The sequence below is a fragment of the Ranitomeya variabilis genome, chromosome 6, assembly GCF_051348905.1.
Source record: "Ranitomeya variabilis isolate aRanVar5 chromosome 6, aRanVar5.hap1, whole genome shotgun sequence".
Classification (NCBI taxonomy): Eukaryota; Metazoa; Chordata; class Amphibia; order Anura; family Dendrobatidae; genus Ranitomeya; species Ranitomeya variabilis.
In genome coordinates this window covers 407,189,974-407,330,148 of record NC_135237.1, presented here as the reverse complement: position 1 = coordinate 407,330,148, position 140,175 = coordinate 407,189,974, and the positions used below count along the sequence as shown (strand labels likewise).

At 44.6% G+C, this 140,175-nt stretch overlaps 1 protein-coding gene and 1 long non-coding RNA gene across 2 annotated transcripts; one reads left to right on the top strand and one right to left on the bottom strand.

Annotated features, from left to right (window-relative positions):
* Positions 1–19,511: 19,511 nt before the first annotated feature.
* TWSG1 (twisted gastrulation BMP signaling modulator 1) lies at positions 19,512–76,980 on the top strand. The gene is made up of 5 exons (XM_077270208.1): positions 19,512–19,652; positions 25,636–25,795; positions 41,231–41,330; positions 51,717–51,989; positions 76,254–76,980. The coding sequence occupies exons 2-5, from the start codon at positions 25,670–25,672 to the stop codon at positions 76,433–76,435; spliced, it is 681 nt and encodes a 226-aa protein (XP_077126323.1). The 5' UTR covers positions 19,512–19,652; positions 25,636–25,669; the 3' UTR covers positions 76,436–76,980.
* Positions 76,981–102,265: 25,285 nt separating this feature from the next.
* Positions 102,266–102,982, bottom strand: LOC143781201 (uncharacterized). Its single transcript, XR_013216614.1, has 3 exons — positions 102,757–102,982; positions 102,521–102,671; positions 102,266–102,426 (listed from the first exon to the last, which is right to left on the bottom strand). It is a non-coding gene; the product is annotated as an uncharacterized LOC143781201 (long non-coding RNA).
* Positions 102,983–140,175: the final 37,193 nt, after the last annotated feature.

Genomic DNA, 140,175 nt, shown 5'->3' with positions numbered 1-140,175 from the left:
ATTCCACTGTGCGGGCTGTGCTCTATATACCACTGTGCGGGCTGTGCTGTATATACCCCTGTGCGGGCTGTGCTGTATATACCCCTGTGCGGGCTGTGCTCTACATACCACTGTGTTGGCTGTGCTCTATATACCACTGTGAGGGCTGTGCTGTATATACCACTGTGCGGGCTGTGCTCTATATACCACTGTGCGGGCTGTGCTGTATATACCCCTGTGCGGGCTGTGCTGTATATACCCCTGTGCGGGCTGTGCTCTACATACCACTGTGTTGGCTGTGCTCTATATACCACTGTGCGGGCTGTGCTGTATATACCACTGTGCGGGCTGTGCTCTATATACCACTGTGCGGGCTGTGCTGTATATACCACTGTGCGGGCTGTGCTGTATATACCACTGTGCGGGCTGTGCTCTATATACCACTGTGCGGGCTCTGCTCTATATACCACTGTGCGGGCTCTGCTGTATATACCACTGTGCGGGCTGTGCTGTATATACCACTGTGCGGGCTGTGCTCTATATACCACTGTGCGGGCTGTGCTCTATATACCACTGTGAGGGCTGTGCTCTATATACCACTGTGTGGGCTGTGCTCTATATACCACTGTGTGGGCTGTGCTCTATATACCACTGTGCGGGCTGTGCTGTATATACCACTGTGCAGGCTGTGCTGTATATACCACTGTGCGGGCTGTGCTCTACATACCACTGTGTTGGCTGTGCTCTATATACCACTGTGAGGGCTGTGCTCTATATACCACTGTGCGGGCCGTGCTGTATATACCACTGTGCGGGCTGTGCTCTATATACCACTGTGCGGGCTGTGCTGTATATACCACTGTGCGGGCTGTGCTGTATATACCACTGTGCGGGCTGTGCTCTATATACCACTGTGCGGGCTCTGCTCTATATACCACTGTGTGGGCTCTGCTGTATATACCACTGTGCGGGCTGTGCTGTATATACCACTGTGCGGGCTGTGCTCTATATACCACTGTGCGGGCTGTGCTCTATATACCACTGTGAGGGCTGTGCTCTATATACCACTGTGTGGGCTGTGCTCTATATACCACTGTGTGGGCTGTGCTCTATATACCACTGTGCGGGCTGTGCTGTATATACCACTGTGCAGGCTGTGCTGTATATACCACTGTGCGGGCTGTGCTGTATATACCACTGTGCGGGCTGTGCTGTATATACCACTGTGCGGGCTGTGCTGTATATTCCACTGTGCGGGCTGTGCTGTATATTCCACTGTGCGTGCTGTGCTGTATATTCCACTGTGCGGGCTGTGCTGTATATTCCACTGTGCGGGCTGTGCTCTATATACCACTGTGCGGGCTGTGCTCTATTTACCACTGTGAGGGCTGTGCTCTATATACCACTGTGTGGGCTGTGCTCTATATACCACTGTGCGGGCTGTGCTGTATATACCACTGTGCGGGCTGTGCTGTATATACCACTGTGCGGGCTGTGCTGGATATACCACTGTGCGGGCTGTGCTGGATATACCACTGTGCGGGCTGTGCTGGATATACCACTGTGAGGGCTGTGCTCTATATACCACTGTGCGGGCTGTGCTGGATATACCACTGTTTTGGCTGTGCTCTATATACCACTGTGTTGGCTGTGCTCTATATACCACTGTGTTGGCTGTGCTGGATATACCACTGTGCGGGCTGTGCTGTATATACCACTGTGTGGGCTGTGCTCTATATACCACTGTGTTGGCTGTGCTCTATATACCACTGTGCGGGCTGTGCTGTATATACCACTGTGTGGGCTGTGCTCTATATACCACTGTGTTGGCTGTGCTCTATATACCACTGTGCGGGCTGTGCTGTATATACCACTGTGTTGGCTGTGCTCTATATACCACTGTGTTGGCTGTGCTCTATATACCACTGTGTGGGCTGTGCTCTATATACCACTGTGCGGGCTGTGCTGTATATACCACTGTGCGGGCTGTGCTGGATATACCACTGTGCGGGCTGTGCTGGATATACCACTGTGCGGGCTGTGCTGTATATACCACTGTGTGGGCTGTGCTCTATATACCACTGTGCAGGCTGTGCTGTATATACCACTGTGTGGGCTGTGCTGGATATACCACTGTACGGGCTGTGCTCTATATACCACTGTGAGGGCTGTGCTGTATATACCACTGTGTGGGCTGTGCTGTATATACCACTGTGGGGGCTGTGCTGTATATACTACTGTGTGGGCTGTGCTCTATATACCACTGTGCGGGCTGTGCTGTATATACCACTGTGTGGGCTGTGCTGGATATACCACTGTGCGGGCTGTGCTGGATATACCACTGTGCGGGCTGTGCTCTATATACCACTGTGAGGGCTGTGCTGTATACACCACTGTGTGGGCTGTGCTGTATATACCACTGTGGGGGCTGTGCTGTGTATACTACTGTGTGGGCCATGCTGTATACTACTACGCGGGCTGTGCTATATTATGCAGGCTGTGCTATATACTATGCAAGTTGTGCTATATACTATGCGGGCTTTGATATATACTATGGGGGGTATATTATATTCTATGGGGGAGGCCGTGTTATATACTATGTGGCTGTGTTATATACTATTGCGGGGGTATATTCTATTCTATGGGGGAGGTTGTGTTATATACTATGGGGGGTATATTATATTCTATGGGGGAGGCTGTCTTATATACTATGGGGGGCTGTATTATACTCTATGGGGGGCTACATTATATATTATGGAGAGGTGGGTTGTATTATATTCTAGGGGGGGGCTGTATTAGATTTTATGAGGGATGATTGCATCATACTCTTTGATGGGGCTGCATTATATTCTATGTGGAGGTGGGCTGTATTCTATTTGGGGCTACATTATATTCTATGGGGGGCAGTATTATATTTATATTCTATGAGGGGTGATTGCATCATACTCTATGGGGGGGCTGCATTATATTCTATGGGGTGGCTGCATTATACTCTGGGTTGGCTGCATTATATTCTGTAGGGTGGTGGCTGCATTATACTATACACTCACCGGCCACTTTATTAGGTACACCTGTCCAACTTCTTGTTAACACTTAATTTCTAATCAGCCAATCACATGGCGGCAACTCAGTGCATTTAGGCATGTAGACATGGTCAAGACAATCTCCTGCAGTTCAAACCGAGCATCAGTATGGGGAAGAAAGGTGATTTGAGTGCCTTTGAACGTGGCATGGTTGTTGGTGCCAGAAGGGCTGGTCTGAGTATTTCAGAAACTGCTGATCTACTGAGATTTTCACGCACAACCATCTCTAGGGTTTACAGAGAATGGTCCGAAAAAGAAAAAAAATCCAGTGAGCGACAGTTCTGTGGGCGGAAATGCCTTGTTGATGCCAGAGGTCAGAGGAGAATGGGCAGACTGGTTCGAGCTGATAGAAAGGCAACAGTGACTCAAATCGCCACCTGTTACAACCAAGGTAGGCCTAAGAGCATCTCTGAACGCACAGTGCGTCGAACTTTGAGGCAGATGGGCTACAGCAGCAGAAGACCACACCGGGTACCACTCCTTTCAGCTAAGAACAGGAAACTGAGGCTACAATTTGTACAAGCTCATCCAAATTGGACAGTAGAAGATTGGAAAAACGTTGCTTGGTCTGATGAGTCTCGATTTCTGCTGCGACATTCGGATGGTAGGGTCAGAATTTGTCGTAAACAACATGAAAGCATGGATCCATCCTGCCTTGTATGGAGCATCTTTGGGATGTGCAGCCGACAAATCTGCGGCAACTGTGTGATGCCATCATGTCAATATGGACCAAAATCTCTGAGGAATGCTTCCAGCACCTTGTTGAATCTATGTCACGAAGAATTGAGGCAGTTCTGAAGGCAAAAGGGGGTCCAACCCGTTACTAGCATGGTATACCTAATAAAGTGGCCGGTGAGTGTATGTGGGCTGCATTATACTGTATTGAGGACTATAGGGAATACGTTATACTATATGAAGAACTATGGGTGCATTATACTATGGGAAGTGAATTGTACTACATGGATGACTATGGCGGTGCATTATACTATATGGAGCACTATGAGGAGTGTACTATGCTATATGGAGGACTATGAGGAGTGTTTTATACTATATGGAGGTCTGAGCAGTGTATTTTAATATATGGAGTACTATAAGGGGTGTATTATACTATATGGAGGACTGTGGTGCACATTATAATATATGGAGGACTATGGGGTGTATTTTACTAAACAAGTAAAATGCTGCATATTCAGATTGTTTTTGCTGGAACAAAAATCCTTGTTCTCAGCAGCACATCGACGGTGTAGACTGTAGATGTGCTGCTGATAACATGATCCTCATCATTATTCCTCAGCTGGTGGAAAGAGGCCGGGAGACAAGCGTTGAACAACTTCAGTATTGTTGATCAAACTCATTTAGCGGCCTGAACTCAGCTCTTGTAAACCGAAATGCTTCTGTGTGATGTGCAATATGTTAGCATTTGGGGTCACATTTTAATCTTTGCCTAGAGCCCCACTTTGCCTAAAACCGGCCCTGCCTACAAGTCTACAAAGATATTATACAGTCACCATGTGACAAGTGGGCCTGTGTAACTTCAAGTGCCAGGGCTGAATTTTAGTCCCAGTCCGGCCCTGACCGTGGTCATTCTAGAGGGTTTACTCCCTCTAATTTTTTTTTTTTTCTTTCTCTCTTTTATGTAAGATTTATGCAAGGTTTGTGAACGAGTGTTTTTTGTGTTACTCTTCTCGAATTGTATATTATAAGGAAAAGTACTTTGATCATTGTCGTAGTTTTCAACTACTGTTTTTCTTGTAAAATTCTCTTCTCTTTAATAAAAATTATATTTACCCACATACATTGGCCTCCAGATCCTCAGCCCTGTCTAACGCAGCCCGTAGAGCATTGTGGATAAAATGTTGGCCAGGAGATTTGCAGGCCAGATCAAAACTGTGTAGCATTCCCTGTGAGGGAGCTCATTTGTTTGGAACAGTTTTGGATGAACTGTTGGAAAAGGCGGGTGACAGTAAGAAGCGATTTCCTTTCTTAAGAAGACCCTTTTATAGACGGGATTACAACAGAGGTTGGTTCAATCGCAGAAGAACATACAGAGATTCAAACAGAGATTCAACCAGATATGATGGCAACAGAAGAAGAGGTAGAGGATTTATGTTTAATCCCTCTCGGGACTTTAAGAAGCCACAATGACTGGCGGACCAGGTGGGGGGTAGGCTTTTAGCCTTCTACCCGGCCTGGATACAGATCACCAATAGCCCATGGATTCTCAACATTATTGAAAAGGGTCTGATGTTCGAGTTCTATCGAGTTCCTCAGGACAAATTTAAACTGACGCCTATCCGTTCTTCACCTGTAGAGCAATTGGCACTGGAGTCGGAAGTTCAAGAACTCCAGCAAAAAAAGAGTTCTGATTAAAGTGCCCACAGAAGAAAGAGGTAAGGGGTTCTATTCCCCTTTATTCCTGATCAAAAAACCTGATGGATCATTTTGTACCATCATCAACTTAAAAGACCTGAATAAATTTTTGCTGGTTCCGTCCTTCAAAATGGAGTCTGTAAAGTCGGCAATAAAGCTTCTCTTTAACAATTGCTTCATGGTTGTCTTAGATTTAAAAGACGCCTATTATCATGTCCCAATCCATGTAGATCATCAACGTTTTCTAAGGGTGGCGGTTTCACTTGCGGGCACAGTAGAACACTTCCAATATCAGGCACTTCCCTTTGGTGTCGCAGTTGCACCCCGTGTTTTTACTAAAATCATGGTAGAGGTTATGGTGCACCTTCACGAACAGAACATCTTAATAATTCCCTACTTAGATGATTTATTGATTGTGGGACATTCAGAGTCACATTGCAAAGACCAATTAGAGAAGGTGATAGCGGCGTTGCACAAATTAGGATGGATCATTAATCTCAAAAAGTCTCGTTTACAGCCCGTAAAAACACAAGAATTTTTTGGTCTTATCATAGACTCTAGTCAGCAGGGATGTCACCTGCCAGATTCAAAGGTGGATAGTATTCAACGGCTGGCCGCTAGAATGATCAGCAATCCATTAGTCTCCGTAAGAGGTGCAATGTCTCTATTGGGTTCACTTACATCTTGTATTCCGGCAGTTCTCTGGGCTCAATATCACACCAGAACACTGCAGTGGGATGTCCTACATAATTCTCGTCGGCTAGGAGCTCATCTTGACAGCAAATGTTCACTGTCTATTGAAACTATTCGTTCATTAAATTGGTGGACACACATACCAAATCTACATAGAGGGGTTCCCTGGACAAATCATGTAACACGGATAATAACTACAGATGCTAGCCCCAAGGGATGGGGGGCACACTTGGAAAATAATTGGGTCCAGGGACTATGGTCGTCTGAACAAAATTCATCTTCCAATCTGAAAGAGTTGTTAGCAGTAGAGCGCGCTTTAAATAGTTTTCTTATACCCCTACAGGGTTGACACGTCAGGCTGTTCTCAGACAACCAGGTAACCGTAGCCTATATTAACCATCAAGGAGGTACGCAGTCCGGTTCATTAATGGAGGTCGCGGATCGTATTTTTCAGATGGCCGAGAATCACCTACTTTCTCTTACAGCTCTTCATATAAAGGGAAAACTCAATACCGTGGCCGACTATCTAAGCCGCAACAGACTCAGACAGGGGGACTGGTCACTAAAACCGACCATCTTCAATCAGATCGTGCAAATATGGGGATGTCCAGAAATAGATCTTTTTGCCGACCGAGGAAACAGAAAACTACACCAATTCTGTTCCTTAAATCCAAGGGACAACCCGTATGCAGTGGACGCTCTTCTAATCTCTTGGCACTTCAGTCTCGCTTATGCCTTTCTCCTGCTAAATCTAATTCCTATAGTTCTGAGGACAATATGGGAAGACAGGGCCCGAGTAATCCTAATAGCCCCGTTCTGGCCCAGGAGGCTGTGGTTTCCTTGGCTGAGGAAGATGTCTGTCACCCAACCATGGATTCTCCCAGAATTACCAGATCTCCTCTCCCAGGGCCCAATTTTCCATCCACCTAGCAGCGTGGAATTTGAGAGGTCATTACTAAAAGGGAAGGGGTTTTCTCGAGATCTTGTAAATACACTTCTAAAGAGCAGGAAAACCTCTATGACAAACATTTACGTCAGGGTTTGGAAGAAATTCCTTTCAAGTTCAGGAGCACAAATTGACCAGGAGCCTTGTATTAATCAAATTTTAGAATTCTTACAAAAGGGTCGAGAAATGGGTTTAGCCACAAGCACTCTCAGAGTTCAAGTGTCGGCTCTGGGGGCGCTATACAATTCTAATTTAGCCAACAATCATTGGATATCCAGGTTCTTTAAAGCAGTTACTAGATCCAGACCAATCATTAAACAAAAGATAATTCCGTGGGACTTAAATCTTGTACTCTCAGCTTTAACGCAAGCCCCATTCGAACCTATTGATACTGTTCCAATAAAAATCCTGTCGGTTAAAACAGCCCTTTTAGTTGCACTCACGTCCGTGAGAAGGGTTAGTGATCTTCAAGCATTATCTAGGCAACCTCCATACATGCAGTTTAGGGAAGATAGAGTTGTTATGAAACCTGATCCCCTTTATCTTCCAAAAGTGTCTTCAAAGTTTCATAGGTTACAAGAGGTGGTCCTTCCTTCGTTTTGTTCTAATCCCACTAATGATAAGGAACTTAGATTTCATTCTTTAGATGTAAGAAGATGTCTTCTTAAATATATTTCAGTTACAGATACCTGGAAAAAAGATAACTCCTTATTTATAGCCTACCAGGGAGTTAGAAAGGGTCTTAGAGTATCTAAAAACACACTAGCCAGATGGATCAGAGAGGCGATCTCTCTCGCTTATACAGCAGGTGGCATGGAGATCCCAGAAGGTATAAAAGCTCACTCCACTCGAGCCGTGGCAACATCCTGGGCAGAGAGATCAGAGGTGTTGATTGAAGACATTTGTAAGGCGGCCACATGGTCTTCTCTATCTACCTTTCTTAGACACTATAGGTTGGATCTGGGTGACTCCTCTGACCTCACGTTTGGGAGAAGGGTGCTTGAGGCAGTTATCCCTCCCTAAATCTTCCTTACTTCTCTGAAAGTCTCTCGCAGTGCTGTCATGGCGACTGAATAAATACGTAAGCTACTTACCGGTAGCAGTGTTTTTTTCAGGAGCCCATGACAGTGCAGCGCCCCAGAGTCCTGGTCGTTGCAGTACTGTGGCTCCGCCACTATGGGGAGCTATGGTGCGTCTGATGGCACTGAAGGAGTTCATCCGACCAGGTATCACAGACACCAATACATTTCACAGCTGGGCCTCCGGGGGGAGCTAAGGGTTCTATTCATTAGGCCACTCCCCACCATAGTGGGTAAACTGGGGGTCAGGCAGGAAGTTAGATCAGAAAGCTGACTGGGTTGGAACCAGGCAACACCTTGTGGCAGAGGGTGTTGTGGGGGGAAGATACAGTAGGGTCTCTGTCAGGGGTGGGATCCTGACAGAGGCTTGGCAACTTGAACGAACGTAACGGGACCGCGCCTGCTCCGGGTAGCGGCGGTGCCCAAGGAAGGACTAGAAGTGAGATAGATTGTGCTGAGTGAGAAACGAGATCAAGCAAAAGGAGAAATACCAGTAGGGGTCGTGCTGTAAGACCGGAGCAACACCCTACTGAGGCGCACTACCGGTGGCCGGAACGCCGAGGGAGTATCATAACATTCAGCTTCAAGCAATACTCTAAACAGCGGCAGGACAGTCAGTCTAAGGCGGGCTGTCTAACTTAAATCACCTATGCAGTCTTGGGGGGCAACCTGTGGAGAGGGGCGACTCTAGGGTCCCGGAAGAGCTCCGAGCCTACCCGTCATACGGGTGCCGTCCCAACCAGAACAACAGGGAGGGACGGAGGATTAGAAGAACATCATTTAATCGAGTTGTGAGGGAACTTAAGAAACAGACACAACGGTTGTGGGGACTTTCCGTAAGCACAGCAGGGAAGGACCACAACACATAGCGCTAGAAGGAAGGCACCGATTTCCACCTGTGAGGAGAACTCCGGAGGTGCCATTGGACCGGCCGGACTTGCGCAGCCTGGTGAACCGTATTCCGGACTGAGGACCCAGAGATCTTCAGTAAAGAGGTAAAGAGACTGCAACCTGGTGTCCTTGTTATTTACTGCACCGCACCACTACAGCCTCACCCCCATCTACATCATCCACTCCTAGTAATCCCCTGTGCGCCCCATGGCAGGGTCACGGACCGGGGCCTAGCCGCCGTGACAACCCCAGAGCAGAGACTCAGAGGCCCGGTACCGGGTACCCCTCGGCCCTGCGGCAGTGGGGGCGCTACAGCTTGGCGTCACGAACAGGATCTACTTAAGCCTGAAGAATCAGGTCATGTGTGCCTTGGAACTGTGACTTGACGTGCTTGGACTGTACTTTATTGAGAGACTGTGTGCTGTGCCATTTGCCGCCAAAATCCGCCGCCATTACAGCGCTGAGGAGAGCGCGGGAGGAAAAGAGGGGCGTGAAGTGGGCGTAGGCAAGCTGGAGAGCGCGAACAGCAATGGCCGCCCAGTCTAAATATTTCTGTGTCTTGAGGACGTGTCCGTCAACAGCTGAGGTCCGCCTCCTGATCCTGTTTGGAGGGTGGAGACCATGGAGACGGGGCCGCCCACGAAAGAGACCGCGGGAAGAAGACATTGGAGAGGAGATAAAGATGGCGACACCAGAAGCACCGCATGGGGATGGTCGAACTCAGAGAGAGGCTGGACAGCCCGGTGTGGCTCAGGATACGCCGCCACTGCGGGAGCTGACCCTTACGGAGCCAACGATGGGCCGACCCCCCCGGCCGCCGTCGGAAGAGTGTATGGCCGCAGCCGAGGCCCGGCGGATCGCTGCCCGCCTGGAGGCCGATGCCCGTGTGACTGCTCGGCTGGGCCAGCCCACGGAGGTCTGCTTGTCTCCAATGTCCCCTGATCCTCTCAACCCGGTCGCGGCTGGAAGTGCGCCGCCGACACCAGGCTTGAAGCTCATGCCTGAGGCCGAACACCTGCGGCGCATGATGGCTGCATGGCGAGCCTGACCACAACCGGTACCCCAGGTAGACTTACTCACTGTTGCGGAGCCCCCCTTGTCCCACTGGGGTGTAGTGGTCTCCTTCAACCCCCGATATGGACGCGGGGTTATCCAGGAGATCGGGGAGCCGCTACAAGTCCACGTGGACAGAGAGGAGGTGGAGCCTTGCAGTGGAAGGTTTGATCGTGACCTGGAGCCGGGTGATGCCGTCACTTACACCAGGTGGAGGAGAGCAACCGGCGAGGCGGGCTGGATGGCGCGGGGCGTCCAGCGGTGCGTCGCGCTTCAGGCCGCCGCTGCAACTCCCGAAGATAAACCTCCCGCCGATGGGATAACGGAGCCTGATCCTGGGGAGCAGCGAGGGACCCGGACCCACCGTGCACCGTGGGGGCGTGCCGGATCCTCGGTAAAAAGAACATCCCGGCGAGGGATCCTGTCGTTGTTGGGGCGGGACCCGATCCTTGAACCAGCAGGACGACCCGTTGGTCTGGTGAGGCCCGGGAGGAAACCACTTTCCTCCCCGAAAGACGAGTAAGCATAATTGCTTTATTAATATGTAAATAGTTATTGTTTCCTGATTTTTGCTGCTGAACCCGTCCAGGGTTAACTCTTAAGGGGATCCTTCTGTGGACCGGGGATCCCTATTGTTTTGCTTTTGTTTGATTTTTCTAAAGTTTTATTTGCACAAGTTTCTAGAACTGCTGAAATCATGAACAGTGCATGATCCGAACTTCTTGTACATAGTTTGCACCTTATTAAAGGCGCTCCCTTCTGGTTTTACTTAAAGAAGGACTCTTTGTGAAGATACCACACTGGAACCTTTGCTGAGTATGGACTGGTAGCTTGAGAAGGCATGCTACCTCACAGAGACTTGGTCCCCTCTTAAAGGGGATGTTCATTTGTTGCGCTTAAACCGTGATATTGCTTTAAGACCGGAAGCAATAATGTCTTGACCAAAGAACGTGATGATAATGTTTACATGAGAAAGTTATATGTATTTAATTAGTTAAATGTGAAGAAATACTGATGATGTGCTCTGAGAAGTAAAAGGTGAAAGATAGAAGAAGGATGCAGTGGACCCGTAGGGATAGACGTGGTGTCCAGCATGCATGAAAGGAAGAAAGATAATGAGAAGGCTTAATGTTCAATAGAAAATGTTTTTGATAATGCTGATAGATAGTTAGGATAGAAGGTAAACCCTGAGTCCTCATAGGAGTCATGTAGAGATGGCTCAGTGCTCTTAAACTGAAAGTAATGTTATGTTCTATACTGTGTATAGTAGTTGAAAAGGCAGTAGGCCCTGGCTGAACGGGGCGGTCCTGTAACTGAAAGGAGAGGCAGTAGGTCTGGTGCCGATAGGACAGGCGGTCCTGCAGATTTAAAGAAGGAGAATGAGAAAGTTAAATTACCTTATAATGTGATTATAGGAAGGTCTTTAGTGGATAAAGAGTGTATGTCCTTAAAGGCGATGTTAAATTATTGTCCAACAATTTTGCACTTAGTAGAATACCCGGTTGGGTAACAGGAGTTATTTATAGCCTGTAATTTATAATGTTAACCATGTTTGTAACATTCAAGTGTCCTTACCTCCCATAAAGGGAAGCCTGTTCAAGTATACTTATTGTTATTGCACTCAACAAAACTGTATGTCTTTTTGCTAACTTGTATTGTTGTTTTCTTCCCAGTCCCGGAGTACTGTGTTTAACCAGGGGGGAGTGCAGCGCCCCAGAGTCCTGGTCGTTGCAGTACTGTGGCTCCGCCACTATGGGGAGCTATGGTGCGTCTGATGGCACTGAAGGAGTTCATCCGACCAGGTATCACAGACACCAATACATTTCACAGCTGGGCCTCCGGGGGGAGCTAAGGGTTCTATTCATTAGGCCACTCCCCACCATAGTGGGTAAACTGGGGGTCAGGCAGGAAGTTAGATCAGAAAGCTGACTGGGTTGGAACCAGGCAACACCTTGTGGCAGAGGGTGTTGTGGGGGGGAAGATACAGTAGGGTCTCTGTCAGGGGTGGGATCCTGACAGAGGCTTGGCAACTTGAACGAACGTAACGGGACCGCGCCTGCTCCGGGTAGCGGCGGTGCCCAAGGAAGGACTAGAAGCGAGATAGATTGTGCTGAGTGAGAAACGAGATCAAGCAAAAGGAGAAATACCAGTAGGGGTCGTGCTGTAAGACCGGAGCAACACCCTACTGAGGCGCACTACCGGTGGCCGGAACGCCGAGGGAGTATCATAACATTCAGCTTCAAGCAATACTCTAAACAGCGGCAGGACAGTCAGTCTAAGGCGGGCTGTCTAACTTAAATCACCTATGCAGTCTTGGGGGGCAACCTGTGGAGAGGGGCGACTCTAGGGTCCCGGAAGAGCTCCGAGCCTACCCGTCATACGGGTGCCGTCCCAACCAGAACAACAGGGAGGGACGGAGGATTAGAAGAACATCATTTAATCGAGTTGTGAGGGAACTTAAGAAACAGACACAACGGTTGTGGGGACTTTCCGTAAGCACAGCAGGGAAGGACCACAACACATAGCACTAGAAGGAAGGCACCGATTTCCACCTGTGAGGAGAACTCCGGAGGTGCCATTGGACCGGCCGGACTTGCGCAGCCTGGTGAACCGTATTCCGGACTGAGGACCCAGAGATCTTCAGTAAAGAGGTAAAGAGACTGCAACCTGGTGTCCTCGTTATTTACTGCACCGCACCACTACAGCCTCACCCCCATCTACATCATCCACTCCTAGTAATCCCCTGTGCGCCCCACGGCAGGGTCACGGACCGGGGCCTAGCCGCCGTGACAACCCCAGAGCAGAGACTCAGAGGCCCGGTACCGGGTACCCCTCGGCCCTGCGGCAGTGGGGGCGCTACAACAGCACCCTTAATTCCCTACCCTATTCTTTCTCGGATGGCTCAACACCTTCGTTTTTTCTTTAAATCTTACTTTCACTCATAGGGTGAATTGTACCATAGTTTATGCGGTTTTCTTTGTTACTAACCAAGCGGGTCCTCTCATGCTCTGGAACCAACTGATGCAGGAGAGAGGTACCGCCCTTTTATGTCTGTAGGTTTCCTGTCCCTGAAGGGCGGATCCCCTCTCTCGTAGTGCTGTCATGCGCTCCTGAAAAAACACTGCTACCGGTAAGTAGCTTACGTATTTTCATGACTTGCACATATGTTTGGGGTTTTAGACTTTCTACACCTTGTCTGACATTATGTTGGGTTGTAATTTTGCTGAAAATAGGCATGGCGTAGCAGAAAAGGGGGTGACCTAATGAGCAAGACTGCATGCAAAAGAAAAATGTACCGAAATTTTGATGTTTCTTGTTGTTGCCAGAAATTCACATTTGTATTGCGCTTTTCTCACAACAGACTTAAAACACAGGCACAAAATATTCCCATTAATAGGTGGTGTAAACTTACACTGGACGATGTAACCATGCGCCAGCTTTATGAAATAGCATGACCCGCTATGATACATATACCTGGCACATTTGAAGACTGTTTAGTCTGAGTTGCATGAAGATATAATATATGGTAAATAAGCCTCAATATCTGGAAAAAATACTACCCCCAAAAAATGCTTCTAAAAAAATCATGTTATTTTCTTCAAGCCTAAGTGAAGACTACAAAAAAAGCAAAGCCTTAAGGTACCTTCACACTAAACGATATCGCTAGCGATCCGTGACGTTGCAGCGTCCTGGATAGCGGTATCGTTGTGTTTGACAGGCAGCAGCGATCAGGATCCTGCTGTGCCATCGTTGGTCGTTGCTGAAAGTCCAGAACTTTATTTCGGCGCTGGATCTCCCGCAGACATCGCTGAATCGGTGTGTGTGACACCGATTCAGCGATGTCTTCACTGGTAACCAGGGTAAACATCGGGTTACTAAGCGCAGGGCCGCGCTTAGTAACCCGATGTTTACCCTGGTTACCACCATAAATGTAAAAAAAAAAAAACAGTACATACTCACATTCCGGTGTCCGTCAGGTCCCTGGCCATCTGCTTCCCACACCGACTGTGAGCGCCGGCCGTAAAGTAAAAGCAGAGCACAGCGGTGACGTCACCGCTGTGCCCTGCTACTGCCGGCGCTCACACAGTGCAGGGAAGCGGACGCCGGGGGATGCGAATGTAAGTATGTACTGTTTGTTTTTTTACGTTTACGCTGGTAACCAGGGTAAACATTGGGTTACTAAGCGCGGCCCTGCGCTTAGCAACCCGATGTTTACCCTGGTTACCCAGGGACTTCGGCATCGTTGGTCGCTGGAGAGCTGTCTGTGTGACAGCTCTCCAGCGACCACACAGCGACGCTGCAGCGATCGGCATCGTTGTCGATATCGCTGCAGCTTCGCTTAGTGTGAAGGTACAGTACCTTTAGGGTATAGTCACAAATGGCAGATTTGATGATGAAATTTCTACCTGTTTATATATTAAGCTGAAATCAATCACGCAGCTTCATAAACCACAGCCTGTCATGTATCTACTCCTGTCTCATATCCACCGGATGGGTGATTCTATACTTAGTTTGGGTTTTGATGGGCGTTTCATGGTCTGCATACAGTCGGTGATGTTCAGACTGACCACTGGTCTCCCATCTTAAATAGGTTATTGTCACGATTCCAGCACTCACAGTGTCCTAAAGATGCTGTGAGTGACAGCTGAGCCGCCCTATATGATCAAGGGCATGCTGAGCTGTCAGTATTGTGTGTGACAGCCAAGTCGTCCAATTTGAGGCCTTGGTGTGCTGGGCTGTCAGTATTGTGAATGACGGGCTCAGCTATCCCATCTGACTGAACCTGTGGGATTTCCTCCAGAAGTCCCCCGTTCAGGGTGATTACCTGGCTATTTAGCTGGCTGGCAATGATGAGTACATTTTTGGTGTGTTTGCGCGAGCTCTGTTTCTGGTTTTTGTTGCCGGACCTTGGATTTGCCTTTTGACTACTCATTTGTATTACCCCTTTTAATGGTCCAGTTGTGAGTTTGAGTTGGGAGACCTGTGGTCAGTCTGTCTGGAAACCCCCTGAAAAAGCTCTCAGTAAACGTTGAAAAAAAAATAAAAAATAACATATTCCATAACAGTGTGAAAATGTCCCATCTTTTGTAACTTCTTTTAACCATTTCAGGCTTTAAAAGATGTGAAGCAGCTAAAAGAAGGGACTTGACTATTCTTCAGGGAGCATCCGTTTAAAAGTCATCACTATCTTATATCTATATACTTAAGAGGTATTGTGATTACTCGCTAATCCCGCCCCCTGCACAGTAGCTCCGCCCCCACCCCATTACCACACACAATCCCACCCCCCACCCCATTACCACACACAAATACTGCCCAACCACCACATTACCACACAATCCACACCACATCACCACACATAATCCCACCTGCCCACCACATCACCACACATAATCCCGCCCCCCCAACACATCACCACACATAATCCCACCCCCAACACATCACCACACAATCCCACCCCCCCACCCCATACCACACAGAATCCCGCCCCCCACCACATTACCACACATAATCCTGCCCCACCACATTACCACACATAATCCCGCCCCCCCACATTACCACACGAGGCTCCGTCTCCACACATTACCACACGAGGCTCCGCCCCCCCCACATTACCACACGAGGCTCTGTCCCCGCACATTACCACATGAGGCTCCATCCCCACACATTACCACACGAGGCTCCATCCCCACACATTGCCACACGAGGCTGCGTCCCCATACATTGCCACACGAGGCTCCGTCCAGACACATTACCACACGAGGCTCCGTTCCCCCACATTACCACACGAGGCTCCGCCCCCCACATTACCACATGAGGCTCTGTCCCCGCACATTACCACACGAGGCTCTGTCCCCGCACATTACCACACGAGGCTCTGTCCCCACACATTACCACACGAGGTTCCATTCCCACACATTACCACACGAGGCTCCGTTCCCCCACATTACCACACGAGGCTCCGCCCCCCCACATTACCACACGAGGCTCCGCCCCCCCACATTTCCACACGCAGCACTTCCTTTCTATGTAATTCAACCACTTCAGCCAAGATAAACGTACATTTAATTGCATCCACATTCTCCCAAACAAAATGAGCCAAGAAGAGTCGCCAGGTCCATCTCACAGGCCGCAGGAAAATCCGGACAACAATGCAGTAGCTGATCGACAACAACAATATCGACTAAATCGTAGGATTGGTTATCAACAACGAACACCTGAGCAGATTGATAAGGACAGAGAGAGATATCACAAGGTTTATATCAACCGAGTGACTGAAAGAAGGGAAGCTGATATATATAACCAGCGTCAACGAAGAAGGAATTTGACACCTTCGGAAGTTGAAAACAGCAATGCCCGTCCAAGTAAACTGCCACCACCTTCGAGGTATGCAGCAAGAAATCCAGAGAATATACCCAGTGAACACCACGTGGGAAAGCGAGACGTTACGTGTAGTGATTGCGGTGCATCTCACTTTTGGAAAGAAAAATTACACAATGCAAAGTTTGTGTCGTGCTGCGGAAGTGGTACTATACACTTACGTGAAGTAAATGAATATCCTCAGCAGTTTCAAGCATGGTTAACTGAAGATACGAACAAGGCAAACATTTTTATTTTAAGTTAATTTACCACCTGTGTAAGCGCTATTGAATGTTGTCATTATTTACTTTAGTTTAATCACCAGCAGCGTAAATTAGATAGCAATGAGCATGCCGAGCGTTAGCTGGCTGGAAACAGCTAGTATAGTATTATAAAAAAAAAAGTCAGTAGCCCAAACTGCCATTAAAAAAAACAACTAATTAGATGACACAGACGACGCTTCAGGCAAAACATAATAAAACCAGGAGGAAAAAGCGCAATAGGGTTTTATCCAAGGGAGATGTTGGTGTTTAAATAGGGTTAGGGTACCGTCACACAGTGCAATTTTGATCGCTACGACGGTACGATTCGTGACGTTCTAGCGATATCGTTACGATATCGCAGTGTCTGACACGCAGCAGCGATCAGGGATCCTGCTGAGAATCGTACGTCGTAGCAGATCGTTTGGAACTTTCTTTCGTCGCTTGATCACCCGCTGACATCGCTGGATCGTTGTGTGTGACAGCGATCCAGCGATGCGTTCGCTGGTAACCAGGGTAAACATCGGGTAACTAAGCGCAGGGCCGCGCTTAGTAACCCGATGTTTACCGTGGTTACCAGCGTAAAAGTTAAAAAAAAAAAACCGTACATGCTCACCATCTGATGTCCGTCCGGTCCCTTGCCGTCCGCTTCCCGCTCTGACTGTCTGCCGGCCGGAAAGTGAGAGCAGATCACAGCGGTGACGTCACCGCTGCACTCTGCTCTCACTGTACGGCCGGATCTGTCAGAGCAGGAAGCGGACGGCAAGGGACCGGACGGACATCAGATGGTGAGCATGTACGGTTTGTTTTTTTTTACTTTTACGCTGGTAACCACGGTAAACATCGGGTTACTAAGTGCGGCCCTGCGCTTAGTAACCCGATGTTTACCCTGGTTACCCGGGGACTTCGGCATCGCTCCAGCGCCGTGATTGCAACGTGTGACCGCAGTCTACGACGCTGGAGCGATAATGATACGATCGCTGCGACGTCACGGATCGTGCCGTCGTAGCGATCAAAATTGCACTGTGTGACGGTACCCTTATACTAACCTGATTTAGTTGTGTATACACAACATTTCAATCAATTATTCATCCATGTGTTGCAGGTCCAACTGGTCATCAGACCTGGAAAACACAGATAAGGAGGTTTTGTGGATAATCTGCGCTGCTGTATTGCATATAATAAATCCAAATCCAGACAGAAAGTACATGCGGATCTTCTTTATTTAGTCAACGCGTTTCAAAGTACTACAGATTTCTTCATCAGGACAAGAAAAGCATGCTTTTACATGTGGTGTGCACATACCCTTTGGCCAAGTTCAGTCAGCTGTTGTAAAGCTCAGTCCATTCACGTCCACAATTTGCATAAATGGTTCTGTGTGCCCACTTGTATAGTGGATGGGAGCAGAGCTGTCTGCTAATTACATGTATGAGTCTGGTCCATACATCAGACCAGATTACAGCTTGCTGCAATATTCCTGAGGACTGTGTAAAAAATATCCCATGTGCCCTGGCCCATAGACTAACGTTCGGTCCATTTTTACCACACGGACTGAAAATAAGTTTTCCTGAACATAACCTAGGGGTGAAAACAGATGAGCAGCTACAAAACCAAATTATAAAACCATTTACCAGCCCTGCCCTGGGGCTACATGCATAGGGTGCAAGAATTTATCAACCTCATTGTGCCAATTGGGGCTCACAATCTGACTTCCCTTTTAGTATGACTTTGGATTGTGAGGGAACTGGAGTAAAAGGAAGAAACTCACGTAAACACTGGGAAAACATACAAACTACTTGCAGATATTATTGGTGGGATTTAAACCCAGGACCTCAGCTTTGGAAGACAACAGTGCTAACTATTTTGAGCCAACATGCTGCCCCAAAATTGCAGATTTTCCACTCAGATTTCGTGATGAAAAACCTAAGACTATGTGGATCCGCAGCGGATTTAATGCTGCGGATCTGCAGCTGTTTTCCATGCGTTGTACAGTACCATGTAAAGGTATGGAAAACAAAATCCGCAGTGCACATGCTGCGGAAAAACCGCGCGGAAACGCAGCGGTATTTTTTCCGCAGCATGTCAATTCATTGTGCGGATTCCGCAGCGGTTTACACCTGCTCCTCAATAGGAATCCGCAGATGTAAAACCGCAGGTGAAATCCGCACAAAAACCGCACAGTGCGTTTTACCTGTAGATTTGGCAAAAACAGCGTGAAAAAATCCGCAACGTGTGCACATAGCCTAAAGTAACATCCAAGTAGGTGAGATTTTACCATTTAAATACTATATAGATTTTCCATACAGAAATTGACAAACATTATTCTGTAGGTTTGAAGAATGCATTTCACCCACTGCCATGTAAAGAGATAAAATCTGTAATGCAGATCTGCTTTAAAAAAAAAAAAAAGCATTTATCATGTAATACATGTGTATTTTGCTGCTGATTTCCCACAGATTTGCACCGAAATCTATCATGTTACCATGTTCATGTTACCTAAACATTTTCCCTTGATCACACAAAAAGATAAAGCATTGTCTATTCCTCCAGTGTGAATGGATCCGTTCTAGAAAAAAAAAAAAGCATTGTTAATAGAAAAAAAAAGCACACTAGACCATTGTAATCCAAGATAAAAAGCCGCTCTTTAGGTTCTCAGGGCTTTCTGTGTGCAGTGATGGTATCTAGCAGAAGAATACCAATCATTTGTCTATGGGGATGGAAAATAGGAGGGAGGTGCTCTGGAAACTCACTGCAACTTTTTTTTTGTGAGCATATTGGGGGCTGGGATATCCCTGCTCCTCCTTCTCCTTCTTTTCCACACGCCATCAGTCTAGTAGGAGGTTAGAGAAAGCTGGATAGTTTGATCCTTGTTGAAAGGAGAAGTATAGTGAGACAAACCCTAAGGTGAAGTTGGGATCCCATACCATCCAATTTACTGGTAAGAACCTGGGAGGAGGTGGGCTTGATTGTCAGGGAACATGAGAAATTGTCTTTTTTTCTCCTTGGGGTAAAATTCAAAACTGCAAAGAAACCAAGTGTTCAGTGCAATGACTAATTCTTCTTCACGTTTGTGTCATGCAGGGTTGGATTTTATAGGTAGAGGAGGCCGGAGAGAGATGTATGTAGGAACCACCTATGGCAAATGACTGCAAGGAATGTTATGCTGCAATTAGTTACTCTGGGCTGTGTTGCTGTTAACCCATGTCATTCCTCTTCATTGCATTAGTAGTTATTGGAATTCTGGACGGTTTGTGTTTCGATTACATCTGGATGGCTGCGTTCTAGATTATCACTACTATGCATTCACTTTTCCGCCAGAGTCGTTAAAGAATGGCCAGGAAGGCTTTGTTAATACTGATATATTATTTATCACCTTGCTTCACTAAATGCCTGCGTTCCCTTTCATAAAACGAATTTAATCAGAAATGTAACAGAATTTTATTAGATGTCTTAGCTAACTGATTGTAAGGGCAGATTGCATGATCTGACCTCTGTAACAAGTATATTTGGGCTTTCTATGGGTATGTTCACACAGGGTGTTTTTGCAACTTTTTTTATTTTTTTTTCTCACATGATAAATGCATGTGTTGGCAAGAAAGAAAGTGCAGACATTATGTGCGGGTTGTTTTTTTTATTAGGTATTTATTTGAATACCACTACCTTGCTGCACACCATTTATTTGAATAGGTGAAAAATACTGCAATAATTGACATCCTGCAGTTTCCCAAATATGCACGGAAAAAAAAAAACCAAAGCAGCGTTTGCACGAGATTTCAGAAATCTTCACTGACTTTGCTGATACTGTGAAATGCGACATAATGTACCCCAACTCCCTGAGAAAACAAGAAAATTAAGAAAAAAAGTTAATTATAAGCGATTTGATGTAATTCTTTTAATAAAAGATACAGGTGGTCAAAAGTGTAGAAATAAAGGATTAAGGATGCAGTTAGTTGAATTATACTCTTGTTATTATGGGCAGTGTTTGCCTGCGGTGCCAAGGGCCCTCCAATAGCACCGGCTCTGGGGTACCACTCTTCAACTATGTGCCAATATTACATTGCCCTCATTCACAAAGCCGTAAAATAATAAACTTGATAGCTTGTTAATGAATGATGAGATGTGGCCTTTGTCTGTACTGTACATTGTATATATAGTGCATTCTACTCCTCATGCACAGGGGCCCGCCGGGGGATTCACCTGTTCCCCTATGGGCCAGTCTGAGCCTGATAGGATCAGGATTGGCAGGTCCCAATTTACTGTCCTTTTCCATGTGCTCTTTTTCTGGACGCTAGTAATTGTAATCACCGAGTGTAACCCTATAATTAATAAGATTTGTTTGCTTTTTCCCATGTGTTTTAAAGCTACATGACCAGGACAAGTTCTCATAAAACCTGATATATTTACATATGGGTCTATAGTGCGAGGCATATTGTGTCCTGATGTGGGCAACAAACATTTTTATGAAGTGTCTATCACTAATTGAGAAGCGCTAGAGCCAATCTCCTAATACCTGAGGATCATAGTACACATGATGCCCAATACTTTTGTGAACTTCAAAGTATAGCAAAATAATCTAGGCATAAAAACTGAATAATTTACAGAATGGATTGAAAAGGCAATTATGACGTAACAATATTTAAAGGGCAGCTAAGGGTAAAATATATATTTATAGTGCGCATATGTACGGTATGTAAATGTTAACAAGGTTCTCCTGACTAGATATGTGAACTAAAAGGAGATCCCTAGGGGTAGATGTTTCTGGACTCCTTGTCTAGCATCCCGTTAAAAAACACGCATCTGAATGACTGCTAACAGGGAGTAATAGACGCATTTGCTTACATGACTATAGCTACCTTTACATGTATTTTTTACATATATCATGCAGGAAGCTATTTTGTAAAGCCAGTTTGACAGTTTAATTATGCTCTAAGTATAATGGTAATTAATGTATAATGATAAATAATACCATAATTGTGACATAGCAATAAATTGCATTGTGATGTATAAACAAACCTTTAAGCCACTTTCACTCTAGTGTTTTGTATTAACTGGGCGTCAGGCTATGTTCACACGCAGACTTTTTTGCGTTTTTTTTCATGCAAATAAGAAGCTGCATTTTACAGTATCAGCAAAAGCTATGAGATTTCATTTTTTTCTGCATTTTTGTAGTGTTTCTTTTGTCTCCCATAGTAGGCAATGTGAGAGTGGAAAAAGTTTGTGTTTTTGTTTTTAAATAAAGCTACATTCCCACAATGAGCTTTTGGTGAGTTTTTGATGATGCAGATTATCTGCACCTATTATGTACATTAGGTCACTTAAGGTACCTTTACACTAAACGACTTACCAACGATCACGACCAGCGATACGACCTGGCCGTGATCGTTGGTAAGTCGTTGTGTGGTCGCTGGGGAGCTGTCACACAGACAGCTCTCTCCAGCGACCAACGATCAGGGGAACGACTTCGGCATCGTTGAAACTGTCTTCAACGATGCCGAAGTCCCCCTGCAGCACCCGGGTAACCAGGGTAAACATCGGGTTACTAAGTGCAGGGCCGCGCTTAGTAACCTGATATTTACCCTGGCTACCATTGTAAAAGTAAAAAAAAAAACAGTACATACTCACATTCTGATGTCTGTCACGTCCCCCGGCGTCCACAGGGTTAAAACTGCTTTCGGCAAGAGCGCTGCTAATATGCACGCGCTGCTGCCGAGAGCTTCCCTGCACTGAATGTGTCAGCGCCGGCAGTAACAGCGGTGATGTCACATCTGTGCTCTGCTTTACGGCCGGCGCTGACATAGTCAGTGCAGGGAAGCTCTCAGCAGCAGCGCATGCATATTAGCAGCGCTCTTGCCGAAAGCAGTTTTAACCCTGTGGACGCCGGGGGACGTGACAGACATCAGAATGTGAGTATGTAGTGTTTTTTTTACTTTTACAATGGTAACCAGGGTAAATATCGGGTTACTAAGCGCAGCCCTGCTCTTAGTAACCCGATATTTACCCTGGTTACAAGTGAACACATCGCTGGATCGGCGTCACACACGCCGATCCAGCGATGACAGTGGGTGATCAGCGACCAAAAAAAGGTCCTGATCATTCCCATCGACCAACGATCTCCCAGCAGGGGCCTGATCGTTGGTCGCTGTCACACATAACGAGATCGTTAGCGGGATCGTTGCTACGTCACCAAAAGGGTGACGTTGCAACGATATCGTTAACGATATCGTTATGTGTGACTCAGCCTTTTGATTACCAGCTGTCCAGGCATGCTGGGAGTTATAGTTCTTCAACAGCTGAAGTACCACATGTTGCTTAAAGAAGTTGTCCACTACTATTACATTGATGGCCTATCCTTAGGATCGGTGATTTGATGTCTGATTGACTGGGATTTGACACCTAGCACCCCCACCTATCAGATGTTGGCGGCCTCTTGTTGGAGGTACTTGATAACATCTGATCGGTGGGGGTGCCAATCAGACATTGACGACCTATCCTAAGAATAGGCCATCAATGTAAAAGTAGTGGACAACCTCTTCAAGTCAGCAGTAGAGTTTTAGGCTTTAAATAGGAGGATACTTTCCTTTAAAAGAGAGGCCTAAAACTTCACAAGATAATTAGGTCTCCATCAGTCAGCAAGTGGAATGTTTTCTGGTTATCTTATCTTGGTATGGGGTAAACCCCTACTAATGAAAAGATTTAACATTCTTCTTGTGCCAACCCTGCAACCAACAGCGGGAACAGAATCTGATCTTATTATCCGATAATGAAACTTAAGTCAGAGATAACTTTGCTTGTTGTGCTGTGGCCCTCCAGCTCTGTGTTTAGCTCACTGGGCTGGAAACACTGGGATATTGCTCAACGGCACATCAGAAATGCAGCTGTTATGTCATTTTCTAAATGACCCCCAAGACACGATCCACTAAGTATAAAGTGTTCTGTAAAATGCACAAAATGTGAGGTCACATGCACTATACCAATTCTCCATGGAGTAGAATACTAGAGGTACATGTAGGAATGTTTCCATATAAACATGGAAAAAGGATGAATGAGCTTGCCATAATTCGGCAGTTAATCGCTGTGATATAAGAATATCATCAGCTGCGATGCCCATAAAGGTTATTTTTTACTCTCAGAGCATTTTAAAATGATTAATCCGCTTCACACTTGCATTTCACACCGTGCGCATTAATAACACTACACATGGATTTTTTCTTTGTGGCATTGAGGCTACCGTCACACTAGCAGTATTTGGTCAGTATTTTACCTCAGTATTTGTAAGCCAAAACCAGGAGTGGAACAATTAGAGGAAAAGTATAATAGAAACATATGCACCACTTCTGTATTTATCACCCACTCCTGGTTTTGGCTTACAAATACTGATGTAAAATACTGACCAAATACTGCTAGTGTGACGGCAGCCTTAGGCTGTGTTCAGATGGGCACATTTCATGGTACATATATTGGACTGCAATGCCCGGACTGTCTGCTGGTCTCCAATCCTGAACTTTCCGCCCTCAGGGACAAATGAGGCTGTGCGTTCAGGTCAGGAGACTTGCAGTCAGTCTGAGAATTGCTGTCTGTATATAGATTAAGAAATATGTCCGCCTGAATCCGGCCTCAAAAGTGTTATAATTTGTCTGCAGTTTTGACTTTATAAAACTGCTGATACTTTTGGGTAGGAGATATGCAACAGAGTTTAAAGGGGTTTTCACACAAACAAAAGTTAATTTTAATAAGTAAATGTTGGAATAATATTAATTTTTCATAATTGGATATGTTCCTGCTCTGAGATAATCTTATAAATATGCCCCTGCTGTGTACTGTGTAATGGCCGTGTCTGACCATGAAGGAACATGGTCTGATCATATCACAGCTCCTGGGCAGGGGAGGAAGCAAAAGAGTATACAGACAGTACAGCATGGGATCACAGCTGCTTCTTTTTGTGAGATAAAACCTTTCACAGCCTGTTTTTAATCTGTCTTACTTAAAATCATTTTCAATCCGATGCTATAATATCTGTGCACTTGTTTTTCACAACTGGCTGAAGATATGGTAGTAAGTTTTCTCAATGGGGGTAAGACATTCACTTTTCAGATCACCTCAGATGCAGTTTACATTCTGATCCAAGTTTCAGATTTTTCTCATGGAGGAGTACCTCTTCCTAGTGCTGCTGTCTTTACTTGGATGTATCAGCACAGCTCCAGAACTGCACTTATTTTCTCAGTATGTGCTTTATTCCTTGTCCATTTTGTTATCTCTGCTATCCATAAAACTTTAGATAGTTCCTTTTCCACTACAGATCTGTATACATATGCTGCTATCATCTTTTAGGTTGCAGTCAAATGGCCATATAAATTGGACCGAGATCTGAACATTGTGCATGGATTGGCTGGCGGCTCTCCCGTCCTTAGCGTGATGGCTTCATGTATTTCTGTGCAGCTGTCACACTCAGGTTGGGAGAGCCTATGCTCTGCGTTTTGATCTCAGACTGATTTATATGGCCATCTTCTATGGTAGAAAGTTACTATTTAGAACATTGCTGAACTTTCTATTTAGGAAGTACCGGTAAATGAACAATAAAAAAAAAAAAAAAAAATCTGTTTGAAGATATACATAGCTTTTAAAGTTTTATTAGTGCATAATTTTAATATAGGCATCATTGTAAAAGAAAAGTTTTAATATGGCATTCGCTGCTCCCCTAAGTCCTCTGAAGTTAGTCCCGAACACTAAAATGCTCTTTTGCCCTCTGCAGTAAAGACTCCACAACCCCTTGCCCATAAGTGATGAATGTAGCATCCAACTAGGGGCTGTTACTAGGGAATGGCTAGTTCCATGTTGATGTTTTTCTGTATTCCTAACAACACATTTTTGCCTATGGTATTCATAGAAAAGTTTATAACACCATCTTTTCTGTATATTTTCAGATTTCCGTGGTCATTTCCAGTGTGATCTAAAAGAATGAAGCAGCTGTCCGCCTTTCCCATTCCAGCGATAGCCGTCATTTTAGGCCTTATGTGGACTATGCCCATTCACTGCTGCAATAAAGCTCTGTGTGCTAGTGATGTCAGCAAATGCTTAATACAGGTACCTTCGATCTCTAGCCTTATGCTTGTCTTCTCTCAGTCCATCGGAGAAAGTGCTGTTGAGAGTTTTCCCTATATGTATGTAAACGTAAAGCAATGCATTATTTGTTGTTAACATGTCATAGCAAAGTGATGATATCAGTCAGTCAACTCGGGTTGTGTTCTGCTGGTCCCTTAGACCTTGGGCCCACTGGATCCTCTGGCGACCCTGGTAAATCAGTGCAATTATGATCATCTAACAACTCAACCAACCTGGTATTCTATAGATAAAATTCATATTTTTAATATAGATTCTTAAAGGGTTACTCCCATCTCAGCTGGATGGCAATGAGGGTAAAACCTAACAACCTCTTCACGTAATAATTGGGGCTGCCTTACCAAAAACCAAAACATCACAAAGTTATACCTTTGAATAAGTGATACTAGAAACCAAATTTGGGTTGACTGGGTTGGCTACAGCTTTTATTTAACAAAAAACACAATACATACACTACAAAAAACTCATTCACCATCCATGCCTATTTGTTTTTTTTTTTTAATGCTTATACTGTTTCTTTAGCCCAAACGCTAATTATGCAAATTGTCTCTTCAGAGAGGAAGAGAGCTAGAACTCTAGTGCCACCTATTGGAAGGTAGCAATCCTACTAGTCAATGTTGACCCTTTAACGAGCCTTGTCACATGACTTAGGATAATAGCCAAACCAGAATCTCAATGTGCAGACACTGTGTTTCGGGGTACTGCCCCTCATCAGTGCAAAGCGGAGATCTGGTTTGGCTGTATAAGAGGCGTCAGACCATTATCCAAGAAGTATCGTTTCTCCCTGCCCAAACGAAATTCCAAAGGCCCAGGGCCGTATTTAGAGTTTCTGCTGCCCTAGGCACTTTTCGTGCTGCCTCCCCCATTGGCGAGTATGACTAATGCAGACACTATCGGTGTCGGTACAGATGCGGAAAAACTGCAGTGTCTGCCGCGAACAGAGAAAATCGCTGATGTGAAAGTAGCCTTAGCAAACCTTTCCATTAGTTGTCATGTGAGAATCTGGTGGATCTCATACACAGTACATGGTCAGTTGATTCTGCCACAGTTGCACGGTTTGGCTGACAGATTTTTAAGGGCAACCTGTCAGTCGATTCATACTACCAAAACCACGGGCAGCATCAGTCAGACTGCAAACAGGGAAGTTTATCTCTGCAATGCTCTGACGTTTCAGAGAGAATAGTGTGAAGAGCTGGATGGGTAATTTAGTGCGAGGACGGACTAATCTGTTGCTATCGTCTGTGGGCTTCTCACTCCATGTCTCTAGATCAGGGGTGGGCAATTTATTTCCCCGAGGGGCCAGATGAAAGACCATGACTGTTGTGGAGGCCGAACCAATAGCATGAAAATAATTCTACTCAATATTAATTAATATTAATTGTACCACTTAATATTGAGCAAAATTAAGTATGCTGACACCCGCTATATATCTTTAAACCCCCCACAGCCCCTTATATACAGCATGAGCCCCACACAGCCTCCCCATATACAGCATGAGACCCACATAACCTCCCCATATACAGCATGAGACCAGCCTCTCATCTCCTCAGCAGCCTCCCCTCTCCATCCTCTCCTCAGCAGCCTCCCCTCTCCAGCCTCTCCTCACCAGCCTCTCATTTCCTCCCCTCAGCAGCCTCCCCTCACCAGCCTCTCATCTCCTCCCCTCACCAGCCTCTCGTCTCCTCTCCTCAGCAGCCTCTCGTCTCCTCTCCTCAGCAGCCTCTCGTCTCCTCTCCTCAGCAGCCTCTCGTCTCCTCTCCTCAGCAGCCTCTCGTCTCCTCTCCTCAGCAGCCTCTCGTCTCCTCTCCTCAGCAGCCTCTCGTCTCCTCTCCTCAGCAGCCTCTCGTCTCCTCTCCTCAGCAGCCTCTCGTCTCCTCTCCTCAGCAGCCTCTCGTCTCCTCTCCTCAGCAGCCTCTCGTCTCCTCTCCTCAGCAGCCTCTCGTCTCCTCTCCTCAGCAGCCTCTCGTCTCCTCTCCTCAGCAGCCTCTCGTCTCCTCTCCTCAGCAGCCTCTCGTCTCCTCTCCTCAGCAGCCTCTCGTCTCCTCTCCTCAGCAGCCTCTCGTCTCCTCTCCTCAGCAGCCTCTCGTCTCCTCTCCTCAGCAGCCTCTCGTCTCCTCTCCTCAGCAGCCTCTCGTCTCCTCTCCTCAGCAGCCTCTCGTCTCCTCTCCTCAGCAGCCTCTCCTCTCCTTACCGTCAAGCAAAAAAGGCAGCACACTGCAGCAGCACACTGCCAATTTTATGTGTACCTGGTAGCCACTTTACGGCATCTCTTATACCAGGTCCTACGCTTTCCTTCCTCGCTGAGAATAAACGTCTCCATGTGAATGGGCAGTGTGCTGCCTTTTTTGCTTGACTGTATAGGAGTTGGTAACTCTAAGGTTCAGCACCTGTTCACACTTGATCTATGTTCGGATGTGACGGTCAGTTTTTTTCAAATGTATTGTCTAGCCTTCTGACCGAGCACTCCGCCTCCTAGTCACAGGTGTCTTAATTGCAGCAGGTCCAGTACCCCTCCACAGAGAAAGAGAATGTTAGTCTCATGAGAGGTTTTCATAGGTACCCATTCACACGGAGACGTTTATTCTCAGCGAGGAAGGAAAGCGTAGGACCTGGTATAAGAGAGATGCCGTAAAGTGGCTACCAGGTACACATAAAATTGGCCTTTTTTATGCGCTAAACGCTCTAATTTTTCATATTTTTAGTGCAGTAATGCAGTTCAATTTCTGTGTTTCATGTTTGCATGTGTTAGCGCTGCAGTGTGCTGCCTTTTTTGCTTGACTATTATAGGAGTTGGTAACTCTAAGGTTCAGCACCTGTTCACACTTGATCTATGTTCGGATGTGACGGTCAGTTTTTTCAAATCTCCTCTCCTTACCAGCCTCTCCTCTCCTTTCCAGCCTCTCCTCTCCTTTCCAGCCTCTCCTCTCCTTTCCAGCCTCTCCTCTCCTTTCCAGCCTCTCCTCTCCTTTCCAGCCTCTCCTCTCCTCAGCAGCCTCCCCCACCAGCCTCTCATCTACTCCCCTTACCAGCCTCCCCTCACTCACATCAGCAGACTCCCGTCTCCTTTCTCACCTCACTCCTCTCTGCAGCTTCCTCTGAGTCCTCACACACTGCCCGCCTCCTCTCCCTGCTCACCGCCGACTTCAGTATCTTCTCCCACAAACATGTCCGTCCTGCTTCTCTACAAAAAAGCAAAATGTCTTCCAGCTTGAAACGTGTAAATCACCACAATCTGTGTCTCCCCTGTATGTGCATGCTGAGACAGGACGGAAGGGCTCTTACCTGTAGACAGCAGCCGTGGACCTTAGCAGGGTCCCCCCTCTGACAGGCAACATCTGAGGGGGCAGACAAGCACAGAGGTGAGACCCCCAATATCACCAGACCCCCCTGATGCTCCCTGTACAAACCCCCCAGTCACCTTCTCACCACATGGGGGACAGTACTGGCAGAGCACAAGAAGTGCAGCACTGAAACACTTCCCCCCGCAGATGACACAGAAAGGTTCCTTGTTACCGAGGAGACAGGAAATCCTCGGGCTGACAGCAGTTAACTCCTTACTGTCTGTGCCGTCACCTGCGGAGTATCCCTGAGGGCTCTCACACCTCCAGTCTGCTCCAGTGCTCCTACATAAGAGCGCGCAGCGTGTCACATGACCCGCGTCAGGACCGTGATACACTTGGGCCTGCTGCTTAAAGGTACAGCACCCATTTCTGCCCCATACAGTAGTCAGGGCTGTAATGCCCTGATGGCGGCCCTGCGCCCGAGACCCCCTCCCCCCGCAGCAGCCGGGACTGAGGTGGGTGGGTGGGGCGACCCCGAACTTTCAAAAAAAAAAAAAATTTCTTAAACTTGCTGAGGTGCCGCCCCCTGCATTGTCCCCGCCCTAGGCACGTGCCCTCGAGTGCCTAGTGGCAAATATGGCCCTGCAAAGGCCAGAAGCTGCTTTATTGCAGGCCTTGCAAATAAAACTTATCGGCCATGGACAAGAACCGCCGTGCTGTGACAACTAACAACCATACTGACAAAACAATCTTGCTATAACACTTTTTTTTTTTTTTTTAAGGGAGGGCAGGCGGGCTCTTCCTGAGGTAAAATCTGGCTGAATGGCCATTGGTACCCTTTTCCCACACACGTAATGGAAGCCCCCCCCCTACTTTACGTAGGGAATATAGGGGGGGTCACATGGCCACACAGCCTCTAAAGCTGATTGGCTAATTCAGGTTACTAGCCAGAATGGTAGTTTTTCTGTTATTTATATTAAGTATTTTATTGGTAAATCTGGCTCCAATCAGCCGTTTTGGCGGTCGTTTAGCGGCTGACAATTGGCTGTCAGTGCGTTGCCGTACGGTCGCCGGGATATTTATGGCCAGGTACTGGCAGGTTTCAGGCAGTGTGAGGTGACATTCAAGAAAAGAAGACCTCACGTCTATATGGATAACCTACTCCAACAGGTCCTTGCGAGGGCAGCTGAGGACGATGGTGTCGCATGGCTTATGTCCTGCCTCACTTCAAAGCCTGTTACTGCGGCTCCGGAGGTCGTACCTGAACAACCGGATCCCAGCTCCGCACCGCGACCCATACCTTTGCCTCAGTTGTCTCCGCCTAACCACCGCGGCAGCGCCAGGAAAAGGAAACCCAGAGCAGCTTATTCCCCATCACCGGCATCTCCCGCACCCAGGCATCCTCCGCTGGAGAGCAGCAGGAAGTCCCGCCTCCCTCCGTCAAGAAGATCCCGGAGTCCGTCGCGCGATGCCCGGCGACGTCGCGAGGAGACGCCGCCTTCGTCATCAGGCACCGCCAGCAAAGCCGGAAACAGTCGCGGCCGGAAGAGTCGGGCGGTGAGAGCGCCAATTTCAAATACCGGTTCCCCTCACTCGGCGGCTGCGGACTTCACCTTCCCAGCTGCTTCCAGGATTTTGTCAGCGCGTACCCAGGACCCAGAAGTCGTGCCTGCCTTATCCACGCAGATGCGCTCGCCTAACACGGAGGGCTTGAGCGCAGGCTGCTCAGCTGAGACACCATCCGATGACAGGAGCGCTGGAAGGGGTGAGATTATGGATCCTCATTTGTCTATACTTAATTGTGATATTAAGCGCATGGTTCAGAATGCCCTTTCTGAGGCCTTAGGCGGCTCTCTAATTTCTAGTCCCCACTCTACCCCTCCTATAGATTTGACTGCTTCTGTCCCTAAGAATATTTTTAAGGAAGCGTTAACATGTGATTTATCTCCGTTAGGATTTCACTTGAGCTCCTCCACCAAGGAACTTATTTGGAGCAACCATTATGTGGACCTATTTTCTTTACTTCCCCGTAGAGAGCAGCCGAGTAGGTTAGATAAGCAGGATGACAAGCCTGATTCAGAAGATGCTAAACGTGCTTTTAAGTCTTTCAACAATTGGCTGCAGGCTTTTGCTATTTACTCGGCTGTCCTTGGAGAGAAGTCACCTCACTTATGTAGTCAATTGTTCCAACATATAGATATTATTTTAGAAGCTTATCGCAATTTCGGCGGAGTTGCTTGGCTTCACTACGATGAGGCCTTCCGCCAAAAGCTGGCGGTTCACCCTGAGGTCCACTGGGGTAGTAAGGATGTGGGTTTATGGTTAAATTTGATGCTCCCCCAGAGACATTTTTCATCCAGATCCTCTTCTGCTCCTGTCTCTAGGAAGGGCTTCTGTTTTGCTTTCAATGAATCTAATTGTAAATGGAGCTCCAATTGTCGTTTTCGCCACGAGTGTTCCTTTTGTGGGAACACACACCCCGCTTTCAAATGCTTCAAAAAGCAGTCATCTACATCCGTGTGTAAGGAGTCTAATGGAAAGAGCACGGACGCCAGTGAAAGTGGAAAACATGGTTTCATGGCTAAGTCAATACCCAGACCGAGTGAGCAGTAACCTGCTTTTTAACGGTTTTTCTTTTGGTTTTTTTGTTCCCCCTTTCCAAGGGGCTGGTTGTCACATTGTTGAGAATTTACGTTCGGTGGATCTATATCCTGAGGTTGTAATAGAAAAAATCAAGAATGAGTTGGATCTCGGGAGGGTAGCAGGTCCTTTTTCCTCCCCACCATTTGTCAATTTTAGAATTTCTCCACTAGGTGTTGTACCGAAAAGAGATCCTGGTTCTTTTCGGCTTATTCACCATCTATCCTTTCCTGCGGGTTCCTCTTTAAATGACGAAGTTGACAGTTCAGCCTGTTCTGTGTCGTACTCTTCTTTTGACAAAGCAGTTGACATTTTACGTCACTTTGGTCAGGATGCATTATTGTCTAAAGCTGATATTAAATCTGCCTTCTGGCTTCTTCCTGTTCATCCTGACGGTTTTTCCTCCTTAGGCTTTCATTTCCAGGATTGTTTTTTCTTTGATAAATGTCTTCCGATGGGTTTTTCTTTGTCTTGTTTTTACTTTGAGAGTTTTTCTTCTTTTTTACATTGGGTGTTGGAAACAAATTCTCCTGGGGCCGGCATTTTACACTATTTGGACGACTTTCTTTTTGTTGGCCCCCCTTCTTCCCCCGACTGTCTCAGGACGTTGAATTCTTTTGTTGATCTATGTAGTCACTTTGGTGTGCCTCTTGCTCAGGAAAAAACTGTTTTGCCTTCTACAGCAATTGAATTTTTAGGTATAATTCTGGACTCTTCTACTATGGAATGTAGACTCCCTGTTGACAAAATCACCAAACTGCGTTCTGCTTTATTTAAATTTATTTCCAAACCAAAATCTACACTTAAGGAGTTACAATCTTTATTAGGCCTTTTAAATTTTGCCAGCAGAATCATTCCAATTGGTAGAGCATTTTCCCGCCGCCTTTATGACTCCACAAGCGGCGTTTCTGCTCCTAATTCCCATGTGAGAATTGTCTCCTCTTTAAAGGAAGACGCCAGGGTCTGGCTGTCTTTCCTTTCTGAGTATAACGGTATATCTTGCTGGCAGACGCCCTTCACTTCTGCAGATTCTTTGCCGTTTGTGTTTTCTGTTCATGCCTCTACGGGCTGTGGCATTTTATTTTCCTCGCATTGGTTAGCTCAGGATTGGCCCCTTGCGTGGGTCTCTTCTGGTGTTACCAATAACTTGATGGTCTTGGAACTCTTTTCCATTTTTTTAGGTATCTTTCTTTGGGGTCCTCTTTTCCAAAATTCCAGAATTGTCATTCTGTCTCTTGACCCTGGCGTGATTTTCTCTGTTAACACCTTGTCATCCAGAAACAAATGGGCAGCGAGCATCTTGAGACATCTGGTTCTGGCTTGCCTTAAGCAGAACATTTGGCTTAAGGCAAGCTCAGGCAGAAGTAGATTTCATACCGCAACTGATGCCCTATGTGCACGTCATTGGTCGACCTTTCGTTCACAGGTTCCAGAAGCGGATACGGAAGAAACCCCTTGTCCTCCTTTAATCTGGGATGTGATTTCGGTTTGATCCCGCACTATATTAAGGAATCTTTGTCTGTTAGATCATGGGCCAGCTACTCGGCCGCATGGCTCGCTTGGCTGAACTTTTGTAGTTTGCATTCTTTTAACCCTAGAGTGGCTAATGCCGTAACTGGTTTGAAATTTTCTGAGTCATTAGTTTTTCAAGGTCTATCCTATTCTGCAGTGTCTAAATATTTGGCGGGTGTGTCATTTTTTCTCAAGCTTTTTGGGGAATTACCATTAACCTCATTTTTTCCAGTTAAACAGTTCTTAAAAGGGCTTAGGAAATGCACTTTTCAACCTGATACCAGACGGCCTATTTCTTTGCCTCTACTTAAAGATTTATGTTCGGCTTTGAACCAGGTTTGTTTAAATTCTGAAGAAGCATTGTTGTTCCACACAGCCTTTTGTTTGGCATTTTTTGGGGCTCTTAGAATAGGCGAATTGGTTTCTGCCAATAAGTCTCGTCCGTCTGGTCTTAGGTTGTCCGATTTAAGGTTATTTGACGGTTTTTTTCACACTATTTATTGGGAGATCTAAGACTCATCAGCTAGCTAGAGGAACAACTATTAAAATTGTCTCTTTTCCTGATCCATTCATCTGCCCTGTCTTGCACATTGGGCTTTGGTTACGCGCCAGAGCAATTACGGAGGGACCGTTGTTTATCCATAAAGACGGTTCACCTGCTACAGTCTTTCAATTTAACTTTATTTTGAAAAAATGTCTAAAAGCCATTGGCAAAGGTCATCTCAGAATTTCCTCTCACTCGTTTCGGATTGGAGCTGCAACTGAAGCTTCTAGGGCTGGCCTCTGTGATTCTCAAATTAAACAAATTGGGAGATGGGAGTCAGGGAGGTTTAAGCTTTATGTACGTCACAACTTATATGATTACTAATTTTTGATTTATTTCAGGTCCGGTAATAGTTTGGATAATCGGTCATTCTTTTATTTTCTGGGCACTGAGACGAGCTTCCCAAAGGTGTTATACGGAGAATTTGTCCTTCGACCCGGCATTGGTCCAAATTTTTTGGCATGGTGTCCGTGGACTGAGTTGGTATAATTTAAATTTTGAATTTCAGCACTGTATTTCTTTCTTCCCTTTTCCCGATTTAGTAATCTTTCATATAGGTGGCAATGATCTTGGAAAATCCAGAACTCTGGATTTGCTCGCTAAAATGCGATCTGATATGGTTAAGCTTAAACAATCCTTTCCTCTTCCAGGCTTTGTATTTTCCGAGATCATACCTAGGTTGTTATGGCAATCTCCTGAATCCAGGTTTATGGATAAGATTCGTAAAAGGGTGAATAAAGGCATGGAAAGATTTTTTCCCTTAATTAATGGCTTTTCTTACAGGCACATTGATCTCGAGGGTTTTTTACCTGGACTTTTTAGGCAAGATTCAGTTCACTTATCTAACATTGGCTTTGATATTTTTAATGTTGATATGCAAAACATAGTGGAAAAATGGCTGTGCGGTGTGGGGGGGCCTCTCCTCTTTGAGTCAAGGCTCTTGGGAAAATCGCCCAGTTTCTGGGTGGATGGTTTGGTGGTTTATGGAATATTGGTCAATTACTGGATTATTTATTTGGGTTTGTTTGTTATGACATTTTATAGTTACCCAAAATAAACATCACGGCCTTATTTTTCCACTATGAAAACCTTGTCGTGTTTTTATTTATGTATGAATGAGGTTTGTGTTGCCATGGAAGCCCCCCCCCCTACTTTACGTAGGGAATATAGGGGGGGTCACATGGCCACACAGCCTCTAAAGCTGATTGGCTAATTCAGGTTACTAGCCAGAATGGTAGTTTTTCTGTTATTTATATTAAGTATTTTATTGGTAAATCCGCCTCCAATCAGCCGTTTTGGCGGTCGTTTAGCGGCTGACAATTGGCTGTCAGTGCGTTGCCGTACGGTCGCCGGGATATTTATGGCCAGGTACTGGCAGGTTTCAGGCAGTGTGAGGTGACATTCAAGAAAAGAAGACCCCACCCTCCCTCCCTTAAAGGGAACCTGTCACCACGTTTTTGGAAGATGGGATAAAAATAGCGTTAAATAGGGGCAGAGGTGGGCGTTACATTAGTGTGTGTGTTATGCGTTTATTACCCACCTAAGTTGCCGAAATAACTTTGCAAAGTCTCCGTTTTCGCCTGTCAATCAGGCTGGTCAGGTCACATGGGCGTGGTGTCTTCACCCAGATTTGGCGTAGTTTTCCGTTGGTGGCGTAGTGGTGTGCGCATGCCCAAAGTCCGGAATCCTCTTCCAGGGGATTTAAAATAGCGCGGTGTTCGTTATTGCATTGGTGATCGGTGGGCGCGGCCATCTTCCTTTGGCCGCGCGTGCGCAGAAGCGGCGCTCTGCTGGCCGCGGCTTCAGGAAAATGGCCGCGGGATGCCGCGCGTGCGCAGATGGATATCGCGGCGGCCATTTTCCTGAAGCCGCGGCCAGCAGAGCGCCGCTTCTGCGCACGCGCGGCCAAAGGAAGATGGCCGCGCCCACCGATCACCAATGCAATAACGAACACCGCGCTATTTTAAATCCCCTGGAAGAGGATTCCGGACTTTGGGCATGCGCACACCACTACGCCACCAACGGAAAACTACGCCAAATCTGGGGGAAGACAACGCCCATGCGACCTGACCAGCCTGATTGACAGGCGAAAACGGAGACTTTGCAAAGTTATTTCGGCAACTTAGGTGGGTAATAAACGCATAACACACACACTAATGTAACGCCCACCTCTGCCCCTATTTAACGCTATTTTTATCCCATCTTCCAAAAACGTGGTGACAGGTTCCCTTTAAAGATGTACTTTGTCGTGATGTTTATGTTGTGGGAAAATCGCCCAGTTTCTGGGTGGATGGTTTGGTGGTTTATGGAATATTGGTCAATTACTGGATTATTTATTTGGGTTTGTTTGTTATGACATTTTATAGTTACCCAAAATAAACATCACGGCCTTATTTTTCCACTATGAAAACCTTGTCGTGTTTTTATTTATGTATGAATGAGGCTTGTGTTGCCATGGCATTGGAAAGCCCCATTATTTTCCTACACTTTTGACTTAACTCCTAAAGACCCAACCAACTCCTTCACAGTCCTAGGTCCTTTTCTTATTCACTTTAGGGTCCTATATTCTTGGCTGACATGGTAGTAAGTGTCCAAGCGCCAGCCACAGTAGGTGATCTAAATGAAGAGCCTTAACTCCCATGAACTCCCATGGAAATGGTGTAGCTGGCCAGGCTGCTTCGTTTTCATAACTCTAATTTTTTTGGGTGTTATGGAAAGAGTGTAATACAGTCTTGCTCACAAGCTCATGGACCAGATTTTATCAATACCGCTACTAGCTAACAATTAAGTACCATTACAGAGTACTGGTCACTTTCTATTAATATGTAAATTGTTCTCCTAAATATGGTGTAACTTTTTTTTTTTTTTTCCTGACCTATCGATTGAGATATGGCCCCCTCTTCTGTCTGCAAATCTAGTCTTGTTAGCCAAGTAGGCAAGGTCCTAAACTCTGTGGGCGTCTAAACGAGGACCAAGCTCCCTTGGTAAACAAGATTAGACTTACTAATCGGGAAGAGAGAGCCACATATCAATGCTGGATAGAATGGAGAGGTGCAGATAATGAAGAAAGGAACGAAAAAATGAAATATGTAACACATTTATGGCAAGTGAAATATATCCCTTTTTTATGTTTTTAATTAAAAAAATAACCTTTTTGAGGAAAGTTGCAGTAGGAAGCACTGCTCATTGAGTTTTCCTAATGTGTTTTTTTTTAAACACACTTAACTTGAAGATAAAACAAAACATAGACAAGGTGCCTAATACTAGAAAAAAAAAACTATAAGGAAGGACAAGATTCATAGAACAAGTATATTTTTATTTAATTAGTACCTTATTCTAGAAAAAAACACACAAACGTGGCAGGATAATATTCATGTAAGGACGGAATGTACGACGTGCACATTAAACACTGACTAATGGTCATGGGTACGTTTTCCTGCTGCAGGGAAAGTGAGGAGCGTGCTGCCACCATTACAGCTGTCTGGACGACAGGTCTGAACAGACATACTGGTGCCTGCACGAGTCCTGGGAATGGAAAGACACCCAGTATTTAGCTCACTATGCCTTTAAGAGCAGACCCTGTTACCACATCTAAAAGTGAACTCTGCTGCATTGTAATTTCGCAGTTGAAGATAACATTTCTTCTCAGCTAGATTGTGAGCTGTTCTGACTTGTTGCATTTCACTCCTGCTTCGCAGATGGCTTGTTCTATTCTATGTCAGCCATTATTCCTCTTCTGCTTATCTTAGTAAGGTAACCCTAGCTCTAAATAGAAACTATCCTAGTAATGAGCATATTCCCCCAGATACACCTTCTCCAGCCCCCGATATTAGCTGGGAGACTGCTAAATAACCGCAGTTCACTTTTATCTTGGAATTCTCAGGCCATGTGCACACGCTGAGTATTTTGTGAGTATTTTACCTCAGTATTTGAAAGCCCAAACCAGGAGAAGAACAATCAAGAGCAAAGGTATAATAGAAACACGTCACCACTTCTGTATTTATCACCCACTCCTAGTTTTAGTTTATAAATACTGAGGTAAAAAACTCGCCAAATACTGAACCTGTTGTATCTGGATAAATGTATAACCAGTGGTTTGTTTGTTTTTTACCTCAGGGACTTCTATTGATCAAGGAGCATTAAGGACCCCAATCCTGCTTGTATTTATTATCTCCCATATTCAGTAATAGAATGTGGCTATAGTTAGATTTCTGCACTGCTGCCCCCTCTATTCTAAGGACTGGAATTAAGGGACCACCAGTAACTGCTGAAGAGACACGTGCCTCTTCATTTATAAAATAGTAGGGGTCTCAGTGGAAGCTTTCTCACCAATTAGAAAGTGATGGCGTATCTTAGTAACCTGCTGTTATTTCCTATGGTGGGAAAATCCTGTAATACCCTCCCTACTTAGTTGCATTTAATGCTTGTGGTAGATCACCCTACCTGTCATATAAGCAAAGGAAAGAACCGAATCCAACTACCATTTAAAAATCATCAGGCTTTATTCACACACGTGGGAACTAATGCAGTTGAAACACACTAGGAACAAAAATTCTGACTCCATTAAACCTCAATTCCATAATATATCCAAGAACCATTTTTTTTTTTTCCCCACATCGTTAGCACAGACGGTAATGGTGCTCAGCAGTACTCACAGATCGCGTCAAGTTTACTTCAACTTTCTGAATAGAAAGAGACGGGGTCCGATTCATGAAAGAATTTATCAGTTTTCAGGTGTAAAACACTGTGAAAAAATGGCAACATTTTTAACAATGATGAGTTGTGCAAAAGTTTAGCAACTTTTGCCGTTGTCATGCCAGATTTGGTAAGCTCTGTCAAAATGGATGGGGCTGGCAAGGGGACAAGGTGGAACTACTTCTACTCATCAAATTAATTAAAACTGACTGTGTTTCTTATGCCAGAAATACTACTCAAGTTCCTGACTGACTAGAATAGCATTTCTCGAGGCGCACACACCGTGAAGATGCGCTGAATTAATTAAGTGGTGTGCGCCCCTTAATAACTTTAGGCACATCGTGATCCAGCAAGTCTTTCATTAAGACTGGTGTACACAAAGTCAGTCTTAAGGTACCTTCACACTAAACGACGCTGCAGCGATATCGACAACGATGCCGATCGCTGCAGCGTCGCTGTGTGGTCGCTGGAGAGCTGTCATACAGACCGCTCTCCAGCGACCAACGATGCCGAGGTCCCCGGGTAACCAGGGTAAACATCGGGTTGCTAAGCGCAGGGCCGCGCTTAGTAACCCGATGTTTACCCTGGTTACCATCGTAAATGTAAAAAAAACTAACAGTACATACTCACATTCCGGTGTCCGTCAGGTCCCTCGCCGTCTGCTTCCTGCACTGACTGTGAGTGCCGGCCGTAAAGTAAAAGCAGAGCACAGCGGTGACGTCACCGCTGTGCCCTGCTTTCCGGCCGGCACTCACAGTCAGTGCGGGAAGCAGACGGCGAGGGACCTGACGGACACCGGAATGTGAGTATGTACTGTTAGTTTTTTTTACATTTACGATGGTAACCAGGGTAAACATCGGGTTACTAAGCGCGGCCCTGCGCTTAGTAACCCGATGTTTACCCTGGTTACAAGCGAACGCATCGCTGGATCGGTATCACACACACCGATCCAGCGATGACAGCGGGAGATCCAGCAACGAAAGAAAGTTCCAAACGATCTGCTACGACGTATGATTCTCAGCGGGGTCCCTGATCGCTGCTGCGTGTCAGACACAGCGATATCGTATGGATATCGCTGGAACGTCACGGATCGTACCGTCGAAGTGACCAAAGTGCCACTGTGAGACGGTACCCTTAATGATTCAACCTCATAGTTTGACACCTGTTTGTGGCTGGCTGGATTCCACCAGCCTCAGTTTCCCAACACTTCTCCCATGCTACAGGATCAAATCTCTGCTAGCCACATAAGAGCGCTCAGTTTTGACCAGTGGCATGGTCATTCCGCTGGTCTGAGCTGTCAGTCTTCAAGAGCGCACAGCTAAACATGAAGCCGAGAGGCAGAAGAGAACATTAGAACAACCCTTTGGTAAAATCAAAAACTGCATTTTGGGGGCCATAGGATCTGACCGTTTTCAGCAGAGTTGACAGTTATTTAGTGTCTTCAATTATTTTTATATTTATTCCCTCCATGTAATAATTCAAGAAATAGTTATGTGAATATAACTTGGATTCTTCAGAACTATACAGAGGGAGCAATAATCATTGTCATGGATGTCTTCATACTTTAGAAATAACTAACACTGTAAGGTTGGGTCGGTAAACTACCGCCGATCAGCTTCTTGTTTGCAGATCAGCGGTTGTTTACTAGCCTGTTTAGACAGGCAGACTGCATTAGTTATGCGCACAGAACAATCTGTAATATATTGATCTCTGCGTATAGACTTTAACTGTTCGGGGGGGCACGTGTCCAGCGTACGCAGCGTAATGTGCTGTCGAGAATCATGATTTTTACATTCGATTGAGTTAGATTTATAATGCACAACATTCGTTAAAGAGTATTCCTAAGAACTCTCATTTCCTGATAGTCTGAGTATTGGATGAAATGATTTTAAACTGACTAAAAATCGTCGTTCTTGGCAGCACATCGTCCTGTGTAAACAGAAACTGTGCTCCAGTGAACGATGGAGGTCTGTTACAGATTGTTCAGCGCATATACGAATGTGGTCTGCCTGTATAAACAGGCTATTAAACTACCGCCAATAAGCAAACAAATGTTTTATCTCCGGTTGTTTAACGCTGTAAGTCGGGTGGTGTAACCACACATTTAACAATAATTTCACCCAACAAACGTGTGTTTTGCTTATTCGTTGGGTGATTGGCAGCCTGTTTACACTGCCTGCTTATTGGCAATTGAGCTTTCTTGAGCACACTCATGATAATCGTGCAGAGTAAATTCAGCTTAAGTCCTAAAATTAAGAAATGTCAACTTTTATCTGTTCGTACCATGGTGCTCCATTCTTACATAGTAATTGCTCATCATATACCAGGTAAATCTGGGAACTTTACTGTGTCTTGGAATACAATTTAGAAGTTGCGGTGTAAACAGAAGCTTAATGACTTCCTTTTGTGTGACTCCCCCCTGCAGACCTTTGTTCTGCTCTAGACCAGAAGTATCCGCATTATAAATCCTGGTTGTTGCATTTCTCATGCTGGGAGCAATAATGAGCACTAGGACAATTTCACTGAGTTTTGTCTGTCTTGATTTTATCACACTTTACAAGCAGAGCTACTGACTTTCACATGCAAAAATACACTGGAAAGCCCAGTGTCAGAATTTCCAGATGTTAATGGTTTTAGTGTGGTGATCTTTTTTTTTTCTTTTTTTTTTCCTTTTTTGATGCTAATTTTTATTTATTTTTTTACTCTTTTTGTCCAATGCTTTACCAGGAGCTTTGCCAATGCCGGCCTACCGATGGAAACTGTTCATGTTGTAAAGAATGTATGCTGTGTTTAGGCACACTCTGGGACGAGTGCTGTGACTGTGTTGGTAAGTCTGTGCTGACATGTTATATCTTCTGTCTCACTATTTGGCCAGAAGTCTCTAATCATATACAGATTTTACGCAATTTCATGATTTGCATAATATTTTTTTTTTCCCTTTTAGGACAACAATTAGTTTGGGTCAGGGACGGACTGGGACTAAAATTCAGCTCTGTCATTTGAAAGCACAAAAGCCCTTGCTTTCCCTGCTTTCTTTGCCCAGATTGAGGTCTATATTACTCATACAACCCTGACTGCAAGAAATCGAGACTACTTCCTATATTTCCATTAATACCGCTATATAAGATTTAATAATATTGTGATATAACAGACAAATCTCAGCAGATTTACCGTGGTAATAATACTGCCATACTGATCATTAGCCAAAACCTCTGTACTATGACTTATATCACCACCATACAATGACTATATATTGGTAATATCAGTTCTACACCAGTGCTCTGCAGTCATATTTGTATGTACTGTGAAGGTTCTCACCAGTTACACTCTCATTGATTGTCATTCATTTTCCCTTTTATTTTTTTTTATTTGACTCTGACCACCAAAACCATCCATAACTCAGCTCTTCAAAATCTAACACAGAAACATCCTGGACTTACTGCTTTTCCAGCCCCCTTCTCACATCCCACCCCTCTACACAGAACATATAGTGGTATAATCGGTGCCCTAGAGAGTAGTAGTCTCTCCTCTGTGCCCTGTACGGTAATATTACCCTGTTTTTGTTCCCAACACAATAACCAGTGCCCTCTCTGTGTCCTTAATTAGTAATAATGTTCCCTCTGTACGTCCTCCTGGCATTAATGTCCCCCCCCCCCCCCCCGTGTCTCTTTACAGCATCCTATAGTAATAATTTCTCTGTCTGCCTCCTTATAGTGCGGTAATTGCCCCTAACCACTTATAATAATTACTCCAAACCTACTTAGAATACAAACACCCCTACGCATTCTTACAATAATAATGCCTCCTGTGCTATCCCTTTAATAATGATTCCCCATCCCCAATATGCTGCCCTACAGTAATGCACCCCCCCATTGTGCCTTCTTATAACAATGCCCCGAGCAAGGTCACACATAGAAATCACAGGACGTCTTTGATAAAAGAGGTTCGCGGCACATAGGTGTGGCCACAAGGGCAGACTTCCCACCTTTAAGACACGGAGAAGGAAATGTATTGCAGCACTACCAGTTATTTCTCCCATTCTGAAGCCCCTTAGTGTTCGTGCCAACTATGATACTCCTTCCATGGCTCCCATAGAGAACAATGCCCCAACACAGAATGATGTCCCCATTTCTCTACCTATACAGTATGGAGGCATAACAAACCTCACACAGGAAGATGGTCACCACAGGTCCCCACATAGTATGATGGTCATCCCAAACCACACACACACACACACACACACTCACAGTATAATGGTCACGCCAGTCCCCCACGCACACAGGGGAATGAATGTCACCGAAGCTTTCCCATACACAGTATAATGTCCACCACAGCCTTCCCACACATTATGGTGGCTACCACTGACTGCCATACAGTATGATGGTTCTTACACAGCATGATGATCTCCACAGCCCCCACACATTACAATGGTTAACAAATAGCATAATGGTCGCCACACACAATATGATTGTCATGTAATTTCCTGTAGCATTATGATTTAAAACACTCAATACTGGAATATCATATGCTATTATGACTAAGAACGCACAAGTTCGAAACATGTCAGTTTGTGCATATCCCAGGGAACTGCACTTTTTTTTTTTTAATCATGAACATTTTTTTATGATTTTCAATAAAATGTTGTTTTCATATTAACCCCTTCATGCCGCAGCCCTTTTTCATTTTTGCATTTGTTTTTTGCTCCCCTTCTTCCCAGAGCCATAACTTTTTTTTATTTTTCTGTCAATATAGCCATGTGTGGAGGTTGTTTTTTGGTTTTACCATATTTTACCATATTGTTTACTAGAAAATGGGAAAAAAATTCCAAGTGCGGTGAAATTGAGAAAAAGTGCAATCCCACAACTGTTTTTTCGATTTATTTATTTATTTTTTTACTTTTTTTTTACCATGTTCACCAAATTTCCAAAACTGACCTACCATTATGATTCTCCAGGTCATTACAAGTTTGTAGATACCAAACATGTATAGGTTCTTTTTTATTTAAGCGGTGAGAAAAAAAAAAATCCAAAGTTTGTTAAAAAAAAAAAAAAAATGCAAAAATTGTGTGATTTTCCGAGACCCGTAGTGTCTCCATTTTTCGTGATCTAGGGCCGGGTGAGGTTTTGGCTTTTTTTTTTTTTTTTTTTTGTGCGCCGAGCTGACGTTTTAAGTGAAACCATTTTGGTGTGGATACCATCTTTTTATCGCCCGTTATTGCATTTTAATGCAGTGCTACGGCAACCAAAAAAAGTAATTCTGGTGTTTTTTTTTTACTTTTTTTTTTGCTACGCCGTTTACCAATCAAATTAATTCTTTTTATATCTTGATAGATTGGGCGAACGCGGCGATGATTTATTTATTTTTTTTTCGAACAGCATCAGATACTACCTTGATTGTCGTGCAAAGCTTTCCCAGCCACTAATCAAATTGCTTTCAAAATAGAAGTAAAAAAGGAAAACAGCACAAAAAACTGAAAAAAAAATTGGACTTTCTAAAACTGACCTACCATTATGATTCTCCAGGTCATTACAAGTTTGTAGATACCAAACATGTATAGGTTCTTTTTTATTTAAGCGGTGAGAAAAAAAAATCCAAAGTTTGTTAAAAAAAATAAATACAAAAATTGTGTGATTTTCCAAGACCCAGCGTGGCAATGTTTCGGATGTAATATCACATCACATCACATCACATCACATTATTAAATATGCTCTGGCCACTGAAAAAAACAAACAAAAAACAATCAAACAATATTTTGATGCCAAGTATAAGACCACATTCCCTGTAATTTTATAAGGGGCTTGCAAAGGAGTCCCTTGTTGTTTTGTGCATATAGTATGCAAACCGGCATCTGATTTATCAATAAAATCCTATTGGCATTTCCGAAAAAAACGTCCGGCTGCCAAATATCAAAATGAACCAGCAAGGAAAAGATAAGTCCCTAAAGATAACAGACGGGGATATAGGCATTAGTTATACAACACTATTATAAGTCAAGGAATGAGCAAATATTATTTGCATATCAGGAAACATGTCCAGCTGCCATATATAAAAAAAGAACCAGCAAAGAAAAGACAAGTATCTAACGTTAGCAGAAGGAGTATAAGCATTAGCTATGCACTACTTATGTAAGTCAAGAAAGGAGTAAGGGATTGATGCAAGCCCAAGCAAAGAGTGGGAAGAATGAACTTGCCCGCTGCAGTGCGGTTACAGTCCACAGACATATACCTATAGAACAGGAACGGAGTAAGGTGCAAGTGTCAGAGGGACATGTGGAAGCCGCCCAATGCGTGTCATGTTTTATTACTTACATATGTTTTCCCTCTGGCAGGTGCATTCGTCTATCTTCAGCAACTCCATCCTGGTGGTCTTCAGTCCATCCATCAGCACTACTGGCCAGATCTCCAGCTGTCACCAGTCCTGTCTCCTGCCTCTTCACTACCTCTGATGGCTGCAGAGAATAGCGTCCGAGCAGTCAGTGAATCTGACACTCCTCCTTCCTTCTGTGTTCTGACAGGTGCCTGACCCATGTGAACATTGGCCATCACATCAACCTCCCCTCCCCTATAGAAACTTGCCACCCCCTGTAGTGAGGGGGGCTTTATTGGGGAATGACTGCACTGGCCCACTCAGGCAGCATTCACTCTGCAGCTACTGCTTCTGAATGGGCCAGTGTGGCGGTTTTGTAATAAAGCCCCCTCAATACAGGGGGTGGAGGTAGCTACAGGTGTGGGGGGATTTATGTGATGGCTCATGTGAACATTAGTCAGTCAGTTTTATTTCTCAAAACTGCTCAGGAGGAAGGCAAGTTGTTATCTGTACTGACTGCTCGGAGGCTGTTCCCAGCAGGAGGCAGGAAACTGGATTGGCTGAGATCAGCCATACTTACCAGGCTCCCATCCTGCCTGTGCCTGAATGCTGAGAAGCCAGGGGCGTGTCCTGGGATCCCGGGGGGCGTGTCCAGGGATACCAGGGGGCGTGTCCTGGGACCCCGGGGGGGGCGTGTCCTGGGATCCTGGGCTCCTGCATCGTAGAGCGAGTGGCAACATCAAGTAGGAGGAGAGGAAGGGCCCTTCTAACATATTCTGTAGAGTGCACGCCCCTCTCTGATGGCAAAAGACTAATTCTCCTCTATCGGAGAACAAGACATTTCAGCAGCTGATCGGGCCCCATCTCCTCCAGGTTCCCTGTGCAGCTGCACAGACAATATGTCCGCCCGTGAGTAAAAATAGTCACAAGATGGATTTCATCAACCAAGGTATCATTTTAATTACTGATGAGCGAATATACTCGGTACTCGAGATTTCCCGAGCACGCTCAGGTGACCTCCGGGTATTTTTTTTAGTGCTCGGAGATTGTGGGGTTTTTTTTTCGCCGCAGCTGGATGATTTACAGCTACTAGCCTGCTTGATTACATGTGGGGATTCCCTAGCAACCAGGCAACCCCCACATTTACTCAGCCTGGCTAACAGATGTAAATCATTCAGCTGAGACGATGAAAACTAAATCTCCGAGCACTAAAAAATACTCGGAGGTCACCTGAGCATGCTCAGGAAATCTCGAGTAACGGGTATATTCGCTCATCGCTAATTTTAATAATTGTAACAGCACCAACCTTACAGTGTCTGTAGTTTACTGAGCACCATCCTGTTGAGGTTCACTTTAAACACATAAGAGTAAATTCGACTATACATGCAGATTTCAGTGCGGCTGGCCAAGTATCTCATGTGTATGGTAGGCCCGAGTAAAACAAGTTAAGACTTGTTGAATTTTGACACTCAAACCTTTTGATCTCCCCATGATAAGCCAGCACTCTAGGAGTCTGCCTGGCAGTGACTTATTTCTCTTTCTTTGCATTTACAATAAATGCACGCTTAACCAAACTGAGCATGCATAGGTACATGAAAGTCAAGAGCAATAGCTGTCAGGCTAGAGAATGATTAAAGTTACATGGGCCTTCAATAATTCACTGTACAGATCCAACCTGACAAGTAGTAATAGAAAATGCAGGAAAGTGAAGGCATTCTGGACAATTAGGTATGTTTCTAACATATTGTTTTACAGAATAGCTGGAGGGCTCTGATGTGGGGCAGATCACACTTGGCATGACTTTACTGTCTTCAGGCTTAATTGAATGCAGGTGACTCTGTCGAGTGCCAGATTAGAACCCAGCCCTAAGGCCTGTTATACACACAGCATTTTTCTCCAGATGTGCAAAGTTATAAGCTGACATCACTGCTTACAATAATAACAACACAAGCTGGAGCTGCACTTTCATTACACCTCCTCTCCCCAACACTCTCAACTACTTGTTTGATTTATTTTCTTAAAACAATAAGAAACTGCTTCACATCTCCTTCTTTAAGAAGTAGATGCAGCAAAGATTATACGTTTTACAAATGTTTACTCTTCAATTTTGACCAAAAGTGATGTAGGTGTAGAAATAACCAGAAATTACTTGTGAAACATCAAAGTTTATTTTGCTCCCTCCATCTATGTGCTTACAGTTGTAATAAGTTTTCTCCATCTGACCAGAACAGAGAAAATGTTTATTTCCTTTGTGTGCATTGGAAAAACACACAAAAAAAACAATAAAAAGCAAATTGGACATAATGTCACACTAAATCCACAAAAATGGGCAGGGCAAAATTGTTGGCACCTTCCCAAAATTGTGAGCAAGCAACTTTGTTTCAAGCATGTGATGTTCCTTCAAACTCTCATTTGGCAAGTATCACTCCTGAAACCAGATAAATAGGGGAGAAGTTGACTCAATCTTTGCATTGTTTGTCTGTGTGTGCCGCACTAAGCATGGAGAACAGGAAGAAGAGAACTGTCTGAGGTCTTGAAAATCAAAATTGTTGATATTTTTCAACAATCTCAAGGTTACAAGTCAATTTCCAAGGATTTTGATGTTTCTTTTGTCCACGGTGCTCAACATAATCAAGAAGTTTACAACCCATGGCACGGTAGCTAATCTCCCTGGACGTGGATGGCAAATAAAAATTAATGAAAGATTGCAGCGTAGAATAGTCCAGGTGGTGGCTAAGCAATCCCAATCAAGTTTTAAAGAAATTCAAGCTATCCTGTAGCCTCAGGGTGCATCAGTGTCAGTGCAAACTAGGCACGGTCGACGTTAAGGGCAGGCAAACTAAGCATTTGCCCAGGGCAAGCAAGCAGTGGCATGCTGCTAATAGCGGCACACGATGCTGCTGCTATTGGACCCATAAGTCGGCGCCCGGTGCGAGCACCGAATCCACCTTACTTTGCATCGCACTTTCAACTGTATCAGCATTATAGATGCTGATACAGTTGAAATCAATGATGGAGGAGAGAGCGTCAGGTGATGCTCCCTTTCTCATCATTCCCCACCTGCTTCTGACGCAACTTCACTTTATCACGCGCCACGCTCTGCCGAGCAGTGGAGCTGCAGGCCCGGTAGCACTGGGGGAAACGGGGAGCGAGGAATATATATATTTTTTTTTAAATCGGTGAGTACATAGTGGCCATAATACTGGAGGACTATGGGGCTGCATTATACCATATAGAGGCTGCATTTATACTCTTTGTACTCTATGGGGGGCTTTGTTGTACTCCATCAAGGAGGGATCACCAGAATAAAGTATTCAAAAAGCTTCCCCTGAGAAGCCACATTTCGGTGGCGACACACGTTGGGCGTTGCACCCTGTGATTGTACCAGACCTTTTCTAACCCAGACCACCATGCTTGTTCTAGGATCCAATACCATTGGCATCTGTTTTTCTGCATGTAGGCATAAATGCCTCTTAATCCATTATAGGGGCTCTATCGCACTACTAGCACCTTGTTACATGTGCACTATGCACTTTATACTTATATTTTTCTCTTGAATTTGGGCAGCAAACTTTATTTTTTCTTGCTTTATTTACATCTTGTTGCCCCCATCCTCCCTACCCCCCTTTTTTGCTGTATGTGCTTTTATACTGATGAATTTTTTCAGAAGGCTGTTTGGTTATTAGCCATAGGACAGTGTTAAGTATTGAGACATATACCATGCCTTGCTTGGTTGTCTATCTGTTCATTTGTTCTGTTTATTATGCCAGAACTTGCTATTGATATAATGTTTTCTTGATTGTAAAACAATTTTGTTGAACATATTTTTAACCCCTTAATGACAGCCAATACATCTTTTTACTGACTTGCAATATAAGAGAATAGCCTCCCCATACAGGTGACAATCCAGCAGCTGTCAGCTGTACAATATGGCTGACAACTTGCTGCATCAGCCACGATCAGTGTTGGCACCGTCCATATCTGTTTAACCCCTTAGATGCTGCTGTCAATAGTGACTACATCATATAAATGGTTAACAGTGTGGGGAGTCCCTGTTTATCCCCATTGGCACCCTGAGATCATGATTGTGTGGTCCTGATGTTTGCCATGGCAATTCACGGCCAAATAGCGGCCTTAGAGTCTTCCGGCTACAGCGGCCTGTTCAGAAGTTAGCGACATTTTAGGTGGTAAAAATAAACTTTTTCATTCCTATCATGCCACTTTGTACTAATTCCTGAAAATCACCTGATGGGTTAATAAACTATCTGACAGCAGTCTTCAAAATGTCAGAGGGGGCTGTTATTATAATGGTATAACTTTTGGGGTTTTTCCAATGTATAGGACCCCTAAAGTCACTTCAAACCTGGATAGGTCTCTAAAAAAAAAAATACATTTTGTAAATTTCCATGAAAAATGACTGCTACATTTTTAAACCTCCTAAAATGCAGCAAAATAAATTTAATTTATTGCTGATTTAAAGCAGACATGAGGGAATTGTTATTTATTAATGTTTCTGTGTGGTATGACTACCTGGGTTAAAGAGATAATTATTCAAAGTTTAAAAATTGTTTGTTTGTTTTTTTTTACATTTTTGTCAAATTTCTGATATGTTGTGTTTATTTATAAAAAAAATATCAACCTAAATTTGCCGTTATCATAAAGTATAATATGCCATGAAAACAGTCTCAAAATCACTGGGATATGTTGAAGCGGTCCAGAGTTATTACTACATAGTGACCCTGGTCAGATTTTAAAAATTTGGTGGCCCCGTCACTAAGGGGTTAAAGGTCAATATACTATACATGTACTGTGTGACAGGGTCCATCACCCTCATTTGGTGGCTGTGTACAGTGACATGTGTGACTTTTAATTGTTGTTGGTAGCCTGCGCTAATAAAGCTTTTTGAATGTTTGTTTTATTCTGGTTATCCCTTGTATAGCGTGATCTTTTTTTTCCTGTTCTTTGTTTACTCTCATTGAATGCTATAGGTGATCCCGAATCTTTATACAGTGGTGCCCTCTATTTTCCTTTTTGTGCTCCATCAAGGACTAAGGAGAGTGCATTATACTATGTGTACTATATTGGGGCTGCTTTATACTGTATGGAGGACTATGGAGAATGCATTATACTATGTGGAGGACTATGGGGAGTGTATTATACTATATGAAGGACAATGTGGTATGCATTATACTATATGGAGAACTATGCTGTGCATTATATTATGGGGTGTGCATTATACTATACAGAGGACTATGGGGTGCATTATACTAAATTGGCAAAATGCTGCCTATTCATCGAGTGATTGGATTGTTTATGCTGAAATAGTAATCCTTGTTCTCAGCAGCACACCATCAGGTGAAAACTGCAGATATGCTGCTGATAACATGATACTGTATGGGGACAGATTGCTCTACTAATGATCATTCTGTGCCCATCATTCTTCCTCAGGTGGTGTAAAGAGGCCAGGAAGTAAGCATCAAATAAATAAAATATTGTGATCACACTCGTTTAACACCTGAACTCAGCACATGTAAATACAACCAAAATGTTTGTGTGATGGTGCAATAAATTAGCATTTGGGACCCCACTTTAAACTTTAACCCAGGACCCTACTTTGCCTAAAACCAGCCCTGGCTGCAGGAGATCCAGGAGGACCCCACTGTTGACAGAGACAAAAAGCTATACTGGAGTTGGCCAAAATGTACGCGAGTAAGCCAAAATCCTTCTGGGAAGCATCTTGTGGACAGATGAAACCAAGATAGAGATTTTTGGTAAAGCACATCATTCTACTGATTTACAAAAACTGACTGAGGCCTACAAAGTAAACCTGCAGTAAAATATGGTGGAGGTTCAAAGCTGTTTTGGGATTGTTTAGCTGCCTCTGGCACTGGGTACCTTGACTGTGTGCAAGGCGTCATGTAATCTGAAGATTGTCAAAATATTTTGGGTAACAATGTAGTGCCTAGTGTCAGAAAGCTGGGTTTACGTCCTAGGTCATGGGTCTTCCAGCAGGACAATGACAACATTCTTCTAGAAGTTCCCAAGAATGGATGGAAACAAAGCGCTGGAGTTCAGAAGTGGCCAGCAGTGACTCTGGGTCAAAATCCCACTGAACACCCATGGGGAGAACTTAAAATTGCTGTTGGGAGAAGGCACCCTTCAAATATGAGAGACCTGGAGTAGATTGCAAAATTCCAGTTGAGAAGTGTAAGAAGCTTGTTGATGGTTTATAGGAAGCAATTGATTACAGCTATTTATTCCAAATATTGTGCAACCAAATATTACATTGAGGGTGCCATTTATTTTGTTCGGACTATTTGGGGGGTTTGTGTGAAATTATATCCAATTAGCTTTTTTTACTGTGTTTTTTTTTTTTTGTGTGTGTGTTGTTCCAATATGCATAAAGGAAATAAACATGTGTATAACACACGTGTAATTGCAATAATTTTCTGGGAGAGATACTTCATTTTCCAGAACAATTTCAAGGGTGCCAATACTTTCGGCCACAACTGTATGTGTGTATATAATATAGTATGTATGTGTGATACATATTATAAATTTTGTATGTAAGGTAATGTGGAATTAATGATGTTAGAAGATGTGAGGAAGATAAATACATTAAAAATGAAAAATTAGACTCTGAATAAATGAGTACACACTCTTTGAAAGGTAAGATTTTATAAAACTTCAATACAAAAATATCCAGTTTTACTCAAATTAGTTGATGCAAAAATGAATACACCCCACATCAGAAACTACATCTAATATTTTGTATGACCTCCCATGAAAGTCTTCTAGGCATGGAATAAACACGTATATACAACTATATAATCTATATTAAGAGATGTATATGAGAAAGATCTCTCTAGATAGAACTCTGATAAAAGCAGCTTGTTTACATTTGTAGGAATGTGCAATCCGAGGAATTATAGTGACACTCCTCCGACTTCTAAGAGTACGGTTGAGGAACTTCATGAGCCTATTCCATCCCTTTTCCGAGCACTAACTGAAGGAGAGAGCCTGAATCAGCTCAATTGGAACATTGTGTCCTTCCCGGTGATAGAGGAACTCTCACATCATGAAAACCTTGTATCTTTCCTTGACTCGGTAAATCAGCAACAACACCAGAATGTGTCGGTTCCTCAAAATGGAGTACACGTGTCACACTCGGGTGATAAAGGTATGTGAGCAATGTTTTTTATTTTCAACATTGCTTTGTTTGCAATTTTCTGTCCTATATCCATGTTGATATTTTTAATACAGTTGCAGAGTCTCTTACTTCACCTTTTTAAATGGTCATCGGAAAGCTATGCCAAAAGTCACAATTCAGGTTCCCCACAAAACCAATATAGTGGTTGTGTTCAGAATTTGCCTGGACACATTTCTTCTGTGGATGTGGACCTGCATGAGGATTACCATACTGTCATTCAATGGAGCTAATCTGCAGCTTTCCATGCGGAATCTGAGATTAATGAGCTTGCTTATTCATCTGCCGGATAACTTTTTGTTTTTCTGACAAAAATTGGTGCAGCTTTTCAAAATGTTGTGGATTTGTTGAAAATTTAGGCCTTTTGTGTCCCTCCTCACTGCTGGCCATGTCCCCACTTGTCTCCTTGCGTCTTCTTCTGGCAGAGGGCATCAGGTGACCACCACAGCCAATCGGTAACCACTGATTTTCTACAACCATGAAATTCAGTCCAAGCAGGAGCAAAAAATAGTGGAGAACATGGTCAGTGGGGTGAAGAGGAACACAAGGGGGACCAGAAGATGAGTGTACACTTTGTTTTCTCTCCTTTAAAGCTCACAGGACTTTGTAAGATACAAGGATTGTCCACCACAATATTATAACAGTCCTCCATCTGCAGGGGAAAGTCTGGCAATATCCATACTAACTTGCTTTCACTCTATGCTGCCGTAGAAAAGTAGTGTTAACATTCAACACATTTATAATCTTTACAATCTGAGTCTCTTCAAATCTGCCAAAACTCTGATACACTGAACTCGTTACCTTCTGCAGAACTGTGAAGTTAACTTTCTTTTCAATATTATTATTTCATAGATCCTGGAAATAAATTCTCCTCCATTTAATATTTTATGGGTGTTTGCAGTTTCCCACCATTGCTTGTTTCCAGCAATGAGCAGATGCCAATTTTCACTCTTCCTGCAATAGCTTGATGCCAGTATAAACTCCAGTGTCCTTCCTGTTCTTCCACAGGATCATCCGGTTTTCCTTGGCGGTGTGAGGCATGCAGTAATAACTGCAGATGAATAGCCGTTGACTTTAGCTTAAACGCTTTATGCAAAAGAAATAGTGAGCAGTGTTATTTATTCTGGAAGAAATTTTACTTTTTTCTATCTCTAAATTTTAACATTTTGCGTCACATTTGTATTTTACATGATGGTTCACATGTCTCAAATTTGCCATGTAGGCCCTACCTAAACTTAAAAAAAAAAATGTGCTGCGCACCAGTTTACCTCCAGCAGAGGCAGTATACCTGACTGTGACTTCCCTTGTAGTAACAGAAGGCTCATTTTTACCTTCCTCTGCCAAGGACATATATCCTACGCCTTTGCAGAGTGACACTTCAGTAATTTGAGAGAGGTCCTGGCTACTAATGGCCATTTCTTAGCCTGGATTGCAGCTACAGAAATGACCCCGGGCTGGTTTTGAAAGTGAAATTTTCAACTTAAAAACTAGTCCAGAGTTCCTGCAGTTGCTATCTAGCCTAAGATATTTGGGGTTAAATTGGGAGCTGCAGATATCTGTAGCTTCCCCTCCCAACTCACTTTTTAAGGCCTCATACAGGAAAAAAATGGACATATCTCTGTGTTGCACAGGAACATGATCCGTAAAAAAAACATGGACATGTGACTACACGCTTAGGTTATGAGTATGTGTTCTATCCGTGAAGAAAACAAAACGGATGCAATATTGACGTGTGCATGAGGTCTGACTCGTGATATCTCGGATGACAGTGTCTATAGTGACGATTCTGTTCTCCTTTTGAGAATCTGTCTTAATATGTACCTTAGATCGCTTGTGTAGCTGCGATCCAGTCTGAGGTAGTCTTCTAACATACTAAAATGATGCCACTCTGCCCCCAATGCAGTAGGAGAGGGAGGCTGCAGCAGGTCAAGGAGCGTGATGATCTGTGATCCCTTCCTGTCCCTGGGTAATGCTAAATGTGTATCGCACTTGCAAAGTAAGTTGAAAAAAAAACAAACACTTCAGCAGGGTTATGGTTTGTTTTTTTTTACCAACAAGTCCTTTTATTGGGTTGTGGCAGAGGGACACCTACAGATATTGGACATCGCCATGTCTGTAACAACCCAATCTATAAATCTCACCTTGTCACTTAGCTCTCCCAGTGAACAACATTTTAAACAATAAATAAATACAGAATTGCAGTTTTATGAACCTTTTCATTTAAAAATAAATAGGTAAATTGAATGAAATTGAGTCTCATGAAAAATGTATGACTCAATACGGCAACACAGAAAAGCATTTTTTTTTTTTTTGCAACCGCTTCGAGACCGCCCACCATACATTTAGTCAGCGCTTGCTGGGCTTTGTGTAGTGCCGACGTTTATGAACGATCAGCGGTCTCACAGAGCTCAAGACCCCCAGGGTTCTGCAAGCGCTGCAATTCCTGTGCAGAGCGGTAGCTCTGACAGGTGACATCATCGGGACATGATTGGATCAGGTCCCAATGATGTTAAACCTTTGCTATCTTCTAGATGCCACGATCACGGCATTTGAAAGATAGCAGAGGGAGACGACTGCTATACTCGCCTCGCTTACGCCCCCTTGATAAGATTTGATCACATCACGGGGAATCCAGCATTGTCCCAGCAGCCACGTTATGACTTCCGTGTCTGCCAGCTACAGTGGCTTGTTAGATTCCATCAGCAGCTCAGTCTAAGGGTACCGTCTCACACTGGCACTTTGGTCGCTACGACGGTACGATCCGTGACGTTCCAGCGATATAGTTACGATCTCGCTGTGTCTGACACGCTACTGCGATCAGGGACCCCGCTGAGAATCGTACGTCGTAGCAGATCGTTTGAAACTTTATTTCGTCGCTGGATCACCCGCTGACATCGCTGCATCTGCGTGTGTGACGCCGATGCAGCGATGTCTTCACTGGTAACCAGGGTAAATATCGGGTTACTAAGCGCAGGGCCGCGATAAGTAACCCGATGTTTACCCTGGTTACCATTGTAAATGTAAAAAAAAAAAAACACTACATACACACATTCCGGTGCCTGTCACGTCCCCGGGCGTCCGCTTCCCTGCACTCCTCCTGCATCCTGTGTCAGCGCCGGCCGGCCGTACATCAGAGCACAGCAGTGACATCACCTCTCTGCTTTACGGCCGCGCTTACACAGGATGCAGGAGGAGTGCAGGGAAGCGGACGCCCGGGGACGTGACAGGCACCGGAATGTGAGTATGTGTTTTTTTTTTGTTTTTTTTTTACATTTGCAATGGTAACCAGGGTAAACGTCGGGTTACTAAGCGCGGCCCTGCGCTTAGTAACCCGATGTTTACCCTGGTTACCCGGGGACTTCGGCATCGTTGGTCGCTGGAGAGCTGTCTGTGTGACAGCTCTCCAGCGACCACACAAGGACTTTCCAACGATCAAGGCCAGGTCGTATCGCTGGTCGTGATCGTTGGAAAGTTGCTGAGTGTGACGGTACCCTTACAAGCAATCTCACAGTGTAAAACTGTCAGCTCTCATACAATGCAATGCATGTGTATTGCATTGCATGAGACCAGTGATCAGAGAAATAAAAAAATTCAAAATCTTCAGTGCACACCGTAAAAAAAAAACAACAAAAAAAACCTTTGCTTTTCATCATGCCACTGAACAAAAAGCAGAATAAAACGCAATCAAAAAGTCAAATCTAAATAAAAAATGTAGCAAGGAAAACATAATCTTGTCCCGCAAAAAACAAGTTGCCATACAGCTCCGACAGTGGAAAAATAAGTCATAGCTCTCAGAATAAAGCGATACAAAATCAATTATTTTTTTCTAATAATTTAGTTTTTATTGTGGAAAAGCAGCAAAACATAAAAAATATAAATGGGACTTGAAGAATAAAGCTGCCTTAGCAATTTTACCATACGCGGAACGGCATTAAAAAAAAAAACAAAAAAAAAAACCAATTCCTGTATTGCTGTTTTTTGTTCATTCTGGCTCCCAAAAATCTGAATAGAAAGCGATCAAGAATGTCATGTGCCCAAAAATGGTACTAATAAAAACTTCAACTCGTCCAGGCAAAAACAAGCCATCACATGACTGTCAGATGAAATATGGAAAAATTATAGCTCTCAAAATGCGGTGATGCAAAAACTAGTTTTCGCAATAAAAAGTCTTTGTGTGTGACAGCAGTGAGACATAAAAACCCGATATAAATCTGGTATCGCTGTAATTGCACAATAAAGAATAGAATAAAGTCGCCTAATCACTTATACCGAAAAGAACGGCATAAAAAAATAAATAAATAAAACTAATTCTTCACCTGCTGTTGACTTGTACATTTTGCCTCACAAAGATCGCAGTAAAGCTCGGCTCACGCTTATCCTGCACTGAGCGCTTACATCTGGGTTTCCTTGTTAATCTCTGAAATACGTGATTCAGATGGAACCCACGGCTGAAGACTCCCTATAATGAGGCAAATGGAGGCACTAAAGATGGTGTCTTACCTGTGATCTGGTGGTGTACAGTCTCTATTTAGTCATGCATAAAAGCGCGGTCCACCAGTTTTGTGCACCTCTGAAAAGGACACCGCTGAACAGAAGCCAGACGGACAGTGTAACGCTGCTGACTCATTATAGTGAATGGATCCCTTGGGGCTTTCATCTGAATCACGTCAGTCTGAGATTTAGATAGAAACCACAAAGTAAATGCTCAGCGTAGAGCGCCGGATAACTGTGATCCCAAACGTTATGTAAAATGTACCCAATAATAGCTTCAATTCAATCCACAAAAAGCAAGTCCCCACTCAGGTCTGTCATCTGAAATATAGGTCGCTTCCACGTTACTGGTAGTACACAGGCTCTGGAAAAGCGCTATGGCTCCTCACCCCCCCCCCCCCCCCTTAAAGAAATTCAGAAAATTCTGCGCTCCCAAATCCAAATGCCCCCCTCCCTCCTTCTGAGCCCCAGTGTGCTTAATCCACATTTAGTGTCCACATGTTTGGTATGTCTGTAGCGATGAGAGCCCGCCAAATTTAGCAGTGCGCGTCTCCAGAAGCATGTACTGTTCGTTCCCTCCTATTACCTCTTAGGCCGGCGTCACACTAGGCGTAAGACAATACGGTCCGTTTTTTACGGCCGTAATACGCAGAAATGTTCCCAAAATAGTGATCCGTATGCCATCCATAGGCAGGGTGTGGCAGCGTATTTTGCGCATGGCATCCTCCGTATGTAATCCATATGGCACCCGTACTGCAATATTTTCTCGCAGGCTTGCAAAACTGACATCTAATGGATTTATGGGCTCAAATGTTCGGTAAAACATATATACAGTGTGTGTGTGTGTGTGTGTGTGTGTGTGTGTGTGTATATATATATATATATATATATATATATATATATATATATATATATATATATATATATATATATATATATATATATATAATTTATTTTCACTTGCCGGCTTTTCATTTCTCCTTCACAAACCCGACAGGATATGAGACATGGTTTACATACAGTAAACCATCTCATATCCCTTTTTTTTTTTTTTATCGGTCGTCCATGACAGCACTACGGAGAGAGGGGATCCGCCCTTCAGGAACAGGAAACCTACAGATACATAAGGGCGGCACCTCTCCCACGCATCAGTTGGTTTCCTGTTCCTGGAGGACAGGATTCCCTGCAGATACGACTTCGTTTCTCCTATCAATACCCAGGCCGGCTGTCCGACCCAGGTAGCGAGGGGGTCTCCTACCTCGGGCAGTGCGGGTCCCTGGAAGCGCCACGGTGGGTCCGGGTAGGGCTCCACGACAGTGAGCGGTGCAGTGTGGAGCGACGTCCGGAGGAGGTCCATCCCCAGTGGTCAGCAGGTGAGTATGTCCCCCCCCGGGGTCCGCTCTCCCCCCTGGGCCTCGGTCTTCCCCACTCTGATCCCCGTCGGTGCGGTGCAGCGCGGCGTCCTGTGTGCTCCTTTTGATTCGGGACCGGAGCTGGGGGTCGGACGCCGGCCTCTGCCGCGGTCACCGCTGGGCTGCGGCCGTGGAAGCGGCGGTGGCGTAGCGGGGGGGCGGCTGGATGGTCCGGCGGCACCGTTCCCCAGCTTCCGGGCACGTTTCTGAGCGTTCTGCCCGAAACCGGAAGTGACGCGCAGGGGGCGGGGCCAAAACCGGAAGTCAAACGCCGGCCGGTTTTTTTCTAAAAACGCCGCTGTCCTGCATGCGGCGGGGGCGGGGGGGGGCGTTTGGGTGCAGGGGGGGGTGGAGCAGTCACCTGCAAGTCGGGGGGGTGGATTTGGCCACACACCTGCACTGATTCCGGATCCGGGGGAGGGCTATTTATAGCCAAACAGAATGCTGCAGCACTGCTTGTGAGCCCATCTGCAGCTATGGATGAGCCGGAAGCTGCCGTCGGTCTGCTGGAGCAGGAGCAGGATGGATCCTCGGAGAAGTCCCATGCGAACCCCCAGCTGAAGACCCGCGGACGCAGTAACCAGACCAGTCGCAGATCTAAGCAGAAGGATCTGGACCGACCCCCCAGTAATCCGGTACCTACCGCTACTGCCTGGGTAAGAGATCTTCGTGAATGTAGCCTGATGCAGTCTTTTCCTATGTTTATTTCCGTAGGGGAAAAAAAGCGCTGGTAAATCAAAAAACAAGGAGTGCGCGCTATGCGCTTGCCCTTTGCCAGACGCCTACCCTAAGAGACTTTGTCAGTCGTGTGTACGGCAGACGGTAGGAAATAAATTGATGGGAACACTGATAGCGGTAGCGCCAGATAAATTACATAGCCTTTTTCTCCGCTCCCATAGGTGGCGGAAGAGTCTCCTGATTTCACATCAAGCCTTAGGGAGATTATCAGGAAGGAGGTGAAAGATTCCCTGAAATCCCTGTCCCGGGGGGAGTCTTCAAAAAGAAGAAGGGAGCCTAGCGCCTCAGAGTCGGAGTTGTCCGCTGGCCCTAGTAGGGAGAATGAGTCAGACGCCTCTGTCTCCTCAGCGTCCTCTTCGGAAGAGGAGTCTAACCGGTTCTGTTTCCCATTGGACCAAATGGACAAACTTATTAAGTCAGTTAGATCCACCATGGGGGTGGCTGATGAAAGGCCAGAACTCTCTACACAGGACCTAATGTTTGGCGGTCTAGACCCTAAAAAACGTAGGTCTTTTCCGCTCAATGACAAGGTCCAGAACCTCATCAAAAGGGAATGGAAAAAACCGGAGAAGAAAGGCTCTTTTCCACCTGCCTTTAAACGCAGATATCCCTTTGAGGACCCCATGGTGAATACATGGGATAAGGCGCCGAAATTGGACGCAGCGGTGTCTAAGGCGTCTAAAAAATCATCTATCCCCCTTCGACGACATGGCTTCCCTAAAGGACCCTCTCGATAAGAAGGCTGACTCATTCCTTAAAGGGACATGGGAGATGTCGGCGGGTGCCCTGAGACCTGCTGTAGCGGCGACATGTGCAGCCAGATCGATGATGGTCTGGCTGGATCAGCTAGGGTCTAAGTTGGAAGGCGGTGTTTCCAGAGACTCTATGTTGAAATTCCTGCCAACAATTCAGAATGCCGCTGCCTTTCTCGCGGACGCATCTGCGGATTCGGCAAGAATGGCGGCTAGGGCGGCCGGACTATCAAACGCAGCACGCAGGGCCCTATGGCTGAAATGTTGGCCAGGTGACCTTCAATCCAGATCCCGTCTGTGCTCTATCCCATGCGAAGGGGAATACCTGTTTGGTCCAGTCCTAGACGAACTGCTGGAGAAAGCTGGAGACGAGAAGAAAAAGTTTCCCAATCTACCAGCTACCTCTTACAGGCGTCCCTTCACAGGGAAAAGATTCTTTCGGAGGAGACCAGCCAGAGACCAGAGCAGATGGGATGAGAAAAAGAAGAAAGGTACTGGATTTATGTTTGGAGGTGGAGGACGTCAGGAGCCATCCCGTGAGGTCAAAAAACCACCCCAATGACTAGTCGCCCCGGTGGGAGGTAGACTATCTGCCTTCTACCCGGCCTGGTCCAAAATCTCCAGTAGTGATTGGATTTTGGGGTTAATAGCTACGGGTCTGCGGCTAGAGTTCTCCTCCATCCCTCAGAACTTCTTCAGAGTTACCCCACTCAGGTCCTCTCCAGCAGAACAGGCGGCCCTGGAAGCAGAAGTTCACGACCTGCTCAGTAAGAATGTCCTGTCAGAGGTTCCGGAAGGAGAACAGGGTAGAGGATTCTACTCTCCTCTATTTCTAATAAGTAAACCTGATGGCTCCTTCAGAACAATTATTAACCTTAGGGCTCTTAATAATTTCCTGACCGTCCAATCATTTAAGATGGAAACTATTAACACCGCAATAAAGCTGCTGTTTAAAAACTGCTTTATGGTAGTATTGGATTTGAAGGACGCCTATTACCATATCCCCATTTATGCAGGTCACCAACGATACCTGAGGGTGGCGGTAAGGTTGGATGGGGTAATCAGACACTTCCAGTATAGGGCCCTCCCCTTTGGTATATCGGTCGCCCCTCGAGTGTTTACCAAAGTTATGGCGGAGGTTATGGCTCACTTGCATGAGTCCAACATTCTAATAATCCCCTACCTGGACGATCTCCTTATCGTAGGTAAAACGGCGGATCACTGTCTGGAACAGTTACATAAAGTGATGTCTGCTCTGGAGCGTCTGGGGTGGATGCTAAATGTCAAAAAATCACGCTTACAGCCCATGACGGTGCAGCGATTTTTAGGCCTGATCCTGGATTCCCAGGTTCAGGAATGCCGTTTGCCTCAAGAGAAAATTGATCGCCTGCACCTTCAGGTGCTGAATGCCTCTAAAAACCCCACCATGTCCCTTAGAAGAGCCATGTCTCTGTTGGGCTCTCTCTCGTCCTGTATTCCAGCGGTCCGATGGGCCCAGTATCATACGAGGATACTTCAGGGCGAGGTGCTGTTACAACAAAAAAGGTTGGGGGGATGTCTGGAGAGCCTGATGACCCTATCCCAAGACGCTATTATATCCCTCGGATGGTGGCTAGTCCAAGAGAACCTGTCCACAGGGGTCCCCTGGGAATATAATGTAACTCGTATAGTCACCTCGGACGCTAGCCCTTCTGGATGGGGGGCTCACATGGGGGATACATTGATCCAGGGGCTTTGGGATCGGGATCAGATAGAAATGTCTTCCAACCTAAAGGAGTTAACGGCTGTGGAACAGGCAGTTAAATCACTCCTTGTCTATCTACAGGGCCACCACGTGCGGGTATTCTCGGACAATCGGGTCGCCGTGGCATACATAAATCACCAAGGCGGGACTCGTTCCAAATCCCTAATGTGCGTAGCAGATCGTCTATTCCATCTAGCAGAGCAACATCTTCTCTCATTGACGGCTCTTCACATAAGAGGGGCAGAAAACACTACAGCGGATTTCTTAAGCCGCAACACATTGAGGGAGGGGGAGTGGTCCCTGAACGACTCCATCTTCAACCTCATCGTGGAAAGATGGGGTCAACCAGAAATAGACCTGTTTGCCACAAAAGAAAACAGGAAAGTGGCACAATTCTGCTCTCTCAACCCCAGAGAAAATCCTCTGTCAGTAGACGCCCTCCTCATAGACTGGAACTTCAGGCTAGCCTACGCCTTTCCTCCCCTGTCTCTACTTCCTCTGGTGGTGAGGAAAATCAGGAAGGACAAAGCCACAGTGATAATAATTGCCCCCTTCTGGCCCAGAAGGACGTGGTTTCCATGCCTGAGGGCTATGTCGATATCCGACCCATGGGTCTTGCCAGACATCCCGGATCTCCTGTCCCAGGGCCCAGTCTACCATCCTCGGGCGGTTGGCCTTCATCTGACGGCGTGGATTTTGAGCGGGCGCTGTTAAAGGATAGGGGGTTCTCTCCGGGCCTCATTAACACTCTACTGAAGAGCAGAAAAATAATCACCACAAAGATTTATGTTAGGATCTGGAAGAGGTTCCTTCAAAACTCGGGGGTAATAGCTGGTCAGTCAATACCAATAGACCAGATTTTAGAATTCTTACAGAAAGGGTTAGATATGGGGTTATCCCCAAATACACTTAAAGTGCAGGTATCAGCCTTAGGGGCCCTCTTTGGCTGCAACATTGCTGAGAATCACTGGGTCAGCAGATTCATCAGAGCGACAAAACGGTCCAGGCCAATGGTGAAGAATAGGGTCATGCCATGGGACCTGAACCTAGTCCTCTCAGCCATGACAGAGGCCCCATTTGAGCCAATTGCATCAGCCTCTATTAAAAATGTATCACTTAAAGTAGCCTTCCTGGTGGCCCTAACATCGGCGCGTAGGATAGGCGACATCCAAGCATTATCCAGGGTTCCCCCTTACATGCAGCTTAGGGATGATAGAGTGATACTATCCCCTGATCCAGCATATCTTCCTAAAGTAGTGTCCAGGTTCCACAGAACACAGGAAATAGTTCTTCCATCCTTCCTCCCCAATCCTACTAACGATAAGGAAAGGAAGCTACACACTTTAGATGTAAAAAGATGTATCCTGGAATATCTGGCAGTAACTGATCCCTGGAAGATAGATAACGCCCTATTCGTGTCCTATCAGGGTAGTAGGAAGGGTCACAGGGCATCAAAATCTACTTTAGCTAGATGGATCAGGGAGGCTATCTCGCTGGCATACATCTCAAAGGGCAAGCCGGCGCCTGAAGGTCTGAAAGCGCATTCCACTAGAGCTATGGCGGCTTCGTGGGCGGAAAGATTGGAGGTGTCGATCGACCAAATTTGTAAGGCTGCTACTTGGTCTTCTCCACACACATTCTATAACCATTATAGATTGAACTTGGGTGCCTCTTCTGACCTTTCGTTTGGTGTAAGGGTGCTGCAAGCTGTAGTCCCTCCCTAGTTAGTTACTCTCTGTAATTCTCTCCGTAGTGCTGTCATGGACGACCGATAAAGTCTTAGTTACTCACCGGTTAACGGTGTTTTTCGGAGTCCATGACAGCACCTGTACATACCCTCCCGTCTTCTTAAGTTCTGGGTGTACACCTCTTCCTTTATTTATATAATTCACGGGTAGTGAATAGTTAGTTATTTGTATCATTGTTTATTATGTATGCTATTAACCTTGGTGGTCCTCTTGTGCTCTGTAAACCAACTGATGCGTGGGAGAGGTGCCGCCCTTATGTATCTGTAGGTTTCCTGTTCCTGAAGGGCGGATCCCCTCTCTCCGTAGTGCTGTCATGGACTCCGAAAAACACCGTTAACCGGTGAGTAACTAAGACTTTTTGGCGTATTCCACACTATTTCGTACTATTGTATTAATAATGGATAGGTGTCAGAATTGACGCCTCTCCATTATTAATCTGGCTTAATGTCACCTTACAATAGCAAGGTGACATTAACCATTCATTACCCCATATCCCACCGCTACACGGGAGTGGGAAGAGAGTGGCCAAGTGCCAGAATAGGCGCATCTTACAGATGTGCCTTTTCTGGGGTGGCTGGGGGCAGATGTTTTTAGCCAGGGGGGGCCAATAACCATGGACCCTCTCTAGGCTATTAATATCTGCCCTCAGTCACTGGCTTTACCACTCTGGCGGAGAAAATTGCGCGGGAGCCCACACCAATTTTTTCCGCGATTTAACCCTTTATTTTACAAGCTACAGCGCCCAAATTTTGCACATACACACTACTAACATTAGTAGTGTGGAATATGCAAAAAAAAAAAGGGATATGAGATGGTTTACTGTATGTAAACCATGTCTCATATCCTGTCGGGTTTGTGAAGGAGAAAGAAAAAGCCGGCAATTGAATTACCGGCTTTTCTATAGAACACGCTGCGTATTTCTCTCAAGTCACACTGCTGCTCCGTGTGTAATCCGTATTTTTCTCGCCCCCTAGACTTTCATTGGCGTATTTTTTGCGCAATACGCTGACAAACTCAGCATGCTGCGATTTTCTACAGCCGTACAATACCGTATATTACGGATGCGTAATATACGGCTGATAGGAGCAGCCCCATAGAGATTCATTGGGCCGTGTGTAATGCGTATTTTACGGACGTATTTTCTGCGCTCATACGTCCGTAAAACTCGCTAGTGTGACGCCGGCCTTATAGTAATATTTAATTTACTCAGCCCAATTTTATACAAGTTTGTGAATCACCTGAGGGTTAAACATATTCACTACTCCACTAGATGAATTTCTTGAAAGGTATAGTTTACAAAATGGGATCACCTGTGGGAGTTTCTGCTGTTTTGGCATGACAGGGGCTCTTCAAATGTGACATGGTATCCGCAACCTATACCAGCCAAAATGGTGCTCATTCCCTTTTTCCAGCCCTACCATGCCCCCAAGCAGTCGTTTTTCAACAAATACGGGGTACCTGGTGTACGTTGGAGAAATTGCACAACAAATGTTGACATCCATTTTCTCTTGTTACACTTGTGAAAATAAAAATAAAAATAAAAATTGGGGCTGAAACAACATTTTTGTCAGGACAATGTTTTTTTTAATTTTCACCGCTCAACATTATATAATTCTGTGAAGCCCCTGAGGTTTCAAGGTGCTCACCACACACCTAGATAAAGTCCTTGAGGGGTCTAGTTTACAAAAAGGGTAATTTGTGGAGGGTTTCCACTGTTTAGGCACATCAGGGACTCTCCAAACGCAACATGGCATCAGCTGTTGATTCCAGCCAATTTTGCATTTCAAAATTCCAAAACTCTGCTCCTTCCCTTCGGAGCCCTACCATACACCCAAACAGTTGTTTTTCCACCACATATGGGGTATTGGCGTACTCAGGAGAAATTGCACAACAAATTTCAGTGTGCAATTTCTCCTGTTACTCTTTTGAAAATGAAAAATTTGGCACTAAAGTAAAATTTTTGTGGGAAAAAGTTAAATGTTCATTTTTTTTTCCCTTCCACATTGCATTAATTCCTGTAAAGCACCTGAAGGGTTAATAAACTTCTTGAATTTGGTTTTGAGCACCTTGACGGGTGTAGTTTTTAGAAGTGTCACTTTTGGGTATTTTCTGTTATATGGGCCCCTCAAAGTCACTTCAAATGTGAAAAAATGGTTTTATAAGATTTATGGAAAAATAAGAACCTGCTGATCAACTTTTAACCCTTCTAACTTCGTAACAGAAAAAACACGGTTTCAAAAATTGTGCTGATGTAAAGTGAACACGTGGGAAATGTTTATGAATTATTTTGTGTGACATAATTCTCTGGTTTAAGGGCATAAAGATTAAAAGTTAGAAAATTGTGACATTTTCAAAAGTTTTTTGCCAAATTTCTGATATTTTCAGAAATAAACGCAAGTTATATCTAACAAATTTTAACACTATCATGAAGTACAATATGTCAGGAAAAAACAATCTCAGAATCGCTGGAATACATTGAAGCGTTCCAGAGTTATAGCCACATAAAGTAACACTGGTCAGAATTGTAAAAATTGACCCGGTCATGAAGGCACAAAAGAGTTAATAGGGCTAATAGTACTGATTTCTTACTGAAGCGTAAGGGTACCGTTACACTAAACGACTTACCAACGATCACGACCAGCGATGCGATCGTTGGTAAGTCGTTGTGTGGTCGCTGGGTAGCTGTCACACAGACAGCTCTCTCCAGCGACCAACGATCAGGGGAACGACTTCGGCATCGTTGAAACTGTCTTCCCTGCAGCACCCGGGTAACCAAGGTAAACATCGGGTTACTAAGCGCAGGGCCGTGCTTAGTAACCCGATATTTACCCTGGTTACCATTGTAAAAGTAAAAAAAAAACACTACATACTCACCTTCTGATGTCTGTCACGTCCCCCGCCGGCGGCTTCCCCGCACTGAATGTGTCAGCGCCGGCCGGCCGTAAAGCAGAGCACAGCGGTGACGTCACCGCTGTGCTCTGCTTTACGGCCGGCCGGCGCTGACACATTCAGTGCACGGAAGCCGCCGGCGGGGGACGTGACAGACATCAGAAGGTGAGTATGTAGTCTTTTTTTTATTTTTTTTACTTTTACAATGGTAACCAGGGTAAATATCGGGTTACTAAGCGCGGCCCTGCGCTTAGTAACCCGATATTTACCCTGGTTACAAGTGAACACACACCGATCCAGCGATGACAGTGGGTGATCAGCGACGAAATAAAGTTCTGGACTTCTAGCTCCGACCAGCGATATCACAGCAGGATCCAGATCGCTGCTGCGTGTAAAACACAACGAGATCGCTATCCAGGACGCTGCAATGTCACGGATCGTCGTCAATCTCGCTGCAAAGTCGCTTAGTGTGAAGGTACCTTAAGGAAACGAAGAATGTAACATTTGCTTAAATTGAAGAAACCTTAAACTGAATGCTAGTAATGTTGGCTGGGCTTCCATGATCTGGAACTAGCAGTGCTTTGGATGTTCATGTTTGCAGCATCCAAAGCACTGCGGTCTGTTGAGCAAAGGTAAATATGCATGTACGGATTCACCGTGTCCAGTAGGTTCTAGTGCTGTAATTTCTGTTGTGGAGACCAGTGTCTCCGCAAGATAAATAGACCTGCTGTAGTCTGGAAAGATGCGCCACATGTCAGTCTCCGCAGGTGATTCGCAGGCGTCTCTGGATGCATAGTGGTGGACATGGGATTTCTAGAAATCCCATCCACTACAACTACGCAGCGTCAAACTCGCAGCAACTCCGGATTGTGGGTACACACCCCTGACACCTCAAGTCTAATATGTGAGGTTTCTGCGTTTGCTTTATATCTCCACCCCTGGCGCTATTGTCCGCTGCAGTGACTGATCATTGTGGCAGTTTCTGTCCTATTGCAGAGCGAGGTGCAGCTCTGGAGCACAACTGCTACTCTGGTAAGTTGAGTACTTTTACCTATTTATTGCATTCATGAATGTTTTCTGCAAAGATTACATGACTGCATTACTACCATATATTACAATATTCTTATTCTAATAAATGAGTTCTAAATCATTACGAGACATCTGCACTTGCAATTTAGATATTTTCTTTTACTTCTGTAATTACAAAAATGTATGTAATTACCAGTTTAATCAACAGGAGACAGGAGCAGTGAAAGACTGTCATCTTTATGGTTTGCGTACTTGGCCGATTTCTTCCCATAGCGAGAAACAATTGACTAAATATAAGTCCTGTTCACACACGCTGATACAAAGATTTTTATTGTATGTATCGCCATTTGTTATCTGAGATCTCTGATAACGAATAGCAAAAGCTACGATATAAATCTTTCTTCTTTGATAAAGTTCTTTTTGTTTGTGTGTGTTACAGTACACACAAACGCTACTTTTTTGGGTTTTTTTCTGCTGCTTTGCATCTGCATATTTTCTGCAGATGTCCGTACCATAATGTACAATAACAATATATGGACTGAATATTGCATTTTTGCTGCTGCTATTAATTTTTATTTTCTTTTAGTACAGAAAAGCTTTGATTCAGCACTTTTTTCTAAACAGATAAATATATATATAATAATAATTAATTATTCAGGCTCTAGCCGATAGAGAAAAAAAACAAAATGCACAGCTGTACTTTCGACACAGTGTGCTGCAGTTAGAATAAAATCATATCCACATCATTTGTACAATTTAAACACAAAAAACAAACAGAAAAAAAATGCAGTCTTTACACTACATGGGAATATGGCCAGAATGATTTTTGTTTTTATAAAACCACAGCATCACCCTCCGCCCTATAATTCCTGCAGATTTTTGAATGAAAGTTTATGAAAGTTATATTGTATGTTATTTTTTTGGCAGAGGATCCATTCCCTCGTGTAGAAATTCTTCCAGTATTACCATAATGAAATATTTACTTTGTCACCCTTTATAAAGCAACTGTGCACAATTTGCAGCACCTACCTCTGATCCATGTTTATCTGGTCACCCATTCTAATTTCTGTTTAAGCGTTTTGAATTTTTAGCTTTATGTGATTTATGTTATACCTTCTTAAATTCGCTTCCGCGTTTGTTTATATACTAACGTATGCAGGCGGCTGCCACTTCCCTAAAAGGTTTTTTTTCTCCTCTGGGAAACACAATGTTTTATGTCCTTATGTCCTCTTTCTACTGAGATTACACAATGGTATATGTTGTGTAAGCTTGGTAGTTTTATGAATTTCTTATTCACACATTGGATTTCTCACAATTTCAATCCGTTTTAGTTAAATAAAATAATAAAAATAAAACTTTTTTTTTTTTTTTGAGACCTTGAATGACATGATTGATTTTCATTCAATGGATTGGAAGATATTGTATAAAACAAAAAAATAAATCAGAAATTCCACAATAGATTTTAGTTTTGCTTTTACTGCATTCATTATGCAGTAAAAATGACCTGGCAGTATGATTTCGCAGGTCCGTATGATTAGAGTGTTCTCAAACTTGTAAGTTGATTTTTTTGTTGTTGTTTCTGTCTCACCATATTCTGAGTGCTGTCTGTTTGTTTGTTTTTTTGGTTTTTTTTGTTTTTTTTTGTGGGGGTGGGGGCTTTTTCTTCTATTGATGGATCTTTGACGACTTATTTTTTTTGCAAGGTGACCTGACATTTTTATTGATGCCATTTTGGGGTATATTTGATAACTAACTAGATTTTCTTTTCTTTTCTTGTATTTCGACGCAGGTGTGTTGATTGAAAATCTGCAATGATTTTTTTTTTCCTTTACATTTATTGTCCAGGCTAATGTCCTTGAATTTTCAGCAGCAAAAACACAGCAAATAATGATACCTGCGTTTTTGCTGCGTTTTTTTTCAACACCCATTCAAGTCAATGGGTGAAAAACGCTGAAAGTGACATGCCCTATGTCCAAAAAACGCAGCAAAGCACAAAATACTGATTACATAAAAAGCCAATGTGTGTGCATGAGATTTCTGAAATCTCATAGACTTTGCTGGTACTGTAAAAAGCAGCTGAAAATTGGCATAAAAAAGCAGAAAAAACGCCCTGTGTGAACTTACCCTTATTTCATTTTAAATGTGTAATCTGGAAAGGATGGGGGGTGATTCGGATGTTGTACTTCTATGAACATGGTGTCCTCCTATGAAGCTCAGTCATAGGCTGGGCTTCACCGATGGACTAAAATGGCAAATATGGGGGGTTTTCAGCAGATTCCTGGCTGCCATAACAGCCTATCGGTCCTCTGTGAATCATTTTATTGTAAATCCTGCTGTAAGTGATTGACAGCATAATTTAAATGGTTAAACAGCAGCAATGAAAGCCATCTCTACTCAATGTTATTACAGGTATACAGTGTCATACATGCGCCATACAGTGTCTGGGTGACACAGGCCCACCAGTAATATTGATTCTGGGAACCTAATCTTTAGATATATGTACATATTACCTGACCCTTTTTCGGAAATTCCTAGCGGGAGATAGAGGATACTATGTGGTCTCCTACAACTTTCTTGTCATCTCAGCATCTATAGCATATCACATAGTTTTCCTTTTTTAATAAATTTGCAAAAATTACTACATTTTCGTTTGTTTTTTTTTAAGTCAAGATGGGGTGCAGAGTGTACATTAATGTGAAAAAAAAATAATTTTTTTGAATTTACCAAATGGCTGCAATGAAACAGAGTGAAAAATTGAAAGGGGTCTGAATACTTTCCGTACCCACTGTAAGAATGAGAAATTCTCAGATCACAATGAGAGTCAATTGTGCACAGGGGAGAAACAATTCCCAGATCTAAATTGGACTCGGATATCATTATGAGGAATTTTCAGATCACACTTAGAGTCAAAGTAGCGCAAGGGAGAGATACACTTATGAGAAAGATTCTCAAATATTGATTAGACTCGAAAGCTGCTCAGGGAGAAAGTTAGAAATAGATTCAAATTAAATGACATCTTACCTTTCTCAAGCAGCACGGCCAACCTCCATAGCTGGGAAGAGGGAAAGGTTAGGGGTAGATGGTCTTTCCCTAATTTTACCTATTTATTAACCTACACATCATGGAGGTTGCCACTCTAAGGACCTGCACCACAGGTCCACACTCTTGGTTTTGCAGCAGAAAAATCTGCAGAAATGTAATGTGTGCCCTTACCTTTTGGTTGGCAAAAATACTTGTGTGGCGCCCTTGGGTCCTGGTCATCACAGTGACATTGCTTTCCTCACGGGGAGAGTGATGTTATGCTTGGAGGCAAGGAAGGATAACTTTGTGGTTTGGAGGGAAAGTGAGTCAGAGTGCCGGAGAGTAGACTGGAGCAGTCTGAGGCAGGAAGAACGTATGAGGAGCCGTGCAGCCACGAGAAAGTGCTGCAGCTCCTGGACAGAGATAATATCGAAAGCAGAACAGATTGCAGCGAGCGTGTAGGAGAGCGAAGCACAGGAGAGTGATATCAGGGGAGACCAGCTGCGAATGGGCTGCCTCCCTCTGAGGCTCAGATAACCGGTAGCCGGAACACTGAGGTTGTAAGGGACTCTTAAGACTTACAGCAAAGACCGGCAGGACAGCTGAACTGCAAGTTACCTGTCCGCCTCAATACCCAGGAGGCACAGTGACGCATAGAGCCCGGGTCATGATAGAGATCCTGTAAAAAGGCTCGAGTCATCTGTCATACAGGTTTGTGTCCTATCCTATATGGGGGACAGAGAAGAACTGTGAGGACCTTATCAGAAGCCATAGGCAGTAATGGACTACAACACCACTGCACTAGAGGAAGGCTTTTAACTCCACCTGGGTAAGGGGACTCCCAACTTGCCTCCAAGCCGGCCGGACTCTGCCTATCCTGTGATCTGGTACCCTGGACTGCAGTTGCCTGAGGCCTACAGTAAACCAGGTAAAGAGACTGCAAACCTGTGTCCGTGTTCTTTACTGCACCATTCATCATCTTCCATCTACACACCGGGAGCCCTGGGGATATACTTCACCTGTGGGACGTTATACCATCTAGCTGCCATAACATCACCCCAGAGGACCCCTTAAAGCAGCGTCGGTCCCCACTGACTGAATACCACAGGTGGCGTCACGAACATAAACTTAATTCAATTTCCCTTTTACATGGGTGTCGCCGCCACCGTGACATCCCCCTGTGAACACCGGACCCGGTACCGGGTACCCCACGGCCCTGGCGGGCGACTCATTTGTGCAGATGCCTTGGTAAATTTTGCTGATGTTTCCACCCTTAATAGTGACATTCTTAATTTCTGACTTCTTATTCTACAAGACCTATTAACCACAGATCTATTTGGCTTGGTAACTATCAAAATGATGCAAGTTTAGTCCTGCACTAATGGTTATATTTAATAATGTTAAAATAGGCACAAATTATGGAAACTCCATGAAGAGTTTTGCTCCTACGTGATTTTTTTTTTTAATTTAAAGTTTAATATAACTTCAATTAAGTCATTAGATCAAAGTCCCACTGTGTTTCGCTCCAGGATATTCCCCCTTTTTTTTTTTTTTTTTTTTTTTTAACTTCAGCCATGTTTCTGTGTTACATTACTTCACAGCAAGATGCACAGAGCCCAAGTTCTTATAATAAAGGAAGTGGAAAAGCAGATGTGTCATATTAAACTAATTTATTGGAAATGTTTGCCTTTTCATCCCTCTTAAATGAACAAATAAAATCCTGAGGACAGGAAGAACAGGAGTATGTGTTTACACTGTGCTCCTGTCCAATGTCAGCAAATCATATGTGCGATAAATGGCTGAATCGTCTCCAAAAGGTTGAAGCATAAACAAAATATGGTGGCTAAATACTAAGGTGGAGATTTAGTGTGCCAGACAATTTTAGTATCTTACTGAACGGTTTTGAAAAGTGTCTAAAGAAGGAGGTATAACTTGGTGGATTCTAAAACAACGAAAAGACAAAAACCGTAGAAATGACCAGATAAACCAATGACATGTAATACAGATGGAGAAAGGATACCAACCAATAAACTAGCTTTGGGGGAAGGATTGCATCTCTGGATACTTTTTTTTTTTTTTTTAATGTTTTTGCCTAAATCTTATTGATTTAATATTTGACTTGACATCTGGTTCCAGAATGTCATATGCATTGTACATCGTTTTTGACAAGATTTTATAAAGCTCGTTCTATTCAAACCCTAGCTGCAACAAAGATAGAAAAAAATGGTGCCTAGCCTTCCCCACAACATAACATGTTTTTCAAACAATCTTTATACTATCCATTTATTTTATAAAGAAATTTGATTGTCAATTTTATCCTGAATTGGAACCAAATTCTGCAAAGATGGATGCCGTGGATTGCAGGTGGTATTCTAATTGCCCATTTAAGTCACTAGTGGTCATGCCTTAAGAGTTATCCACTGTTGGATAACCTCATATTAAAGGGACTCTATCACCTGAATTTGGCGGGCCTGTTTATGGTCCGATGGGTGGTGTTTTCTGTTCTTTCATGCACCCCTTCCTTTCCCGCTGTCCGCAATATTGTCTTGAATTTGATTAGGTTTCCTCTGTAGTACACGCATGCGCAATGCAATCTTGCCTGCAGCAGTATGCTTTGCCCAACTGCGGGCAAAGCCGAAAAGCATTAGTGCGCATGTGCCGGCGCACTATGTCCCGGAACACAGCGAAATACTTCCGGGACATAGTGCGCCGCCGCATGCGCACTAATGCTTTTCGGTTTTGCCCGCAGTTGGACAAAGCATACTGCGCGTGCGCAAGGCAAGATTGCATTGCGCACGCGTGTACTACGGAGGAAACCTAATCAAATTCAAGACAATATTGCGGCCAGTGGGAAAGGAAGGGGTGCATGAAAGAACAGAAAGAACAGAAAACACCACCCATCGGTCCCTTTAATGAGCTCAGGGAAGTGACTTGTGCTGCTCCTCCATTCTCGGTGCTGCATTCCCGGCTGGGTTCAACATCCGGCAAAGGTATCATGTGGACTCTATGGCCAGTCAGCAGTTGCTTATCAGTGGAAGTGTTCACATTTTGTTTCTTCTGCTAGAGCAAAAGTTGAGTGTTGCAGACAATCAGCGGCTGATTGGCTTCAGGGATGGGTCTACATGATGTCCCTGTCAGATGTTGATCTCAGCAGACCTGCTGGAGACACTGCACTGATTTTAGAAAAGTGGTACTGGTCCAGAAGCATCAATTTTTTTTTTTTTATTGAATTTCCAGAACCTGCTGATGAGGGTTTTTCCAGTAGAGAACAACCCCTTTAAAGCTAAAGCAAGGAGTAGAGTTTAAGTGATTTACATGTTCCCTTAATCCCTACAAGGTAGCATCAAATTTATCGTGGGACTCCCTAGGTTTCTGCTTTTATGGAGTGTTTCCCATTAGCTCAGTGGTGCCAGAACATAAAACGGTTATTTTAGTCAGAAAAAGTTTAACTGGCAGGAATTAGGCTGAAGTCAGAGGCGGCAGCAGACAAATGAACAAAGTCTAAAAGACAAATTGAGTTCTATACATCGTAAGCATTAACAAACTTTAGCCGTCTAGGGACCAAATTGACGTAATTGCTCAATCCTAGATTACTGTGGGAAGGATCGTCATTATAGTTAAAGCACATGAGCATTAGTGGTAATCGGGACCACTGGCTCTAATAAAAAAAGATAAGGCGCAGACAGACGGCCGTATTTCTCGTGTGAGGATCGCATTGCAATCCTCGGACTGACCATCGGCTCTCCTGACCTGAGCATAACAGCTGCATAGAAATACATCATGCTGTCACGATCAGGTCAGGAAAAGTGTTGAGCCAGTCTGTGCACTGCGATGCAATCCTCGCATGAGCAATTCTGTCATCTATATGCGCCCTTATGGATAAAATTTAGTGCAGAATACCCAGCATTAATTGAGCCAGCAGAGTGCACCGTATTTATACTGCTAGTGGAGTGTGCATGGGTTTTCATCAATTGTTATAGCACAGTGCCTTAAATAGTACTGGAAAAGTTCCCACTTCAATCATTTCAGTGGCATGCACACTAATGAATTAATAATGCCAGATATTTGCCCCCATTAATAGTAAGATTCTCTTGAGGGTGCCATTCTAAATTTTCCCAATAAAAGTCCAGACTCCCACACTGACCCTCCTAAAATACTTTCTACAAACCAGTGTTATAGACCTGTAGGCACTTTGAGGCACCAGATAGTCTTAGCAATGCTTATGTTGGGATTTTTCCTCTTTTAGGCTACGTTCACATTAGCGGCGGGCGCCGCAGCGGCGCCGCATGCGTCATGCGCCCCTATATTTAACATGGGGGCGCATGGACATGCGTCACACTTGCGTTTTGCGCCGCATGCGTCGCTGCGGCGCCCGCGTCCGGGCGCAGAGGACGCAGCAAGTTGCATTTTTGCTGCGTCCAAAATCAATTAAAAAAAGGACGCATGCGGCGCAAAACGCAGCGTTGTGCATGCGTTTTGCTGCGTTTTTGTTTGCGTTGTGCGCTGCGGCGCCGACGCTGCGGCGCACAACGCAAATGTGAACGTAGCCTTACACAACATATATTGAGGTGAAAAATTTGTATTGCTTCATTAGGCATCTTGAAGTAGCCATATAATAGAATATGGTCCTTGGCCTGAAAAGCCAATGCATCTCTAATTTAATATGCATGGGTCTTTCCCCACTCTCCACCAACATATGATGTTAGGAAAAAGGATTGTCAATGTTGAAAGCAGCAGCTTACTTGCCTGTCCTCACTGCAAATGTATGTACACACGGCTTAACTGAGCATTCGTGTATATGAGATGGGGGTTGGGAGAGATGGATGCTGGGTTTTTTTTGTTTGTTTGTTTTGTTTTCTGATTATGATATAGTAGGATAATGCAGGTCCATTATGAGTTTAAGGTGAGCCATAAAGAAGAGCCAATAGTCTTCAACAACATCTCTGTTGTGCTGGAAGGATTATTAAGACTTTCCCAAGGATTATAAACTATAAAGCTGTGTTTTCTTTGAGAATCTGGTGTTTACTGTATGACTAATGGTCAGTATGTTCCATTTAATTTCTCCTTACCAAACCTGACCTCCTTGAGCTTGGCAGTACAGATGTGTGTTTTTAGGATGTCCTTGTATAACCCAAAGTCTAAATCGGATCTGTGACTCCAGAGGTGATGTAGTTAAAGGATAAACATCTTAAAAGTGTCAGAAGAGAACTTCCTAAAAAATGGTTGGCAAAAGTGGAAAGACAAACATGTCCTGGTTCTAGAAACGGTTATAATTTTATGTCTGTACATCCACTATTGGTTTCCTTATTGTCTAAATAAACTTGCACACGAGCCTAGAATGTTGGAAGTGTGTTAGCCACCCACAGTATTTAGGGGCTGCCAAGTGTCTCTCCTTGGAAATGGTCATATTTTCCAGCGGTAAAGTCACTATTATGTTTAATTACTGAGGATTTTTGGTTTCTTGTGTTTTGCTGCCAAGTTACCACACGCCCTATTTTTCATATGTATGCCGTTTGCGAAGACTACGCTGCTTTCATATGGGCAAAATTTTAAAGAAAAATCATTGGTAGTATCACATGTCTGTATAGTGTAAATGTGTGATGTTTAAATAATGGGAATGGCCACGAACAACATTTTCCCCAAAACAGTAGTAAGCCCCTAATCTATCCAACCTTCCAATAGATTTTCTCATATGGTTTTCATGGCTGTTGGCTCATTTTGAGTGATTATTCTATATGTTTAACACATTTTTTTGAAGAGTATTTTGAAATAGAACCTCTCTAAAATCCTACCTGAAAACTCCATCAATAACTAACCAAATTTGCTATTCTTACAAGATTTTTCATTTGGCTTTTTGAGAGGGTTTTAAAAATGCCTGGTAGAAATGAGAAAAACTTTGGAATTTGTTTGAAATGCAGGGGGGAAGAAAACACTCTTCCAAACTTCTTTAAAGAACATTAGAAAAATTTTCAGGAAAAGAAAAACTCTTCCAAAAATCCCGCTAACTTGACCACATCCCCTCCCACCCCCTCCCCCAGAAAAAAAAAAGAAAAGAAAAAAGAATGTTCCCTGAAACTAAACTTTTTTTTTTTTTTATGCCTGAAAAAAGCTCTACATAGCTTTAGTTTTGCATTAACTGTAGGGCTTCACGTTGGAAGACATTGGAATGGCTATTGAATCAGTCCTGTGTAGTACATCCATGGGTTTTAGAAATGGCAAATTTGAACATGGTTCCCGGAGCTTCACATTTGGCTAACATTCCATAGATGAGGGCTACAAAGCCAGAAATGGTGAATTCAAGATGACACACTTTTTTTATTTATTTTTTATTTTTATTTCATTCTGTGCTATTTACATTTTAATCAAAACTTTTCAGATTAATAACATATTGTATTTCTGTATTTATTTTGCAGAGCATATGTGCACAGTGGTGTACTTTGATGACTGCATGTCTATCCATCAGTGTAAAGTTTCCTGTGAGTCTATGGGCGCATCAAAGTACCGGTGGTTTCACAACGCATGTTGTGAGTGTGTTGGTCCAGAATGTATAGACTATGGCAGTAAGGCAGTGAAATGTATGAACTGTATGTTCTGAGCCATTATCCCCAGGCTCTTTTCTGCCCACTGTATAGAACTGCATTCCTGCCACTAAGCTGTTGTATAATCTCTGCTGAACTACAGCAGTACATGACACTGTCCATTTGGAGAAAATGGTAAAGAAGAAAATGTCGCATAGAAAGGAGCATTCAATTTTTGGTGACAAAATTTTTTGTTTTTATACTCTAGATTTTTGTAAATGTTTTAGATTGCTGTGTACCATTTCAGATTTGTATTTTTTATAAACCATGTAAAATTAAATTTTATTATATACGGTAATTTACCATATCTGTACCATTTATAATGTCTTTACATTTGGGAGAGCAAAGTTTCTGTAACAGAAAAAAGGTTTGCTGTGATATTATGACTTAAATGGCTGTTCCCTGAAATAGTTTAAAGGCAAACGCATTGTTTACTGAAAAAGTATATTATGTAACTTGTATAATTTTCTTGATGTTATTCCTCTAATTTTGGGATTTTTTTTTATAATTTGTCGCACTTTTGGTCAACACTTTGAAATGTTTCATAAATCAATTTTACTTACTTTTTTGCATCTTGTGTTTTGTTCCTTTTATAATTGTGTGAAAAGAGGTCTATTTTAGTAATTAGCTAGCTAGTGTACTACAAACACTGGAAATGCTAAGTATATAATTATAACAATTGTAGCAAAGCCAGGTAGTCTAGAGTTAAAACCTACCTCTACAGGTTCTGATTAGATCACCTGGCTGGCCCTGCATATACCTAGGCTAGCTGTTCTTCTTAATCAGTCAAGTCAGAGAAGCTGACCAGATTGGATGTGTCTTGGAGCTAGAGAGAGAGCTATCTCCGAGCTGCTACCGAGCAGGCGTGGGCAGCACCATCTTGGATGAGGAATTTTTTTCTTCTCCAGTAAGATGACGTTACTGGTGTATGCGCAGTCGCAGCTATTGGATCACCAAAGCAGACACCGATGGCAGCTACTGCGCAGGCCCGGCGGGTGCCATTTTCAAATTTATTTATTTATTTATTTTTTTTCCTCTAGCTGAATAACCTGAAAAAAAAGTAGTATTGGCACACAAAACGTGATTTTACCTGCAGAATAGGTTTTTTTTTTCCCTTCACTATGTACATATATTAATTAAGCAAACTAGAGGGCAGGTCAGTGAGGGAGTAGTGACCTATCAGCAGTCTGCATTATGATTATATAATCCGAGCACCTCATACACCAACCCTGCCTTAGGGCACGAGAATCTCATTAACCCAAAACTGAAAATAAAGATTAAAGAACCACCATAAGACGGATTTCATCAACTCTGGTATCATTTTAATCAGTATAACGGCGCCGACCTGACACTGTGTGTAGGTTACTGTGCACAATCCTGCTGACAGGTTCCCTTTAAGCAATTAGTTGATGTGCAGCAGCAAATACAGCAGCAGAAACAGTTACAACATCAGCAGGATGTTGGCAGCAGTTACAACAGAAGCAGCACATTGCTCTCTGGGCAGAAAGTGTCTGGATCAAGGAGATTTGCACCATGCGCCTGCCCAAGTAAAGGTATCCGTGTGATGCGAATGGTACGGAAGGCCTTACAGAAGATGACTCTAGAGCAGACCTGGGCAAACTGCAGCCTGCAGGCCACATCCGGTCCTCTGGCTTTTTCAGCCTGTCCCACAAACCGAGACAGCCAAAGGGCTGAAACTGTGGCCCCCTGGCTGTACCGTACCCTCCCCCATCTGCCGTCCATCCGTTGCTGTCGCCGCTATCTAAATCATCAGATATGTATACAGTGGCATGTGAAATTTTAAGCACCCCTGATCAAAATTACTGTTGTAAACCATTAAGCAAGTTGGAAGATGAAATGATCTCTAAAAGGACTAAAGTTAAAGATGACTCATTTATTTTAGGCAAAAAAAAAATTATATATTTTCATCTTAAAAATTTACAAAAAGAAAAATGGGCCGATTTGTAAAAGTTTGGGCACCGTGCACGGTTGGTACCTAGTAGGACATCAAATATCACGGCTTGTAAACACTTCTTGTAGTCAGCCAAGAGTCTTTCAGTTCTTGTTTAAGGGATTATCATCCATTCTTTCTTGGAAAATTCTTACAGTTCTGTGAGATTCCTTAGTCGCCTTGCATGTGCTGCTATTTTGAGGTCTAGCCACAGAATTTCAATGATGTACAACCAAGAAGAGGGGATCTACATCAGAATCCCACCCAGCAAAAACAGGCAATATTACTACAAAAATGTAAATTGTATATCCAATTAGGGGTGATAGAGAAACAAGAAATGCAAAGGGGTTAACTAGAAAAATAATAAATCTTATTAACCAGAAATTACAATAACCTGCAAAAAAGGGTAAAGTGTCATAGAGTAGGAAAAGTACAGCTAAACACAGACATGAGGAGAGGTGGAAAGCATCACCATATCAAGAGGAGACAAACAAATCCCTCATAGTATGTGCTCCTAAAAGGAATGTGCCGAATACCCCTACAGAGGCGTAATGAATGCTATATACTGACATAAGATGACTTATAAATAATATACAAAAATAGTGGTTCCACACTAACATATATTTTCTTAAATATAGCAACAGGAGGGAACCAGAGGGAGACCAATATGGTAGATCGCAGGTTATAAGTGGAAAATGCATTTAAACAGGTCCATAACCCGTGGACCCAGAAGTTGATGTAAACTACATAAGCCAGTCACCATAATAGGACAAACTAAACCCTATAGAGCAGGTCAGATGTATGGCAGAGATTTCCTTGAGACATGATGTCAAATAATGGAGGAGCACAAGAGGGATAGTGCAAAAGTCTCGACGTGTGTTTCACCTGTTAGACTTTGTCAGGAGGCGTGGTCTAAGATAAAAGGTGGGTGCTTTGTAAATGAAACAATCCAGACCCACAGCGAATTGGCGTGCAACCCATCATGTTGCTCTGTCCCACACATGTTGGGGGAGCGGGCGTGCATCATCGCCTCCATCACCATTACATGCCTGGCCTGCAACGCCACTGGGACCGAGCAGCGCTTGTGTGGGGCGCGTCTGCGCTAATCCAAAGATTGGGGCTCCCAGCAGTGTACAGATGGATACCCTGAATGGTAGGGCTTGCAGTGAATCAGACGGCGAGGAGGGAGGACAACACCCCCTGGTCACCAAAGTGACGTGGCAGAACTGCACCACCGATCAAGGTGGGGCCTCTGAGTACAAGCCCACAGGAATAAATAACAATGAGTCACAAAAACGTAAAGCCTCGTGGTGACGCGGATAGAGCCGCGCCACCCACAGCGTGGAGAGGAGAAGCCCATCAGTCACTATGGCGGGCTTGAAATCCTGGTCATAATGGTTACTGGCTATAATGAATCTACAGGGTGGGCCATTTATATGGATACACACAAAATGGGAATGGTTGGTGATATCAACTTCCTGTTTGTGGCACATTAGTATATGGGAGGGGGGAAACTTTTCAAGATTGGTGGTGACCATGGTGGCCATTTTGAAGTTGGCCATTTTGGATCCAACTTTATTTTTTCAATGGGAAGAGTGTCATGTGACACATCAAACTTATTGAGAATTTCACAAGAAAAACAATGGTCTGCTTGGTTTTAACGTAACTTTTATTCATTCATGAGTTATTTACAAGTTTATGACCACTTATAAAATGTCAAGAATGGGAGAAGAGGGTTGCATTGACAATCCAACACAATGGGCAGCACTTTAAACATCTTTTATAAGTTTCCCCCCTCCCATATACTAATGTGCCACAAACAGGAAGTGGATATCACCAACCATTCCCATTTTATTTAGGTGTATCCATATAAATGGCCCACCCTGTATATTCATTATAGCCAGTAACTATTATGACCAGGATGTAAGATGTATCACATACTGTAAATTACCTGCCTCAAGATGGAGCATATGAAATCACACCGCCATTGGCGGACAATCTCCCACTCACCACAGCAACGTGGCCATGAGACCCATCAGTCGAAGCAGGAGAAAGCAAATGGATCATGGCACAAAATGGTCAAAATAAGAGATGGCACAATATATAAGTGCCATAAAAGTCCATCCTTTCGAGTCATAAATATATATATTTATTATAAATACGGTATATCAATAGTATAAAGAGAAATTACTGATGATGGTGATAACAAAAAGGAGGACAAATATAATAATAATAATAATGGAAGTCTTTCTTCACAAGGTATAACTAATGCAGATCTGGAAGCTTGGGAATCATGTGGAGTATGATGAATAGACGCCGAATGGTACGGATTAGATAAATATAGAAAATTAAAAAGTAATAATGAAAGGACTAAAGTGTATATAATTTAAAAACACATTTCATGAATAATGATAAAAAAACACACATTGCCCTGCCCAAATAAAATTAAAAAAAAACAATCATTTAAAAAAAAAGGCCCATTTGTGTTAACGCATCCAACATGACCGTCCAACGTGTCTCTTCTGCAGCAGTTTGTTTAATATTACCACCCCATATGCCCATGTAAACATGGCAGATCCTGCACACTGAAAATCCCTTGGGATTACAGTTGTGGGTTTCAAAAAAATGTTTAGGTATAGTTTTTAATAGGTGAGGCAATCGACTGCATTTTTATGTCTCTAATGTGTTCTTGGACTTGTCTTTTAAATGGTCTGGTCGTCATGCCTATGCATATCCGACTGCAGGGGCAACTCGCATGATAAATCACCGCTTCTGTCTTGCAAGTGATGTGGTGGAGGATCTTAAAGATTTTGTCTTTTTTAGAGTTAGAAGATACATTTTCTTCAAAATATATGTACAAGCAGAACATCTGCCACAGGTGAAGCATCCCCAAGGGGAACCTTGACTCCCCAAAAGAAAGTTGCTCTTAAGGGAGACGTAGTTACTGTTAGATAGTATATCGCCAAGTGTACGTGATTTACGCCAAGTCACTAGGGGATGTTTTGTAAGTAGGTATTGCAGATCCCTATCAGTGAGAAGAACAGGCCAGTGTCTAGAAAAAATCTTTTTAATATGAATCCAATGTGCATTAAAGGTAGTGATAAACCTTGCTGTAGACTCTGATGCAGTCACCCTGGGTTTTTTCAAGCTCATTAAAAGAGTTTGCCTGTCTTTATTTTTGACTCGTATGAAGCCTTTTTTAGTGTCATGATTGTTATATTCCCTAAATTGAAATCTGCAGAATTAGAGTAAGTTCACACAGGACGTTTTTGCTGCGTATTTTTTTTCTGCAGCAAAACCTGATCATCTTGGCAGGAAAGAAGCTGCGTCAAAAACGCAGGTTTAGGTGCGTTTTTTGTTGCGTATTTGGTGCGGGTTTTTTTTCTTTGTCCAGGCTAATGTCCTTGGATTTTCAGCAGCAAAAACGCAGCAAATATTGATACCTGCGTTTTTGCTTCGTTTTTTTCAACACCCATTCAAGTCAATGGGTGAAAAAACGCAGCAAAAACCCTGAAAGAAGTGACATGCTCTATGTCAAAAAAACACAGCAAAGCACAAAATACTGATCAAGCAAAAAACCAATCTGTATGCATGAGATTTCTAAAATCTCATAGGCTTTGCCGGTACTGTAAAAAGCAGCTGAAAATTAGCATTAAAAAAAGCAGCAAAAACTTCCTGTGTGAACTTACCCTAAATCGATTACAAAAATTTTTATCGTCTGAACAGATCCAATAGGCCCTCAAGAATTGGCCAGTTGAAATAAAGTTCTTAAGTTTAAGCGGGTGAGATGATGCAAAATGTGCAAAAGCGCATTTGTGGCGTTTTTTTTCTGGAAAATATCCATACTAATAGTGCCGTCAGGTGATTTAGAAATAAGAAGGTCCAAAAAGTCAATTTGACTATATTTCCAAGTGAGCTTGATGTTCATATCGTTGATGTTGAGATGATTAAGAAATACAGTCAAGCTGTGACGTGGAGCACTGGCATGTATACAGTACCTCATCAATATACCTGGACCACGAGATTACAGTCATGACCAGGTGTGCCAAGGACATGCCCATTTCCCACAGCCCCAGGAAGTGGCCCCCATTGCCATCCCCAGGAGCTGTAGGAAAGGACGGTCCTTGAACACAAAGAAGTTATGGGTTAGTATGAATTGTAGCAATGGCAAAAATTCAACCAGCTCTGGTTCAAGATTGGTCATATTAAAAAATAATTTAGCTGGTTGGGTCCCGTTGTAATTATGTATCAATTTGTACAGGGACTCCACGTCACAGGTGACAAGACACATGTCGTTGTCAAGTGTTATGCCGTCGAGTCTTCTCAGAACATCAGTAGTGTCCTTCACAAATGAAGGAAGTGTTTGACGCATTTCTGCAGGTAAAAGTCAATACATTTGTAAGCCAGCTCACAAAGACTCCCCATGCCCGAAAATATAGGTCTGCCTGGTGAGCATAGGTTGTCCTTGTGAACCTTAGGCCAGTCTCACACGTCCAGATAATTCCGGTACCGGAGTTATCCGTGTCCGTGTGCTCACGTGGCACATCAGTGTGGCACACGAGCGGCAGCCGTGTGTGTCATGATTCCCAATGGCAGGGAATTTGTCAACATAACACGGGCAAAAACAGGACGAGCTCTAGGGTGATGGAACCTGAGCTGACCGCGATCCTGAACCTCAACACTCAACTAACAGTAGCCGGGGGACGTTCCTGGGGGGCCCCTAGACGTCTCGCGCCAGCCGGAGATCTAGCTTCCCCTATCAGAAGAATAACAGACCTCACTTGCCTCCAGAGAAATATTCCCACAGAGATAGCAGCCTCCCACATATAATGACGGTGAAATGAGAGGAAGGCACAAACGTAGTTATGAAAACAGATTCAGCAAAATGAGGCCCGCTTAAGCTAGATAGCAGAGGATACAAAAGGTGAACTGCGCGGTCAGCTGAAAAACCCTTCAAAATACCATCCTGAAATTACTTAAACTCATGTGCCAACTCATGGTACATGAGTGGTAATTTCAGCCCACCAGAGCAACCAGCAGCAGAGAATTACATATCTGCAAGCTGGACTAAAAAACATGAAAGCAATCATGAAACAGGGAAATACAGACTTAGCTTGTCTTGAAGGCCTGGGAGCAGGTAACAGAGACACACACTGATACATTGATAGCCGGCAAGGGAATGACAGGAAAGCCAGGTTAAATAGGAAACACCCAGCCACTGATGGACAGGTGGAAACCAGAGACCGCAACCCACCAAAGTCACCCAGTACCAGTTGTAACCACCAGAGGGAGCCCAAAAATAGAATCCACAACAGTACCCCCCCCCCTTGAGGAGGGGTCACCGAACCCTCACGAGAACCCCCAGGGCGATCAGGATGAGCTCTATGGAAGGCGCAGACCAAATCAGTCGCATGAACATCAGAGGCGACCACCCAGGAATTATCCTCCTGACCATAACCCTTCCACTTAACCAAATACTGGAGTTTACGTCTGGAAACACGAGAATCCAAGATCTTCTCAACAACATACTCCAATTCTCCCTCCACCAGCACCGGAGCAGGAGGCTCAACCGAAGGAACAACGGGCACCTCATACCTCCGCAATAACGACCGATGGAACACATTATGAATAGCAAACGATGCTGGGAGATCCAAACGAAAAGATACAGGGTTAAGAATCTCCAAGATCTTATAAGGACCGATGAACCGAGGCTTAAACTTGGGAGAAGAGACCTTCATAGGGACAAAACGAGAAGACAACCACACCAAGTCCCCAACACGAAGTCGGGGACCCACGCGGCGACGACGATTAGCAAACTGCTGAGCCTTCTCCTGAGACAACTTCAAATTGTCCACCACCTGATTCCAAATCTGATGTAGCCTATCCACCACCACGTCCACTCCAGGACAATCCGAAGGCTCCACCTGACCAGAGAAAAAACGAGGATGAAACCCCGAATTACAAAAGAAAGGAGAAACCAAAGTAGCAGAACTAGCCCGATTATTAAGGGCAAATTCGGCCAGTGGCAAAAAGGCAACCCAGTCATCTTGATCAGCAGAAACAAAACACCTTAAATAAGTTTCCAAGGTCTGATTAGTTCGCTCCGTCTGGCCATTCGTCTGAGGATGGAATGCAGACGAGAAAGACAAATTAATGCCCATCTTAGCACAAAACGTCCGCCAAAATCTAGACACAAACTGGGATCCCCTGTCCGAAACGATATTCTCCGGAATCCCATGCAAACGAACCACGTTCTGAAAAAACAAAGGGACCAACTCAGAGGAGGAAGGCAACTTAGGCAAGGGTACCAAATGAACCATCTTAGAAAAGCGGTCACACACAACCCAGATAACGGACATTTTCTGTGAGACAGGGAGATCTGAAATAAAATCCATGGAAATGTGCGTCCAAGGCCTCTTCGGAATAGGCAAGGATAACAACAACCCACTGGCCCGAGAACAGCAAGGCTTAGCCCGAGCACACACTTCACAAGACTGCACAAAGGTGCGCACATCCCTTGACAAGGAAGGCCACCAAAAAGACCTGGCCACCAAGTCTCTAGTACCAAATATTCCAGGATGACCAGCCAACACAGAAGAATGGACCTCGGAGATGACTCTACTGGTCCAATCATCCGGAACAAACAGTCTTTCTGGTGGACACCGATCAGGTTTATCCGCCTGAAACTCCTGCAATGCACGTCGCAAGTCTGGGGAGACGGCGGACAATATTACCCCATCCCTAAGGATGCCAGTAGGCCCAGAGTCTCCAGGAGAGTCAGGCACAAAACTCCTGGAAAGAGCATCTGCCTTCACATTCTTTGAACCTGGCAAGTATGAAACCACAAAATTGAAACGAGAAAAAAACAACTACCAACGAGCCTGTCTAGGATTCAAACGCCTGGCAGACTCAAGGTAAATCAGATTTTTGTGATCAGTCAAGACCACCACACGATGTCTAGCACCCTCAAGCCAATGACGCCACTCCTCAAATGCCCACTTCATGGCCAAAAGCTCCCGATTACCCACATCATAATTGCGCTCGGCGGGCGAGAATTTTCTAGAAAAGAACGCACATGGCTTCATCACCGAGCCATCGGAACTTCTCTGTGACAAAACCGCCCCCGCTCCAATCTCGGAAGCATCAACCTCAACCTGAAAAGGAAGTGAAACATCTGGTTGACATAACACAGGAGCAGAAGAAAACCGGCGCTTAAGTTCCTGAAAGGCCTCCACAGCCGCAGGAGACCAATTAGCAACATCAGCACCCTTTTTAGTCAAATCAGTCAAAGGTTTAACAACACTGGAAAAATTAGAAATGAACCGACGATAAAAATTAGCAAAACCCAAGAACTTCTGAAGACTCTTAACAGATGTAGGTTGTGTCCAGTCACAAATCGCCTGAACCTTGACGGGATCCATCTCAATAGTAGAAGGAGAAAAAATGTACCCCAAAAAAGAAATCTTCTGGACTCCGAAGAGACATTTTGAGCCCTTCACAAACAGAGAATTGGCCCGCAGAACTTGAAACACCTTCCTGACCTGTAGAACATGAGACTCCCAGTCATCAGAAAACACCAAAATATCATCCAAATACACAATCATAAACTTATCCAGATATTCACGGAAAATATTGTGCATAAAGGACTGAAAGACTGAAGGAGCATTAGAAAGTCCAAAAGGCATTACCAAATACTCAAAATGGCCCTCAGGCGTATTAAATGCGGTTTTCCACTCATCACCCTGCTTTATCCGCACAAGATTATACGCACCGCGAAGATCTATCTTAGTGAACCACCTAGCCCCCTTAATGCGAGCAAACAAATCAGTCAATAATGGCAATGGATACTGATATTTGACTGTAATCTTATTCAGAAGGCGATAATCTATACAAGGCCTCAGGGAACCATCTTTTTTAGCCACAAAAAAAAACCTGCTCCCAGAGGGGACGAAGATGGACGAATATGTCCCTTTTCCAAGGACTCCTTAATATAATTCCGCATAGCAGTATACTCTGGCACTGACAGATTAAATAAACGACCCTTAGGGAACTTACTGCCAGGAATTAATTCTATAGCACAGTCACAATCCCTGTGAGGAGGGAGCGAATTGAGCTTAGGCTCCTCAAAAACATCCCGATAGTCAGACAAAAACGCAGGGACCTCAGAAGGAGTAGATGAAGCAATTGAAATCAGAGGTGCATCATCATGAACCCCCTGACATCCCCAGCTTAACACAGACATTGTTTTCCAATCCAGGACTGGATTATGAGTTTGTAACCATGGCAGACCAAGCACTAGTACATCATGTAAATTATACAGTACAAGGAAGCGAATCACCTCCTGATGAACGGGAGTCATGCGCATGGTCACTTGTGTCCAGTACTGCGGTTTATTCATAGCCAATGGTGTAGAGTCAATTCCCTTCAAAGGAATAGGAACTTCCAGAGGCTCCAGACTAAAACCGCAGCGTTTGGCAAAAGACCAATCCATAAGACTCAGGGCAGCGCCCGAATCCACATAGGCATCGACGGAAATGGATGACAGTGAACAAATCAGAGTTACAGACAAAATGAACTTAGACTGCAGAGTACTAATGGCAAAAGATTTATCAACCTTTTTTGTGCGTTTAGAGCATGCTGATATAACATGAGCTGAATCACCACAATAAAAACACAATCCATTTTTCCACCTATAATTTTGCCGTTCACTTCTGGACTGAATTCTATCACATTGCATAGTCTCAGGTGCCTGTTCAGAAGACACCGCCAACTGGTGCACAGGTTTGCGCTCCCGTAAACGCCGATCAATCTGAATGGCCATAGTCATAGACTCATTCAGACCTGTAGGCGCAGGGAACCCCACCATAATATCCTTAATGGCCTCAGAAAGACCATCTCTGAAGTTTGCAGCCAGGGCGCTGTCATGGTTCTCAATGGCAAGAGAACGTAATTAAGCATACAAAAGGACTAGCTCTTGGAAGATGGGAACTCGAGCTGACCATGAGCTAAACCTACCGCACAACTAACAGTGGCCGGGTAGCGTGCCTACGTTTTATCCCTAGACGCCCAGAGCCAGCCGGAGAACTGACTGACCCTAGCAGAGGAAAATACAGACCTGGCTTACCTCTAGAGAAATTTTCCCCAAAAGGCAGACAGTAGCCCCCACATATATTGGCGGTGATTTTAGAGGAAAATGACATACGAAGTATGAAGATAGGTTTAGCAAATTGAGGTCCGCTTACTAGATAGTAGGAAGACAGAAAAGGGAACTTCACGGTCAGCTGAAAACCCTTTCAAAATACCATCCTGAAATTACTTTAAGACTCTAACATCAACTCATGACACCAGAGTGGCAATTTCAGCTCACAAGAGCTTCCAGCCTCAGAAATATTCAATCACAGAGAACTGGAACAAAAATGCAAAACAAACTTAGGACAACAAGTCCAACTTAGCTGATAGTAGTCTAGGAGCAGGAACATGCAACAGAAAGGCTTCTGGTAACATTGTTGGCCGGCATAGAAATGACTGAGGAGCAAGGCTAAATAGAAAACTCCCACATACTGATGGAAAACAGGTGAACAGAGGAGATGAAGCACACAAGTGCAGTACCACCAGAAACCACCGGGGGAGCCCAGAAACCAAATTCACAACAGGGCGCACTCATTCCACTGAGTAAGCACCGACCATTTCCGAAATTTTTGACAATATACTTCCGCTTCATCATGCCCCTGAGAGAGGGCCAATAAAGCCTTTTCAGCCTGAATCTCCAGGTTAGGTTCCTCATAGAGGAATCCCAGTGCCAGAAAAAACGCATCCACACTGAGCAATGCAGGATCCCCTGGTGCCAATGCAAATGCCCAATTCTGAGGGTCGCTCCGCAGGAAAGATATTACAATCTTGACCTGCTGAGCAGGGTCTCCAGAGGAGCGAGATTTCAAAGAAAGAAACAATTTGCAATTGTTCCTGAAATTCAGGAAGGTAGATCTATCTCCAGAAAAAAACTCTGGAATAGGAATTCTAGGTTCAGACATAGGAGTGTGAACAACAAAATCCTGTATATTTTGAACTTTTACAGCAAGATTATTCAGGCTGGAAGCCAAACTCTGGACATCCATGATAAACAGCTAAGGTCAGAGCCATTCAAGGGTTAAGAGGAGGTAAGAAGCAGCTAGACAGCAATTAAGGGCTAGGCAGCAAAACTCTGAGGGGAAAAAAAAATAAAAATTTCCCTTCAACACTTCTTTTTCTCCTGCTTCAGCCCAAACAATTAACACTTTGTGGGCCGGCTATACTGTCATGATTCCCAATGGCAGGGAATTTGTCAACATAACACGGGCAAAAACAGGACGAGCTCTAGGGTGATGGAACCTGAGCTGACCGCGATCCTGAACCTCAACACTCAACTAACAGTAGCCGGGGGACGTTCCTGGGGGGCCCCTAGACGTCTCGCGCCAGCCGGAGATCTAGCTTCCCCTATCAGAAGAATAACAGACCTCACTTGCCTCCAGAGAAATATTCCCACAGAGATAGCAGCCTCCCACATATAATGACGGTGAAATGAGAGGAAGGCACAAACGTAGTTATGAAAACAGATTCAGCAAAATGAGGCCCGCTTAAGCTAGATAGCAGAGGATACAAAAGGTGAACTGCGCGGTCAGCTGAAAAACCCTTCAAAATACCATCCTGAAATTACTTAAACTCATGTGCCAACTCATGGTACATGAGTGGTAATTTCAGCCCACCAGAGCAACCAGCAGCAGAGAATTACATATCTGCAAGCTGGACTAAAAAACATGAAAGCAATCATGAAACAGGGAAATACAGACTTAGCTTGTCTTGAAGGCCTGGGAGCAGGTAACAGAGACACACACTGATACATTGATAGCCGGCAAGGGAATGACAGGAAAGCCAGGTTAAATAGGAAACACCCAGCCACTGATGGACAGGTGGAAACCAGAGACCGCAACCCACCAAAGTCACCCAGTACCAGTTGTAACCACCAGAGGGAGCCCAAAAACAGAATCCACAACACGTGTGCCGCCCGTGTGCCCACTGAGGACCACACGGACCGTGCAGGAGACAGCGCTAGAGATAAGAGCTATCCCCTGCATCTGGTGCTGAAGCCGGAATTCATTCCTTCTTCCCAGCAGCGTTCGCTGGAGAGAAGGAATGAAAAATCATTGTTTTTTTATTTTTTTTCTGGTTAAAATCAAGTTCCCGGCAACCTCCCCCCTCCCACCCCCTGTGCGCCCGCCCGCTGGAAATACTCACTCAGCTCCCTCGATGCTTCCTCTCAGTGCCGCAGCTTGTCCTGTATGAGCGGTCTCGTGGTGCCGCTCATTAAAATTGAATATGCGGCTCCACCTCCCATAGGGGTGGAGCCACATATTCATCACTGTAATGAGCGGCATCACGTGACCGCTCATACAGGACAAGCTGCGGCGCTGAGAGGAAGCATTGAGGGAGCTGGGTGAGTATTTTATTTCCAGCGGGCGGGAGCACAGGGGGTGGGAGGGGGTTGGTTACCGGGAACTTTATTTCAACCGCAAAAAAAAGAAAAAAACATTGATTTTTCATTCCTTCTCTCCAGCGAACGCTGCTGGAGAGAAGAAATGAATTGCGGCTTCAGCACTACAAGCTGGGGGGACAGCGCTTACTGTCTCCTGCACGGCACACGGACTGCACACGGACAGCATCCGTGTGCGGTACGTGTTTTACATGGACCCATTGACTTTAATGGGTCCGTGCGCTCCCACGAACACTGACATGTCTCCGTGTTTTTCAAACGGACACACGGTCCGTGAAAACACGCTGACATGTGCAGAGACATATTGATTTTAATGTGTCTACGTGAGTCAGTGTCTCTGGTACGTGAGAAAACTGTCACCACACGTACCGGAGCCACTGACGTGTGAAACTGGCCTTAGGCAGCAGATAAATAGTGGGAACTAAGGGATGTTCCAGCAGCAAAGCTTTCCTAATTTTATAGGGGATAGCAGAGGATTCCACACCGTCGTCAAGCAGGTCCAAAATGATGTTCAGATCAAGGGATTGAGAGGGCCATTGTAAAACCTTCAGCTTGCACCTTTTGATGTAGTCTATTGTGGCTGTTGATGTGTTTAGGATCTTATCCATTTGTAGAAGCCATCCTCTTTTCAACTTCAGCTTTTTTACAGGTGGTTTGAATCAAGAATTTGTTGAAATTTCTTTGAATCCATTCTTCCCTCTACCTGTGAAATGTTCCCTGTGTCATTGGCTCAAGTACAACCCCAAAGCATGATTGATCAACCTAATGGTTGGCGAGATGTTCTTTTCCTGAAATGCATGATTATCAATGCCTTGCAATGGTTATGTTATTGGATGTTTTCAGCAGCACTACATGTTTCTAATATCATTTTGCAATGGTTTGTTTTTATACTTCAGAATGTAATGTTTAGTGAATGCTAACAATGGAGTCGCTTTCCAGTCTTGTTACTTGTTACTTATTACCCTTTTTTCTCCACACGTACCTTTGATCAACATGGCCAAAGAGTTCTATTTCAACCTTTTCGGTCCACAGGACTTGTTTCCAAAATGCATCAGACTTGTTTAGAGGTTCTTTTGCATACTTCTGAAGCTGAGTTCAATGGTGACGATGAAGGAGAGGTTTCCTTCTAATGACTCTTCCATGAAGGCCATATTTGTGCAGGTGTCTCTGAACAGTAGAAAAATGTAGCACAACTCCAGAGTCTGATAAATTTTTCTGAAGGTCTTTTGCAGTCAAGCGGGGTTTCTGATTTGCCTTTCTAGAAATCCTATTTTTCTTGGTCTTCCAGACCATATCTAGCATTTCGATCGGAGGAAAGGGCAACTTGAAAACACTTTGCTATCTTCTTACAGCCTTCTCATGCTTTGTGGGCCTCCACCATTTTCATTTTCATAGTGCTAGGCAGCTGCTTAGAAGATCCCATGGCTGTTGTTTTTTGGCCCAAGGTTACAGAAGGCTTGGTTTTTATAAAGCTGAGAAATTTGCATCACCTGACCTATCCTAATGATGCTGGTGAATAAGTCCTGACCCTAAGAGGTTAATTAAGGTCTGATACTTTGGTCAAAGTTATCTGAGCACACAAATCTCCAAGGGTGCCCAAACTTTTGCATTGACCCATTTTCATTTTTGTAATTTTTAAAATGAAAAAAATAATAAATAAATTAAAAAACCATATTTGTGTTGCCTAAAATAAAAAGGAAATGTGTCATCTTTAACTGTAGCTCTTTTAGAGATCATTTAATCTTTTTATCTTCCTTAACTGTTCACAAGAACAGTAATTTTGATTAAGGTTGCCCAAACTTTACCATGCCACTGTACATTGGTGGAGGATGGGTACACCAGCTCCATCTTCCACCAATCAAAGTGTGAGACAGCAGATGCGATGGGATATATGTATTTATATAGGAGGCCATGAGGGGCTCATACTGTATATTGGGGCTGTGTGGGGGGCACATGTTGTATATTGAGGGCTGTGGGGGGGGGGCTCATGCGATATGTAGGGGGGGATGTGTGGGGTGGTGTTCATGCGGTATGTATGGGAGCTGTGTGAGGGATCACACGGTATGTAGGGGGATGTCAACATACTTAATTCTGATCAATATTTGTATGCATATAGCAGGCTATGTGGGTCTCACACTGTATATATGGAGGCTATGTGGGTGCTCATGCTGTATATCAGGGGCTGTGTGGGGGCACATGCTGTATATCGTTGACTGTTTATGGACACATGCATTATATCGGGGGTTGTGTGGGAGGCACATGCTGTATATCGGGGATCATGTGGTATGTAGGGAGGCTCACATGGTATGTAGGGGCTGTATGGGGGCTCACACGGTATTTAGTGTGCTGTGATGGTTTACGCGGTATGTAGGGGGATATCAGCATCCTTAATTCTGAACAATATTAAGTGGTAAAATTAACAAATAATTATAATTATTATGTTAATGATATTGAGCAGAATTAATTTCAGCCTATTGGTTCGGCCCTCTACAACAGTCACGGTCTCTCAAGTGGAAAATGAGATGCCCACTCCTGGAGGATGACAGTGAGGCTTTATTGATTGTATTTGAGAGGGTGGCTGACAAACTGTCCCCAGAGCAATGAGTAGAGGTCCTAGCTCCATACCTTACAGGGGACCAACAGAAAGAGTACTACGACCTTGCCCTGCAAGATGCCAATTAGAATGACAAGCTGAAGGTGGAGATCATGGCACATTTGGGCATCACCCTGGCAGTCCAAACACAAGGGGTGCACCCAGTGTCGGACTGGGGTGCCAAGGGCCCACCAGTAACAATGACTTTGGGGGCCCACTTTTCACCTGCATACAAATATTACACTACCCTTGTTCACAAATGTACCTATATCTCTATATAATAATAAACTGGGCAGTTTGGTTGATGAATGATGAGATGCTGTTTTTTTTCTGTACAGAGTAAATCATGTGAATTATGCCAAGTACTACCCATATAGTGAGGTTGGGGGCCCAGATCTGCACAGGGGCCCACCGGGGGATTCCCCTGTTCCCCTATGGGCCAGTCCGAGCCTGGGTGCACCTGTGGTGCTACCAAGTGACAAAACTTCCTGGTCCCAAATGTTCGACCTGTTACACCTGATGCAAAAAATGGCTGCACCCCTAGACCTGTTCTCCAGCACAGATGGGGGAAAGAGTGGTAATGGACTGATTCATCCACTCACTCCCAAAATCTGTGCAGAGCTGGGCTGCCGAAGGAGATCCCCAGAATGCCGATAACTTAGTAAGCCTGGTGGAAAGATACCTGGCCATGAAGAACTTCCTGAGGAATCAAGGGATCATAAGGTCACATTTCTGGAAGACCCAAAAGAAGGGTCCTAAGGCCACGTATGAGGGGCACACAAAGAGCTAGGAAGGGTCAGAGCCAGGTTCAAAGGGTACATCTCGTACCATTATCTGTTGAAGGTGTCGAGTCCCGGGTCATATGCCAGTCATTTGTCCCTTGACCTTGGAGCCGTGGACTGCTGCATAGGCTGGCGTTACTCCTCTTTCGCATACCCTGACTGCAGTGCTGTTCCTAATCCTGGTGGGTGGCCTCAGGAATGCCAGATGACTGTGAACAGAGTCAAAGTGACGCAATTTCTGGACTCAGGGAGTTTGGTGACCCTGGGAAAGGCCACATTTCTGCATGTGCGAGTCCTTTGGAAGCAGGTGGAGGTAAAGTGTATTCCTGGGGATGCCAACAAATATCCCATGGCCCACGTTTACATACTCATGGACTGTGTTCCGTGTCCCATCAAGTGGGAGTGGTCATGGACTTGTTGCATGCTATTGTTATCCGGCAAGATTTTCCTTTGGTCTGGGACTTATGGGGTAAACCCGGAGCACTCAGTAGTCCAGTAGTCTCAGTAGTTGGTAACAAAGGCACATGATGTAAATTGTGAATTTACGTTCACTACTGGCTAGAACAGAGGATGAGGAAGCCAATATCCCTGACCTGGAGGAGTCTCAGGACAACTTTGGGACTGCCCAGCTCAGAGACTTAACAGTAAAAGTGCAGCGCCCCAGGGTCCTGGTCGTTGCAGTATTGTCATTCTTCCACCAGGGGAGTGATGTTACGTCTGAGGACAATAAAGGAGATCTCTTTACCAGGTATCACAAACCATACAACACACTTCATACTCCAGTCCACCAGGAGGAGCCATGTTTCTATTTATTAGGGCACTCTTCACAATTAGGTAAAACTGGTGGTCTGGATACAAAGTTAGTCAGAAGCTGGCTGAGCTTCACTGCCGACAGGGTGGTCCCTGACAGGGGTGGGATCCTGTCAGAGGCCTAGACAGAAGGCCACGGAGCTGCGCCTGCCCCACGTGCGTCAGCATCCTAAGAAAGAGACACAAACAGAGAATTGTATTGTAGAGGGTGAGAAACGAAGTCATAGCAAAAGGAGAGGAAACCAGAAGGAGTTCTGCCCTGCAAAGGTTGCCTCCTTCTGAGGCGCAGGATTCGGTAGCCGGAACACCGAGGGAGCAACAGTCTCTATGCCTTGCTCCAGAGACCAGCAGGACAGCTAATTCCACGTTACCTGCCCGACCTATACCCAGGAGGCGCGGTGGCAACTTGTGGGGGCTGGGGCGTGCTAGAGTCCCTGTAAAAAGCCTCAGGCCGCCAGTCATACGGGTTGTTCCTATCCATCTGGGGGACAGAGAGAGACATAACATCTACAACAGTTGTGAGGACCTTATGAGAAGCTCAGCAGTAAGGTACTACAACATCCAGGCGCTAGAGGAAGGCTACTGATTTCCACCTGGATAAGGGGACTCTGCCTGCCCTGTGATCTGGTGCTCTGGACTGCGGATGCTGAAGCCTTCAGTAAAAAGGTAAAGAGACTGCAACCTTGTGTCCTCATTCTTCACTGCGCCTCTCACCATCCACCATCTACACTCTGGAAAGCCCTGGGGATACACTTCACCTGTGGGAAGATATACCATCTAGCTGCCATAACATCACCCCAGCGGACCCCTAAGCAGCGTCGGTCACCCTGACCGAATACCACAAGTGGCGCCACGAACATTTCCCCTTTAAAGACCTTTCCCCTTTTATTAACGGACCTCCCGAGGGCCATGGTTCGGGTCAGCCACCGTGACATCCCCCTTGAGAACCGAAAGGCCCGGTACCGAGTACCCTTTAGCCCTTGGGGGCGCTCCAAATACTTTGGCGTCACGAACAGGATCTACTTAAGCCTGAAAATCGGGTCATGTGCGCCTAAGAACTGTGCCAGAATTGTATTTGAACTGTTTGTGCTGAAAGACTGTGTATTGCAAAAGACCGCCAAAATTCCCGCCAAAACTGCCGCCATTACAGCGCCACGAGGAGCGCAGGAGAAGAAGGAGGGCGTGCCAACATGGGAGGAGACTACCAAAGCGGCGCCAAAAGTGACAACCGCCCCCTCCGACCACTGCTACGAGATGATGACGTGCCCAGCAGCCAAAGAGCTCCAGCCCCACAAAATGGAGGAGCAGCGTGCATGTGCGGCCGCAGATCCAGGAGCAGAGATGGCGACCAGCGGGTACCTGAACGAAGACGAAGTGACCCAGGACTATCTCCGGCGACCGGTAGTGAATCCGAACTTGCCGCTGCTGGAGGGTCCGGGCTTCTTGGATCCGCAGGTGGAGGAGCCGAGTCATCAACTCCCGGATGCAGAGCCGACAGCAGTGAGGAAATGGAAGTCGGAGCTGTGCAGGAAGATTGCACTGGAAGAATCGCGGTCCGAGCAGCAGCAGACTCCAGCGTCCTCATCAGCGGAGCGGATCGACATCGGTGGAACCACATCAGATGCAGGTACAGAAAACGCCCCTGCCCCACCGACCAATCCTGCTCCAGTGATTGCTCTCCTCCTAGCTGCTGATCCCGCTTCAGCGACTGCTCCTCGCCTGGGCTGTGACCAACCACCAGCCGTCGCCCCAGGTCCAGCGACTTCCCGCACCACTGATGAGACACCATTCCCGCGCCTAGAGACCGAGGGTATACCGATGGACGTGAGCCCTGAGGGGGTGATCTTTCGCTGGGACGCCCCGAGAGATGGAGCGAACGGGTCCTATATCACAATCCTCACCTGGGAAGAGTATAAACAATGCTTGCTCTCACACTGGAAAAACCGAAAGGAGAAGGAGCAGTGTGCCCCATGCAAACCACCGACTGGTAGGGCCAAACACCGTAAACCGCGTCCCACGATGCAGGGGACAGTACTAGCCTTTCACCCGAAAAGGGGTTGGGGCTTCATACAGGAGCCGGGACTGCAAACCGAAGTCTTCGTTACCAGCTATAACGTGGAAGCCCATTTCCGGGACGGTCACCCTAACCGAAACTTGTGTAGAGGGGATAATGTGACCTATACCCGCCACTGGAGTGAGCAAGGTTGGTACGCTAAGAACATTAAACGATGTGAACCTGCAGTAGCGCCACCTGCTGCCACAACTAAGACTAACGACATTACCCCTCCAGTCTCTGAACTAGCGGGTCCTCAAACCAACACCACCACTACTGTGTGCATCATTTCTACTACTGAACCTGCTACTGTGGTAGATGCTAAAGCTGACATCCGTGCTCAGGTGGTTAATGACTTGACCACACCTGAGAGACGAACCAATGACGTTGATACAGCATCAGATGAAAACTCGGATACAAACCTTCCCAGGCCAGGAAGTGTTCGTTACCGGCTGGTGCCTTGCAACCTACTGTAAGTAAACGTTGACCGAAGAATGTAATTAGTTCACAAACTTTCCTTTTTCTACTTAAAACCCGTCTGGGGTTAACTCTTAAAGGGGTCCCATGCTTAAAGGGATCCTTACTTTTGCACCAGTTTTGCACAAGTTTCGTAATTGTTTCAAAGAACTGTGAATCATGAACTGCGCATGATCAGAAACTGTCCATTGTAAATAGTTGGCACCTTCTTAAGGGTGCTTCCTACTGGTTTTACAAAGGAGGCTTTTACGGAGACTGCCTCTAACAGAAACTGCTACTAATCTTGTTGTAAGAATTGCTTTGTTTTACAGACCTGAAGAAAAACCCATTGGTGTGGCAGAATTCTCGGTCAGGATTCACATCTTGTAGCTCACCCAAGCCCAACGTTGGGGGTTCGTCACGGGTCCCTCGCTTCACGTCATTCATATTGCTAAAACTGACTTGAATATTGATGATGTGAAGACTTGAGTTCGCCCTTAAAGGGAATGTTGAATCGTTGCACTTTGCTAAAAAGTTAATATATTACAGGGTAATATAGCAAATAAAGTTAAAAATTTAGAGTCAGATAGTAATAATGTTTACATAGAGTTAAAGTTAGATAATCTGGTATGATGTACTTTGAATAAAATTGAAGTTAAGATAAATGGTAGGTTGAATAAATTGAAGGAAAATGCAGTGAGCCCGTGGGGTTGATAGATAGTCCTGCATGTGTAGAAGAATAAAGAAAATGTTGATTTGCACTCTGAGGTTCTATATTAGTATACCCTTAGAGGGTACTTGCACTTAGTAAATAGTAAACCTGTATGGGTAATTGTGTATCATAGTTAGATAATGACTGTTTTCTACTTGGCTTAAAGTCATACGCACCATGTAAATATGTTCTTGTTTGTAACGTTCTAGTGTCCTCACCTCCCATAAAGGGAAGCACAGTTAAATTAATTTGTTTAATAGCATTTAAAAATATGCATGTCTTTTTGCTAATGTATTGTTGTTTTCTTTTCCCGGTCCCGAAGTACTGGATTTAACAGGGGGGGGGGGAGTGCAGTGCCCCAGGGTCCTGGTCGTTGCAGTAATGTCATTCTTCCACCAGGGGAGTGATGTTACGTCTGAGGGCAATAAAGGAGATCTCTTTACCAGGTATCACAAACCATACAACACACTTCATACTCCAGTCCACCAGGGGGAGCTATGCTCCTATTTATTAGGGCACTCTTCACAATTACGTAAAACTGGTGGTCTGGATAGAAAGTTAGTCAGAAGCTAGCTGAGCTTCACTCAGGCAGTACCTGTCAGGCAGACAGAGAAGAAGGAGGAACATCTAGCAGTTGCCGACAGGGTGGTCCCTGACACGGGTGGGATCCTGTCAGAGGCCTAGACAGAAGGCCACGGAGCTGCACCTGCCTCACGTGCGGCAGCATCCTAAGAAAGAGACACGAACAGCGAATTGTATTGTAGAGGGTGAGAAACAAAGTCATAGCAAAAGGAGAGGAAACCAGAAGGGGTTCTGCCCTGCAAAGGCTGCCTCCTTCTGAGGCACAGGATTCGGTAGCCGGAACACCGAGGGAGCAACAGTCTCTATGCCTTGCTCCAGAGACCGGCAGGACAGCTAATTCCACGTCACCTGCCCGACCTATACCCAGGAGGCACGGTGGCAACTTGTGGGGGCTGGGGCGTGCTAGAGTCCCTGTAAAGAGCCTCAGGCCACCAGTCATACGGGTTGTTCCTATCCATCTGGGGGACAGAGAGAGACATAACATCTACAACAGTTGTGAGGACCTTATGAGAAGCTCAGCAGTAAGGTACTACAACATCCACGCGCTAGAGGAAGGCTACTGATTTCCACCTGGATAAGGGGACTCTGGATTTGCCTTCGGACCGGCCGGACTCTGCCTGCCCTGTGATCCGGTGCTCTGGACTGCGGATGCTGAAGCTTTCAGTAAAAAGGTAAAGAGACTTCAACCTTGTGTCCTCGTTCTTCACTGCGCCTCTCACCATCCACCATCTACACTCTGGGAAGCCCTGGGGATACACTTCACCTGTGGGAAGGTATACCATCTAGCTGCCATAACATCATCCCAGTGGACCCCTAAGCAGCGTCGGTCACCCTGACCGAATACCACAGGTGGCGTCACGAACATTTCCCCCTTAAAGACCTTTCCCCTTTTATTAACGGACCTCCTGAGGGCCACGGACCAGGTCAGCCACCGTGACATCCCCCTTGAGAACCAAAAGGCCCGGTACTGAGTACCCCTTAGCCCTTGGGGGTGCTCCAAAAGATACTCTGGAAAATGTAAATGTGGTTCCCCAGGAATGGGGAGTCGATAATCAGTTTCCACAAGGGGCCAAGCATAAAAATTTGTTGGGTCATGGGAATAAAGCGAAGGGACAGGTAAAGTCCCAAGAGTAAAAATCTAGGGGGTATAATTGGTCGGCTCCAGTGAGACAATTTAAGTCTGCGGATTGGGTACTTGTGTTAGTGCCCACAGGAGAGAGCAAGTTCCTTACCCAGTGGCAGGGGGCCCTATAAGTTAGTGGATAAGGTGGTATACTTTAAAGTACACCGGCTAGGGAAGTGGAAGGCCTTTCCCACACATTATGGCAACCTACTAAAATCTTGGAAGGGTAGAAACCCACTAAATACCCCTTTGTTGTTGACATGGTCAGAGCCAAAAGGGTAGATGTGAAAGTGGAGGAAACTTTGCTGCTTTCCCAAAATCAGCACGGCCAAAAATCTGTACCCCAAAATAGGGGCAGGTTCTTGGAGGTACTTGCTTACTGTTGTGTCAACAAGCAGGATCCTCATGTTCAGGTCAATTTAAAGCCCTGTAGACTCTGTGTGTTGGTAGATGGTGCCCAGCCCACGGTATTGGCCAGAGGGGGGTATGTAGCAAAGCCAGGTAGGATAGGGTTAAATCCTTGCTCTACAGGTTCTGATCAGATCACCTAACTAGCCCTGCATATAGTTAGGCTAGTTGATCTCCTTAGTCAGCTCAGGGAAGCTGGCGAGACTGGATGTGTCTTGGAGTTAAAGAGAACCACTGCCTACACCATGGTTGTCCCCTCTCTAGTTTTCCCTTACAGTCTCTATATCTCCACACTGTCCCCCCGCAATGCTAACCTCTCTCCATACTGTGCCCCTTTCCACTCTATGCCCTTATACTGCCCACCATGTTGTCATCTCCAAACTGTGGCCCACCCCACACTGTTCTCCTACAGGTATGATGGTGATCACAGCTGTGCATAGAGTGTCCCCCCAATATACACTATGATGTCTACCACAGCCCTCTATACAGTATGACTCCCCTACCACAGCCCCCTTTGCAATGATGCCCCCCACATATTCTATGATGTACTCATAGCCCAGGTATAACGTACCCCACAGCTTCCAGTATAATGTTCCCCACAGCTCCCAGTATAATGTTCCCCATAGTCTCTGATATAATATGATGTCCCCTACAGCACCTCTTGTGATAGCTCCCACAGCCAGGAACTCGTATGTCTCCGCAGCCAGCCTGTCTTATGTTCCTCCACAGCCAGCCCATCTTATGTTCCCCCACAGCTAGCTCCTCATATGTCTCCCACAGCCAGCCCCTCATGTCCCTCATAGCCAGGCCCACATGCCCCCCACAACAAGCCCCTCATGTCCCCAACATCCAGCCGCTCATGCCCTCCACATCCAGCCCCTCTAATGTCTCCCACAGCCAGCGCCTCTTATGTACCCCACATACAGCCCTTCTTATGTCCCCTTCATACAGCCCCTCTTATATCCCCCATATCCAGCACCTTGTGTGTCCACCACATCCAGCCCCTCTTATGTCCCCCACACATAGCCCCTCTTATGTCCCCAGCACCCTGCTCCTCTTATATCCCCCACATCCAGCCCCTCTTTTGTACCCCACACCTAGCCCCTCTTATGTCCCCAACACCCAGCTCCTCTTATATCCCCCACATCCAGTCCTCCACAGCGAGCCCCACATATGTACCTCATAGCCGGTCCCTCTTAGATCCCCCATTCATTGGCAAAATTAAAAAAAAGCTTTATATTCACTTAATCCAGGTGTCCTGTACACCACTCCCGCCATCTCCTCATGCTTCCCGTACACAAGTGGACGCTGGGTGGCGCGATGCCGTCACCGTATCGCACCATCCGACATTCCCTGCGTGCACTTTCTCCAACAGGGCACAGGCCGGGAGTGGCCTGTGTTCTGCTGAAGATCCTGGCAAGGCAGAGAGCTGATGATGGCTACTCTGCTCCTGTCCTAGGTGGCGCGGCTCTAACATCAATTGTATTCGCGTCCGACAGATGCAAATGCAATTGAGTGCCATAAGGGAGTGACGGCTGGGGCGCAGGTGAGAGGGGTGAGCAGTGTCTGTGACTGACACTGCTCACATCCGTGCCTGAGCACTGTATTGAATGTCTGCAGCCTGAGAAAGATAATGGACGGCCGCAGATATTCAGCCATGGCATTTTTTTCCCAAGTGCGCCCCCCTCTGAGGGGGAGGAGGCAGCACCCTAGGCAGGTGCCTACACTGCCCAGCCCTCGCCCCGACTCGGCACAGATTGGACCAGTGGTGTGACAATGCCACTGGTCTTCAGTACTGCTCTGCGTTCACCCATCCCCTTTCTAGCAAAGAGCAAGCTGAGAGGTAGGAGGGTGGTGTGTTCCTGAAAAAAAGAGGATTCCAACCCCTTACTAAAATCATAGTTTCTTTAGAATCCTTTATTAATTTCCACCGTGTATTTGTTTATTAGCACATACTACTCTCATGTCTACCAAACACAATGATACTTTCAGTTGTTTCACTGCTACAGGTAATTGCGGACTTGTATTTGAACAAATCCTATGATTTCATGTTAATGTACTTGTATTTTTCATCTTTCATATCATGGCTTACACTCCAATCATTCTGCTCATGTGGGAATCAGTTTACATCATATTTGTTTTTCTCTGCTTGGCTGCTTTTTTTCTTATGGGTCTGCTTTGTCTGTTTTTAAAAGGATCTATTTGTAGGAAGGAAACTGACGTAAGAATACTTTCCTTTTTAAGAATCTTTGTATATATTGGTCTATTTATGAGCTCTCCAGGAGCACAATATTTCATACTACTAACTTCACTTTACAAGGGTGATACACCATAATTTTTGTTTATAATGTAAGCTAAAATCCTTAACAACAGAATCAAAACACTACTCCTAGTCTAAACTGGATTAATGTTCAATAAAGTGACTTTTTCTGCGCCCGGCCACTTTACCTCCTCATGCTTTACCTTGGTCATGCTGCTGTGGTGGTGGTGGTTTTGCCCGCAAACTCTGAGTGACCCCATCACAATGTCCGCTAGTGGTGCGATTGGTGCAGGGTCTTCAAAGGCAGACAATAGAGCATGCACACTGGTCATAAACTTTGTCTGTCTATCCGGTGACAATAACCGAGCCTTGCTGGATATACTAGAACCAAATAAATCCATATAATCTTCCCTGGCTGACTTGTTAAGGAGATCTATGGTGTTATTTACCCTTTTAGTTGTATGATCTTCTTTTTTGGGGGGATTTTTTTTTTTTTTTTTGGGGGGGGGCTCAGTTAATTGCACCGGATTGACAGATGTTTGGGGTGGCATCATTTTGGGCCGCAGAAGCAGATACCGTCCCTGAAGATGCCAGACCTGAAGATAACGCCTCAGATGTTCCAGCTACAACTGGGGAAGATTGAGAGGCAGGTCCGCCGAATGAAGAGCTATCATCTGCCGACTCTGATGTTCCTGATGTCTCTTGGGTGGCGTTGTCTGCGGACTCAGGAGCAGAAATGTTCCCTTCAGTGCTGTGAAAACAAAGAAAAAGAAGTCTTCAGTCTTAACTCAATTTATATTCATCATTACTACATTCAAATTATTTAATTATTTATAACAAATCACCTCCTCAAAGTCCTGCTGGTGACCAAAAAACTCAAATCTTCATATAGAGTAAAGTTCACTTTGGCCGGCGAAGATCTACTCTTCCCAAGGTTGTTGTGTATTTTGTGGAAACGATTTTGCACCGACCTCCACCGTTGTTTGACATCTTTATCTAAAAAAAACAAAACACTATGATCATTACATTCCATTAAAAAATGAATAGTAGTAATGTTTAAAGGCTGTAAAAAAGTAATTACTAATTTTTTGCTGCAGGGCACTGTTGTAGCCATCATAATCAGGATATAGGTCCCGGAATATTCTCTTCCAGCAGTTATCCCTTGCAAATTTGTCGTTCTAGGCCTCATCGGACGGGTCCCAGATGGCTGGCATGTCCCTTATCTAGAATGGATACCAATATGTAATTAAATAACATACCCATATTTATTAGGTTAACATACAAAAAATGTATTTAGTAAAAAAAAAAAAAAATTAAATTTAGACACATCTATATATGTTATATATAGATATATAACATATATATATTCTAGATACATATGTATACATATAGAGAGAGAGATAGATGACTGAGGGCAGATATGAGCCAAAAAAGGTAGCATGGTTTAGGAAAACCCCGGGACTCAAAACATCGGCCCCCAGACAACACAGAAAAGGCGCAGCAGTAACATGCGCCTTAGGCCGGGATCACATATGCGAGAAGCACGGCCAAGTCGTGCATGTTAATACTCGGCACTCGGAAGCGGAGAGTGCGGCTCCATGTATTGCTATGCTGCGGCACGCTCCGCTCCTGAGTGATGGTGGCAATGCGGGGTATTAACATGCGAGAATCGGCCGTGTTTATCGCATGTGTGATCCCGGCCTTAGTCCCTCTCTTTCCACTGCCTGGTAGCGGTGGCAAATGGTGTAATAACTATTGCCATTGTAAAGTGACATTAAGCCGGGTTAATAATGGAAAGGCGTCAGTAAGATGCCTATTCATTATTAATCCCAAAAACAAAAATGGCGTGGGCTCACACCCAAGTTTCATGTCCAGAAAGGGAAAGCCAGCGACTGCGTACTGATATTTTGTAGCTTGGGAAGGGGTTAATCTTCCCAGGCTATGAATATCAGCCCGCAGCTGTCTGCAGAGCCTTTACTGGCTATTAAAACAGGAGGACCCCACAAAAAAATGACATGGGGTCCCCCTATATTTTATAGCCAGAAAAGGCTACACAGACAGCTGTGGGCTGATATTCATAGCCGAGGAAGGGGCCATGGATATTGCCCCCCCTGGCTATAAGATGCGCCAAATCTGGTGCTTAGCCTCTCTCTTCCCACTCCCGAGTAGCGGTGTGATATGGGGTAATAAGGGGTTAATGTCACCTTGCTAATGTAAGTTGACATTAAGCCGGGTTAATAATGGAGAGGCGTCAATAAGACGTCTATCCATTATCAATCCTACCGTAGAAAATTTAAAAAAACAGACGCAGAAAAAAGTATTTTAATATTCTACATTTTACCATACTTACAAATCCCTTGATCAGCTGTAGCCTTTTCCGACATAGTCCAATAAATATCGAGTGTCCCACGACGATCTGCCATGGAGAACAGTCACATCAGGAGATGTGACTGCTCTCCACGGCTTCCAAAACACACTGACAGGAGCAAAAGCTCCTGCAATGTGACTGCGCATGCTCTAGAGTTTACCGGAGTTCAATGAACTCCGAGACTCTCACTTTACGACACTGCTGCGTGAGAAAATTTCTCAGCAGGTCAAGTGCCGTTAAGTGAGATCCTGGAGTTCATTGAACTCCAGTAAACGACCGGGCAGCTCCGATACACTGCAGGAGCGATTAATTCTTGCAGTGTATCACCAGAGGACGTCGTGGGACAGCCTATTAATGGATTACGGCGGACAAGGATTTTTTTTTCATTTTTTCTTATTTTTAATGGATGATCGAGGGAGGCCTTCGGGGACAAGGCGTATGTGGTGAGTATGTACTACATGTTATAAGTTGTATGTACTGTATGTTAATGTGTGTAATGTGTTTGTGTTTTTAACCCATTGTAGTCAGTCGCCTGACGATGGGACAACTCTCCCATCAATATATTTGGATGGGAGAAGTAGTTCCATCTGACGAATGACTACAATGAGTCACTACTGACAGATTGACACATAGACTGATACACAGACACTATATTTACCAATTCTACCAGACGCCTCACATCTATCCCCATGCGACGGTACGACTCCATTTTCTCTACACTCCGCCCACACACTTCCTCCTGACTCATGACATAACTTCCCTCTGCAGCGTTTTTGACACCAAAACTGCACTAAATCCGCAGATGGTTTTTACATCTGTGATTTTACTGCGGATTTGACTCACACAATGGAAGTCAATGGGTGCAGAAATGCTGCAGAGCCGCACAAAAGAAGTGACATGCTGCGGAAAAAAAACTTGCTGCGTTTCTGTGTGGATTTTTACGCAGCATGTGCACATCAAGTGTGCGGTTCCCATAGACTAACATTAGTTTTGCACTACATTGCAGATTTAATGCAATTCCGCACTGAAAAAAAACGGATCCACAATTAAATCCGCAACGTGTGCACACAGCCTTAGGGTTTCAACAAATTTTTGATGAAAACATAACACCATCTGCAAAAAAGCCGAATTTGAAAAGAGAATGGCTTCTACAAATAGATAATGATCCTAAACTCAAGTCAAAAATCCTCTAAAGGTGCCAGCTGAATGTTTTACATTGGCACTCAGTCCCCTGATTTGAACATCATTTAAAATCTGTGGCTATACCTCAAAATAGCAGTGCATGCAAGATGACCCAGGAATCTCACAGAACTGGAAGAATGGATGAAAATCCCTCAAACAAGAAATTAAAGACTCTTGGCTGGCCACCAAAAGTGTTTACAAGCTGTGATACTTGCAAAAGGGGGTGCTACTAGGTAGTAACCATGCGGAATACTCAAACTTTTGCATCAACCTATTTTTGTTTTTGCAATTTTTAAAATGTAAAACATGAAACTATATATATATATATATATATATATATTTTTTTTTTGCCTTTTTTGTCATCTTTAACTTTAGCCCTTATAGAGATCACTTCATCTTCAACTTGTTTTACTGTTCAGAATAACACTAATTTTGAGCTGGGGTGCCCACATTTTTTGTCATGTAGATACCACGACAGAGAGGGGCCAAGCGATGGTGGCATCTGGTTTCACGTACTCCTGCACTGGTTGGAAGTACTTCACCATCTTATTAAGCAGTTTTTTTCCTTCCTGGCAGTGCAATGGTTAATCTTTTCAGTTGATTCTCCTGGAGCTTCCCTACTTGGATTGTCTCAGCTGTTCCTTGTTGGACGCTCCCCTCTGCTATATATGCCTGCCACTGACAAAGTAGTAATTGTAGTTCATGGTTCAAGTTGGCGTTTGGAGATTTGTTCAGAAGATTGTTGCTTGTAGTTTTGTTTGTGTGGACATACTCATCCTCTCCTATTTGGTTTATCCTTCCTTTAACTCCTCTGTGTTCCAATCTGTTGTTTGGTGAATGTATTTTGTATGATTGTTATTTTCATTTATTCCTCTCCTTCTTCCCTTGTTTGGTTAATATTATCCTATACACTTCGGCTTCCCATTTCCATGAGTGGGGGAGGGGACAAATAATGACTATTATAGGAGCATAGCAAGGCACGTGAACCCAGTGTCTCCACATTCAGGAGTAATCCGGGGGACAGGGATAGACTAGGGCACCCCTAGTTCTAGGGATCTGGTTAGGAGCCACAGTACCAAGGCAGTGCGTAATATTTTTATATGCCACTATAGATCAGTGAAGCTCCAACTGCTCAGTCCCCCATGACCAACAAAATGGGGCACTTTTGTCCCTGTTACAAAGAAGTGGTAGTGCATCCTCTATAGGACTGCCGAGTGCTGAGCTAAACTTTTTCCAGTAGTCTCCATAGAGAATGAATACAGTGGTGGTTGGGCATCCACATTGCTGCTCCATTCACCCATCAATCTATATGTTATCACCTATATAGATAGGTGATAACTTCTTTTGACCAGACAATCCCTGTCCTCAAATTCATGTATTCTAGACTCTGATAATTCAGTTCACAAATGATCTCATGGTCACTCTGAAAAAACTGAGCCCAGGGAGCTGCTTACTGCCGCATTTTTCTATGGCTATCGTCCAGTGCTATTTTCTTGTGTGAAACTTTTTCAGGCTAGGAAATTAATTGCTTGATAGTAGATGAGTGAACATATACTGACTCTAGACCAGTAGCTGTCTGTGTAAATGCATCCCTCCCCTACAAATAAGCTCAGTTATTACATAAAGAAAAAAAACAAATGAATATTACAGGGCATTTGATTCTTGGCCAAGTCCTCCTAGGATTACAACCAATTAACCTAAAATTAAACAACGTACACAGTCTTGTTGTACTGGTGTCTTGTTCCTAGAAAAAATTTACAATTGCTCTAATTTATTCTGTTACAGTTGTGTGAAAAAGTGTTTGCCCATTCCTGATTTTCTATTCTTTTGCATGTTTGTCACTCTTAAATGTTTCAGCTCACCAAACAAATGTAAATATTACACAAAGACAACACCAGTAAACACAAAATGTAGTTTTTAAATGAATGTCTTTATTATTAAGGGAAAAAGAAATCTAAACCTACAGGGCCCTGTGTGAAAGTGATTGCCCCCTGAAAACTAATAACTGGTTGGGCCACCCTTAGCAGCAATAATTGCAATCAAGCGTTTGCGATAACTGGCAATGAGTCTTTTACAATGCTCTAGAGGAATTTTGGCCCACTTATCTTTGCAGATTTGTTGTAAGTCAACCACATTGGAGGGTTTCCGAGCATAAACTGCCTTTTAAGGTCATCCCACAACATCTCAGTCAGATTAAAGTCAGGACTTTGACTGGGCCACTCCAAGTCTTAATTTTGTTTTTCTTAAGCCATTTAGAGGTGGACTTGCTGGAGTTTTTTGGATCATTGTACTGCTGCATAACCCTGCTGCGCTTCAGCTTGAGGTCGTGAACAGATGGCTGGACATTCTACTTCATCATTTTTTGGTAGACAGCAGAATTCATGGTTCCACATCCAGGTCCCGATGCAGCAAAATAGTCCCAGACCATCACATTACCACCTTCATATGTTACTGTTGGTATGATGTTCCTTTTCTGAAATGCTGTGTTACTTCCATGGCAGATGTAATGGGACATGACGCCCGCAGACCATTCCATGAAAGTCTGCATTCCAAAACGTCACTACTTCCCTTCCGAGCCCCGACGTGTGCCCATACAGTAGTTTTCTCCCACATATGGGGTATCAGCGTACTTCGGACAAATTGGACAACAACTTTAGGGGTCCAATTTCTCCTGTTACCCTTGGGAAAATAAAAAATTGGGGACTAAAAGTCTTGTTTGTGGAAAAAATATGATTTTTTTATTTTCACGCCCGGGCGTTATAAACTTTAGTGAAACACCTGGGGGTTCAAAGTTCTCACCACACATCTAGATAAGTTCCTTGGGGGGGGGGGTGTAGTTTCCAAAATGAGGTCACGTGTGTGGGGTTTCCACTGTTTAGGCACATCAAGGGCTCTCCAAGCGTGACATGGCATCCGATCTCAATTCCAGCCAATTTTGCAATAAAAAAGTCAAACGGCGCTCCTTCCCTTCCTAGCTCTGCCATGCTCCCAAACAGTGTTTTACCCCCACATATGGGGTATCAGCGTACTCAGGACAAATTGCACAATTACTTTTGGGGTCCTGTTACCCTTTGAAAAATTTAAAATTGGGTGTGAAAAGATCATTTTTGTGGAAAAAAAATATGATTTTTTAATTTTACAGCTCTATGTTATAAACTTCTGTGAAGCCCTTGGGGGTTCAAAGTGCTCACCAGACATCTAGATACATTCCTTGGGGGGTCGTAAACTGCAGAGGCGGTGAAACGCTCGTCGAGGTGTAGCCACAGACCTTCATGCTGTTCTAAACATGGCCGCAGGTAATTTATCTAACTATTTATACTACGTACTAGATGATGGCCCGATTCTAACGCATCGGGTATTCTAGAATATGTATGTATGTATGTATATAGCAGCCACATAGTATATAGCACAGCCCACGTAACACAGACAGCCACGTAGTATATAGCACAGCCACGTAGTATATAGGAGCCACGTAGTATATAGGAGCCACGTAGTATATAGCAGCCACGTAGTATATAACACAGCCACGTAGTATATAGCACAGCCACGTAGTATGTAGCACAGCCACATAACATATAGCAGCCACATAGTATATAGCAGCCACTTAGTATATAACACTGCCCACGTAGTATATAGCACAGCCACGTAGTATATAACACAGCCCACGTAATATATAGCACAGCCCAAGTTATATATAACACAGTCCACGTAGTATATAACACAGCCCACGTAGTATATAACACAGGCACATAGTATATAACACTGCCCAAGTAGTATATAACACTGCCCACATAGTATATAACACAGCCCACACAGTATATAACACTGCCCACGCAGTATATAACACAGCCTACGTAGTATGTAACACTGCCCACGTAATATATAGCACAGTCAACGTAGTATATAACACTGCCCATGTAGTATATAACACTGCCCATGTAGTATATAACACTGCCCACGTAGTATATAACACAGCCCACACAGTATATAACACGGCCCACGTAGTATATAACACTGCCACGTAGTATATAACACTGCCCACATAGTATATAGCAGCCCCGCAGTATATAACACAGCCCAAGTACTATATAGCAGTGTGGGCACCATATCCCTGTTAAAAAAAAAATTTAAATAAAAAATAGTTATATACTCACCCTCCGGCGGCCCCCGGATCCAGGCGAGGCGTTTAGCGATGCTCCTCGCGATGCTCCGGTCCCAAGAATGCATTGTGGTCTCGCGAGATGATGACGTAGCGGTCTCGCGAGAGCCCTACGTCATCATCTCGCGAGACCACAATGCATGGCCCGGAGCTTCGCGAGGAACGGGAAAGGCGCCGGAAGGTGAGAATAGCACGATTTTTAAAATATTTTTTATTATTTTTAACATTAGATCTTTTTTCTATTAATGCTGCATAGGCAGAATCAATAGTAAAAAGTTTGTCACATAGGGTTAATAGCAGCGTTAACAGACTGCGCTACAACGTGTTATGCCGCAGTGTAACGCAGTCGGTTTAACGGACTGCTACAACGCAATGTGGGTGGCAGGCACTGGCCGGGGGGGGGAGTATGGAGGGGGCACTGAGTGCAGGGGAGTAGGGAGCGGCCATTTCACGGCCGGACTGTGCCCGTCGCTGATTGGTTGCGGTCAGCTGGCCGCGACCAGTCAGCGACTTGGGATTTCCGTGACAGACAGAAAGACAGACAGAAAGACTGACAGAAAGACTGAAGTGACCCTTAGACAATTATATAGTAGATGATCACAAATTCAGCTATCAGTATAGATAGCTATTCATATTGTACTCTTGGTAGTTAATAATTAGCATTTGTTTCATGCACTGCGAGCCAGTTTACTATATATACATGCGTACACACATGCTGATATTTATGTTATTTATATTGCTTAATTGTAAAGTGCTACGGAATATGTTGGCGCTATATAAATAAAAATTATTATTATTATTATTATTATGCTAATATTTGTATAATAGCATGAGCGTGCGTATGACTATTTTAGTATATATTTCTATCAGGATGTTTAGGTCATAGATCTCTATTTTTTGTCACTGTTGTGATTGTCCATTAGTGTCAGGGAAATTGTCATCCCTGCTATTGTTATTTACAGGGTCGTACTGGCCCACCGGAAAACCGGAGGATTCTCCGGTGGGCCCAGGCACTGACATCTGCTGGCATATTGGCCAGCAGTTGCCTAGGGCCCCAACTGCTACAGGGGACCCCCAGCCAGTGGCATTTTGCTAATAGCAGCACACCCAGCTGCTATGGGGCCCCTGAGTCAAGTGGGCCCTCCCTGTGCCAGAGAGCTGCAGCTGGAGACAGAAGCCTGTCCCCACTGCTAAAAAGAAATTAATATTCATGCTTCCACATGCCTCCATGGGCGTGGAGAGGAGTGAATATCATTTCACTTTAATAGCAGGCAGCATTAGCCGCAAGCTGAGGCTAACACTGTCCGCTGGTGCTGCTGAATCAGGGCCCCGGAGGTGGGCCCCTAAAGGGCGGCGAACCCTTATTTGCGATCCCTGCAGCTTGGGACCAGAGCGGAGCTGCAGGGATTGGACGCTGTCCTTCTTCCTGCCCAGCACTTCCTGTCTGACTCAACACTGCTGGATGATGTCATCATTTAGCGCAGCTGTTTCAGAGAGGAAGCTGCCGGGATGTGCTGCAGCTGCTGGGAACATGTGGAGAGGTGAGTGGGTGCTGTGTGTGTGTGTCTGTCTCTGCCTGCCGGCGTGCGGCTGTTTGTGTATGTGGTGCAGTGCTTTGTGTGTGTGCGTGAGAGAGTAGTGTGGGACTGTATGTGTGACAGTGGTGTGTGTGTGTATTGGAGATTGGCAATGATGTGGGTGATGAGGGTGGTGGGGAGAAGGCAATGATGATGGTGGTGGGGGAGAAGGCAATGATGATGGTGGTGGGGGAGGCAATGATGATGGTGGTGGAGGCAATGATGATGGTGGTGGGGAAAAGGCAATAATGGTTGTGGTGGAAAGGACAATGATGATGGTGGTGGGGGGAGGCAATGACAGAGGTGTTGGAATGGGCAATGATGGGGTGGTGGGGGAGAAAGGAATGATGGTTGTGGTGTAAAGGAAAATTATAGTAGTGGTGGAAAGGACAATGGTGGTGGGGAAGGAGGCAATGATGGAGGTGGTGGGTGAGAAAGCAATGATGGAGGTGGTGATGAGTACAATGATGGGGGTGGAGGGAGAGAACAATGATGGTGGTGGATGGGGGCTGCATTATACCCTATGAGGGGGCTACATTATAATTATGTGGGGGGCTGCATTCTCTCAGGGGGCTACATCATACTATATGAGGGGAGCTGCATTATGCCATATGAGAGGGCTACAGTAAATTCTATGGGGGGATGCCTTAAGAAGGGGTTGCATTATTCTCTGAGGGGGCTACATTATATTCTGTGGAGTGGCTGCATTATACTATATGAGGGGGGCTGCATTATGCCATAAGAGGGTGCTACATTATATTCTATGGGGTGCATTATACTTTATGAGGGGGTTGCATTATATTTTGTGGGGTGCTGTATTATACCCTATGAGGGGGGCTGCATTATATTCCATGAGGGAGGCTACATTATATTCTATGAGGGGGGCTACTTTATATTCTATGAGGGGGCTACCCCAACCCCTGCTACATAACTAAGATGTGTACTACCTTATATTATACCTGATATTAGCATGTTTTACCAGACAATTGATAGTCTTGAATTTATTTCTATGTAGCTACATAGTGGGCCTCAAGAATGATTTTCTCTGGTGGGCCCAAGGTGCTCCAGTCCGACGCTGCTCAGGTGTGTTCTGTACTGATCTTTAAAGGAAGTCAAACCCAAACTGACAGTATAAACTAAACAGCCTTGTATGAGCTATAGCCGAACACTGCCAGGAAGAATAAACTTCATTTTCGTTAGCATTCGGCTAAGTGCTGGCACCGGGCAGGTTAATAATGCTGTTAACCTGTTTTTTTTTTCCCGGGACAGGTTCCCTTTAAAGGATATAGACACCTTTGGGAATATTTTTTTCACTTAGAGTAGCACTCCCATCAAAATTTGTATCCTCTTATCTTAATATATTACAATCATCATATTATATAGCAATAGGTACTTACAATTGCTCATTTTGCCCTTCTACCCAGCTACTTCTTTTGTTTTCCATTAGGTCTATGGCATCACATGATTAACCCCTTCCCGACCTGTGACATAGCGTATGTGTCATGAAAGTCGGTGCCAATCCGACCTGTGACGCATATGCTGCGTCACAGAATGATCGCGTTCCTGCAGGTTGGGTGAAAGGGTTAATTGTAATTTCACCTGACCTGCAGGGACAGGGGGAGTGGTACTTCAGCCCAGGGGGGTGGCTTTGCCCCCCCCCCCCCCGTGGCTACTATCGCTCTGATTGGCTGTTGAAAGTGACTGTTTCACTTTCACTTTCAATCATAGCAATCGTAATATTTCACCAATGAAAATTGGTGAAATATTACAATCCAACCATGGCCGATGCTGCAACATTATCGGCCATGGCTGGAGACCACGATCTGCCCCCGCCACCGATCTCCTTCCCTCCATCCTCCGTCCTGTCCTCTGCTGTCCTCCGCTCCCCTCAATCCTCCCGACTGCTCCCCCCGCATTCCGATCTCACTCCCCCGTGGTCCGATCCCACCCCCCATACTTACTGAACTGCTGTGTCCCTCCTGGTGTCTGTCCATCTTCTCCATGGGCGCTGCCATCTTCCAAAATGGCAGGCGCATGTGCAGTGCGCCCGCCGAATCTGCCGGCCGGCAGATTCTTTCCAGGTACATTTTAATCACTGTGATAGAATCCATCACAGTGATCAAAATAAAAAAAATAGTAAATAACCCCCCCTTTATCACCCCCATAGGTAGGGAACATAATAAAATAAAGAAAATATATTTATTTTTATTTTTCCACTAGGGTTAGGGTTAGAACTAGGGTTAGTGTTGCAATTAGGGTTAGGGTTGCAATTAGGGTTAGGGTTAAGGTTGCAATTTAGGGTTAGGGTTGCAATTAGTTTTAGAAATAGGGTTAGGGTTGCAATTAGAGTTAGGGTTGCAATTAGGGTTAGAATTAGGGTTGCAATTAGGGTTAGGGTTGCAATTAGGGTTAGGGTTAGAATTAGGTTTGCAATTAGGGTTAGGGTTAGAATTAGGCTATGTGCACACGGTACGGATTTGGCTGCGGATCCGCAGCAGATTGGCCGCTGCGGATTCGTAGCAGTTTTCCATCATGTTTATAGTACCATGTAAACCTATGGGAAACCAAATCCGCTGTGCCCATGGTGCGGAAAATACCACATGGAAATGCTGCATTGTATTTTCCGCAGCATGTCAATTCTTTGTGCGGATTCTCCTAGCATTTTACACCTGTTCCTCAATAGGAATCCGCACAAAAAACACTGGAAATCGGCGGTATATCCGCAGGTAAAACGCAGTGCCTTTTACCTGCGGATTTTTCAAAAACGGTGCGGAAAAATCCTCAAACGAATCCGCAATGTGGGCACATAGCCTTAGGGTTAGGGTTGGAATTAGAGTTAGGGTTGGAAATAGGGTTAAGATTAGGGTTAGGGGTGTGTTGGGGTTAGGGTTAGGCTTGTGGTTAGGGTTATGGTTAGGGTTGGGATTAGGGTTAGGGATGTGTTGCGGTTAGGGTTGGGATTAGGGTTAGGGGTGTGTTGGGGTTAGGGTTGTGGTTAGGGGTGTGTTGGGGTTAGGGTTGTGATTAGGGTTATGGCTAGAGTTGGGATTAGGGTTACGGGTGTGTTGGGGTTAGCGTTGGAGTTAGAATTGAGGGGTTTCCACTGTTTAGGCACATCAGGGGTGTCCAAACGCAACATGGCGCCACCATTGATTCCAGCCAATCTTGAGTTCAAAAAGTCAAATGGTGCTCCCTCCCTTCCGAGCCCCGACATGCCCCAAACAGTAGTTTACCCAAACATATGGGGCATAAACATACTCAGAAAAAATTGCACAACAACTTTGGGGGTCTAATTTCTCCTGTTAACCTTGGGAAAATAAAAAAATGGGGGTTAAAACGTTTTTTTTGTGGGAAAAAATGATTTTTTATTTTCAAGGCTCTACATTATAAAATTCTGTGAAGCACTTGGGGGTTCAAAGTGCTCATCACACAACTAGATAAGTTCCCTGGGGGGTCTAGTTTCCAAAATGGGGTCACTTGTGGGGGGTTTCTACTGTTTAGGCACATCAGGGGCTCTGCAAACGCAACGTGATGCCCGCAGACCATTCCATCAAAGTCTGCATTTCAAAACGTCACTACTTCCCTTCCGAACCCCGACGTGTGCCAAAACAGTGGTTTACCCCTACATATGGGGTATCAGCGTACTCAGGACAAACTGGGCAACAACTTTTGGGGTCCAATTTCTCCTGTTACCTTTGGGAAAAAAAATTCCTTGCTAAAAAATAGTTTTTGAGGAAAGAAAAATGATTTTTTTATTTTCATGGCTCTGCGTTATAAACTTTTGTGATGCACTTGGGGGTTCAAAGTGCTCACCACACATCTAGATAAGTTCCTTGGGGGGTCTAGTTTCCAAAATGGGGTCACTTGTAGGGCGGTTTCTGCTTTTTAGGCACATCAGGGTCTCTGCAAATGTAACATGATGCCCGCAGACCATTCCATCAAAGTCTGCATTCCAAAAGCCACTACTTCCCTTCCGAGCCCCGAAGTGTGCCCAAACAATGGTTCCCCTCCACATATGGGGTATCAGTGTACTCAGGACAAACTGGACCACAACTATTGGGGTCCAATTTCTCCTGTTACCCTTGTGAAAATAAAAAATTGCGGGCTAAAAAATAATTTTTGAGGAAAGAAAAATATATTTTTTTTCACGGCTCTGCGTTATAAACCTCTGTGAAACACCTGGGGGTTCAAAGTGCTCACCACACATCTAGATTAGTTCCTTAGGAGATCTAGTTTCCAAAATGGGGTCACTTGTGGGGGAGCTCCAATGTTTAGGCACACGTGGGCTCTCCAAACGCGACATGGTGTCCGCTAATGATTGAAGCTAATTTTTCATTCAATAAGTCAAATAGCGCTCCCTCCCTTCTGAGCCCTGCCGTGTGCCCAAACAGTGGTTTACCCCCACATGTGAGGTATAGTTGTACTCAGGAGAAATTGCCCAAGAAATTTTAGAATCCATTTTATCCTGTTGCCCATGTGAAAATGAAAAAATTGAGGCTAAAAGAATTTTTTTGTGAAAAAAAAGTATTTTTTCATTTTTACGGATCAATTTGTGAAGCACCTGGGAGTTGAAAGTGCTCACTATGCATATAGATAAGTTCCTTGGGGTCACTTGTGGGAGAGCTCCAATCTTTAGGCACACAGGGGCTCTCCAAACGCGACATGGTGTCCGGTAAAGAGTGGAGCCAATTTTTAATTCAAAAAGTCAAATGGCGCTCCTTCCCTTCCGAGCCCTGTCATGCGCCCAAACATATGGGGTATCGGCGTACTCAGGATAAATTGTACAACAACTTTCGGGATCCAGTTTCTCCTTTTACCCTTGGGAAAATAAAAAAATTGTTGCTAAATTTCATTTTTGTGACTAAAAAGTTAAATGTTCATTTTTTCCTTCCATGTTGCTTCTGCTGCTGTGAAGCACCTGAAGGGTTAATAAACTTTTTGAATGTGGTTTTAAGCACCTTGAGGGGTGTAGTTTTTAGAACGGTGTCACTTTTGGGTATTTTCAGCCATATAGACCCCTCAAACTGACTTCAAATGTCAGGTGGTCCCTAAAAAAATGGTTTTGTAAATTTTGTTGTAAAAATGAGAAATCGCTGGTCAAATTTTAACCCTTATAACTTTCTAGCAAAAAAATTTTGTTTCCAAAATGCTGCTGATGTAAAGTAGTCATGTGCGTAATGTTATTTATTAACTATTTTGTGTCACATAACTCTCTGGTTTAACAGAATAAAAGTTAAAAATTTGAAAATTGCAACATTTTCTAAATTTTCTACAAATTTCCATTTTTTTCCACAAATAAACGCAAAAATTATCGACCTAAATTTGCCACTAACATGAAGCTCAATATGTCTCGAAAAAAAACAGTCTCAGAATCGCTAGGATCTGTTGAAGCGTTATTGAGTTATTACCTCATAAAGGGACACTGGTCAGAATTGCAAAAAATGGCAAGGTCAAAATAGGCTGGGTCATGAAGGGGTTATTAACTAGCTAGCTGAATCTTTCTAAGTCACTGATAAAGTCTATGGCAGGGGTAGAAAGGCAAAATGAGCAATTGTAAGTGCACAGTGCCATATAATATGATGATTGCAGGGCCAGACTGGGACTAAAATTCAGCCCTGGCATTTGAAGTTACACATTCCCACTTGTCACATGGTGACTGTATAATATCTTTGTACACTTGTAGGTTACAAGACGTGAGGGGAGTGTAACACGACTATATAACATATAATTACAGCTGTATCCAACATTACAGCTCAGTCCTATTTATTGCTTTTAGTTGCAGTACCAAGAAAAGCCGCTACTTTACCTACATAACTGGATCTCGTAGATAATGAAGGGATGAGACGACGAAAGGCTATGGAACCTCATTCTGATGCTCCATAAACTTTGCCTACAGCCACTTTTGGTTCCGCTGCGTGGCACGAGACCTGGTGACTCTGAAGAGCGGTGACATCATTAACGTCACCGCTCTTCAGATATTCCGGGTCTTGCCCTGAGCTAGGCGACTGTGAAGAGGGGTATTGTTACTACCGTCACTGCTCTTCAGAGTCGCTGGATCTCACCAGGTCTGGGCTAGTAGTGGGGGGTGTCTGATAGACACCTCTCCATTACTTACACCAGGGATTGATAGCAGCTGACATTACGCAGCTGACATCAACCCTAAAAATCATTACAGATACCAGAATTAAATGCTCTGGCGGCTGGGAAAAGCAGTAGAGTTTGCGCTAGTCCCAGGCGCCAGGTGCTAACTACAACTGTCATCCTTGCCTGGTCTCCCTGCGAAGCATTTCTGCTGTATTTACATGCGCTGATCTCAGGACACTAAACGAGTGTGATCGACAGTACTGAAGTCGTTTGCTTGTTTCCTGGCCTCTTTACACCAACTGAGAAAGAATGAAGGGAACAGAACAATTACAATTAGATCAATCTGTCCCCATACAGTATCATGTATCAGCAGCACAACTACAGTTTATACCGGCAATATGCTGCTGAGAACAAGGATTTCTGTTCCCACATAAACAATCCAATCACTCGATGAATAGGCAGCATTTTGCTTGTACATACAAAAACCTACCAATAAAATTAGATAGGCCACAAGAATGTAAAGTTCAAAACAGATAGATTTTATTAATGCAAAAATGATTAAAACCCAACATTGGTATACAACCAATCAGAATATAAAAATGCCTCCGATCATAAATGACAGATCTAGATTAAACCCCCACAAAATGCCTAAATAAATGTAAATAACACTATAGGTGAAAATTAATAACCTGATGACAATGGAAATTATGGCTGAGAAATGTGAACCTATAAATATGACACAATTATTATGTAGATGTGCCACAAAATTGGCCAAAAGACTGAGTGAGCACAATAAGGCTAAATATATAATACTACTGACAAATCATATAATTATGCCAATATGCCTGATAAAAAGCTATCACAATCAATCTAATAAAAGGCCAATATAGTATGACTTGTGAAGGAAATCTCAGAACATAATTACCACAGTGGAGGCTGCACAAGATCTGCTAGGACCCCAACGCGCGTTTCGATAGGAATTCTTCTTCCGGGGGTGTGTAATAAGGAGGGAAATGGGAGTCTATATAAGTGGAGATCAGCCAATCACATGTACGCACCTAGACGCAATGAGTAGTGCCCATTATGACATCGCTAACCCACATGGGACCGTTACCAAGATACAGAGAAACGCTATCCTAATGAAAACTTATATCAATAGTGCGCAATACCGGAAGTGCCCTTAATAAATAGTGCCATTCTAAGAGCCGTCAATATATAAACATGGCCAAACTAATGCTGTGTATGACAGTGATAGTGAATACATAATGCGCCAAGATCGCGCTAGAGAAATAGCTAAACAAACAGGATCTAAGCGGCGCATGCGCTCTCAGTCCCACATGCCAAAGGATCCACCCCTCAGCGGCTGTGACGAGTCGGCGCACTGGCCCGGCAAAGCCAGGCGAAGTCGCGCGGCCAATCCTTACCGCCAGGGGGAAGAACCGGCCGTGAGTCCAAGGCGCATGCGCACCACCTGTGATGCCGCTATGAACCAAGGCTGAAGCTATATTGGGCAAATCTAAACCGAGCCATACAGCAAGGTACAAATAAGTCCCCTTGGGAGCTAAAAGTGCTATATAAGTGCAAATGTGTTAGATAATATAAAACCTTTATAAGTTCAACCTACATAGATTTAACACATACAACAAATACATAGTGAAACAACGAATACATTATATACATATAATACATTAAAAAGTGAGTAGTTGCTAAAAAGCTGAGTTCTGAGTCTTTAGTGAAGATCTTGAAACGACTCCTTTACATGGGCAGACATTCACTTATCGCTCTAGGAGACCATCAGTCACTGGCAGATAACAAAGGCTGACGTATATGGAAAGCTGAAGTACTCCACTAAAATAAAATAATCAATTAATACAAATTTAGACAGATAAAACAAACTACAACCCAAACCCATAAAATCATATCGGATATATAATGCCAGCCCAGTATATACTAAACCCCATGATATACATAGATGGTAATAAGACAGCTCAAGGATACCTAGACAGTTACAAAAAAGCCCCAAACCCTTGGCTTTCATTTAACCCCTGTGGAGCCATGGTACCCAGCCTATAGATCCAACGACTCTCTATCTGCGCAAGGAGTCGACTTAGATCGCCACCACGTGGGATTGCAGTTGTGGAACAACTTAAAGTGATGAGGTAAGGTTTTTAAACTCACATCCCTAATACGGACCTTAAGTTCCCGAGTGGTGAGGCCGATATAAATTTTACCACCTCACCACTCGGGAACTTAAGGTCCGTATTAGGGAACACTGTAGGGACATTGTGAAGGCTAAAACCAGTGATGAGAATGATGTGAGTTTAAAAACCTTACCTCGTCACTTTAAGTTGTTCCACAACTGCAATCCCACGGGCCTTGTGGTGAGGGGCATCGATTCAGTTTCCATGAGGATACGTGGTGGCAATCTAAGTCGACTCCTTGCGCAGATAGAGAGTCGTTGGATCTATAGGCTGGGTACCATGGCTCCACAGGGGTTAAATGAAAGCCAAGGGTTTGGGGCTTTTTTGTAACTGTCTAGGTATCCTTGAGCTGTCTTATTACCATCTATGTATATCATGGGGTTTAGTATATACTGGGCTGGCATTATATATCCGATATGATTTTATGGGTTTGGGTTGTAGTTTGTTTTATCTGTCTAAATTTGTATTAATTGATTATTTTATTTTAGTAGAGTACTTCAGCTTTCCATATACGTCAGCCTTTGTTATCTGCCAGTGACTGATGGTCTCCTAGAGCGATAAGTGCATGTCTGCCCATGTAAAGGAGCCGTTTCAAGATCTTCACTAAAGACTCAGAACTCAGCTTTTTAGCAACTACTCACTTTTTAATGTATTATATGTATATAATGTATTCGTTGTTTCACTATGTATTTGTTGTATGTGTTAAATCTATGTAGGTTGAACTTATAAAGGTTTTATATTATCTAACACATTTGCACTTATATAGCACTTTTAGCTCCCAAGGGGACTTATTTGTACCTTGCTGTATGGCTCGGTTTAGATTTGCCCAATATAGCTTCAGCCTTGGTTCATAGCGGCATCACAGGTGGTGCGCATGCGCCTTGGACTCACGGCCGGTTCTTCCCCCTGGCGGTAAGGATTGGCCACGCGACCTCGCCTGGCTTTGCTGGGCCAGTGCGCCGACTCATCACAGCCGCTGAGGGGTGGATCCTTTGGCATGTGGGACCGAGAGCGCATGCGCCGCTTAGATCCTGTTTGTTTAGCTATTTCTCTAGCGCGATCTTGGCGCATTATGTATTCACTATCACTGTCATACACAGCACTAGTTTGGCCATGTTTATATATTGACGGCTCTTAGAATGGCACTATTTATTAAGGGCACTTCCGGTATTGCGCACTATTGATATAAGTTTTCATTAGGATAGCGTTTCTCTGTATCTTGGTAACGGTCCCACGTGGGTTAGCGATGTCATAATGGGCACTACTCATTGCGTCTAGGTGCGTACATGTGATTGGCTGATCTCCACTTATATAGACTCCCATTTCCCTTCTTATTACACACCCCCGGAAGAAGAATTCCTATCGAAACGCGCGTTGGGGTCCTAGCAGATCTTGTGCAGCCTCCACTGTGGTAATTATGTTCTGAGATTTCCTTCACAAGCGTCATACTATATTGGCCTTTTATTAGATTGATTGTGATAGCTTTTTATCAGGCATATTGGCATAATTATATGATTTGTCAGTAGTATTATATATTTAGCCTTATTGTGCTCACTCAGTCTTTTGGCCAATTTTGTGGCACATCTACATAATAATTGTGTTATATTTATAGGTTCACATTTCTCAGCCATAATTTCCATTGTCATCAGGTTATTAATTTTCACCTATAGTGTTATTTACATTTATTTAGGCATTTTGTGGGGGTTTAATCTAGATCTGTCATTTATGATCGGAGGCATTTTTATATTCTTATTGGTTGTATACCAATGTTGGGTTTTAATCATTTTTGTATTAATAAAATCTATCTGTTTTGAACTTTACATTCTTGTGGCCTATCTAATTTTATTGGTAGGTTTTTGTATGTTCATGTTATGTTGAATGTGTTCATATGTATTGATTTAGGACTAATATGCATACATTTTGCTTGTTTAGTATAATACACCCCATAGTCCTCCATATATTATAATGTGCACCTCAGTCCTCCATATAGTATAACACACTCCTCAGTCCTCCATATAATATAATACACTCCTCAGTCCTCCATATAGTATAATACACTCTTCAGTCCTCCGTATAGTATAATACACTCCCCATAGTCCTCCATATAGTTTAATACACTCCTCGTAGTCATCCATATATTAAAATACACTGCAATTCCTCCATGTAGTATAATAAACTCATTCCTCCATATAGTATAATGTACTGCCACAGTCCTCCATATAGTATAATACACTCCTCAGTCCTCCAAATAGTATAATACATTCCTCATAGTGGTCCATATAGTATAATGCCCTGCCATGGTCATCCATGTAGTACAATTCACTTCCCATAGTATAATGCACCCCATAATTCTTCATATAGTATAATGTATTCCCCCTAGTCCTCGATACATTATAATGCATCCCACATATAGTATAATGATGCCACCCCAGAGTATAATGCAGCCACCCCACAGAATATATTGTAGCCCTGAGTATAATGTAACCCCCCAGAGAATATAATGCAGCCCCCTCATATAGTATAATACAGCCCCTGCATATATAATATATGGTAGCCCCCTCATAGAGCATAATGCAGCCCCCATAGAATATAATGTAGCCCCTCCATAGAATATAATACAGCACCCCATAGAATGTAATACAGCCCCCCCATAGAATGTAATACAGCCCACCTCCCCATAGAATATAATACAGCCCCCATAGAATATAATGTAGCCCCCAGAGAATGTAATACAGCCCCCCATAGAATGTAATACAGCCCTCCCCCAAAGAATGTTATACAGCCCCCCATAGAATGTAATGCAGCCAGCCCCCATAGAATGTAATGCTGCCAGCCCCCAGAGATTGTAATACAGCACAGCCCCATAGAATGTAATGCAGCACAGCCCCATAGAATGTAATGCAGCACAGCCCCCGTAGAATGCAATGTAGCACAGCCCCCATAGAATGTAATGCAGCACAGCCCCCATAGAATGTAATGCAGTCAGCCCCCATAGAATGTAATGCAGCACAGCCCCCATAGAATGTAATGCAGCCAGCCACCATAGAATGTAATGCAGCACAGCCCCCATAGAATGGAATGCAGCACAGGCCCCGTAGAATGCAATATAGCACAGCCCCCATAGAATGTAATGCAGCACAGCCCCCATAGAATGTAATGCAGCCAGCCCCCATAGAATGTAATGCAGCACAGCCCCCATAGAATGTAATGCAGCCAGCCACCATAGAATGTAATGCAGCACAGCCCCCATAGAATGTAATACAGCACAGCACCCATAGAATGCAATGCACCACAGCCCCCATAGAATGTAATGCAGCCAGGCCCCCTAGAATGTAATGCAGCCAGCCCCCCTAGAATGTAATGCAGCCAGCCCCCATAGAATGTAATGCAGCCAGCCCCCCATAGAATGTATTGCATCCAGCCCCCCATAGAATGTAATGCAGCACAGCCCTCAAAGAATGTAATACAGCACAGCCCCCATAGAATGTAATGCAGCCAGCCCCATAGAATGTAATGCAGCCAGCCCCCATAGAATGTAATGCAGCCAGCCCCCATAGAATGTAATGCAGCCAGCCCCCATAGAATGTAATGCAGCCAGCCCCCATAGAATGTAATGCAGCCATCCCCCCATAGAATGTAATGCAGCACAGCCCCCATATAATGTAATACAGCCCTCCCCAATTGCCCCACAATCCAGTTATCACTCATTGATATATAAAAAAAACCAAAAAACACTCTTCTCACCTCTCTTCCTGCCCTGCGCTGCTCCCGGCTCCGGTCTCAGCAGCTGCAGTCTGCCCACCCGACACACAGCAGGTGCGTGATAATATGACGTCATCGCGCACCCGCAGTGTCAGAGGCAGAGTGGGGAATGATGGGAGAGAGAGCGACAGCAGACGCTCTCTCCTCCATCATTGCATTCAACTTTACCGGCGTCATAGACGCCAGTATAGTTGAATGCGGTGGCGCTGGCGGGGGGGTGAGTCGTCGGCGGGGGGGGGGGGGGGAAGTTGGAGCTGGCAAATGGCCCACGACTGCCACCGGCCCTTCTGGCATTTGCCAGAAATGCCCGATGGCCAGTCGGGCTCTGGATGATTTAATAAGAGGATAAAAACTTTGATGTGAATGATTCTTTTAATACTTTATTTTGGGCTAAAGATAATGTTCACAGTTGGGTTTCATTAAAAATTTTGCCCCAGTTATAATAATAATAATTTTTATTTCTATAGCGCCAGCCTATTCCACAGCACTTTACATTTCAGCTGAGATTTGTACAAGACATTACAGAGTAAGGCCGGTGTCACACCAAGCGTAGTAAAATACGGTCCGTATTTTACATGCGTAATATGCAGAAATGATCCCAAAATAGTGATCCGTATGTCATCCGTAGGCAGGGTGTGACAGCGTATCTTGCACATATAAACCTCCGTATGTAATCCGTATGGCATCCGTACAGTGAGATTTTCTCGCCGGCTTGCAAAACGGACATACAATGGATCCATAGGCTGAAATATTCATGAAAACATATATACAGTCTATATATATATATATATATATATATATATATATATATCAGTGAGACACATATATATGTATATACATAATAATATATAATACAGCGCTAGATAGCGGTAATTCAATTGCCGGCTTTTGCTATCTCCTACCCAAACCCAACAGGATAAGAGATATGATTTACATACAGTAAACCATTTCATATCCCTTATTTTTTAACATATTCCTCACTAATAATGTCCCAAGTGTTTGTGTGCAAAATTTTGGGTCTCTAGCTGTTAAAATGAAGGGTTAAATTGCGAAAAAACTGGCGTGGGCAATTTTCTCCACCAGAGTGGGAAAGCCAGTGACTGAGGGCAGATATTAATAGCCTAGTGAGGGACCATGGTTATTGGCCCCCCTGGCTAAAACATCTGCCCCAGCCACCCCTGAAAAGGCACACCTATTCTGGCACTTAGCCTCTCTCTTCCCACTCCCGTGTAGCGGTGGGATATGGGGTAATAAAGGGTTAATGTCACCTTGCTATTGTAAGGTGACATTAAGCCAGGTTAATAATGGAGAGGTTTCAATAAGACACCTATCCATTATTAATCCAATAGTAGTAAATAAAACACACACACATTATGAAAAAAGTATTTTAATGAAATAAAGACACATGGTGTTGTAATAGTTTATTATACTCTCAATCCAATTGAAGACCCTTGTCACCTGAAACAAAGTTAAAATAAAAAATCAACAATATCCCATACCTTCCGTCGTTCAGTTTTGTCCCACGCTGTAAATCCATCTAAAGGGGTTAAAGATTTTTACAGCCAAGAGCTCTGCTATTGCAGCTGTGCTCCTGACTGTAAAATCTGGGGAATGAATGGAAAGCAGAGGATCGTAGCTACCTAGACTTGCGGTGCTGCGCCCCCTGCTGGCATAACCTCATATGAACTCGAGCGTGGGAATTTTCCAGAATATTTTCTCACCCTCGAGTTCATATGAAGTTATACCAGCAGGGGGCGCAGCACCGCAAGTCTAGGTGTGAAGGAACAAATTAAGAAAGATTCTCCATTTTGTGCTTTTCGATTCCATTTTGCTGTTTTAAGATAAATTTTGTTACTAGGCTAAAGTTCACAGCTGTTATGAGACCTTGATTGTTGCAATCTGGACAGGACATGAGACTGCGGGTGTATTGTTCTACGAGACTTTGACGTACAGACAGTTCCTGCATTCTTATAGGTTAAGAACTGTGAGCGTGTTCTTATGCTGATTGGTTGAAGTATAATTTCTATGACTATGAAAAGTGATAGACAATAAACGGGGGCCCAGAGATCTGCTTGATCCCCCCCAAACAGAGACACACGTCTCCGTCTGGTCATTTTCAGTTGCCGGCAACGCCCTGTAGATTAATTTGGAAATCACTGAGTCAACCGTGAAGGATCAATTTAGATCCTCCCTCAACAGTTGGCGCCCAACGTGGGGCCCCAAACAGGAATGCCTCTGCCCCCGGAGGACAAGACAAAGGACCCTTGGACAAGACACAGGCACTGGAATATGGGACTGATCAACCCCCACAACAATCACGGTAAGTTGGCAGTTATACTGTCCAGACTGACCGTTTGGTGTGGTTTTCCTATGTTTGTGCTGCAAAGAGGATCTGAGGTTTGTCCCCAATGGTGGGGTGATTTTTGGGTGGAATCATATAGAGGTGTAGTTCCGTTGGGAGCCCAGTGCTTGAACCATACCTCATAAGGGACGGACACCCCGGATTGACCAGTGATGTAATTCTCTTTATAGTCCAAATATCCTGAATTCCTGATCACTGTTAGAATCAGGCGCGGTGAGGTGATCGAAGATGGGTAGGATGCGTAACTCAGGAATATATAGATATATGTATATTTCCAGAGGTGTCCGGAGGGTTAATTTGAGACGCCCTCCTCCTTTCACTGGGTACCGCGTTTTTTTGGGTTGTCCCAGTGGGGGACAGGTAGACCCGGTAGAATAGACTATACGGCCGCTCTGGTAATGTGCATGACTAAGGCTGGTTTCACATTTGTGGTTGTGTCCGCAGCGTTTGTACCACATATATCCACATGCGTTTTGTATTCCTATATTTAACATTAGGGACGCATGCGTTTTTGCTTTTTCGCGTTTTGCCGCGTTTGACGATGCATGCGTTGTTTCGTCGTTTGCGGCTTGGCACAGAAATGCAACTTGTAGTAATTTTTAGAGGCGTCAATTTGCCGCCTGGAAACGCATGCGGTCGATTGCGCAAGGATTGCGACAAAAAAACGCATTGCTGTCTATATGAACGCATGCGTTTACAAGAACATGCGTTTGGTTGCGTTCATGAACGCATGCGTTCCACAAGAGAAAAACATGTCTAGACACTGATAAACCACCCCCCATATACAAGGTGATAAAGGGACGGTGTGGACAGTTGCAGGTCACTTCTCAGCAGACAGCCAAGCAGAGCAGACAGACCACAGCACCTTGGAGAAAACAAGCCTCTGAACAATGTGAGTATATCCTAGCCAATGCCTTTATTTTCTATTTTCTTTCTCCACATGTCCTAATTTCTGCCATTTCTTTCTTTCTACATGCATCAGAATGTCTTCTTCGGATTTTTCCCATGAGGAGTTTCTTCCTGGGCCGTCTGAAGTCGAGCATGTCAGTGAGGTGAGTACTTGCTTCGTCAGATTGGTAAGTATTCACTGTCACATCTACACATGTGACAATTTGAATTTTTCTTTTTTTTAGAGCTCTTCTTCTACTGCGGCAGAGACAGGGCAGGAGCAGCGGAGTCAAGGTCCGGTGGAAAGACGGCAGCGGGTACGTATACAAGGCTCACTGTTATCTTGAATCTTACTTTCTTTCCATTCATATTTCTTAACTTTTTTCTTCTGGAATCCTTTTGTATGTTGACTTTCCTATTCATGCCATTTCTCAGCATCTTTTTTCTTTCTTTTCCTTAATTGAGCAAACTTTAATGACTTTATTTAATTTTTAGGTTTCACAACGGGAGGATGATCTTATTGAGAATGACCTCCTCATCTCGCTGGTCCAGGAGCGAGTACCGTTGTGGGACACCCGGGATCCACTGCACTCAAACAACATCACGATCCGGCGCTTGTGGAATGAGGTGGCCAAAGAGATGTGGGATGGCTGGGACAATGCCCCGACACGGGTCCGAAATGCATTTGGTAAGTATTGCACTGCAGTGTGAAGCAGCAGAGACCTTGGCCGTGCTCACTCGACTGTGTGTGATGAAAGAAACTCTCTGGAGTTTCTGTCATGACACACAGTTGTGTGAGCACGGCCAAAAGTCCTTTTTCTGACCACAATTTTTTTTTAACAGTGGCCAAAGTCAAAACACATTGGCGTTCGATGAAAGACCGCTTCAACAAGGACCTGCGTCAAGAGAGCCGTGTTCCCAGTGGTTCAGGAGCAAGGATCAGAAGATACAAATATGTTGTGAAATTGGATTTTGGGCTCCCCCGGTGGCCACTGGTGGAATTGAACTGGTGTGCATCATCCTCTCTGTTCACCTGTTTCCATCAGGATGTGGGAGTCGCTATTTAGCCTTGCTCCTCTGTCACTTCCATGCCGGTCAACATTGTAATCAGAAGCCTTTCTGTGCATGTTCCTGCTGCTAGACAACTCCCAGCTAAGTTGGACTTAGTCCTTGTTTGTTTTTGCATTTTGTTCCAGTTCACAGCTGTAGTTTCGTTTCTGTGTCTGGAAAGCTCTTGTGATCTGAAATTGCCACTCTGATGTTATGAGTTAATGCTAGAGTCTTAAAGTAATTTCAGGATGGTATTTTGATAGGGTTTTCAGCTGACCATGAAAGTGCCCTTTCTGTCTTCCTGCTATCTAGTAAGCGGACCTCAATTTTGCTAAACCTATTTTCATACTACGTTTGTCATTTCATCTAAAATCACCGCCAATATTTGTGGGGGCCTCTGTCTGCCTTTCGGGGAAATTTCTCTAGAGGTGAGCCAGGACTATATTTTCCTCTGCCAGGATTAGTTAGTCCTCCGGCCGGCGCTGGGCGTCTAGGGATAAAACGCAGGCTACGCTACCCGGCTACTGTTAGTTGTGCGGCAGGTTTAGTTCATGGTCAGTTTAGTTTCCATCCTTCCAAGAGCTAGTTCGTATGTTTGCTGGGCTATGTTCTCTTGCCATTGAGAACCATAACAGTTTGACCGGCCTAAAAGGGTTAAATTAATTGACAGAGAAAGGAGAGAAAAGAGAAGTCTGCTGAAGATTTTTTTTTTTTTTATTTTTTTTTCTCAGTTCTGAGTGTGCTTGTAATTGAATCTCTTGCAAGTCTGCCTATATTGCAGCCTTTCTCTCTCTCTCTCCTTCTAATCCTGGAATGGCTCTGTGTTCACCTGTTTAAAATGGATATTCAGAGTTTAGCTGCAGGTTTGAATAATCTCACCACGAAAGTTCAAAACTTACAAGATTTTGTTGTTCATGTTCCTATATCTGAACCTAGAATTCCTTTGCCTGAATTTTTCTCGGGGAATAGATCTTGCTTTCAAAATTTCAAAAATAATTGCAAGTTGTTTTTGTCCCTGAAATCTCGCTCTGCTGGAGATCCTGCTCAGCAGGTCAGGATTGTGATTTCTTTGCTCCGGGGCGACCCTCAGGATTGGGCTTTTGCATTGGCTCCAGGGGATCCTGCGTTGCTCAATGTGGATGCGTTTTTTCTGGCCTTGGGGTTGCTTTATGAGGAACCTCAGTTAGAACTTCAGGCGGAAAAGGCCTTGATGTCCCTATCTCAGGGGCAAGACGAAGCTGAAATATACTGCCAGAAATTCCGTAAATGGGCTGTGCTTACTCAGTGGAATGAGTGCGCCCTGGCGGCGAATTTCAGAGAGGGTCTCTCTGATGCCATTAAGGATGTTATGGTGGGGTTCCCTGTGCCTGCGGGTCTGAATGAGTCCATGACAATGGCTATCCAGATCGATAGGCGTCTGCGGGAGCGCAAACCTGTGCACCATTTGGCGGTGTCTACTGAGAAGACGCCAGAGAATATGCAATGTGATAGAATTCTGTCCAGAAGTGAACGGCAGAATTTTAGACGAAAAAATGGGTTGTGCTTCTATTGCGGTGATTCAACTCATGTTATATCAGCATGCTCTAAGCGTACTAAGAAGCTTGATAAGTCTGTTTCAATTGGCACTTTACAGTCTAAGTTTATTCTATCTGTGACCCTGATTTGTTCTTTATCATCTATTACCGCGGATGCCTATGTCGACTCTGGCGCCGCTTTGAGTCTTATGGATTGGTCCTTTGCCAAACGCTGTGGGTATGATTTGGAGCCTCTTGAAACTCCTATACCCCTGAAGGGGATTGACTCCACCCCATTGGCTAGCAATAAACCACAATACTGGACACAAGTAACTATGCGGATTAATCCGGATCACCAGGAGATTATTCGCTTTCTTGTGCTGTATAACCTACATGATGTGTTGGTGCTTGGATTGCCATGGCTGCAATCTCATAACCCAGTCCTTGACTGGAAAGCTATGTCTGTGTTAAGCTGGGGATGTAAGGGGACGCATGGGGACGTACCTGTGGTTTCCATTTCATCATCTATTCCCTCTGAGATTCCTGAATTCTTGACTGAATATCGTGACGTTTTTGAAGAACCTAAGCTTGGTTCATTACCTCCGCACCGGGAGTGCGATTGTGCCATAGATTTGATTCCGGGTAGTAAATACCCTAAGGGTCGTTTATTTAATCTGTCTGTGCCTGAACATGCTGCTATGCGAGAATATATAAAGGAGTCCTTGGAAAAGGGACATATTCGTCCTTCGTCATCTCCCTTAGGAGCCGGTTTTTTCTTTGTGGCTAAGAAAGATGGCTCTTTGAGGCCGTGCATTGATTATCGGCTTTTGAATAAAATCACGGTTAAATATCAATATCCGTTGCCACTGCTGACTGATTTGTTTGCTCGCATAAAGGGGGCCAAGTGGTTCTCTAAGATAGATCTTCGTGGGGCGTATAATTTGGTGCGAATTAAGCAGGGGGATGAGTGGAAAACCGCATTTAATACGCCCGAGGGCCACTTTGAGTATTTGGTGATGCCTTTTGGTCTTTCAAATGCCCCTTCAGTCTTTCAGTCCTTTATGCATGACATTTTCCGTGATTATTTGGATAAATTTATGATTGTGTATCTGGATGATATTTTGATTTTTTCGGATGACTGGGACTCTCATGTCCAGCAGGTCAGGAGGGTTTTTCAGGTTTTGCGGTCTAATTCCTTGTGTGTGAAGGGTTCTAAGTGCGTTTTTGGGGTTCAAAAGATTTCCTTTTTGGGATATATTTTTTCCCCCTCTTCCATCGAGATGGATCCTGTCAAGGTTCAGGCTATTTGTGATTGGACGCAACCCTCTTCTCTTAAGAGTCTTCAGAAATTTTTGGGCTTTGCTAACTTTTATCGTCGATTTATTGCTGGTTTTTCTGATGTTGTTAAACCATTGACTGATTTGACTAAGAAGGGTGCTGATGTTGCTGATTGGTCCCCTGCTGCTGTGGAGGCCTTTCGGGAGCTTAAGCGCCGCTTTTCTTCCGCCCCTGTGTTGCGTCAGCCTGATGTTGCTCTTCCTTTTCAGGTTGAGGTCGACGCTTCTGAAATCGGAGCTGGGGCGGTTTTGTCGCAGAGAAGTTCCGATTGCTCCGTGATGAGACCTTGTGCTTTTTTCTCGCGTAAATTTTCGCCCGCCGAGCGGAATTATGATGTTGGGAATCGGGAGCTTTTGGCCATGAAGTGGGCTTTTGAGGAGTGGCGTCATTGGCTTGAGGGGGCTAGACATCAGGTGGTGGTATTGACTGACCACAAAAATCTAATTTATCTTGAGTCTGCCAGACGCCTGAATCCTAGACAGGCGCGCTGGTCGTTGTTTTTCTCTCGGTTTAATTTTGTGGTGTCCTACCTGCCGGGTTCTAAGAATGTTAAGGCGGATGCCCTTTCTAGGAGTTTTGAGCCTGACTCCCCTGGTAATTCTGAACCTACAGGTATCCTTAAGGATGGAGTGATATTGTCTGCCGTTTCTCCAGACCTGCGGCGGGCCTTGCAGGAGTTTCAGGCGGATAGACCTGATCGTTGCCCACCTGGTAGACTGTTTGTTCCTGATGATTGGACCAGTAAAGTCATTTCTGAGGTTCATTCTTCTGCGTTGGCAGGTCATCCTGGAATCTTTGGTACCAGGGATTTGGTGGCAAGGTCCTTCTGGTGGCCTTCCCTGTCTCGAGATGTGCGAGGCTTCGTGCAGTCTTGTGACGTTTGTGCTCGGGCCAAGCCTTGTTGTTCTCGGGCTAGTGGATTGTTGTTGCCCTTGCCTATCCCGAAGAGGCCCTGGATGCACATCTCGATGGATTTTATTTCGGATCTTCCTGTTTCTCAGAAGATGTCTGTCATCTGGGTGGTGTGTGATCGTTTCTCTAAGATGGTCCATTTGGTTCCCCTGCCTAAGTTGCCTTCTTCTTCCGAGTTGGTTCCTCTGTTTTTTCAAAATGTGGTCCGTTTGCATGGTATTCCGGAGAATATCGTTTCTGACAGAGGTACCCAATTCGTGTCTAGATTTTGGCGAGCATTCTGTGCTAGGATGGGCATAGATTTGTCTTTCTCGTCTGCTTTCCATCCTCAGACTAATGGCCAGACCGAGCGGACGAATCAGACCTTGGAGACATATTTGAGGTGTTTTGTGTCTGCAGATCAGGATGATTGGGTTGCTTTTTTGCCTTTAGCGGAGTTTGCCCTCAATAATCGGGCCAGTTCTGCCACCTTGGTGTCTCCCTTTTTCTGTAATTCGGGGTTTCATCCTCGATTTTCTTCTGGTCAGGTGGAATCTTCGGATTGTCCTGGAGTGGATGCTGTGGTGGAGAGGTTGCATCAGATTTGGGGGCAGGTAGTGGACAATTTGAAGTTGTCCCAGGAGAAGACTCAGCTTTTTGCCAACCGCCGGCGTCGGGTTGGTCCTCGGCTTTGTGTTGGGGACTTGGTGTGGTTGTCTTCTCGTTTTGTCCCTATGAGGGTTTCTTCTCCCAAGTTTAAGCCTCGGTTCATCGGCCCGTACAAGATATTGGAGATTCTTAACCCTGTGTCCTTCCGTTTGGACCTCCCTGCATCTTTTTCTATTCATAATGTTTTTCATCGGTCATTATTGCGCAGGTATGAGGTACCGGTTGTGCCTTCCGTTGAGCCTCCTGCTCCGGTGTTGGTTGAGGGCGAGTTGGAGTACGTTGTGGAAAAAATCTTGGACTCCCGTGTTTCCAGACGGAAACTCCAGTATCTGGTCAAATGGAAGGGATACGGTCAGGAGGATAATTCTTGGGTGACTGCCTCTGATGTTCATGCCTCCGATTTGGTCCGTGCCTTTCATAGGGCTCATCCTGATCGCCCTGGTGGTTCTGGTGAGGGTTCGGTGCCCCTTCCTTGAGGGGGGGTACTGTTGTGAAATTGGATTTTGGGCTCCCCCGGTGGCCACTGGTGGAATTGAACTGGTGTGCATCATCCTCTCTGTTCACCTGTTTCCATCAGGATGTGGGAGTCGCTATTTAGCCTTGCTCCTCTGTCACTTCCATGCCGGTCAACATTGTAATCAGAAGCCTTTCTGTGCATGTTCCTGCTGCTAGACAACTCCCAGCTAAGTTGGACTTAGTCCTTGTTTGTTTTTGCATTTTGTTCCAGTTCACAGCTGTAGTTTCGTTTCTGTGTCTGGAAAGCTCTTGTGATCTGAAATTGCCACTCTGATGTTATGAGTTAATGCTAGAGTCTTAAAGTAATTTCAGGATGGTATTTTGATAGGGTTTTCAGCTGACCATGAAAGTGCCCTTTCTGTCTTCCTGCTATCTAGTAAGCGGACCTCAATTTTGCTAAACCTATTTTCATACTACGTTTGTCATTTCATCTAAAATCACCGCCAATATTTGTGGGGGCCTCTGTCTGCCTTTCGGGGAAATTTCTCTAGAGGTGAGCCAGGACTATATTTTCCTCTGCCAGGATTAGTTAGTCCTCCGGCCGGCGCTGGGCGTCTAGGGATAAAACGCAGGCTACGCTACCCGGCTACTGTTAGTTGTGCGGCAGGTTTAGTTCATGGTCAGTTTAGTTTCCATCCTTCCAAGAGCTAGTTCGTATGTTTGCTGGGCTATGTTCTCTTGCCATTGAGAACCATAACACAAATACCATCGAGTTCTGGCATTTTTAAGACCGGTCCTTGCCCACAGAACGTAAGTATCACGTGCATTAGGTTGTATTGTATTGCCATAAACTGTATTTTTATATTCCACAGGATTTTGCGTCTGGTTAATATTTGGTATTAATTTTCTTTTTCCTTTTTTCACAGCACATACAGCACTACTGTTGGCCCAGGTTCTGGAGCGGTCCTTCATCCGACAGCCATGGACCCGTCCCAGCCATCCAGCAGCGCAGCAGCAAGTGGGCCTACCACACTAACTGGAGACCAGGGAGCTGGTCTATCAAGTCTTCCCCTTTCACAGTCCTCTTCCACTGCCCCTTTTTTTTTTAGCTCCTCCCGGCAGCAGCAGAGGGCTTCGGACAGGTCACTCATGCCCGAGTTTTTGCACTTGAGCTCGGTTTTACACGAAGCAATCAAGGCTTTGGGTGACCGAATGGATGTTTCACATAGCCTCTTGAATGCACGTATCCAGGAGGTCAGCAAAAGCCTTGACCAAGTGAAAGCCGACCTCCAGGGGCCAGCACATCATTTTTTTAACCAAATTTAGCAGGGCATGTCGGAACACCTTACTCCTGATCTCCAGCTGAGTGTCATGCAGGCCTGCAATGCTGCTTATGTGCAGGCTATGCAGCAGAGTCGGTATTTCCAGCAGACAGTGTCGGCATATTCACCTGTGCCTTCACTGTCACGATTGACCTCAATGCCGACCTCTGCTACATACCACTGCACGGCCACCTCAATTCCTTCCACAGCCGGACACCACTACAGCACCACCACTGTTGTGTATCAGCTTTTTGGGCTCCCCTGGTGGTTGCTGGTGGTACTGGTGACTTGTTTGCACTTTGCTTCTTCTGTTCACCTGCTTCCATCAGTGTTTGGGAGTTTCCTATTTAGCCTTGCTCTCCAGTCATTTCCTTGCCGGTCATCATTGTAACCAGAGCCTTCGGTTGCATGTTCCTGCTACTAGTCTGCTGATCAGCTAAGTGGACTTTGTCCTTTTGTTTTGTACCTTTTGTCCAGTTTGCAGTTTTTGTAATTCTCTGTAGCTGGAAGCTCTTGCGGGCTGAAATTGCCACTCCTGTGTCATGAGTTGACACAGGAGTCTTAAAGTAATTTCAGGATGGTTTTTGAAAGGGTTTTCAGTTGACCGTGAAGTCCTCTTTTGTATCCTTCTGCTATCTAGTAAGTGGACCTCTCTTTGCTAAATCTACTTTCATACTGTGTATGTCTTTTCCTCTTAATTCACCGTTATTACATGTGGGGGGCTGCTATCATCTTTTGGGGTATTTCCCTAGAGGTAAGCCAGGTCTGTTTCTTCCTCTACCAGGCGTAGTTAGTCCTCCGGCTGGCGCGTGGCATATAGGAAGCCGTAGGTATGCTCCCTGGCTACTGTTAGTTGTGTGGTAGATTTAGCTCACGGTCAACTCGAGTTTCCATCACCCGAGAGCTCGTTCGTTACTTATATGTTTCTTATGTTCCCTTGCCATTGGGAACCATGACAGTATGACCGGCCTGTGTTAAACTTATTGGCAGAAGAAAGGAGAGAAAAAAGAAGTCTGTAAATTATTATTATTTTTTTTTCCCTTTTTCCTCTATGCTTGCTCCATAGTTGGATCTGTTGTATTTCAGCTTTAATTACAGCCTTTGCCTTTCTCTCCTTATAATCCTTGAATGGCTCTGAGCTCACCTGTTTAAAGATGGATCCTCAGAGTTTGGCTGCAGGTTTAAATAATCTTGCTACGAAGGTTCAGAATTTACAAGATTTTGTTATACATGCTCCTATTTCTGAACCTAAAATCCCTACACCAGAGGTGTTTTCCGGAGATAGATCTCGGTTTTTGAATTTCAAATATAATTGTAATTTATTCCTTTCTCTCAGACCTCACTCCTCAGGAGATCCTGTCCAGCAGGTTAAGATTGTAATCTCTTTGCTGCGAGGTGACCCTCAAAATTGGGCATTTTCATTGGCACCAGGGGATCCTGCGTTGCTCAATGTGGATGCGTTTTTCCTGGCTTTAGGGTTGCTTTATGAGGAACCTAATTTGGAGATTCAAGCTGAAAAAGCTTTGATAGCCCTATCTCAAGGGCAAGATGAAGCGGAGATATACTGCCAAAAATTTCGTAGGTGGTCTGTGCTTACTCAGTGGAATGAGTGCGCCTTAGCGGCAAATTTCAGAGAGGGCCTTTCTGATGCCGTTAAAGATGTTATGGTCGGGTTCCCTGCGCCTACAGGTCTGAATGAGTCCATGACAATGGCAATTCAGATTGATCGGCGTTTGCGGGAGCGCAAACCCGTGCACCATTTGGCGGTATCTTCTGAAGAGACGCCAGAGAAAATGCAATGTGACAGAGTTATGTCCAGAAGCGAGTGGCAGAATTATAGGCGTAAAAATGGGTTATGCTTCTATTGTGGTGATTCTGCTCATGTTATATCGGCATGCTCTAAGCGTACTAGGAAGGTTGACAAGTCCATTTCAATTGGCACTTTACAGTCCAAATTTATTTTGTCTGTAACCTTGATTTGTTCATTATCAGTTATTACCGTGGATGCCTATGTGGACTCTGGCGCCGCTCTGAGTCTTATGGACTGGTCCTTTGCCAGGCGCTGTGGGTTTGATTTAGAGCCTCTGGAAGTCCCTATACCTCTGAAGGGTATTGATTCTACACCTTTGGCTTGTAATAAACCACAGTTCTGGACGCAAGTGACTATGCGTATGACTCCAGACCATCAGGAGGTGATTCGCTTCCTTGTGTTGTACAATTTACATGATGTTTTGGTGCTTGGACTACCATGGTTACAGTCTCATAACCCAGTCCTTGACTGGAAGGCTATGTCTGTGTTAAGCTGGGGATGTCGGGGGGCTCATGGGGACACTCCTATGGTGTCCATTTCGTCATCTATTCCATCTGAGATTCCGGCATTTTTGTCTGATTATCGTGATATTTTTGAAGAGCCTAAGATTGGTTCACTCCCTCCTCACAGGGATTGTGATTGCGCCATAGATCTGATTCCTGGCAGTAAATTTCCAAAGGGTCGTTTGTTTAACCTATCTGTACCTGAACATGCTGCTATGCGCGAGTATATTAAGGAGTCCCTGGAAAAGGGACATATTCGTCCTTCTTCATCACCTTTAGGAGCCGTTTTTTTCTTTGTCTCTAAAAAGGATGGCTCTTTGAGGCCTTGTATTGATTATCGTCTCCTGAATAAAATTACAGTCAAATATCAGTATCCGTTGCCTTTGCTGACTGATTTGTTTGCTCGCATAAGGGGGGCTAAGTGGTTCTCTAAGATTGATCTTCGTGGGGCGTTTAATTTGGTGCGAATTAAGCAGGGGGATGAGTGGAAGACCGCATTTAATACGCCTGAGGGCCATTTTGAGTATTTGGTAATGCCTTTCGGCCTTTCTAATGCTCCTTCTGTCTTTCAGTCCTTAATGCATGATATTTTCCGTGAATATTTGGATAAATTTATGATTGTGTACTTGGATGATATTTTGATTTTTTCTGATGACTGGGAGTCTCATGTTCAGCAGGTCAGGAGGGTTTTTCAGGTTTTGCGGGAGAATTCTTTACGTGTAAAGGGTTCAAAGTGTGTTTTTGGCAGGGTGGATAAAAATCAATGTTTTTTAAAAAAAATCAAAAAAATCGGATTTTTTTGATTTAAATTGGATTTTTTTCAATAAACTGCTTTTTGAGGAAAATATTTTACCATCCAAAGGTTCTTCCATCATGAGATAAAGCTGAGTTGTTTAACTCAGTAGAATAAAGGCTGTATATGTGTAACATTCACAATGCCATGCTCTTCCAGAGGTTTCTGTAGGATGCTGACTATCCAACAAGTTTGGGCATGTCAACTGAATGGAAAAAGAAACTAAACCAAAAGTGAAACCAAGCTAGAAGTGTGGAATTAAAGGGGCAGTATGAACAAAATGTGGAGGCTATTAATAGTTTATACAATTAAGACATGCTGCTTTTAAACACCTACCTATTGCCATATAGTAAAACAAAAAAGATTTTTACTTACTTTGGGGTCCCCCCCTCACCCTGGCGTTAGATCGTTGCCCCTAGTTTCGTCCGTGTAACTATGGGCGCACATGCGCACTGCTCTCACTTCTCATTTTAATCGTGATTTATATTAAAAAAAACCTTTTGATTTAAATCAGTGATTTAAATCATGATTAAAATCATGATTTAAATCGATCCGATTTAAATAGAAAAAAATCTTTTGATTTAAATCGTGATTTAAATCATGATTTAAATCGGCGTGATTTAAATCAATCCACCCTGGTTTTTGGGGTTCAAAAAATTTCATTTTTGGGGTATATTTTTTCCCCTTCTTCTATTGAGATGGACCCTGTCAAGGTTCGGGCTATTTACGACTGGACGCAGCCTACTTCTCTGAAGAGTCTCCAGAAATTCTTGGGCTTTGCTAATTTTTATCGTCGATTTATAGCTGGTTTTTCTGGCGTTGCTAAACCTCTGACGGATTTGACTAAAAAGGGTGCTGATGTTGCCAATTGGTCCCCTGCTGCCGTGGAGGCCTTTCGGGAGCTTAAGCGCCGCTTTTTGTCTGCCCCTGTGTTGCGCCAGCCTGATGTTTCTCTTCCCTTTCAGGTTGAGGTCGATGCTTCCGAGATCGGAGCGGGGGCGGTTTTGTCGCAGAAAAGTTCCGACTGCTCAGTGATGAGACCTTGTGCGTTCTTTTCGCGAAAATTTTCGGCCGCCGAGCGAAACTATGATGTTGGTAATCGGGAGCTTTTGGCCATGAAGTGGGCATTTGAGGAGTGGCGTCATTGGCTTGAGGGTGCCAGACATCAGGTGGTAGTTTTGACTGATCATAAGAATTTAATTTATTTGGAGTCTGCCAGGCGCCTGAATCCTAGACAGGCACGTTGGTCGTTGTTCTTTTCCCGGTTTAATTTTGTGGTCTCGTACTTACCGGGTTCTAGGAATGTGAAAGCAGATGCTCTTTCTAGGAGTTTTGAGCCTGACTCTCCTGGGAATTCTGAACCTGCTGGTGTCCTTAAGGATGGAGTGGTTTTGTCTGCTGTCTCTCCAGATTTGCGACGTGCTTTGCAAGAATTTCAGGCGGATAGACCTGATCGTTGTCCGTCTGGTAGACCTTTTGTTCCTGACGAGTGGACCACTAGAGTCATCTCGGAAGTTCATTCTTCTACTCTGGCAGGTCATCCGGGAATTTTTGGCACCAGAGATTTGGTGGCTAGATCCTTCTGGTGGCCTTCCCTGTCTCGAGATGTGCGTGTTTTTGTGCAGTCTTGCGATGTGTGGGCTCGGGCCAAGCCTTGTTGTTCTAGGGCTAGTGGGTTGTTGTTGCCCTTGCCTATTCCGAAGAGGCCTTGGACGCACATCTCTATGGACTTTATCTCGGATCTTCCTGTTTCTCAGAAGATGTCTGTCATCTGGGTGGTGTGTGACCGTTTTTCTAAAATGGTTCATTTGGTGCCATTGCCTAAGTTGCCTTCCTCATCTGAGTTGGTCCCTCTGTTTTTTCAAAATGTGGTTCGCTTGCATGGTATTCCGGAAAACATCGTTTCTGACAGGGGTACCCAGTTCGTGTCTAGATTTTGGCGGGCAGTCTGTGCCAGGTTGGGCATTGATTTGTCCTTTTCGTCTGCATTCCATCCTCAGACCAATGGCCAGACGGAGCGAACTAATCAAACTTTGGAGACTTATTTGAGGTGTTTTGTGTCTGCGGATCAGGATGATTGGGTTGCCTTTCTGCCGTTGGCGGAGTTTGCTCTTAATAATCGGGCTAGTTCTGCCACTTTGGTTTCTCCTTTCTTTTGCAATTCAGGGTTTCATCCGCGTTTTTCATCTGGTCAGGTTGAATCTTCGGATTGTCCTGGAGTGGATGCGGTGGTGGATCGGTTGCATCGGATTTGGGGACAAGTGGTGGATAATTTGGAATTGTCCCAGGAGAGGACTCAGCAGTTTGCTAACCGTCGTCGTCGTGTTGGTCCCCACCTTCGCGTTGGGGACTTGGTGTGGTTGTCTTCCCGTTTTGTCCCTATGAGGGTTTCTTCTCCCAAATTTAAGCCTCGGTTCATCGGTCCTTATAGGATTTTGGAGATTCTTAACCCTGTTTCCTTTCGTTTGGACCTCCCGGCATCTTTCGCTATCCATAATGTGTTCCATCGGTCGTTGTTGCGGAGATATGAGGTACCGGTGGTTCCTTCTACTGAACCTCCTGCTCCTGTGCTGGTGGAGGGTGAATTGGAGTACGTCGTAGAGAAGATCTTGGACTCCCGTATTTCCAGACGGAGACTTCAATATCTGGTTAAATGGAAAGGCTATGGTCAGGAAGATAATTCTTGGGTAACTGCCTCTGATGTTCATGCCTCGGATTTGGTTCGTGCCTTTCATAGGGCTCATCCAGATCGCCCTGGCGGTTCTTGTGAGGGTTCGGTGCCCCCTCCTTAAGGGGAGGGTACTGTTGTGTATCAGCTTTTTGGGCTCCCCTGGTGGTTGCTGGTGGTACTGGTGACTTGTTTGCACTTTGCTTCTTCTGTTCACCTGCTTCCATCAGTGTTTGGGAGTTTCCTATTTAGCCTTGCTCTCCAGTCATTTCCTTGCCGGTCATCATTGTAACCAGAGCCTTCGGTTGCATGTTCCTGCTACTAGTCTGCTGATCAGCTAAGTGGACTTTGTCCTTTTGTTTTGTACCTTTTGTCCAGTTTGCAGTTTTTGTAATTCTCTGTAGCTGGAAGCTCTTGCGGGCTGAAATTGCCACTCCTGTGTCATGAGTTGACACAGGAGTCTTAAAGTAATTTCAGGATGGTTTTTGAAAGGGTTTTCAGTTGACCGTGAAGTCCTCTTTTGTATCCTTCTGCTATCTAGTAAGTGGACCTCTCTTTGCTAAATCTACTTTCATACTGTGTATGTCTTTTCCTCTTAATTCACCGTTATTACATGTGGGGGGCTGCTATCATCTTTTGGGGTATTTCCCTAGAGGTAAGCCAGGTCTGTTTCTTCCTCTACCAGGCGTAGTTAGTCCTCCGGCTGGCGCGTGGCATATAGGAAGCCGTAGGTATGCTCCCTGGCTACTGTTAGTTGTGTGGTAGATTTAGCTCACGGTCAACTCGAGTTTCCATCACCCGAGAGCTCGTTCGTTACTTATATGTTTCTTACGTTCCCTTGCCATTGGGAACCATGACACACCACCATGCCGAGTGCAGTTGGACATCCCACCGCCACCACCA

Bases quoted from the DNA above. Each gene is read 5' to 3' on its own strand.
- TWSG1 (XM_077270208.1), top strand. From the start codon at position 25,670: ATGAAGCAGCTGTCCGCCTTTCCCATTCCAGCGATAGCCGTCATTTTA. The intron at 41,331-51,716 runs GTAAGTCTGTGC...TTACATTTGTAG, and splicing joins CGAGTGCTGTGACTGTGTTG to GAATGTGCAATCCGAGGAAT. The intron at 51,990-76,253 runs GTATGTGAGCAA...TTTATTTTGCAG, and splicing joins GTCACACTCGGGTGATAAAG to AGCATATGTGCACAGTGGTG.